Source organism: Ornithorhynchus anatinus, chromosome 11 (assembly GCF_004115215.2).
Source record: "Ornithorhynchus anatinus isolate Pmale09 chromosome 11, mOrnAna1.pri.v4, whole genome shotgun sequence".
NCBI lineage: Eukaryota > Metazoa > Chordata > Mammalia > Monotremata > Ornithorhynchidae > Ornithorhynchus > Ornithorhynchus anatinus.
In genome coordinates this window covers 40,914,456-41,018,702 of record NC_041738.1, presented here as the reverse complement: position 1 = coordinate 41,018,702, position 104,247 = coordinate 40,914,456, and the positions used below count along the sequence as shown (strand labels likewise).

General features: G+C 46.6%; 2 protein-coding genes across 4 annotated transcripts; one reads left to right on the top strand and one right to left on the bottom strand.

Moving 5' to 3' along the window:
* Positions 1 to 2,472: 2,472 nt before the first annotated feature.
* On the top strand, positions 2,473 to 20,132 carry ZNF276 (zinc finger protein 276). The gene is made up of 11 exons (XM_029075049.1): positions 2,473 to 2,632; positions 7,055 to 7,364; positions 8,641 to 8,693; positions 8,825 to 9,277; positions 10,957 to 11,035; positions 12,966 to 13,049; positions 15,185 to 15,295; positions 15,387 to 15,462; positions 16,490 to 16,607; positions 18,882 to 18,981; positions 19,316 to 20,132. The coding sequence occupies exons 1-11, from the start codon at positions 2,473 to 2,475 to the stop codon at positions 19,602 to 19,604; spliced, it is 1,833 nt and encodes a 610-aa protein (XP_028930882.1). The 3' UTR covers positions 19,605 to 20,132.
* On the bottom strand, positions 20,049 to 84,367 carry FANCA (FA complementation group A). Of its 3 annotated transcripts, none has more exons than XM_029075048.1 (43): positions 84,313 to 84,367; positions 79,328 to 79,437; positions 78,371 to 78,467; positions 76,290 to 76,432; positions 76,044 to 76,139; positions 75,379 to 75,452; positions 74,141 to 74,253; positions 72,474 to 72,556; positions 71,625 to 71,658; positions 69,678 to 69,744; positions 68,850 to 68,962; positions 64,074 to 64,150; positions 63,248 to 63,389; positions 62,038 to 62,171; positions 59,483 to 59,593; positions 57,622 to 57,717; positions 57,031 to 57,090; positions 56,005 to 56,093; positions 55,134 to 55,194; positions 54,979 to 55,028; positions 52,462 to 52,538; positions 50,800 to 50,907; positions 49,735 to 49,871; positions 49,372 to 49,442; positions 48,477 to 48,576; positions 47,542 to 47,720; positions 46,819 to 46,915; positions 45,692 to 45,868; positions 43,193 to 43,266; positions 41,379 to 41,507; positions 36,042 to 36,114; positions 33,209 to 33,381; positions 31,287 to 31,389; positions 30,227 to 30,286; positions 29,658 to 29,762; positions 27,447 to 27,559; positions 26,319 to 26,460; positions 24,564 to 24,626; positions 23,336 to 23,441; positions 22,534 to 22,609; positions 22,076 to 22,217; positions 21,253 to 21,345; positions 20,049 to 20,347 (listed from the first exon to the last, which is right to left on the bottom strand). In XM_029075048.1, the coding sequence occupies exons 1-43, from the start codon at positions 84,335 to 84,337 to the stop codon at positions 20,240 to 20,242; spliced, it is 4,281 nt and encodes a 1,426-aa protein (XP_028930881.1). In that variant the 5' UTR covers positions 84,338 to 84,367; the 3' UTR covers positions 20,049 to 20,239. The 3 variants fall into 3 exon arrangements, with proteins under 3 accessions (XP_028930881.1, XP_028930879.1, XP_028930880.1); XM_029075046.2 differs by lacking the exon at positions 84,313 to 84,367 and adding an exon at positions 80,051 to 80,135; XM_029075047.2 differs by lacking the exon at positions 84,313 to 84,367 and adding an exon at positions 80,051 to 80,135 and having other exon boundaries at positions 76,044 to 76,136.
* Positions 84,368 to 104,247: the final 19,880 nt, after the last annotated feature.

Here is a 104,247-nt window from a genome sequence, read left to right as displayed (position 1 = left end):
GGTGTGGGCAGAGATTGTCGCTCTTTGTTGCTGAATTGTACTTTCCAAGCGCTTAGTACAGTGCTCTGTGCACAATAACCGCTCAATAAATATGATCGAATGAATAAATGAATGCTCTGCTCACAATAAGTGCTCAATAAATACGATCGAATGAATGAATTATGTCCGTCCATCCCCCCACCCTGTAGACTGTAAGGCCTGGGTGGGCTGGGATCGCCTCTATTTGTTGCTGAATCCTGCTTTCCAAGCGCTTAGTGCAGTGCTCTGCATACACTAAAGAGAGGAAGGAAGGAAGGAAGGAAGGAAGGAAGGAAGGAAGGAAGGAAGGAAGGAAGGAAGGAAGGAAGGAAGGAAGGAAGGAAGGAAGGAAGGAAGGAAGGAAGGAAGGAAGGAAGGAAGGAAGGAAGGAAGGAAGGAAGGAGGGAAGGAGGGAAGGAGGGAGGGAAGGAGGGAAGGAAGAGGAAGGAAGGAAGGGAAGGAAGGAAGGAAGGAAGGAGGGAAGGAAGGAGGGAAGGAAGGAAGGAAGGAGGGAAGGAAGGAGGAAGGAAGGAGGAAGGAAGGAGGGAGGAAGGAGGGAAGGAAGGAAGGAGGGAAAGAGAGGAAGGAAGGAAGAGGGAAGGAAGGGAAGGAGGGAAGGAGGAAGGAAGGAAGGAGGAAGGAGGGAAGGAAGGAAGGAAGGAAGGAAGGAAGGAAGGAAGGAAGGAAGGAAGGAAGGAAGGAAGGAAGGAAGGAAGGAAGGAAGGAAGGAAGGGAAGGAAGGAAGGAAGGAAGGAAGGAAGGAAGGAAGGCTTTCTCCTTGCCCCCCCCCCCATCTAGGCTGTAAACCCGGTGTGATCAGAGGTTGTCTCTGTTGCTGAATTGTGCTTTCCAAGCACTTAGTGCAGAGAAAGGAAGGGAGGAAGGGAGGAAGGGAGGAAGGGAGGAAGGAAGGATGTCTGTCTCCCTCCTCTTCAGGACTGTAAGCCCGGTGAGAGCAGGGATTGTCTCTGTTGCTGAACTGTGCTTACCAAGCGCTTAGTACAGTGCTCTGCACACAATAAAGCGCTCAATAAATATGAATGAATGCATGAATGAATGAATGATGTCGGCCCCCCCGCCTACCACCACCTTCTGGACTGTAAGCCCGGTGTGGGCAGGGATCGTCTCTACTTGTTGCTGAATTGTGCTTTCCAAGCGCTTAGTCCAGTGCTTTGCACACAATAAAGCGCTCATTAAATATGATTGAAGGAACGAATGAATGAATGATGTCTGTGTCCCCTCCTCCGGCCCTTCTGGACTGTAAGCCCGGTGTGGGCAGGGATTGCCTCTCTTTGTTGCTGAATTGTCCACTCCGAGCTCTGAGTCCAGTGCTATTGAATGAGTGAATGCTCTGAAGACAGTAAGCGCTCCAGAAATACGGAGAGGTGACTGATGGAGAGAGTGTCTGACAGAGTGACTGACAGGGTGACCGACTGACAGGGTGACCGACGGAGAGAGTGGCTGACAGGACGACAGACTGATAGGGTGACTGACAGGATGACTGACGGAGAGAGTGGCTGACAGGATGACTGACTGACAGGATGACTGACGGAGAGAGTGGCTGACAGGATGACGGACTGACAGGATGACTGACTGACAGGATGACTGACGGAGAGAGTGGCTGACAGGATGACTGACAGGATGACTGACTGACAGGATGACTGACGGAGAGAGTGACTGACGGAGAGAGTGGCTGACGAGAGAGTGGCTGACGAGAGTGGCTGACGGGGTGACTGACGGACAGGATGACTGACGGAGAGAGTGGCCGACAGAGAGAGTGGCTGACAGGGTGACTGACGGAGAGAGTGGCTGACAGGATGACTGACAGGATGACTGACGGACAGGATGACTGACGGAGAGAGTGACTGACGGAGAGAGTGGCTGACGAGAGAGTGGCTGACGAGAGAGTGGCTGACGGGGTGACTGACGGACAGGATGACTGACGGAGAGAGTGGCCGACAGAGAGAGTGGCTGACAGGGTGACTGACGGAGAGAGTGGCTGACGGAGAGAGTGACCGACAGGATGACCGACTGAAAGGATGACTGGCGCAGAGAGTGACTGACAGGGTGACCGACTGACAGGGTGACTGACGGAGAGAGTGACCGACAGGGTGACCGACTGACGGGATGACTGACGGAGGGAGGGCGGGCGGTCCTGCGTGGGGGCGGCCCGCGGCGAGTCCTCCGGGTCGCTAGGGGCCGCTGCGGGCGGGGAGGGGGGCGGTGTGTGTCCGCGTCCGTCCCGGGCTCGGCGGCGGCGGCGGCGCCGAGTCCTCCGGGCCGGCAGGGGGCGCTGCGGGAGGGGAGGGGGGGCGCCGGGGTGTCCGTCCCGGGCGTTGCGGCGGCGCCGAGTCCTCCGGGCCGGCAGGGGGCGGTGCGTGCGGGGCGGGGCGGGGTGCGGGACGCGGGTTGCGGGTTGCGGGTGCGGGAGCGGCGGCGGGGTCGGGCGGCGCCATGAAGCGGGACCGGCGGGGTCGGTTCCTGTCGCCGGGGGCGAAGCGGGGGCCCGCGGGCGGCGGCGTCGGGCCCGCAGAGGCCGGCGGCGGCGGCGGCGGCGGCGGCCCCGCAGAGGGCGGCGGCGGCGGCGGGACGGAGGACGGCTCGGAGGAGGCAGGTGGGTCGACACTGCGGGACCGCCCCAACCGCCACCTCCTCCGGGAGGCCTTCCGGGACCGGCCCTCCCTTCCCCCCTCTCCCCCTCCCCGCGCATTTCCACCGATGTATTACTCTCTGAATGATAATCACCACGTTCGCATTTGCTAAGCACTTCCTATGTGCAGAGCACCGCTCTGAGCGCCGCGGCGAGGTCCTCACGATCTGTTAAGCATCGATGATCCAGAGAATAAATAATGTTGGCATTTGCTAAGCGCTGACTCGGTGCAGAGCACTCTTCTAAGCGCTGGGGGAGATCCGGGCTCATCACGGGAGGCTCCCAGTTAATCCCCATTTTCCAGACGAGGTCACTGAGGCCCAGAGAAGTGGAGCGACTCGCCCACGGTCACCCAGCTGACGAGGGGCGGAGCCGGGATTCGAACCCATGACCTCTGACTTCCAAGCCCGGGCTCTTGCCACTGAGCCCCGCTGCTTCTCTTCAAAGAGGCGGCGGGGCTCCTCCCCCTCTCCCTTCCCCGCACAACTGTCCTCGTTCGGCCACATTTTTATTCCCCTGTTTGATGGTGGTGGTTGTTCGGCGCTGACTCTGTGCCGAGCACTGTTCTAAGCGCTGGGGGAGACGAGGTGATGAGGTGGCCCCGCGTGGGGCTCCCGGTCTTCATCCCCATTTGACAGATGAGGGGACTGAGGCCCAGAGAAGTGAAGTGACCGGCCCACAGTCACACAGCTGACAGGTGGCAGAGCCGGGATTAAGCCCGTCACTGGGCAGGGACGGTCTCTATCTGTCGCCGAATTGTCCATTCCAAGTGCTTATCACAGTGCTCTGCACATAGGAAGCTCTCGATAAATACTATTGAATGAATGAAAGAGCCCGGGCTTGGGTGTAAGGGGTCAGGGGTTCGAATCCCAGCCCTGCCACCTGTCAGCTGGGTGACGATGGGCGAGTCACTTCACTTCTCTGGGCCTCAGTTCCCTCATCTGGAAAACGGGGATTAACTGTGGGTCTCACATGGGACAACCTGATTCCCCTGTAAATACCCCGGCGCTTAGAAGAGTGCTGGGCACATAGTAAGCGCTTAACGAATACCAACGTTATTATTATTATTGTTTATTTTGATGATGTTGCTGTTTTTGTTCTGTCTTGCCGTCTCCCCCCCCCCCCCCCGTTTAGACCATGAGCCCGTCGTTGGGCAGGGATGGTCTCTATCTGTTGCCCGATTGTCCGTTCCAAGCGCTTAGTCCAGTGCTCTGCACATAGGAAGCGCTCAATAAATACAGTCGAATGAATGGGCAGGGCTGCTCTCTATCTGTCGCCCAGTTGTCCATTCCAAGCGCTTAGTCCAGTGCTCGGCACATAGGAAGCGCTCAATAAATACGATCGAACGTATGGGCAGGGATGGACTCTATCTGTTGCCTAATTGTCATTCATTCAATCAGTACTTTTATCGAGCGCTTACTATGTGCAGAGCACATAGTAATTTGGCGTCGTCCAGTATTATGTGCAGAGCACATAGTAATTGGCATTGGCCACTCCAGGCACTTAGTCCAGTGCTCTGCACATTGTAAGCGTTCAATAAGCACGATCGAATGAATGAAAATGAATGAATGAAACTCACTTCCCTTCTCCATGTCCCCCCTCCGTGTCCCCTCCCCCCAGTAACATGGGGAGGGAGAGTGTGAGCGCCTTGCGCAGGGTCTGGTATCTGCTCAGCCCTGACCCCCCCGCTAGGCTGCGACCCCCCTTCTCGGGCAGGGATCGTCCCTGTCTCTTGGCCAATTCTACTTTCAAAGCGTTTATTACAGTGCTCCGCACACAGTAAGCGCTCCATAAATGCGATTGAATGATGCCTGATCTCCCCCCTCTGGACCGTCACCCTGTTGTGGGCAGAGACTGTCTGTATTCATTGCCGAATTGTACTTTCCAAGTGCTCAGTATGGGATTCTGCACACAGTGATCAATAAATGCGATCGAGTGAATGGATGACGTCTGTCTCCCCGCCTCTAGACCGCGAGCCCGTTGTTGGGCACGGACGGTCTCTCTTTGCTGCCAAATTGTACTTTCCAAGTGCTTAGGACAGTGCTCTGCACACAGTAAGCGCTCAATAAATGCAACTGTACAGTGCTCCGCACACAGTAAGCGCTCAGTAAATGCAGTTGAATAAATGAAGTACTCCTAAAAAAAAATCAGGGGGCTTTGAGCTCCCTCCTGGAAGCTCTTGGGTCAGAGCGCACTTGGTCTTCTTGATCTCTCCAAGCCCCAAGGGATCCCTCACGGCCGCAGGGTCAGGGTAGTTGACCTCATGTTTTTCCTTCCCCGACTGGCGTCCCTCCTCTTGCCTCCCCGGTTTCTTTTCCCGTCACGGGGATCTGGTGGATGCGTCGACTAATCCCTCTGCCCTAGTTCCCCATGTTACCAGTTCACCTCCCGGATCAAGGCCGCCGGTAAACCCGTGGGGCACCTTTAAAACCCTTTTTCCGTGCGCTCTTCGCCTTTTCGCTCAACAGGTAGGAACGGACCCTTGAGTAGATTGTCCAAGGGGCTCAGTGTCACAGGGCGTCTGGACCCCTGATGTTTCTGCTGCCTCCACCCGTAGTTAAATAGGTCCCAGAGCTCCCGCTGAGGAACTTGGAGGATGCCTCAGACGGTCCTCGAGACCCCGATCTCCTCATTTCGATCGGCTCCCGTTTCCCGCCGAATCTAAATCGGTTTGCTGAAAAGTGACGCTACGGTGACTTGAAAACTTGGCCCTCGAGCCCATAATTAATGGAATTGAAGCACGCTGTTCGACGCTTCAGGTAAACAGGCCCGTCAAGACCCTCCGCTGCATTTGCAGGTGCTGGGTGTAACTAAGGAAAGTATTTGTTTGGAAGCAGCCTCTTGGAACTGTGGTCGAACTTGGTTTGCTTCTGAAGGGCCGAAGCGGGGACAGTTAATCGGAGCGGAGGGACAGGCATCTCAGTGGGGTCCGTTTGGTTGGGTTTCGTCTTTTTCCTGGTTGTAAGGAAAAGACTTGCTTACAACCAGGAGAAAGACGAAACCCAACCAAGTCTTTTCCTTCACACTGTTCTCTTCTCCCTGTGGGGCCCAGTTCTGGTCCCCGCTTCCAGCTTCGTCCCCGCTTCCAGCTTTTTCTACCCCAGGCTTCAACCTGGACTTCTTGGCTTTGCCTTGCTCATAAATGAAGCAGAAGTCCTGACTCTCTTTGCACGGTGCCCGGTTCGCACCCTTTTTCCAAAGGGCCCAGGGCCTCGTACGTCAGCCTGGCGGATTAAAAACAGAATTTTGCCGGTATGCAAAATGTCATTCCCCGCCGGCTGGTTCTCGGGCACGGGTAGAGAAATAGAGTAAAATCAATCATCTTGACTCAGGTGGGATTAGTTTAGAAATAAGGTAAGGGGCCGCCTAAGGCAAGGATCTCATCCGTCCTGATTTCATCCCTGCCAGGAAGAGCTGGAAAACAGCAGCGATCCTTGTTTTTTCCATTTGAGGAAACCCGTCCTGCGAAGTTGCGAGGTGTATCGCGGATTTATCTTCGTCCTTTAGGGTGTTTTGATGTTTCACTGCTCCCGACGAGTCCGTCTCCGGTCTCCCCCTTACCCCCGACTCGTATCCGTAGATTCTGCAGTCTTCTGTGGGGCAGGGTCCGGTTCCAATTTGCAGCCGTAAACTTTCTCAGGGCTTGCTACAGTGCTCCGCACAGGGAAAGCTCATAATATACGGTCTTACCACCGCGACGACGTCGTGAAGAGACCGGGCCCACCCGTGGTTCCTGCCAGTTGAGGGTGACCCCACTCCCTCTCCGGAAGCCCGGGCGAAGCCGGGGTGAAGGGGGGGAGGTGACGAGAAGCCGGTCCTTCCGGGGACCCGTCTTGTTCGCCGGCGACCGGGGGAAGTGTTGAAGGCTTGCCGGTTTGGACGCGAGATGGGGAGTCGGGAGACCACGTAGGGATCCTCTGTTTCTGGTCCGCTGTGGGACTCCGGGCGCGGCGGGGGTCCGCTCCAGGCCCCCAAATACTGACCCGGCCCTCCCGCCGCCCCCAACGTCCTGGGCGACGGTGAGGGCACGCGGGGTCCTAAATGCCAACACAAGAAGGGCGCCGTAGAGGTCCAAGGTACCGCGGCGGTCTGTGGGGAAGGGTAGCAGGACATCCGTGCAGCCCCTGCCGTATTACTCGGGTGTGAGAAGTCGGTGCGGTTCGTGTGGCGGAACTGCCTCGGGTCTGGCGGGGCTGGGTGTGGCCGCCCGAGATAATCCTCTGACGCCCGGCGGCCCGCTCGGCTCCACCGGGCCGGGCCGGAACCGACACGTTCTGCGCCCGGGTCGCTCGTGGCCTAAAGAGATCATCCCGAGGCATCTTGTTCACCTCCTTCCCCTCCGTCTCCTCCCCCCCGCCCTCCCATCCCTGTCGTCGTCCCGCGCAGGAACCGGCCGCCCTTTCAGCACGGGATACTGCCGCCTCTGCCACGGCAAGTTTTCCTCCCGGAATCTGCGTCACGCCTTCGGGAAGGTGCCCGCGCCCGGGGAGAGCTCGGAGAGCCAGCGCCGGGTGGAGCGGGTCTTCTTCCTGGACTTCCAGCGCCTGCTGGGGGTGCCGCTGCGCCAGGACCCCGCCCTGCCCCAGTTCGTCTGCAAGACCTGCCACGCCCAGTTCTACAAGTGCCGCAGCGTCCTCAAGACCTTCATCCAGAGGGTCAACGCTTCGCCCGGGGGCCTCCGGAAGCCCCGGGGAAAGTAGGTGGTCCCTCGGGCAGCCGGGGCCCGCTCAGCGTCGGCTCGGGCGGCCGGTCCCGTGGGGCGAGGCGGGCGAGCACCCTCGGCCCCGCTCGCCGCCGGGGCTCCGTAGCGAGGTGGTTCAGCAGCCGCCCGCCGACCCCCGGGCCCCGCCGCCCGGCCCCGTGCCGGCTCCACCCCTCGTCCGCTGGGCGACTTCCCTCTGCCTCACTCTCCTCGCTTGGGAAAATGGGGATTCCATACCGCTTCTCCTCCCGACTTAGACCGTGAGCCCCGTGGGGACGGGGATTGGGTCCGACCCGATTATCCCGTGTTTACCGTGGCGCTTGGCACTTTGTGACTGCTTAACCCACGCCGGGACGATCATCGTTCAGCCGGGTCAGGTCGAGCTCTTCCGGACCCCCCTCAAAACACACGTACCACCGGTTGCGATGACCTGGAACGCCCTCCCTCCTCACACCCGCCAAACAATCACTCTATCCCCCTTTTAAAACCCTACCGAAGGCGCACCTCCTCCAAGAGGCCTTCCCAGACTTAGCCCCCTTTTCCTCTGCTCCCCCTCCCTTCCGTGTCACCTCGATCCACTCATTTTCTCTTCCCCCCCTCTCCCCGACCCACAGCACTTAGGTATATATATGCGCATACAGGTATACGTCCATATATACACAGAAGCGGCGTGGCTCGGTGGAAAGGGCCCGGGCTTGGGAGTCAGAGGTCGTCGGTTCTGATCCCGACTCTGCCACTTGTCAGCTGGGTGACTTTGGGCAAGTTACTTCACTTCTCTGTGCATCAGTGACCTCATCTGTAAAATGGAGGATTAAGACTGTGAGCCCCACGAGGGACAACCTCCTTACCTTGGATCTCCCCCAGCGCTTAGAACAGTGCTTGGCACGTAGTACACGCTTAACAAATACCATTGTTATTATTAGACCGTGAGCCCATCATTGGGCAGGGACGGTCTCCGTCTGTGGCCGAATCGTACATTCCAAGCGCTTAGTACAGTGCTCTGCACATAGTAAGCGCACAGTAAATGCTATGGCGTGATGAATGAATTATATCGATAATTCCGTTCACACCGATGCCTGTTTACTTGTTTCGATTCCTGTCTCCCCGCCACCTCCAGACCGTGGGCCCTCTGTGGTCAGGGATGGTCTCTCCCTATTGCCGAATGGTACTTTGCCAGCGCTTAGTACAGTGCTCTGCACGCATTAAGCGCTCAGTAAATACGATCGAATGGACGAACGAAATGACCTCCGGATGCCGTTTCCGTCTGCAGGGGCAGCAGCGATGATCAGCTAGACTCCGGGCCCAGAGAGGGAGGCCGCCTAGGTAAGTGCGTCTCGCCCGGGCACGCGGGGCGGGTGGGGGCTTCTTCGGGACGGGCCCTCTGGCCCAGGGCCGGGCGTCGGCTTTCCTAACCCCGCCGGGGAACTGCCCCGTCTTCTGTTGGCTTTGCGCAGCGGACCTGATCTCCTCCAGCCCCAAGTGCCTGCACGGCTTGGTGGGGTGGGCGCACGGGCACGCGGCGAACTGCGGGGCGGTGCCCAGCCTCCAGAGCGTGCTGTCCTCGGAGTACCGCGGCATCATCCGGGCCGTGTGGGGCTGCGGCCAAGGCCACGACTACGTCATGAACGCAGACTCCGACTGCAGCTCCTTGCTGCTCGACAGCGCCCTGGCCGTCAAGTGGGAGCGGGAGCGGGGGGCGGCCCGGCGACTCGCCGATAACGGGGAGGCCGGGCCCCCGGGCCCCGCCCCGCCGGACCCCGCGGACACAGGGAGCGGGGCGCCCGCCGGCCCGGAGGACCGGACGCCGCCCGCCAGGGACGCCGCGCAGCTCCCCTCCGACGGCAGCCGCGCGGGACCCGAGCCGAACCCGCCCCCCCGGGCCGGCCCGCCCCCAAGCGGGACTCCAGGTAAGACTCCGGTCTGCTCCGAGGCGCCCCGGGACGTCGCCTGGAAGGTCCTGCTCCGGCGAGCCCGGGCCTTCTCCGTCCCCCCGTTTCTCCCCCCCCGGCCGCTTCCGGAAGCGTCCCGGGGCCGGGGCTGCCGACCGCTCCGCCCCGGTGGATGAACCCGGTCTCGCGAGCGCGTCGGTGGGCGGGTGGGTGGCCGGAAGGGGCCCGGGGTCCCCTCGGACTGGCCGGCCTCTGCAGATTTCGGCCAAGCGGGCGCGGTTCCTTTGGGTCGCCCCCTGGCCCGTTGTCAAGAGCGTGGGCCTGGCCCGGCCTGGGCTCCGATCCCGGCTCTGTTACTTGCCCGCTGGTGTGACTTTGGGCAATTCAGTGCACTTCCCTGGGCCTCAGGTGCCTCATCTGTAAAATGGGGATCAGAGCGCCTCCGTCTCAGACTGTGAGCCCCACGTGGGACAGGGACAGTGCGAACTGCTTATATTGGCTCAGCTCCAGTGCTTAGTAGAGCTTGGCACGTGGAAAGCGCTCGGCGGATGCCGCGGGTATTGTTTTCGATGTCGTCGTCGTCGTTAGTACCCTTCTTCTAGAATCTCCCTTGTAACCAGAACTTTAGATGACAGATTTCCTCTCGAGAGCTTTCTTTCCCAAGCAGTCTTCCATTCCCCCCCACGCTTTGTCCAGGGAGCACAGCCCCATTTCATGGGCTGAATAAATCGAGAGGGGAAAGAATTAGCTCCTTGTGCCTGGAACGTGGGGGAGGAGGAGGGGATTCTTGCTAACGGCTAGCCGCCGCCGGGGTCACCGCACAGGCCCCGGCTAACAGCTTATCCCCTGGTCCTCGGCCAGCCGGCCGGCCCGCCAGTCCGCCCGCCCGGGTGACGCCCAGATGGGACCCGCTTGCTGTCAGGGAGAGAGGGAAATTCAGGCCGATCACATGAATCCCCGACAAGCTCTGAGCCTGGAAAAAGGGAACTGGATCCATCTGCCGGGTTACGCTGAGGTGGAGAGGGAGGCCAGGGAACAAGATTTCGGGGCAGCTGCAGTGGGATCTGGGCCCCGTAGTCATCAATTAAATCAGTCAGGGATATTTGAACGCTTACTGGGTGCAGAGCACTGCGCCGAGCTCCGCGGAGAGCACGTCACAACTGAATTGGTAGACTGGTTCCCTGCCCACGGCGAGCTTACGGTCTGGAGGGGGAAGAACACCGCCAGAAGCCTCTGGCGTGGGGGGAAAGGGTTTTCCAGTTAGGCCGACCCCGGGGTAACCGGGAATGCCGAGCGCTGGGAAGAATGAAGATCGGCTGAGTGGAAGAGTGGTGGACGCGGATCGGTCCAGCGACTCACTGGGAACCAGTCAGAGGGCCCGTTCAGTTGCTAACCCAGTCATTTCATTTCCGTGCAGGGATGCGTGGATACATCTCCAGTGAGGGAAATCTAGACTGTATGGGTCCTGGGGAGTGGGGGTTAGGGGTTGGGGGGCGGGGGAAGAAATCCTTCATCGATGGGTGGGAGGGTCCGGTGAATTATCGGTCCCCAGTTACAGAGTTGATCAGGAGAGGCTGGCAGCACGTCCTGGCGTTGCCCCTAGGGCGGGAGGGATTGTGCCCCCTTGACAGCCTCTGCCGCCGCATGCTCGCTCGGTGGTGCTCACGCGCTTTTTCTTTTCTTCTTTTGTTTCCCAGGGCATTTGAGTGGGAAGCAGGTTCCATCGTCGATCTTGGATGATCGGGTAAAAGACGAGTTCAGTGACCTTTCTGAGGGGTGAGAGAAGAGTGGGTTTAAGTAGCTTAACGTTTCTTCTTCGCACCCAAGCCCAGCCAGCCCTCTAAGACTGGAAGCCCAGAGCCGCGCTCCGTAGCCCTCCCCGCCGTCCCCCCCCCCCGAACCGACCCCGGGCTCCCCGATGCCCGGAAGGTGGAGATGGGATTGGAACTCTGAACTCACCGAGGGGCGGTTTGGGCTGGGAATCGCGTCGTGGGGAAATCCTGGGGTAGAAGCGGGGTGGCCTATTGGAAAGAGTGTTGGCCTGGGGGTCAGAAGTCCTGGGTTCTGATCCCAGCTCCATCATTTGGTCATCATCATCATTTGTAGGATTTATGGAGCACTTACCATGTGCAAAGCACTGTTCTAAGTGCTTGGGAGAGTAACACAAGAGTTGGTATCCACGTTCCCTCCCCCCAGTGAGTTTCCAGTCTAGAGGGGGAGAGAGACACTAATAGAAACGTGACCTAGGGCAAGTCACTTATCTTCTCTTAGCCTCAGTTGCCTCATTTAGAAAGTGGGGACTCGACACTTGTTTTTCTCTCTACTTAGACGGCGAGCCCCATGTGGGGCAGGGACTGGGTCCGACCTGATTGACTTGTATCTACCCCGGCGCTTAGAACGGTGCTTGACACGTACCGAGTGCTTAACGAATGCCATTACCGTTATCATTATTACTTCCCTTGGTCGACACGAAGCTGGGAGCCTGACTGGCTTGGGTTTTTACCTCGGGAGGACCTCCGGGGGCCGTTGGGCCCAAGCCTCGACTTGGGAGCCCAGCTCGTTGAACAGTTTTTTCTTGTGGCTGGGTCCCCTCCGTTAAATTGGCCCACGTGAGCCAGCCCCACGGAACGGCGGAAGCCACTGCCGTGCCTCCTCCTGCCTCGGGGATTGACCCGAGGTCCCGGCGTCGCTCTGAATCCGGGCGCCGACACTGTCAGGCGAAAGAGGAGGAAGCCGACTTCGGACCCCTGCTTAGAGAGAGAGGAAACCCCCCTTTTGATCGATCGCTCGGCCGACCCAGTTGTAGAAGTGATGGGAGGTGATAAGAGGCCCCCTGTAATGGTGGGAGGAGTGTGGGGCGTCTCCTTGGGGTTAGAGGAATCGAGAGATGGAGCTGCAGGTTCCGTGGAGAGACCCGAGGAACCCAGGGCATTTCTGGGCCTCCGACTGGAGGTGGCGGGGTGGGGCGGGTAGTCCCACGCGTTGCTTTTCGGTTCTCTTGCGGCAACAGCACTCCTGACCTCAGTAACCAAGCCTGGGCCTTTCTCTAGCCCTCCAGTCCTTAAACTTCCCGTCTTACCTGGATACGCTTCAACACTTCGAGGTTCAGTGCGTTTCAGGCGAGGGTCACGGATCAACGGCCTCATTCTGGCCTTGTAATTCGAAGCCTCGGACTGTAACCCAGTTAAAACAAAATCTGCCCTAGCTGGGCTCCGAGAACCCATTCGATTGATGCAGAAGGCCCGGTACCCTGAAATTCCTGGCACCGTCGGCTCCCCGTGACCGATCGTAGAAACTTTTAAGAACAGGGTCCGCCCGCTTCGTCGGGTTCCAGACCCCGGCTCCCTGAAAGAGCCGCCCATCGAGCCCTCGGGCGCCGTGGCTTCCGGGCGGTCTCCGGCCGGCCGTGTAACGGCGGGTCGGGGGCGGGGGGGATGTTTTCATTCCCGCCCTCGGGCACCGATTCTTGGACCCGAACCTCTCAGCGGTTTCCACCTTACGATCGCCAGTACGGGCCTATTCCCTCTGGGTAACTACTTGCTGGTCTCTCTGTGTGAATGGGCTGGAAGTCTTCATGCCCCTGGCCTATTTCAGTTTTCCTCCCAGTGGTGAAGAAGGGCAGGGTCTGGGCTGAGGCCTGCATCTGGCTGGAAGCCGGGATTTTCCACGGCGAATGCTTTGCTAAAGGAGCTCTCCTCTTTCCTAGAGACTTCTTGACTGAGGACGAAAACGACGAGAAGAGGAACGCCCAGTCCTCGGATGAGTCCTTTGAGCCTTATCCAGAAAAGAAGTAAGGGGTTTGTGTTCGGGTATCAAGTCGGGGCAGCATCCTGGCTGTGGCCGTAATTACCCCCATTCCCCCCTTTTCCCCAGAACACACACACACTCACTCTGTCACCTTGAGAACCCTCCTCTGGCGTGGTTTCCAAAGGTCCAGTAAGTCGTGTGTATGCTACTGGGAGAAGTTGGGGACGGCGTGCCTCCGGGTGTACGACTCTGGTTTCTGCCTTTCCCGGTACCCGTGTCGCCGTGGGACTGCTTTGGGCTAAAGACACCCTCCCGTTGCCCTTAGCCTCTCCTCCCTGGAGGGTGCCAAAAGCCACTCCTAATACAGAGAAAGCCCTGATCCCTACTGTGGTAGTAAGGAGACTGGGGCAAAACCCGCCAGGTGAAAAAAAACCCTAAAGAGTGTCAGAGTGGGAATTGCTTGCCGATCATAGCGTTGATGGAGATTTTGCGCATTCTCCGAGGAGAGTAGAAAGGTGACGACAGGAGGGTTGGAGAGGAGGAGAAGAAATTGGTGAGTGGATAAGGGGCAGACCGGGATTAGGGCGGGGCAGAGCAGAGAAGGGGAAAGGCAGGACTAGGTTACGGAAGACGGTGACAGGGTAGCGAGGTCTTTTCTGCTAGGTTGCCATTGGCGGACCGTTCCTCGTGGCTTTCCCACAAGACCCGAGGCCAGCTCGTGGAGGGACCTTAAGTGGACAGAGACTCCTGCGGGCTCCCCCGACTGCTCGGGGGAATTGTCGTTTTCAGAACGACTGCGGCCTCCTAGGGCGTCCTCCGGTGAAGGCTCGACTCAGCCCGATTGCCAAACGGCAACACCGAGCAAGGTGGCTCCTCTCCTGTCGCCCAGTGGCCCGCACCTGGCACTCTGCTCCTCTGTAGCAGGGAGCGGGCCTCCACAGTCCGAGGGAACACTTTGATCTCGGTGGACTCCGTGACCTCTGCTGTCAGACGGAAAGGGCACGGGTTCCGGGTCCCGGCTCTTGCCTCTGGCCTGCTGTGTGACCTCGGGCAGGTGACTCAACCTCACCGAGTCGCCATTTCCTCATCGGTCAAATGGGGAAGAACAACCCCTGCCTTTCGGGGTTGTGATGAAACTAGAACGAGAATACCGGTGGGAGAACGCTGTGGGAGAGTGCAGGCATTTTACGAATTCCAGATGGTGGTAGTCTGCCCGGACCTCCAGGGGCCGTCGCCGCCCACTCGCGTTAATGTCCAAGCGAGGTGGTTGTCCAGATCAGTCCGATGGGTGAGCGTGTGCTGACCGGGTGACCGCAGCTGCCCGATGCTCTGGTTTCAGAGCCAGCGTCGTTGAGAACGGCACAGATGTCCAGGGGCCCCTCCTCGCTCAGCAAAGAAAAATCGCCCTGGGGACCCTCCTGCATTAAACCAGGGAAGCTAAAGAAACTTCCCTTCGAATATCGGGGAGCAAAATATAAAGCTTATGTAATCACTGCCCCCACAACCAAAAAATGGAGTCCTGCAGACCAATACTTAAACCCGCCCACTAGCCCGTAGACTTTCCTCACTCTGTCACGTTTTTTTCCCACGTCACGGAGGCTCGGGCTGCTTCATTGAAAGTGGGAAACGAGAAATCTAAATTGTTTAGAGGGGAGGGAAAGAGCTATGCCCAGATATGGTTCTTCAGATCTCTAGTGGAAAAATTAGAAGTTACCGCCACTCTGATCATTCATTTAGTCGTATTTATCGAGCACTTATTATGTGCAGAGCTCTGTTCTGAACGCTTGGAAGGTACAACTCGGCAACAGATAGAGACAATCCCAGCCCAACAGCGGGCTCATCAGACTCAGCACATGAAAAAGGAACAAAGATGGGGACCCTTGTCTTTCTACTTTTTTGTAATTTCTCACACTACTTGCCGCAGTTCTCTGTGGGCAGCGAGTGCCCAGGAAATAAAACCGAATGGGAAGGTTCTAGGAGAGAGTCCAGACATTGTGATAGGAAATCTCGGGGGGAGGGGAGAGTGGCGGGGCTGAATGAGGTTAGAAAGTACCCAGCCTAATTTAAGAATCAAGGCGAAAAGTTTGCGGATAAGATGTTAACAGAAAATGGGCAAAACTTGAAATGCCAAATCAAACTCCGTAGCAAGGTTAATATCTCAATTTTTCTCTGCTTCAGAGTGTCTGCTAAGAAGAGCGAAAGCAAAGAAGCCAAGAAGTCAGATGGACCCAAAATTCGCAAGAAGCCAGGACCCAAACCGGGCTGGAAAAAGAAGATCAAATGTGAAAGGTTGGCAGGCAGAGGGGATGTGAACAGCGGTGTGATGGCTGCACACAACTGTGGGAAAGGGGCTGACACCTGTAATTTCTCCAAATTGCAGGGAAGAGCTACCCACCATTTACAAGTGTCCTTACCAGGGTTGCACGGCTGTATATCGAGGGGCAGATGGCATGAAGGTAAGGAGAGCGTTGTCTTTGGTTTTTTCACGGGGGGTTTATTAAAGAGCCCCCCGCCGGGGGTAGGCAGTGTTGGGGGAGCCCCGCGAGGGTCAGGTTTTCCCGGCCTCGCCCTCCTGCCCCGGTTCCTCTTGCGGCCCGGACTTAACCTGAGCTCCAAGGACTCTGGCTCCCACATCGGGAATGTGTGTCGGTAACCGGATTCATTCATTTAATCATATTTACTGTGTGCGGAGCACTTGAGAAAGTACAACAGTAAACCGACGCATTCCCTGCCCACAACAATCTCAGGGTCTAGAGGATAGGCGTAGCGATCCCGGTGGATGGTTGGGAAGTATAATTTTGGCAACCAGAGCCCAATATCTGTGAAGTAGTCGTGGCTGCACTTGAGCTTCTGTGATGTGGTGAGCCCCCCGTTCTACCCGTGCCCCTCGCTACATCTCAGAAGGGGGAGCCTGTGCAATTCCTCTGGGGGCCCAGTGTTCCCAGAACCTTCCAGGCCAATCCAGGGATTGGTTTGGACCTTTTCAGTGGGAGCAGTACCAGAGGTGCGGTAGGGGGAGGGAATGCTAAGCGCTGGGATGACCAGAGCCAGTATGCAGACAAAGGCAAAAACGGGAATCCACACTCAGAGAACAGGGAGAAACCACGAAGCCCCATCCATCGCTGGATCATTTAGAAGACATTTAGATCCTGGAAGATCTCTGAGAAGTCGTGGAGATTATTGAGAGATGATTCGGTTACGGTCCAAAGAGCAAGCCCCAGATAGAGGATCGTCTCACGCCACTAGCAACCACGACTTTTACGCCGAATGGTCAGCTTCTCCTTACAGATTAGACAGCTGAAATCAATCAGTGGTATTTATTGGACGCTTACCGCGTGCCGAGCACCGTACTGAGCGCTCGGGAGAGTCCAGGACAACAGAGTTAGCAGACACGTTCCCTGCCCGCAACGGGAGGGGGAAGCGTTAGGGCCAGCCGTGGGGATCCACCCACCGTTGAGGCTTCCGTCGCCTTTCTCCTTGTAGAAACACATAAAGGAGCATCACGAGGAGGTACGAGAGAGGCCCTGCCCACACCCTGGCTGTAACAAGGTGTTCATGATAGACCGCTACCTACAGCGCCATGTGAAACTCATTCACACAGGTAAGCTAGGCCTTGCCCCGAACCTTTTATTCGACCCATCCGTGACGGAATCCGTCTCGGCATAACTCCTAAGACACGGATTCAGCTTTCAGTATGGGTCTTGTTCAGATAAAGGAGTGAGAGCCGTCAAATATTAAGCTCTTGCTCCTCGCAAAGCACTGTGCTTAGCACTCTGAGGTATAGTCACAGCCTAAGAATGAAGAGGGAGGGACGTGGCAACAGACACAAAGGACGACGGAGACGCTAAAATACGAGAGGCAAGGATGACGACAGACACAAAAGGAGCAGCTGGATTTCAGGCTCCCCGTGGCTCAGCCCAACGGCGTCTACGGCGATGACCTTTCCAACCTTTCTAAAAGTTGAGACGGTCGCACGGGCCGGTGGGAGGCCCGGGGATAACGATGGTGTTCATTAAGCGCTTACTCTGTGCCAAGCACCGTTCTGAACACTGGGGTAGATACGAGGTAATCGGGTTGTCCCACCTGGGGCTCAAAGGCTTCATCCCCATTTTACAGATGAGGTCACCGAGGCCCAGAGAAGTGAAGTGACTCGCCCAAAGTCACACAGCTGACTAGAGGCAGAGGCGGGATGAGAACTCACGACCTCTGACTCTCAAGCCCGTGCTCTTTCCACTGAGCCACGCCGCTTCTCCCCACTGATTGTACATCAGCCTTTCTCGGGCGGTTGGGCTCTGGAGGTTGACTGTGAGGGGAGCGGAGGAAGATGGTTTCTACTTCTGCCGCCGCTGTTTGACGCCTTCCAGGGCCGGAGGGGGAGTTGAAGCCTGGCAGCCGTTAAATAACGTGCTTGGGTTGTTTCCTTTTATTGTCGTGAACTCAGATTGAGGTGGAGGGCGTGATGGGGGCTTCTCCCTGCCCCTCTCAGGAAGGAGGGTGACTGGCTGCAGGAACCTCTTGGACCGAGCTCTAGAGCATGGGCTTGGGAGTCCGAGGTCATGGGTTCTAATCCCGGCTCCGCCACTTGTCAGCTGTGACCCTGGGCAAGTCACTGCACTTCCCTGGGCCTCAGTGACCTCATCTGTAAAATGGGGATGAAGACCGTAAGTAAGCCCTACGTGGGACAACCTGATTACCTCGTATCTACCTCAGCGCTTAGAAGAGTGCTCGGCACATAGTAAGTGCTGAACAGATACCAGCGTTATTATTATTATTCCATGCCGAGTGGGGATGAGGTGCTCCAACTGTTTTGCACGAGCCCACCTTCTCAGGCGCGTACGTGGGTGTCTGCCTCTCGTCCGTCTCCGTGTCCGCCTCGGGTTATTTAAAGGGTGTTTATTAAGCACTGTGTGCCAGCCACTCTACTAAGGCTGGGACAGACACGAGACGATCGGGTTGGACACAGTCCGTGTCCCACATGGGACTCACAGTCTTAAGCCCCATTTTACAGATGAGGTGACCGAGGCACAGAGAAGTACCTCGTGGATAGAGCACGGGCCTGGGAGTCAGACGGACCTGGCTGCCAATCCCGGCTCTGCCACTCGTCTGCTGTGTGACCGGGAGCAAGACACTTCACTCCCGTGCCTCGGTAACCTTAAACTTTAAAATGGGGATCAAGATTGCGAGCCCCGTTTGTATCCATCCCGGTGCTTAGAACAGTGCCCGGCACAGAGTAAGCGTTCCCGGCTCGGCCACTTGTCAGCTGTGTGACTGTGGGCGAGTCACCTCACTTCTCTGTGCCTCAGTTACCTCATCTGTAAAATGGGGATTAAGACTGTGAGCCCCACGGGGGACAACCTGATTACCCTGTATCCACCCCAGCGCTTAGAACAGTGCTCTGCACATAGTAAGCGCGTAACAAATGCCAACATTATTTAACAAGTGCCTCTATTATTATTATTATTATTACTTGCCCAAGGTCACGCAGCAGACGAATGGGTGGAACCAGGATTTCACCCCAGGTTCTCCGGTTCCCAAGCCTGTGCTCTTACCACTCGGCCATGCTGCTTTTTGCCTTTTGAAATGCAGGCGGCCTGCTTTGGCGGAACTTTTCTTTCCACGGGAAACGAGGGCTCGTAGATGAGGGCTACGTTGATTAAACGCCCGCGGCTGTGCTGCCGATCGGGCTTTGTCCATCAGACCCCCTGCCGTGGCGGCTGGCCTACCCAAAGCAGCGTTGTCTGAAACGCTCTCTCCCAGTGGCGTTTAAGGGGGCCGGACACTGGGATGGAAACCGTAACGGTCGTCCGTCTGGGTCGGTCGAACTCTCAGAAGGAAAATGAATTTCCACCTCGCACCCTTTTCTCCCTTCTCGCAGAGGTACGAAATTATATCTGTGATGAGTGCGGACAGACGTTCAAACAGCGGAAACATCTTTCGGTTCACCAGATGCGCCACTCAGGAGCAAAACCCCTCCAGTGAGTTCTACCTGGCCCACTCTAAGGGGAGACTTACGCTGACGTAAAATTAGCTTTGGTTCTTCCAAAAAAAAAAAAAACAAAAAAAAAAACCGGCTGGGGAGGTTGGGAGGGGACCGCACCTCATTTACCCCTCTGCAGGGGAGGTGTCAGCGCCCGTCTCGTGCTCTCGTGACGCTCATCTGGCACCAAACCTGACGCGCGGGTGGTTTGATCCTAGCGCGACCTTCGTGCCTGTGGCCGAAACGGCAGCCGGGGGCACGTGACTTCCTGAAGATCCGTGCTGGGACTCTGCCCTCGTTGAATGTCCTTCTCTCCCTTTGCCCCCTCTCAGATGTGAAATCTGTGGGTTCCAGTGCAGGCAGCGAGCGTCGCTGAAGTACCACATGACCAAGCACAAAGCGGAGACGGAACTGGAATTTGCCTGTGACCAGTGCGGGCGGCGCTTCGAGAAGGCCCATAACCTGAACGTCCACATGTCCATGGTGCACCCCCTGACCCAGAACCAGGACAGAGCCAGACCGCCGGAGAGCGAGCAGGCCCCCGACCTACCGCCCCCCTCAGGGACCACGGAGAGCCTGGCAGTCAAACCGGAACTGATCGCGCAGCGGGAACCCACCTGAAAGCCCGGAAGGCGGGGGAGAGGTGCGGTCGATTGGCCTCGTACAGACCAGGTGTTCAGATGGGGTTTTTAAATGACTTTCTCGTAGTTCTTCGAACGGACCGCGGCGACCGCTTCGGCTTGCTCAGACAAAAAGCTTACCGGGCTGTAATTCTCTCGCCTCCCCCCTCCTTCCGGTCCCCGTGCGTGTGTTTGACGCAGCGGCGTCTTACGAGATGGCATCGTTCTCAGCGGTGGGATGGGCGGAGGCGTCCGTCCGCGTGCTGCCCTCCTCCCCTGCCCCTGTTCCTGCCCCTGCCCCGGGTCGGTAGGAAGTAGGTTCTCCCCGCACATCTAACTTCCGCCGCTCCTCGGGCTCGTTCTCTAGCTCCCCCGTATGGCAGTGGTTTGTTTTCCTGGGGAGAGCCGAACGGCTCATTTTAAATAATTGATCTCCTTCCACCCCTCCGAGCAAAAGATATTTGTAATCCACTTTTTAGTGTAACGAGAGCTCCAGAGTTATGCTTTAAAATAAATTATTTACAAAGTAGCCTGGGCCGCCGAGCCGCGGCGTTCCGCTTTTCTCCGGCCTGCCCCCCGGAGAGGCCGCGGGCTGGGCTGGGGTCGCAGAACCGGTCCCGGGAGCCTGGGGGTCGATCAGAAGAGCAACGGTTCACCGTATAAGTCCGCGTCTTCAGGAGGCTGCTGGCCGCTCGCAAGGGCAGCTTTCATCTCCGGGTCACAGTCCTCACAGGTGGCCAGTAACTGCAAGAGAAAAGGGAGGTTCCGCCGCCCACCGACGGTGACCGGCGAGACGCGGCTCTCGGCCGCCTCGGGGTGCACGTTTCTAAACCCTCCGCCTGGTCACGGAACCGTCTTCCCACAGCCCCGTGCCCATGGGAGAGGCCAACAGCTTATTGCCGCTTGCCTTGAATATCCAATAGCTCATCTGGGGGCAGGGAACGTGTCTACCGACTCTGTGGGAGAAGCAGCGTGGCTCAGCGGAAAGAGCCCGGGCTTGGGAGTCGGAGGTCGTGGGTGTGTGACTGTGGGCACGTCACTTAACTTCTCTGTGCCTCAGTGACCTCATCTGTAAAATGGGGATGAAGCCTGTGAACCCCATGTGGGACGACCTGATTCCCCGGTATCTCCCCCAGCGCTTAGAGCAGTCCTCTGCACATAGTAAGCACTTAACAGATAACATTATCATTATTACTCTCCCAACCGCTCAGTACAGGGCGCCGTACGCAGTAAGCGCTCAGTAAATGCCACTGATGAATAAAGCTACTTGAAGCGCCAAGCTGTCAACTCTATAGGATCAGGTGAGGGGCAGGGGATGCCGACGGTACATCCGGGGGACGGATGTGTAGGTGGAGAAGAGGTATTTGCAACATTTTGCCGGAGACGGTGGGGCGGTGCGGGGGGGTGGGGGGGTGGGCACCCGCGCTCAGTCACTGAGACCGCACCGAGGTGGTGTGGAAGCCACCGCTGAAGCCCTTCACGCCACTATCGGGCCCCTGGGCTCGGGGGGGGGGCTGCTGCAGTTCTTTGCCGTGGAGCGCTAGGAGGCCTCCGTCCAACTTCCCGGTGAACCGTTTCGCTGTTGACGTTAAAGAGCTCTCATGGGTTAAACTGATTAGGACCGTCCTTAAAGAGAATCCTTACATTACCTCCGTTACGTTTGAGAAACTCCTCTTTGGGCACCGGGGTATGGCACGAAACAGAAACAGACGAGCTTTTCTTATCAATCCTAGAGAATCTACCTAGGAAGACAGTAGGCGGAGGGCAAGGGAGGGTGGACGTAAAACAGTCAGTTCTTCGATGAAACCTCAAGCAACTTCAGAGCCCGGACGTATGGGTTTCTTGAAGCGAATTAAGTAGGGGAAGAGTGAAGGTTCCTTTCTGCTCCGGGTACGGAGGTTCCCCTTGACACGACAGTCGTGTCGGTTTGCGACGCTAGGCAGCCTGCGACTCGGGTCGAGACAATCGGCGTGGACTAGTGGATGGGACTCGGGGCTAAGAGAAGGACCTGGGTTCTAATCCCCGCCCTGCCGCCTGTCTGCTGTGTGACCTGGGGCAAGTCACTCCACTTCTCTGTGCTTCAGTTCCTTCATCTGTAAAATGGGGATTAAGAACGTAAACCTCATGTGGGACATGGATTGTGGCCAGCCCAATTGCCTTGTATCTACCCCAGTGCTTAGGACAGTGCCTAGAACAAGGTAAGCACTTAATAAATACCATCATTAGTATTAGTAGTGGTAAGTGCTGAAAGAATGCCATTAAAAAAAAGGCTCAGCCACCTGCCCTTGTTGTAAAAGCACACTTTAGGGCACAAAAGAGATCACCTTACCGGGCACGCAAACACTTCTAGCAGACTGTAAACCTGATCCGGGGCCGGATGTGTCGAGAATGCGCTCAGACACATCCCAGACGGGTGGAGGAGATGCCCTGTTCCTGAGCTGAGAGAATTCCATGGGATTCACTGTCTCTTACCTGCTTCCAGGGTTCCCGAGTTGAGGCCGCAGAAGTCTCTCCTCCCGCAAACAGCTGCACCAACTTGAGATACATGTCAGTAGCCACATATAAAAATGCCTCCTCTCTAGTAAAGAGCTCTTGATCAAAAAAGGCACTGAGGCTGAGACATAAGAGATTGAAATAAAAGTGGGAATGAAATTTAGCTCTGTACCCTGCCCTCTTAAACTGGGAGGGAAGAACAATATGTTAGCACGATGAACTGTGCCAAGTCGCTTTCTTTCCTCTTCTCCCCCCTCACACATCTGATTACCCCATGCCCAGATGAGACGAAGAAAGCGTCCCGGATATTCAGACGTCTGACCCAGACAAGTTCGGACACGGATTCCCAGACAGAATATGGAACGTTCAACTGGCCATTGTGCACTCCCGTCCGTCGGCGGTGGCCCGTTAAAATGAAATGAGTTAACTTTCCTTACCTGTAGAAGGCAAGAGGCAGTAACCTGATGTACTGGTCTGAAGCTGCGCTGAGTAGGATTTGATAGAGGCCGGTCCCTGGAATGACAAGAGATGGGGTAAAAGGTCTAAGGAAGTAACACGGTACCAGGGGGCACGGATGTTGGAGTCGCAGAATTCCGGTGGGAGAGGAGGGGAACGTGTTGTAACTACCCCGGCGCTTAGAACGGTGCTTGGAACATAGTAAGCGCTTAACAAATACCATCATTATGATGATGATGATGATTCTCCCGTGTGTCCTGCAAAGGAAAAGTTCCCCTCAACACCCCCAATATTTATTCAGCTGATTTCTAGTGGGTGTTAGATTCTTGCAGGCAAGGGGTTGAGAATTATTCTTAGTGCGGAGGTTCCTGCTTCTAAATAAAGCAACTGCTAAAAGCTGATGGGTGGCTTATATTAGACTTGGGACTTGAGAGCCAAAGGTGTTACTCTGGGGGGGGAACCAGAATGGGCCCCCTGAAATCTGTGGTCGGACAGACACCCATCCAGATGCCAAAGAGCTCATCACTGGCTGAGCCCTAGTTCGTTCATTCATTCATTCATTCATTCAATAGTATTTACTGAGCGCTTACTATGTGCAGAGCACTGTACTAAACGCTTGGAATATACAATTTGGCAACAGATAGAGACAATCCCTGCCCATTGACGGGCTTACAGTCTAATTGGGGGAGACAGACAAAAACAATAGCGATAAATAGAATCAAGGGGATGTACATCGCATTAACTAAATAAAGAACGTTTACAAGACAAGACTTAATTTCTTACCTTTCTTCGGTGACTGGAAGAAAATTAACCAGGACATTCTCCTCCTCTCCAAACACCCAAGGATCTCTGAACACATATCTAAGGTTTTCGGGAAATCTCCTCCTTCCTGCACATGCCATAGAAGAGCGACATTGAAAACATTCCACATCTCCGTAGTGACTCGCAGTGGACTGAGTTAAGGGGTGGTTAGGAAACTTGATCTGTGGTTTAGTTCCAATACCAGTCATTCAATCGATCAGTGGTAATTACTGTTTGTAGAGCACTGTACTAAGCACTTGGGAGAGTTCCCAGCCCACAGAGAGCTTTCAGTCTACCTCTAGTTTTGCAAATCACTTGCTGCTGATTGCCTTAGTTTTCTTCTCAGAGAAATGAGGGGAAGAGCAGCTGTTACCAGCCTAAGCTGCAGAATCTCATGGGAAGCACGAGATCTCTATAGGGCTAAAAATACCTAAGATATTAAATTGAGTAAATGCAAAAATATTGAGCCTTCTAAATGGCATAATGATACACATTTATATCAATTCAGAGTTTTGACAAAAGGAGATGCAGAGACATCCCTATCCCAAAGTTTAAATTGAGTAGCATTAAACAGCCTCAGACCTGATACCACTTTTTGATGGGAGAAGAGGTCCGGTGACGGGAAAAGCAACTGGGTGAGGGGAAGCAGCCCACAATAATTGTGATAATTGTGGTATCTGTTATGCGCCTATTATGTGCCAGGCTCTGTACTAAGCACTGGGGTAGGTACAAGATAATCAGGCCCCATCTGGGGCTCACAGTCTGCGTAGGAGGGAGACCAGGTTTTGAATCCCCATTTTACGGATGAGGGAACTGAGGTACAGAGAAGTGATCTGCCCAAGGTCACACAGAAGACAAGTGGCGGAGCGGGGATTAGAACCCAGGTCTTCTGACTCTAGGCCGCAGTTTTCTTCTCCCTATTTCTCTAAAGCCCTGCCAGGCTTTGAAACATAAAACATCGGTAGCCTCAAATGCGGAAGCTGAAGAACCAACAGCCAGAATTCTGGCACTTCCAGAATGTCTCTGGGGATCTTGATGTTCTCAAATGGTCGGGACTTTAGTTTCAGTCTCTTGTGAGAGGGGAAATACGAGCTCGGTAGAAATGAACACTGGAAGGGCACCATCTACTGGGGTATTTCCCAAGTGAAGTAGTTTGAAAAAAATTCTTTCAGGTAAGAATAAACCAAAACCAACAAAGCTTAAAACTTACCTGTGGTGCCAGATGTGATGAGATGAGTCCCATCAAGGAAAAGAAGAAAAGGGAAACCAAGAGCTACAAACATAAACATTTGCATATGATATTTACATTTGCAGCACAAAAAACTCCCACATGCTTCTCTTGCCCCATTGATTTCCCCAAGATTAGGGCCCAGATCCCCATTTGAGAAAACATTTGGTGTCAACAAGGCTCACAGAGTACCCAGGAAGGAGAAAACACTGTTACTACCAGAGTTCCGGCATGCGGCGACTGGAATTCTGGCTTCCCCCAGGCGTGGGTCTAGGGGTTACCTAGTTAAAGCTGAAAAGGTTTTGCGTCTACCACTGGCTGAAGCGGTTACCATCCCAGAGGCACATTTTCAAGACCAAAGTCAGGCTGAAAATGGAGGAGAATGAAACATTCGCACCAGGCCCTGTTTTTCCTCACTTATCTAAGAGGAGTGCCAATCAGAGTTTCCCTGAGAGCCCCTTTATTGTATAGGATTTCAAATCTTTTGAATTCTTTGTTCTTGTTTGGTGCTTCAGGAACACTTTTAACCCTCCTTTGTACCAAAAAAAAAAAAAAGCTTTTGGAGAAGAATGCTTTCCACCTTTGGAAAACGCATCAGCTTATTTTATCTTCCAACTTTAAATCCGTCATAAATAAATGAGTGAAAAAACCACCCATTCAAAAGCCGACTTCAGAATTTAGGGCTAAAAACACTTTTGGATATATAAGGTGGGGAAAACTAGGCAGGTGATCCCTGGGGTGGAGTCGCTCCCCAGGTCCCCCATCTCCAGGAGTCCTCCACTCTTCCCCCTTCCCTTGAGTTCTACCTCCCCACCCAGTTTGAACTGCTTTTGTGCTGAAAACACAAAACTGTGCTCTCAACAGGGTCTATCTTGAGACTGTATTTTGCTTGCCTCTCAAAGGAGCAGGCTCAAGGCAGTTCCGGAGATGGAACTGCTGGTGGGCATGGGAGTGAGGGTAGGAGGGGCAGTCTAAGTTAAAAATCAGTGGTGGCACTGGGAATATGGGAATAGAACTGTTTTTAGGGGGAACTGAAGACAAACTGGGAGGCCTCCCCTCTTTCTGTCTCTTTCCCAGTCCGATGACAGATTCCATCAAGAGGAAGAATAAGGCAGCATTCCTCTATCTCAGGCATGGGGCTTTAGCAGTAACTGTGGAGTTCCAAAAGGGAAAGAGGGGAGAGAGGGGAGATAGGAGAGGGGAAAGAGGAGAGATATTTGGGAGTGGGGGGACGGTGTATGTGTTCATTTGTTTGTTTGGGGGGCTGGGGGATGACTCCTAGGACCCTACCAGCCTGTCCCACGGTCTGGGTTTTCAGGAACATGAATATTTTGCAAACTGCCCTCTGCTTTGTCTCCTCTCCAGGCACGACCTATCATCCAGCTGAGCATAACTAATGGTAACTTTCTGCAAATTCAACCAGTGCCCTCTGAAACTTCTTCCCTGCTTCGGGGACTTACTGTCCATTTTCCTAAATGCACTTCATTAAATCATCCAGCTTTCGAAACTAGAAACAGACAAAAGCAATTTTGCTCCTGAAGGTAAAGCCTGGCTATGGGCAATTGAAGCTGCTGCGTAAAAGCCAATATAATCATAATCAGTATGACACACTAGGAAAAAGATAGAGCTCTACGTACTTCTCTTTGTCTTTAGAGAATCAGGTCCATTAAGAAAACAATAGAAACCTGGATTACAAAAAACTTTTTTCTCCCAGGGAAGAAAAACTGTCGTGTCTACCTGCTCTCTATCCTTTCCCAGCTTCTTCAGGGCACTGGCCATTCTTTCCGGAGCTACTTGTTGGTGAATTGCAAAATAGAGAAAAGCAGCAGGAATCCAGACTGGGTCAGAAATGGGGGACACCACGTTGGAAGAGAGGAAGCTGGAAAGAGAAAATCAAAGGGAAACTTATTAAGGCAGTTTTGACAAAATGGTGCCAAAGAATCCACTAGCAGAATCCGCTTCTGTTTTCTTCAGATAACTTCCACGGCTGGCTTATGGTTCCATCTTTTGTCAATCAAGGATATATCCATTTGCTGGCTCATTACAGACTTAAACTCAATTCTGGGAACTACAAGTATCTACAAAGGTGGGGTGTTTTTGGATCTGCTCACTGAAAAACATAAGCTTTCTGACACCACGTGAAACTGCCTGAGTTTAGTTTCTCTGTCAGGTTTAGAAAGCAAAAAAATTCTACAGAAGATGGAGGGGAAAAGGGACGGGAGTGTGGGGGGCGGTGAAGAGAGAAATAATCCCCCCAAATCAATGGGTAGATATAGCATCCCCCCTGCCAAATCAGCATGGGTGAGAAGCAGCGTGGCTTAGCGGAGAGAGCACGAGCTTGGGAGTCAGAGGTCATGGGTTCTAATCCCGGTTCTGCCACTTGTCTGCTGGGTGACCTTGGGCAAGCCACTTCACTTCTCTGGGCCTCAGTTATCTCATTTGCAAAATGGGGACTGAGACCGTGAGCTCCACTTAGGACAACCTGATTACCTTGTATCTACTCCAGGGCTTAGCACATTGCTTGGCACATAGTAAGCATATAAATTCAGCCAGTACCTATAATTATTGGTACTCTGGCATGAACTTGTTTCTTCACAGAGACCTTGCTCTGCCTGACTACTTGTTTTGTTTTGCTGTCTGTCTCCCCTTTTAGACTGTGAGCCCGATGTTGGGCAGGGATGGTCTCTATCTGTTGCCAAATCGTACATTCCAAGCACTTAGTACAGTGCTCTGCACACAGTAAGCACTCAATAAATACGACTGAATGAATTAATTAATGAATGAAGTAATCGTTTGGAAATAACTCTTTCTATTCCCCAAACCGTGTCCTCTTCCGAACCCCCAATCTCAGGGCTCCATACTCACATCCAAGCAGACTGCTGGCCCACCACCAGATTTTGCAGTTTTTGAGGTAGTGGATTCTCAGAATTCCTCTTCCATTGGCAGGTAAGCACCGGCTCTAGTCTCGGCCACCATAGCTACAAAGAATGTGAGACACCCCCCGCCCCCACCCCCATCAGATTTAGCCACTATTGTTAGTGGCTTGTGCCAGTTTGGGATGAAGAGCAATTGATGTCAAATTGGCTCAGATCTTCCATTTGGGCGACTGGATAGTTGGCATCTAGTCTCCAAGTCCCATCATCTGGGCTTCTTGTGGCTAGTATGGGAAGAATACTGGTGAAAAAAGGGTTAGCAGTGTACCCCTCCCTCTCTCAGAAGTTGTCTCTAAAATGCAATTCACTAGGATGGGAAGAATTCCGCCGTACCCAGTTGCATTACTGTCCTGGTCTGTTACGTGGGCCAAGTTTCTTGGTCTTTTACTGACCATCAGTCACTGCTATTCCTGATATTCACGTGGTAGGGTATCCTGGGATTTTATTTCATGCGCGATTGTGTGTCCCGGAACCCTCTCCATCTCCACCTTCCAGAAAATCTGATCAATTTCAAACCTGAGGTGAGTTTAGAGGAAATCAGGCACTTGGACGGCTTCCGGGACTCTTGGCTCAGTTTGGAGTCATTTTGCCTGTTTTACAAGACAGACAGCCCTGGCAGTTCTACCTGGGGAAGGGATGGTCTGAGTTGACTGACCAGGCGGTAGCAGATGGCCTGTCTGACTTGAGATCAAGTCATAAACTCACCCTCCAAGGAGGGTGACTCCCTGGGACTGAATTCACTACTTCAGCCTTGTTCCTCAGACCTCAGACCTCAAGGGTATGAAAATGATCGGTCTTCTTACTGATTGAAACTGCTAAAGCTGTTCACATCAGCAGTCATTTTCTTACTAGGAAGATAAGGCAAGGAAAAAGTCTGGGGTCACTAGGCCCCTAAAGCACTGGCAATGAACAAGTCAAATCAGATCCACCGGGGGCTAGGACACCACCCTACCCCACAGACTTGACCTAGAGAGATGAAATACAAGAGAGGGTGTCTGCTGGAGAATAAGAGAAGCAGCGTTACCTAGCAGACAAGAGCACGGACAAGGGAGTCAGAAGGACCTGCGTTCTAATCCTGCTCTGCCACTCATCCCACTGGGTGACTTTGGGCAAGTCATTTAACTTCTGTGCCTCAGTTACCTCAGCTGCAAAGTGGGGATTAAGACTGTGAGTGCCACTGGGACATGGACTCTGTCCACCTGATCAGTTTGAATATATCCCAGCACTTAGTACAGTGCCTGGCATGTGATAAGCACTTACTAAATACCATAAAAAAATAAGCAGAAGTTCTGCTGAATTGCCTATGGAGAGCATGGAGTAAAAACATCTTATTAACAAGATGGAAATCAAACAATTTAGCAGAGCCCATGCTTATAGTTTAAGAGAATTCTGGCCAAGGGCCTAAATACAGTTGGATAAACTGTTTTAAGGGAACAGATTATATTGTTGCAGGCAGACACCTGTGTTCTTTTATTCTTGAGGTTCGTGGAAGCCCAAGTATGGCCGAAAAAAGAAGGTAACTTTGGGGGGACCTTTGAAACTTTTACAGGTCAACGGATTATTTTTTTTTAAACTCTAGGGAAGTTCTAATATTCAGTGTCAAACCCAGTTCCCTGCTTTGTTCTAGGGCAAAATGTCCCTTGAAATGTGCTCTTTGAGTACAAGCTTCAAACAGAGAGGCAAGGAGGCAAAAGGAAAAACAGCACCCAGGGCTGCCAACAGTAGGCACAATTACACAACAAGGGACAAACTTTTTGTGTGCCCAAGGTGGCTGAGGCTGTGGATCCTCCATTTGGCCCTTTCAGCCACATACGCTTTCATGGGTTGTCTCCACCATTAGTGGTGTCTCTGAATACAAAGGGTATTATAAAAAGTATCTCTCAACAAAGGGTAGACCGACTGCTGCAAAAACCAAAAACAGACGATGGAAACCGGAAACGCGAACCGCCGGCTGCGGCCCAGCAGGCGGTCTTGCCGATGCAGTGGCCCTTCCTGAACGAGTCGGGTGTGGGTTTCCGAACCGGAGCCAGAGCAAATGTGCCACCAGCTATACGGGTTCAGATTAAGGCATGAAATAAAGATGTTTTCCCTTATTTTCGTTTGGTTGTAAAAAGAGAAAATATGAGAAAGATTACTCTCTTACCACTGCAGAGATCAGGATAATGGGACATTCGGTTTGACAGGTAGTCAGAACTGAGTTAACCTCTAGGGCTGGATCTTTGCAACTTAAACAGGCACTCAGGAGACCCTGGAATGGAAAATAAAAAAGACCACATATTCAAGGCCAGAGGCATAGAGAAATGATATCCGCAACGGGGAATATAGAAGTAGCCATGACAACAGAACGGATTTGCCGGAAATGGCTTTTATTTCCTCCCTTCAAATGGTAGCTTGTTGCCCCTGTGAAACTGCTGAAGATTAGGCTAGCTATTAGCTAATTAGCTCTTAGGATAGCTGCTGATTGGGGTATGATTTCTGTGAATCACTCCTGTCCTTTTCACCTTGGATACGGACAGAACAGATGTCTGTGGGCCTTGGCTGTCCACAGACTAAAACCTCTGGAAATCAATCATGGATTCATCGTGGACTCTTAGAAATACGCACCAGTCTATTTCTCACAGCTCATGCGATTTAGCTCTATAAATTGGCAGCAAAACTACTTTCAGAGTGAGCAGTGGAAGAGAGAGACCCTCAGGGAAAAGAGATAGTTACCCTGAAGAAGTGGGCAGTGATGTCATGGGTGAGGGTACATCCTCTGGCACAAATGTTCCTCTGCAACAACAAAATAGAGAAGACGATTCAGTAACGAATCATTTTCTAACATCGTGTATTCTCTTCAAGTCAAATGTATTCATTTCCATGAATAAAAAAGGATAAAAAACCCCTCTTCCTTCCTATTACCACAGATTTCCATACTGGAGAAAGAAGGGTGAAGAAAGGAAGATCAAGAGAGAGAGTCAGAGAAGAAAAAGACAAACACTGAATTATCCAGCAGCTTTTTGTTTCTAGCAGCCTGGAGGAGCTCATTAACATTTAGAACATCATCACACAAGAAATCCCAGGACAATTTGAAAGTTGAAATAAACCACTACTCCACTGAAAAATGAAGTTTACTCCAGTCTTGTAAATCAATTCTTACAGCAGCACTGTTCTAAGCGCTGGGGTAGACCCAGGGGAATCAGGTTGTCCCACGTGGGGCTCACAGTCTTAATCCCCATTTTACAGATGAGGTAACTGAGGCACAGAAAAGTTAAGTGACTTGCCCACAGTCACACAGCTGACAAGTGGCCGAGCCAGGATTCAAACCCATGACCTCTGACTCCAAAGCCCGTGCTCTTTCCACTGAGCCACGCTGCTTCTCTTTTGCACCAAATCCCCAGAGATGCTCTTCCAACGAGGGTTAGGTCATTGTCCCCTGGCTCACAAATAGACCAGATGCCACCCTGCCCGACGCTGGCGACTAGTTGGATCAACCTTTTTCCCGAGGTACAACCGGAACCAGGCAAATGTCTACACAGAACCAGAGCACCTACAATACTCAGGGCACTCCAGCGGTACACACTCAGATACAGCTGAAGAATACAACACAGCGTTTCTACGCTCGAAGAGCTTACGGTTTCCTAAAATCGTGGTGATTTCTAGATTTCAAAAGTTCGTGCTGATTTCTACAGGTTTCTTCACAGTAGCCTAAAGTGCTTAGCTAAGCCAAACCCATTTAAACTCATCATGACCGGGGGGCGGGACAGAAAAGAGCTCAGAATATCATACGCACCAGTTCTGTGTTGACAAAGTGAAAGAAGTCTTCACAGTCCAAGGCAACCTGTTGTCGTCCTTGGCATTTGATTAGAACCGAAGGAGGAAGGCTCAGGACAATTCTAGAGGGAATAGTAATATTACTTCTAATGATGATAATAACAATAATAATTAGCAGTAATCATTATGATTGTGGCATTTGTTAGGCACTACCATGTGCTAGGCACTGTACTAAACGTTGGAGTGGATGAGAAGCAGCGTGGCTCAGCGGAAAGAGCCCGGGCTTGGGAGTCAGAGGTCGTGGGTTCTAGTCCCGACTCTGCCACTTGTCTGCTGTGTGACCTTGAGCAAGTCACTTCACTTCTCTGGGCCTCAGTTCCCTCATTTAGAAAATGGGGATTAAGTCTGTGAGCCCTCTGTGGGACAACCTGACTACCTTGTATCTACCCCAGCGCTTAGAACAGTGCTTGGCACATAGTAAGCGCTTAATAAATACCAACATAATTATACAAGCAAATTGGGTTGGATACAGTCCCTGTCCCGCACAGGGCTCTCAGTCTCAATCCCCCATTTTACAGATGAGGTAACTGAGGCAGAGAGAAGTGAAGTGACTTGCCCAAGGTCACACAACAGACAAGTGGTAGAGCCGGGATTAGAATCCCTGACCTTCTGACTTCCAGGCACTACGCCGCGCTGCTTCTCCTCATATTAGGAGCAATTAATTAGTAATAATACCACTTTAAATAAATCACTTGAGAGTTTACACACTATAATGTCAGAATCACAGTTGGAGTAAAATAGTGCATAGCTCACTAATAGGTTGGAGTTTTGTCAATGGGACATTAAGGCCACTATCTAAAGCTCTGGAACATTTTTATTTGCATAGGTTGAAAAATTACAATGGAGTGAAAATATGAACTATTTCATGTAAACTTGAAATTTTAGCAGATAGAGAATTAGTACTATTTCCTGAGCACCTATGTGCAGAGCTCTGTACTAAATGATTGGGAGAGTACAGAGCTGCCCTCTAGGAGTTTACAATCTAATGGGGGAGAGAGACTCAAAATTATTTACAGTTAGGAGGAAAAACAGAATGGGAGGATCGATAAATGAATAAATAAATGCTTAAATAGTAGAGTAGGTATATCGATCTATGGAGCTACCGAGAGAAAGTTGGGAGGATCTGACCTGGGAAGATGAAAATTAAAGCAGGATAAAGAAATGTTCCCTATTCTTCTTCCACAGTAACTGTCAGATGAGAATGGCAAGAGAAAGTGAGAGGTGGAAAATAGGCAAAATATGGGGGTCCCCGAAGGAAAAGGCTGTAGGAGAACTGCCGCTAAAATCAGCCTCAGGGAAGCGGCATGGCTTAGTGGATAGAGCACGGGCCTGGGGGTCAGAAGGACCCGGGTTCTAATCCCGACTCCACTACATGTCTGATGTATGACCTTGGGCAACTCACTTAACTTCTCTGTGTCTCAGGTATCTCATGTGTAAAATGGGGATAGGACTGTGAGCTTCATGTGGGACAAGGACCGTGTCCAACCTGATTAACTTGTATCTACCCCAGTACTTAGAACAGTGCTTGAAGGCACAGAGTGAACACTTAACAAACATCATAACAACAACTACTAGGGAAGCAGTAGTTGTTAACTACAAGCGCTTAACAAATACCAACATTATTATTATTATTATTGTTAACTACTATTGTTATTAATATTTACTGAGCATTTACTCTGGGCAGAGCACTGTACTAAGCACTTGGGAGAGTATAACAGAGTTAGTAGACCTGATCCCTTTCTCTCAAGGAATTTACAATCTAGCGGGAAAGAGTCAAAACTGAAGTAAATTAGTCATTTTTTTACATTCCGTTTGTAAATATTCTTGGAGCAAGTAAAATTAACTATGCACTAATAGGTAGCTATTTGTCGATCTGCTTACCTTTTGTGCACAAGAATCTCCCGCTGTCTGATAAGTTGCTCACTCACAGTCAAGCCATCTCCCCCAGTCTGTAATTTTTCTTTGAAAACACTGAACAGGAAATGCCCTTGGCCACGTGGCCTGACAACACCTGAGGTCCTCTTGTGCTCCAGTTCCAGCTCCAGTACCATTTCCTTGGGGAGAGAGAAAATACCATTGACTCCTCTTACAGTCTTTAGCATGGAGGGGAGAGCCAATTTTAAGGAGACAAAATAATTTTTTTTTTGTAATAATGGGGACAGGAACAGAAAGAATCCAGTCCTCTTTGGGATTCTTTGATGTGATCCTTGGTAACTATCTAATGACTAAAGATTTATGGGGTCGTTGGGGTAAAACAACAGTGCTTAACACATAGTAAGTGCTAAACAAATACCATTATCATTATTATTACTATTAAAAGCAGGAATCCTGGAGAGGTAAAGTTGGATTTAATACCCCTACCTTGAGTCCCCCTTAGAAATGGGAAAGAAAATTTCTATCATACTTAGCACCTTTCATTCCTACTAAATTTCTATTATTACTACGAACTATTTGTTAATTTGAGAAGCAGCATGGCTGAGAAGCAGCGTGGCTCAGTGGAAAGAGCATGGGCTTTGGAGTCAGAGGTCATAGGTTCGAATCCCAGCTCTGCCACTTCTCAGCTGTGTGACTGTGGGCAAGTCACTTAACTTCTCTGTGCCTCAGTTCCCTCATCTGTAAAATGAGGATGAAGACTGTGAGCCTCAAGTGGGGACAACCTGATGACCCTGTGTCTACCCCAGCGCTTAGAACAGTGCTCTGCACATAGTAAGCGCTTAACAAATACCAACATTATTATTATTATTATTAATTACTGTATAATAGTAATTTACAATTATAATCACTCTTTTGTTATACTACCAATGATAACTGCAGTATTTGTCAAACGCAAAATGCCAAGCATTGTACTAACCACTGTGACAGATTCAAGATAATCACATCAGACCCAGTCTCTGTTCTCCATGAGAGTTACAATCTAAAAGAGCGGGAGAAAAAGTTTTTAAATCCCATTTTATAGATGAGGAAATGAAGGCACAGAGAAGTGACATGCCCAAGGTCACAGAGGAGGCAAGGTAAGGAGCCGGGATTAAAATTCAGATCCCTTGACTCTCAGGCACATGCTCTTTCTACTATTCTACGCTGCTTCCTTTTGCCAGGTTTGGCTCACTCAATCTTTTTCCTCATTCTCTCCATTTAAAAATGGTATTTATGAATGTGCTTGTTCCTTACATTCACAGTCTTAGGTTTCCAGATGTCCTTTTCTTCTTGTTTTTTTTTTTTGGAGGGGGGTGGTAGAAGAGAGGGAGAAGAAAAGAGTGATTATCCTAATTCTAAAATACTTCTGCTCAGCATTCCAGAAAGTACACCTACCTATGTGTTAATAATAATAATACTGTTGCTATTTGTTAAGCGCTTACTATGTGCCGAGCACTGTTCTAAGCGCTGGGGTAGACACAGGGGAATCAGGTTGTCCCACGTGGGGCTCACAGTCTTAATCCCCATTTTACAGATGAGGAAACTGAGGCACCAAGAAGTTAAGTGACTTGCCCAAAGTCACACAGCTGACAAATGGCCGAGCCGGGATTTGAACCCATGATCTCTGACTCCAAAGCCCGTGCTCTTCCCACTGAGCCACGCTGCTTCTCTGTGTTCTCTTTCCAGTGTTTAAATCCAGACACTCTAAAGGAGGTTATTCTATTTATTGCAACAGCACAGACACTAGAAATACAAGATTTATCCCACATAAATGAAATAAGAATATTTGCCCCTACCCTCATGATTCCTTAAGTGAGGGAGCTAATTACACAGTTATTAAATTTGCCTTCCTGGGAGAAATTTCAGGGAAGTTTTGCTGTGACTCCCTTTGAGGGTGAGGAGGAAGTAGTATGGATAGTCCTCTCAGCCGGCTGGCTATATTTAACTTTCAACCGATCTCTGGATGGACAGGCAGGAGGTTTTCAATTTGAGAAGCCAATGGAAAAAATGTACTTGATGTTCTCAGACAGAAAATAATGTCACACCTTCACGAGCGTTTCTTGAAGCAAAGTAACTTACAGTTTCTTACAAACCAATTAGCACCGACTATAAATAAATGCCCTTCTGTAGTACTCGGATCCCTTAGGGCTCCTAGACTAGCTAGATGAAAGATTTTCCTTCTCAGAGACAGACATGTAAGTAATTGCTTAAGAATCGAGGGCTACATAAAGAGAAAGGTCTAGGCATCATTTCTTATTACCAAGGTTTCTTATCTTCCCTGAATAAGCCGGTACGACTTCCAGAAGTCCCAAGCCTCTAGGCTCTGTGCTCACTCTTCTTCTAATAGCTCTATTTTTATGCCTTTTATGAACCAAGTCTTGGGCAGTTTCAGGGGTAGGGAATTGCCACAGTGAACACCTGCTTAGAGGCCTAAAGGGCAGGAAGTGGAGGGACAGAATTTTCCTCTTGGTCTGAACCAAACAGGAAAGCTAAAATGCAGAGAAGCAGCGTGGCTCAGTGGAAAGAGCCCGGGCTTGGGAGTCAGAGGTCCTGGGTTCTAATCCTGGCTCCTCCACTTAGCTGTATGACTTTGGGCAAGTCACTTCACTTCTCTGTGCCTCAGTTCTCTCATCTGTACAATGGGGATTAAGTCTGTGAGCCCCACATGGGACAACATGATCACCTTGTACCTACCCCCGTGCTTACAACAGCGTTTGGCATATAGTAAGAGTTTAACAAATACCATGATTACTGTTACTATTAGAGAACATACCAGATTTAAGATGCCATCAGAACCCACCTGTAATCTGGAAAGGATGTCCCGATTCCCCCCTGTGTCATAGAGAGACAACTCGGACTTTTCCAAGGGTGATCTGGATATTAAAGAGAGCAAATCCAATCAATCAATCCATCAATTTACTTACACATTTTACTGTGTGCAGAGCACTGCAATAAGCATTTGGGGAAGTACAGTATAACAGAGTAGGTAGCAAATAGTTTATAACCATTGTGGCCAAATCTGGGCTCTCCATTTTCTCACCCTGCAGTCAGATTTGGCACGAGAGGATGATGAAGGGTCCAAGATAATCCCACAGCTTGCCACCGTAGCATTTCCCTAGGATTGCTGGCAACTCATTTCTCCCTCCTTAAGCCTCCTGATGGAAAACTTGGGTGTCACACAGGTTAGGGGGAGGCATCAGCAAAGATGACAATAGTATTGCTGGTCACAGCCTTACCCTCAGATGATCCCTCCCTCCCAGATGAGGAAGACGGCTACCAGAGTGACACACAGCTAAAGAGTAGAGTAGGGGAAAATGGCAGAAATTGCAACAATCTCTCTTCCTCTTTCTCCATACTGCCCTGGGCAGTGGGGTCAAAATGACTCTGAACAGACCAGTTGTTTAATAAGCCTTCTAGGGAGAGGGGAGAGGATATGAGGTAATGGCGATCGTATTTCAGTATACACATGAATGTGAGAATCAGTGTTGGTTTGCAGGCACTGAGAAGATAAAGAGGAGAGGGAGAAAAAAGAAACAGTGCTCAACCCAACACCACATAGGTTGCTTGATGCTTGTACAGCACTTATGAACATATCTGTCATTTATGTATTCATATTAATGTCTGCCCGCCCCTCTGAACTGTGAGCTCGTTATGGGCAGGGAATGTGCTGTTCTATAATACTCTCCCAAGTGCTCAGCCCAATGCTTTGCACACAGTAAGCGCTCAATAAATACGATTGAAGGAATGAATGAATTTGGAGGCTGAGAAATAGAAAGGGAGGAGAGAAGGGAGTAAATTCTCACTACTTCCATTTAGCAGGCCAGGTAAATTCCCGTTCTGCCAGACCAATGGGAGATCTTCCAAGGGTGAGGACTCTGGGGAATGGTGATGTTCTGGGAGATATAGCCCATCGGGGGTGGTCCTCACCTGCTTTGGAAAAGTATAAATTACAAGAAAATGCTTTCTGAGGTTGCCTAGAAGCAGCGTGGCTCAGTGGAAAGAGCACGGGCTTTGGAGTCAGAGGTCATGAGTTCGAATTCCAGCTCTGCCACTTGTCAACTGTGTGACTGTGGGCAAGTCACTTAACTTCTCTGTGCCTCAGTTACCTCATCTGTAAAATGGGGACTAAGACTGTGAGCCCCATGTGGGACAACCTGATTCCCCTGTGTCTACCCCAGCGCTTAGAACAGTGCTCTGCACATAGTAAGCGCTTAACAAATACCAAGATTATTATTATTATTAGAATTATTATTATTATTATTCCACACTATTCAACTCTCCACCCTGTTCATTTCTGGTTCCAAGCTTTGGAGTGCCCCCGGGGCTGGCACTTGAACTTATTAATTCTACCGCTTTTAGACATATGTTTCATGGGAATGTGTCTGTTTATCGTTGTATTGTACTCTTCCAAGCGCCTAGTAGAGTGCTCTGCACATGGTAAGCCCTCAATAAATATGACAATGAATGAATGAATGCAGAAAAACAAGTCACTTAGTATAAGGGAATGATGTGAGCTTATGCAGACTGCAGAAATCTCTGGCCATATCACTCCCGAGAGATGAGTTCAACAACTGTATGTAACATCTACAAAAGTAGGACATAGCAGTAATTGTAGGAGTGCCAATGACATTCATTCAACACCTACAGAGTGCAATACACTGCACTACATACTTGGGAAAGTACAACAGAAGCTCAGGACATGTTCCCTGCCCACAAGAAGCTTACACTTTCACCAGAGAACTGCCAAATGGCAGAATGATTCTGATCCATTGTGGGCAGGGAGTGTCTCTACCAACTCTGTTATACTGCACTCTCCCAAGCAGTTAGTACAGTGCTTTGCACACAGTAAGCACACAATATAATTGATCGATTGCAACAGGAAATTCAGGTGGCCTCTTGTCTAGCATTCAGGAGAAGTGGCTTAGCGGCTAGAGCAGGGGCTTGGGAGTCAGAAGGGCCTGGGGTCTAATCCTGGCTCTGCCGGTGTCTGCTGGGTGACCTTGGGCAAGTCACTTAACTCCTCTGTGCCTTAATTACCTCATCTGTAAAATGGGGATTAAAACTGTGAGTCCCATGTGTTGGACTGTGTCCAACCTGATTAGCTTGTATCTACCCCAAGGCTTAGTACAGTTCCTGGCGCACAGTAAGTGCTTAGCAAATACTAGATATATAATATATAGTATATAAATATGTAAAAGTATGTTATATATAGCATATAAACATGTAAAAGTATGTTATATATAGTATATATATAATAAAGATTCCTTGAGGTTGTTCCAAACAAGATAACCCCTACCCAGGTCATCTTGTTACTAGACTGACTGAACATCCGATAGTGTTTAATATAAACCAAATTGGTGCAAAAATCATTCACTCATCTAAATTAGATTTGAGGTTTTACTTTACGATCACGATAGCGAAAGATCCAACAGACACAACCGGTTCCATATAACGTCTATCCTCCATTTGCTCGAGGAAACACAAGCAGCCCAATGAATAAACTATGCATCTCTGAACTAAAGAAGAAGATAAGCTATCTGGGTGTCAGTAGGAAGCGTACGTTGAAAGCGCACACCATTAAAGAAGAGAAGCAGCTTGGCCTAGTGGAAAGAGCATGGGCCTGAGAGTCAGAGCATCTGGGTTCTAATCCCGACTCTGCTGTTTGCTGGGTGACCTTGGAGAAATCACTTAATTTCTCTGTGCCTGTTTCCTCAACTGTAAAATGAGGATTCAAAACCTGTTCTCCCTTCTAATTAGACTGTGATCCCCATGTGGAACAGAGATTGGGTCCAACCTGATTAACTGTATCTATTACAGTAGCTAGAACAGTTCTTGGACACAGAGTTAAGTACTTAATAAATACCATAAAAAAACCCCACCCCTTACAAGGTAATGGGCCTTAAATGATTTAAAACTTTGATCAGGAATTGGAAACTTTTGGTCCACGTACCAGAGAGTAACATTTCAGTCCCTGGTTGGGCCAGCAAATGCTGCTTGTGTCAGCTGATCCTGTCACTATCCCAAAGTACCTTAATTTCCTCCTTTATAAGCTCATCCCCAAGCAGCAAATTCCTAGGGAAGATCACTCCCATAGTCCAAAGGTACAGGGTAAATGTGGATTTTTAGGTTGTTACCTGACTTAGTTTCTCTAAACAGACTTTTACAATTTAGGGTTAAATCAGAGGGCAGATTTCAAAACACTTTTATAAAGTTCTTCGTAATAATTACCCTGCCAAAATATACTTTATCTTATTTCTGCCATATCGACTTAAGTTGGGATAGCACACTGGTGTGATGAATTGTCACTATCTCCATTGTTCATGAAATTGAAAGATTTTGGAGTCCTATCTGGAAGATGTGGCTATTTTTAAATGTCAAATGCTTTATTTCTAGGAAATTTCTCCCTTTTTCCTGGAAATTAACTTGGGTAATTGGTTTTGACTTTAGGTTTTGCTATTCCCTTGGACAAATATATCCCAAATTTAAGCAAAGTTGCAATACTCCTCCTCCTACTAATGGTATTTGTTAGGCACTTAATGTCAAGCACTGTTCTAAGCACTGTGGTACATACAGGTTAACCAAGTAGGACACAGTCCCTGTCCCACAGGAGGCTTAAAGCCTAAGAAAAGGGAGAACAGGGATTTAACCCCCATTTTACAGAGGACGAAACAGAAGCACGGAGAAGTTACATGACTTGCCCAAGGTCACACATCAGGTATGTGACAGAGTCAGGATTCTAACACTCATTCCACCAGGCCATATTGCTTCTCCATGTACATCAATGTGGTGTTGAGCATTTGTTTAGCCTCTTGCGAACGTTAGAACAATGAAGAAACACTGGCCAGGCAGATAATAATAATAATGATGGCATTTGTTGAGCGTTTACTTGGTGCAAAACACTGTTCTAAGCACTGGGGGGGATACACAAGGTCATTAGGCTGTCCCACGTGGGGCTCACAGTCTTAATCCCCATTTTACAGATGAGGTAACTGAGGCAAACAGAAGTGAAGTGACTTGCCCAAAGTCACACGGCTGACAAGCGGCAGAGCAGGGATTAGAACCCATGACCTCTGACTCCCAAGCCCGTGCTTTTTCCCCTGAGCCACGCTGCTTCCCAGATGTTACTGTACATGAATAAAATCACCTAAACACACATTTTTGGAATGTAAAGAGACTGGCTCCCTACCTAAATCAAATAACCTGATATTACCTTCTGAATTATGCATTTTTACACCTATACCCAAAACATTGAAAGTATTATGTCACCCCCACCCCAACCCACCCTTATCTTCCAAAGAGCTGGGACCACCATCATCTGCTTTGATGGAAGCAATGGCATAAGAGAGAAGGAGGAGAAATAGCAATGGGCCGATGACAGAGATTGAGAGTGGTGAGCAAGAGAAGGGGAGGGCCAGGATACCCCCAGGTTGATAAAGAGGGGTCAGGGAGTGGCCTTGGTTTAGGAGCAGGCCCAAGGCTAACGAAGATAGGACCAGGGGGTGCTGCAGAGCCCCTGAGAACTCTAGCAAGAGAGGATCAGCAACCTGCTCGCCTCCCACCAAAGCTCTAAAATCACATCCCCATAATTAAAAAGCGAAGTCGGTGCCCACATTCTCCCCTCTGCTTGGTCTTCAAGAACATCCGGGGAAAGCCCACAACTTCAAAATAGCGATGTAGGAACCTGGAGCAGTCGTGTAGGTGGAGGTAGGCGAGCAATTCTGTGGATCCAGTATGTGTCCTGCACACTCCCTCACACCCTCCCTCACCCTGGCACAACAAGGAAAGGTTGCTACTGCCTGACCTATATACTCCGGTGCTAGGCGTCGTAGCAATGCCGAGGAAATAGCGTGATCAATTAATCCACATTAAACACCCACTTGAGTTTGGAACTAAGCAACAGGATGGGAAATTAAAGGCCCAGTCTGTAACCTCCAGGAATTTGCATGCTAAAGAATTGAAGCTGACAGGTACCATACAGATCATGGTTCTATTTTAACATGATTCAGCTTTAGCTGTGCATTAGCTTTTGTGTTGTCAGTGTGGACCTGTTCATTTCCTTTGGACCAACAGTGATGTAGATTCACAGATACGACCAAAATGCTTCTCCAGGGCAAGTATTACAAACATATGGGAATACCGTTGGCAGAAATCCACGAGTGTACCGACAAAAAGCGTGCACGCTCTTTCCGTGTCTCCATCACAGCCCCCGGCGGCGGAGGATTCAGGGACATACCGCTGGTACAAAGCCCACTGATGAAAGTCCTTCCTGCAAAATGAAACCACAAAAGATTAGCCTCTTGTCACAATACTTCAGTTTAGCCTCTTTAAAACAAAAGGAGGCAAGGCAACTTTAGGTAAAGCAAAATGGAGTGGGTCGTACCTTGGATACTAAAGCTAAATGTATGAAAGGAGAGCTCTGTAAAAGAACTGCTGGGAAATACGAGAAGGGTGACCGATGATAGTGTATCCCGAGAAAGAGAGAAGAGATGGGTTGCATATATCTGAGATTAAACGTGTTAGCTTGGAAGCCGCCTCAAATCAGGCTCCCATTTTCACTCCTAAACTTTCTAAGAGTCTGTAGGATTCAGAGATGGATGTCAGGAATGACTACTTTCGGATTCCTCCTTCAGGATTTCCAAATGAGTGGTGGAAAGAAAGGACGAGGATATGAAGAAAAACCACACTTCCGTTTAGGCAAACCTTGAAGAATCGAGGGGAAAAACAGTTGGTGATTCTTTTCGGAGACTCAGCTCTTCTCTCTTTCCCGTTGGCATGTGCAAATTCTCCACCCGGATTCTAATATCGAAATCAATTTAGAGGGGACTAGGCAGTTCACGGGGGCACGGGAAATGGAGTCTTTGATTCAAGTTCTTCAGTTGAAGTCTAGCTAGAAGTTAGATGGGACCTCAAAGCCGTCTCCCTGGACTGAACTATGGTGTTCCCAGTATGAAACATGAGAGTCTATGGCCTATTTGCAGCTGGCAGTACTTGAAAAGTGCAGGAAAAGAGGGGTTGGGAACATCTTGGTTCTCTTCCGATTCCTGCCTCCTTTTGCTTAACTAATCCCTTCGTCTCCATCTCAGTCTCCCTTCCCCTGACTCCTTTACTCTTGCCTTATCAGCAAGAGTAAGCGCCTCTTGGCAATGATACATTCTGGATGGTCTGAATGCCCATGCCTGATTGCCCAAGATCCCCTTGGGGGAGGAGAGGGACTATCATCTCTACTCACTAGGAAATAGTGAAATGGCCTCTGAGCAAGAGTCTGCTAAGGCCAGCCAAGAGCACAACTCCTGTTTTACAGCCTAATTAGCATCTAGGCTACTCTTTAAACGCAAATCATCTTTCTCCACTTTGTAAAAATTCAAATTTCATCAATCCCATCTCTTAAGGCTTTTTGGCCAAAGCCAACTGTACTATGAGAAGACCTCTTTTCGCAGAAAGCACTTCCTCATTAGGTCAGGTTTTTTGATCTCTCTTTTGTGCCTTACAAAGCTACACCTTACTGGGGGCAGGGATGAAACTAAACATACACTGGGTCTCAGCAAATATCTTTGAAATAATGCCAAGTAAGGCTTTACCTATCAGTTGGATTTGTCATCATCAATGGCCATCCATCTGTAAGCGCAACATTTTGGGATTTCCTGGCTCTTTCACATCAGCGATCTTACCATAGAGAAAGGAGGGGTGATTTAGAGGACTCCATCCTCTGGCTAGCCAAACCTTATCTTTTCTAGAGATAACTAAAGAATTCCCTCCAGCAATTTTCCTTATTCCTCAAATCACTTCAAATGAAAACTGTCACCCTGAGCTCTAGAGTTTAAGTTGTGGGAGCAATCGAAGGACATTCATACACACCTATGTAAAGTTGATTTTTATTAAACCGCAAGCCGTGTTTGATGTTTTAATACTATACACTGGGTTTTCACTGCCCATCCCCATGGCTATATTTACCTTTCTGCATCTGAAAGAACATCAGTTTCAGGTTGGACTTCCAGCTCAAACAGCAACCAGTCCTTGAAAGTTAACTGGGGAAAAAAAGGCAATTTAATCAAATAATGACAAAAGCAGAATGCTAAGATGATACACAGCATTATCAGCCATCCCGCCAACGGGATTCACATCCGTTCTTGATCAAAAGACAGGCAAAAAGTGCAAGAAATCAACCATTCCCAAATTCCCGAAGAATAATTTCTCTTCTAAGAGTCTTTGCTTAGCAAAAGAAATCACACCATTTCTCAGAGTTATTAATAACTACATTTGATTCAAAACATTTTATGCCAAGCATTAAGGATTAAAGTCACACGACATTCATTTCAGACTCATCAGGTGTACCTTATCAATTCACGCAAACCTAAACCTATCGGCAAGAGTACTACTGCGGGCAGATACCCAAGTATTAGACTACTTATTGACTAAAAGATAAAGTCTGTTTATTAAAATAAACTTCCAGGTCATTGGCTGGTTCTGAACAAATATATATCAAAGTTTCTAACCTCCTAACAATTTACTGCATATTCAAATTCTTTAAAAATGGTTTCCCCATGTATCTAAATGTAAATTATACCTAAGTAACAAATAATACTGACAAAAGAAGTTAAGCAAACTGCAGGTATTTTTCAAAGGACTGGCTACTAAAAAAACTACTGAAAAAACAAACCCTTCTATGGAAGGAAATAATGGGGGAAACGGATGATCTAAAAACCTGATTTTATGAGCAAAAGTAAGAGATTTTAATTTATTACATTCAATCCATTCTCTCATTTACACTGTATCAGGTAAACCTTTAACTACCCCCAAAAATAAACCTTTAAATAAAAAACCTATATCGACTGCCACATTCACACCTAATTTTCCCATTTCTGTTGACATTCTCCTTTCTGTCCTTTTAGCCCATACCCTTGCCATTATCTTCGACTCTTCCCACTCTCTCCAATCCCATATCCCATGTTGCCAAATCCTCCTGTCGATTTTCTTTCCATAAGAATCCACCCCTTCCTCTTCTTCCAAACAGTCACCAAGCTGGTCTAGGCACTTGTCATATCCGTGCTGGAGTACTGCATCAGCTTCCTTGCTGATCTTCCAGCCCCAAGTCTCTCCCCCCCACCTCCAGTTCACACTTCACTCTGCTCCATGATCCATCGTTTATCTTAAAAATTGTCCCGGGAACACCTCCCCACCTCTCAAAAGCCTTCAATTTCTTAGTAGGCAGAAATTCCTGACCACTGGCTTTAAAGCCCTCAAACAGCTCCCTCCCTCCAACTCAAGCACCTTCTTTCCTCCATGCACTCCAACTCACATTCTTTATTCTTCTCAAGCTAAACTACTCATTTTGCTTCATTCTAGTTTCTTCTGCCATCAACTCCCTGCTCATACCCTCCCTCCTGCCTAGAGCTCCTTCCTCCTTCACTTTAGACAGACTACTGCTCTCCCCATTTTCAAAGCCCTTGTGAAATGATATCTCCTCTGGGGGGGGTCTTTCCCTGAATGATTTCTAATATTCCCGACCTTATGCCCCCAGTTGCCACCTCAGCACTCGAGTACCACATAAGCACTTGAGTACTTTCAATCCCCATTGAACTTTTCTAGCGTATTTAAGTGCTTACTATGCGTCAGGCTCTGTTCTAAGTGCTGGGGTAGATACAAGTTAATCAGGTCGGGCAGAGTCCCTGTCCCACATGGGGCTCACAGTCTTATGAGTGTAATCTTTATACTCTACTATTTCCTTTTATTTGTAATTTATTTCGGTGTCTGTTAGATTTTATATTGTCTGTCTCCCCCTCTAGACTGTGAGCTCACTGTGGGCAGGACTGTGTCTGTTGTTATACTGTACTCTCCCAAGCGCTTAGCACAGTGTTTTGCACACAGTAAGTTCTCAATAAATTGGACTGAGTGAATGAATTGTAAACTTTTTAAAGACAGGCATCATGGCTACTAATTCTATTGTACTCTCCCAAGCACTCAGTATATTAGCTTTCTCACAGTAAGCAGATACTCAGTAAATACTACTGATTGCTATCACTAAGCCAAGAAAATACAGGCACCCAAAACTTATTTCCTTAAATATGTATGCTTTCTCATAAATAAAAATGAAAGAAAGGTAGAATTGCTTATAATGTTGGTATTTGTTAAGTGCTTATTATGTGCAGAGCACTGTTCTAAGCGCTGGGGTAGACACAGGGGAATCAGGTTGTACCACGGGAGGCTCACAGTCTTAAGCCCCATTTTACAGATGAGGGAATTGAGGCACAGAGAAGTTAAGTTTATCTTTCATGGGTCTGCTCCCTGATTTCCCTTAGGCCTCAAGTACACACTAATTTCCAAAGCGGCGGTAAGTTATTAACACTAAACTATTTGGCCTTCTAGAAAACTTGACAATCATAACATGAAACACCTGCAGATCAGTGATTACATTTGTGAGAGACTGTAGAGAGGTGTGGCTGAGAGGTTTACCAGAAATCCTTTCTCCTTTGAAAGTTCTTGGAAACGTCTGTGCTTCCACAGGCAGAGGGCAGCTCTCTTCCAGTTTACTGAGGGACAGAACAGAGGCCTCCAAGGAGGATTGGTTTCATCTTTCTGCCAGTTCACTCCGCGAGCTTCTAACAACAGCCGTGGCACAACAAACTGTAACTACCATAAAGAAATACTGGCAGTTGGAAAAGAATCGTACTAGAGTTACGTTGCTTTTAAATACCAGCAAGAAGAGTGACAGGCAAGTTGAGAAGATAGAGGTAAGAGAACAATCCTTTAGAAGGGAGTAGAATGGCCCAGAGGACTGAAAGGAAAATGAGAGGGTCAAATATAATTCTAACTGCCACCTGTGTAGTGACCACGTAGTTCAGGGAAAAAGACTGATCTTTATCTCAAACATTTGACATTGGGAGAGTTTGGGGAAGCCTTAGCACTATGAGGCCTGGTTTATACTAATTTTTAAAATTACACAGCATTCTAAATGCTGAGAAATGGTCTTTGTTTGATGATGGCGAGAAGAAGAAGAAGGAGGAACACTTTTTTACAGGTTTCAAATCACCAGAGGACACTGACAGGTAAGAAACCACACTTCTTACAAATGCCATGATGGGTTGATGTTCTTTTTCATAGGAAGGGAATAATTTGATCTGAGGCAAGGACGGTAATGGAAGTTAAGGTTTTAAGGAAATGGTGAAAGACACCAAAGAATTACAATGCTCGAAGGAGACGCAAAGGAACATATTTCTAAGAGGCCTCAGGCTCTGCACAACCCTCTGTACCACCCCCACATGCACCATATTATCTCCCTCAAAATTAGGTGCACGAACCTCATCTTCAGAAATATTAGAACATAATGTAATATTACACCTCTCCAATTAGAGAACACGATGCAAAATACAGCACTCAGCTTGCAATGCAGCCTCCTTCATGGCTGCTTGGGGAGACAGCTGAGGCAATTCTGATGAGACTGCCCTGATAAATAATGTATTGAAGGGCTGTACATTAAGATAAAAAAAGCTCAAAGCAGCAAGACAATGCTGCCTTCTGGATCGCTGGCTTCAGGGAAGTGAAGTAAAGGATAACGGAAACCTAGGCATAAACGCCTCTACCTTTCTTATAAATCCTGGAGGAACACAGCTATGCAGTGTATCACACGGGTGGGAAGAAAACTTGCATAACGAATAAGAAACTGCTGCAGTACAAAACCTAAAAGTGAGAAAAAAAACCCAAATTAAATTGCAAGGATTTTAAACAAATATCTGAATTAAACAATTGGCTCACAGCCTCACTAATGGCACCTGAGGGGGAATCCCTTCCTCATTCTCTTGGGGAAAGAAGCTGCTGGAACCTGTGGCTTGAGGATAAGGAGTTGGACAGCTTTCGGACAGATGGGGAGAGAGGAGTGAGGGAGCTTTCTAATATCCTGTCCTCTGTCCCTGAGGTTCCAGCTGTCCTAGGAGTCATAAAAAATAAATAGGGAGCGAGAAAGAGCAGGGGAAGGTCCTAGCCCTCCAATCCTCCCACTCCCCTACTAAGCAACCTCGGGGACATAGCAGGGTAGCAGGATGAAGGAAAGGGGAAGAAATCTGAGCTGCTGGGGAGACCTGCAAGGCTCAGAGACCTAATTTGAAGCCTGCTTACATACACAAGAACACTTGTCAAATGAAAAGATAGAAAATTAGCTTTAAAATAGAAATGCTAGCAACTGGATGGACTTCTAGGGGCCCTCCATATTCATAAGCCTCATAAAAAATTCACTTTTGTTGCTTCCTCCTCAATCCGTCCCTGGCCAACGAATCGGGGCAACCGAGCCTTGGCTGATAGGTCCTCACCGCAAGCAGAAGGATAAAGACAGCCCTGTTCTGCAGGTCAGGAGATGCTCCCAGTACTCTGCTACAGAAAGACGCTTTGCAAAGGTGGTATCCAATTCCGGAAAGAAAGACTTGGATTCATTCAGATGAACTGCCAAGGCAGCCAGCCCTATAATATGGGTGTCACTCAGACACGGCCCCTGAAACCAAAACATAAATACAGTTGAAAGGACAGAAATGTAGCACGTGTCACCAAGCAGCTCTCCTCAATGGAGCCTGACCATAACAGGAGGCCGCAGGCTGCATTGCCAGAGGAAAGCTGGGCCTCCAAATGAACTCATTAAATCCCACTGGAAGCAGAATAAAGAAACCTCCTCATTTCAACAACTTTCTCTCTTTTCGGTGCCCTTGCTATTCGTTATTCTAGAGGAATGCCTGTCACTTAAATAAGCAAATTCGGTATCCTATAAGCAGTTGCCATTCTGCTGATTTGGATTTCCAGGAAAGTTTCCTGTCCTTTTACTACTCCCTGACCAAACTCCTCTGAGAGGTTCAGATTAGAGGGGCTTTCACAGTGTGCTTGGAAGAATTGCATCAACCCAAACCTCTCCCTGCAATCTGGACAGCGAGTCCTGACGCAATCTGGAGGTTTTCTCATCTCCCAAAGGGCGATATCCATGCCAGTTGCCAAAAGCAGCAACTGGAATGGATGGCAAATCTCTCAGTTGCTGAGAGTGTCATTAGAACAAGATAAGACTGATTTTCCCTTCACTCTCTCTCCCTGGAAATAGAAAGCCGAGCAAAGGTGCGTTTTAGGACTGCTTGTGAGAATCCGGATTGCACAGACATTCCTCAAGGAATGACAATTCCCCACCCTCACCGTAAAGAAAGAAACAGGCCATTGTTTAGCGAGTTCTTCCCCGTAGTGGCTGAGAGGTGGGGTCAGGAAGTCTAACCTGATGGTAAATAAGCTGGCAGAGTCTGGTGATCACAGCAGGAAGGAGACGCTTGTGTCCACACATCATTTTCACAAAGAGGGAGGGCCAGGGGCCCTGCCTGCAACAGAGCCAAGAAATCATGTGAGACAAGTGGTTGTCCAGATCCCTTTTAACCCCAGTGGAGTAAAGAGGATGTTTTAGAGATAAGTGGGAAGTGAACATGTCTACTAACTCCGTTGTATTGTACTCTCCCAACCATTTTGTGCAGTGCTCTGCATATAGAAAGTGCTCAAAAAATACCATTGATTAGTAAATAAATGTAACCCACCATCTACCTCACACTCCGAGCGATGAACATTCTACCATTTATTTTCAGTGTCTAGGAAGACTGAGGGAGAAAAGGGGCTTAAAGGAGACTGGGAGGGCTCGAAAACTGTATTCTCAAGCTACAACTACCCAAATTCTACCAAAGCAGGAAAATACTTCTTTAAACTGTTGTGTTGTGTTGAATGATGTGTTGTTCTGAAGACTATATCATTCATTCATTCAATAGTATTTATTGAGCGCTTACTATGTGCACAGCACTGTACTAAGCGCTTGGAATGTACAAATCGGCAACAGATAGAGACGGTCCCTGCCCTTTGACGGGCTTACAGTCTAATCGGGGGAGACAGGCAGACAAGAACAATGGCAATAAATAGAGTCAAGTTGGATTTCTAAGAAGTTGGATTTTATTGTAGATTCCCATAGTAGGTCCTGAACTATTATCCCTTACCTTCAGAAACACGGCTGAGGGCTAATGACTACCGGATTAGTTTTATTCTCATTTTTTCAAGATTAAAAAAAGGCAGATAACCTAATAATTTCATCACAAAACTGCCAGCTATGAGGTAATGCAAGTCTGATAACATACCTGTCAGGAGGATTGAAACTGGAAGAAACTATTAAATACTGGCAGAAAGAGGTCAGTAATAGATCAGTGACCTAGGACAAAAAGTATATATTTAGAATTACTTGGGGGATTGAGGCCCCAAACCTCAAAAAGGAAGCCAAGGCATGAAATTTCCAGTTCTTGATTGCTGAAACACATAGCACAAAATAATCCCCAGTCTCCACAAAGACTTTCAGAAGTCAAAACTCAACATTTACTCTTTGACCAGTTTACCAAAGCCCAATACACTTAATATTCTTCACAGACAAAGGATAATAGCTATTTTAGGTTGTCCGCACCCTTCCTCTCCTTCCTAATCCTCATTCCGGGCCTTTTCATACTCACCCTTTGTTCTAGCTGCTCAAGTTTTGGAGCGTGAAAGTTAAGATGAACCCTCAGAGTCTCACATTCAGTGTTGCTCTCACTGTGCCCCAGAACAATTCGCAGTTTCTCAGAGATCACTGCAATCTGAGCTGCCATTGCTGCAGGTGAAAAGAAGCACGAAGAAAATACAACACAGGGGAACAGGAGGTGGGAGCGTGAAATGTCAAAATACAGGAACTTCTAAGGAATGGGCAGAATGGTTACTGGTGATCACAGTGTTAAAAACACTTTCCATCGCACTCCCTTCTCCCCTTTAAAATGACAGCTTCAGCTGGAGCATTCTGGTCTTTATTCCCTTTTCTCTCTAATTTTTACTCTTCCTCTCCTCATCCTTCTCCCCTTTGCTTGCCTCTCTTGCTCCCTACTTTCCCCATGTTCAAGTGAAATATATGCCACGTAGATGTTCTCAAACCAGGGCAGAACCCTAGGACTCCTACTAGCCAGGAATGTTGGAACCCTGCGACCATCCAAACATAGAAAAAGTTAAGAAAGGTGTAGGAGTCATCACGGAAGTCACTCTCATCCTGACTGCTGATGCACAGTCTCTAGACCACAGGCTTCTTTTATCATTCCTACCCTCCATTATTCAGTCGGTCAGTCGTATCTATTGAGCGCTTACTGTGCGCAGAACGCGGCACTAAGCATTTGGGAGAGTACAATATAACATAAGAACAGATGCATTCCCTGCCCACGAGAGAAATCCTTTGTGTCATGGAGAGGGGAGATGCCCAAAAGCCTGTCTGGGGCAGAGGAGAGAGGGAGAGAAAAGACAAGAACATACAGAAAAAGAAACTGCTCTGGCTCCTTAGAGATGGGGTCTCTATTAGAAGCACAGAAACTTGGCAGCTCTGGAAGAACTAAATTTGGAAGCTGTCAGTGGCAGAAAGTTTCTCTTTCTCCCCTGTTCCTTTCCCTCGGTTCTTCCGGAACACAGACTCAAATTTATGAGGTAACGGCTTGGCTGCTTTTGAAGCACAATCCATCTTTACTAAGTAATATTTATAAAGGAATGTAATTCTATCTCACCATCATATTTGGTGGGGTCTACTATCAGTGTTCTCAGATCTTTTAGTCCTGCTTTTAACCGATCCAAAGGCCCATCAGCAGAGTCAGTCTCCATTTCCACAGCAGCATCTAGGTAAAATGAGAAGTTCCAATGATTTAGCCACTTAAAAAAGCTGAAATTCATATTTCTGTCAATAGGGATTTTTCCTTTGTGTAATCCATTTGAAAAGAGCAAATTCACATCTGATCTTAGTAAATATACTGTATACCCCTAATAACTAGAAATCTATTCCTGAGCACAGGAAGTTTTCTCTTCTGATATTCTGAAATGTGTTATTTTATTGGTCAAATGAAATGGCAAGTTCATTCAGTTGTATTTACTGAGCGCTTATTGTGGGCACAGCACTGTGCTAAGCGCTTGGGAGAGTACAATAGCACAATAAACAGACACATTCCCTGCCCACAATGAGTTTACAGACTAATGAAGATAAGCTACAGGAGGAATTTTACTTGGAGAATTGAAAAAGAAAAAGACTCTGGACTACCAACTTGTTCTTCACTTCTGGCCATTCTGGAAAGTTAATAATGAAAACCACAAATTTCCAAATGACCATTCTGGAAATTTTATTAAAGACACCAAGACAACATTCCCATAAGCAGGAGGGTGGGGGAGGGGAAATGGACATTCACTGGACAAGTTAAGGAACTAAAAGAGATGACAGAGAAAGCTCCAAGCAGAAGGCAACATTGGACATTAGACAGCAAATACAATAAATAATGGGAACACACCAGAGTCCATGGACATATTAAAAATGAATTTAAGCTATCAGGAAAAGCTTTAAAATTATGAAAACAAAACCGATGGATGGAGATGAGAATCCCTTTCTCTGGTGAGGAACAAAACCTTGAATCAGAGTTGCCCAAGGATTTGGAATCAGTTACATCCCAGGGTGAATTTCCACCCTAATTTCCTCACTGAGAAACACTGCCTCAAAATATTTTTTTTAACCAACAAATTAATTTCAGCAAGAAAACACTGTGTTAGCTCTGGGGGTGTTAACCCTTGCCCAATGAGAGATGACCTTTTACACATTTATGCATTTTCTTACTATAACCCTCCCTTATTTATAGTTGGGTACATTAGATGAGAATAATGATAATAATAATAATAATAATGGTATTTGTTAAGTGCTTACTACATGTCAAGCACTGTTCTAAGCACTGGGGTAGATACAAGGTAATCAGGTTGTCCCACATGGGGCTCACAGTCTTAATCCCCATTTTACAGGTGAGGGAACTGAGTCACAGAGAAGTTAAGTGACTTGCCCCAAGTCACACAGCTGATAAGTAACAGAGCCAGGATTAGAACCCTTGACCTTTGACTCCCAAGCCTGGGCTCTTTTCACTAAGCCATGCTGCTTAAGCAAATTACCAGTATACTCAACTACCCCCAGACCTTTCCAATGAATAAAACAGTACATGTAACACTGTTTGCTAGAAGTAGGAAAGAAACTACAGGCCAAAAAAAATTGGATAGTTAAAAAATTAATCAGAAACCTTAAATATGAACTGTTTTGCTCTAGGATAAACCATTATCACCTGGGGAGAATGGGAAGAAGCCATCCTTTTACCTGGACTAACAAAATCAAATGAAAAATGCAGAGTCATTCTTATGAATTTTACCTTCATCTTGCCTTTCTTCTGCAGTAGAACATGCTCGGTGGTAGCTGTCATATAGATTTGCTGGAATTTTATCAGACCTGGATTAGAAAAAAGCATTAAAATTAAATTAATGATTTCTTTCAAGATTCTAATAATTTCAAAGCATATAATTCCCAAGACCCGCGAACAGTTAAGTTCTTGTTTTGTTTTCTGGCTTTCAGTGACTAAACAGTCACATTTCAAGAGACGTGCTAACTTTGCCCTAAAAAAACATTAAAATTGGATATAAGACTGCTAAAGAAAGCCAGGGCATGAGAGGAAAGGGCATAACCAGTCTTTCCTTTGTAGGTTAAGTTAGAGATGGCCCCTAAAACCTTTCACCTTTCAAGTTTTGCCTATCTCCTTCCTTCCATTTTTTTTTAACTGGTATTTGTTAAGCGCTTACTATGTGCCAGGCACTTTATTAAGTGCTGGGGTAGACACAAGTTAATTAGGTTGGACACTGTGCCTGTATGGCTCGGGGCTCACAGTAATAGGTGGGAGAACAAGAGAACTGAGGCACAGAGAAGTGACTGGCCCAAGGTGACCAACAAGCGATTGGCAGAGCCAGGATTAGAAACCAGGTGCTCTGACTCCCAGGCCTATGCTCTTTCCACTAGGCCATGCACCTTCTGAAACTAAAGTCCAACAGCCTCTACTCCAACCTAATCCTCTTCAACCCCTCAGCTTTGTCTTCAACACTGTGGACAGCCCCCTTCTCCTGGAAACATTATCCAACTTTGGCTTCACTGACACTGTCCTCTCCCTGTCCTCTCTTCCTCTCTCTCTAGCCATTCATTTTTGGTCTCTTTCCCGGGAGCTCCTCCTCTACTTCACAATCCCTAACTGTGGGAGTCCCTCAGGGCTCAGTTCTGGATTCCCTTCGATTTTCTATCTACATCCTTGGAGAACTCATTCACTCCCATGGCTTCAACTGCCATTTTTATGGGGATGATTCCCAAATCTGCATCCCACCGACACTTCACACTTCATGTGTCCACAACTTCCCACTCAAACCCTATCCTCCCCATGACTTTCTCAACACTCTAGACAGCACCATCCTCCCTGTCTCACGAGCCTGTAACCTTGGTGTTATCCTTGACTCATCTCTCTCACTCAACCCACAAATTCAATCTGTCACCAAATCCTATCAGTTCTACTTCCACAATTTTGCTAAAGTCCACCCTTTCCTCTCCATCTAAACCACTACCTCCTTAATCCAAGCACATATCCAAACCACGCCTTGATTACCGAATCACCCTCCTTGTTGACTTCCCTGCCTCCGGTCTCTCCCCACTTCAGTCTATTCTTCACTCGGCTGCGTTGTTCATTTTTCTACAGAAATGTTCAGTCCACATTTCCCCACTCTTCAAGAACCTCTAGTGGTTACCCATCCACCTCCTCATCAAACAGAAACTCCTTACCATTGGCTTTAACGCACTCAATCACCTTGCCCCCTACCACCTTACCTCTCTGATTTCCTACTATGTCCCTGTCCATACACTTCACTCCTCTAATGCCAACCTCATTGTACCTCACTGTACCTCAATCTCCTCTCTCTCACTGCCAACCCCTTGCCCACAACCTGCCTCTGGCCTGGAATTCCCACCCTGGTCATATCCGACAAACAATCGCTCTCCCCACCTTCAAAGTCTGATTGAAATCATATCTCCTCCAAGAGGCCTTCCCCAACTAAGCCCTCATTTTGTCTTTCCCACTTCCTTCTCTGTCACTTGGATTTGCTCCCTTTATTTACCCCACCCTCAGCTCCACAGCACTTATATACATAATCATAGTTTATTCATTTATGTTAATACATGCCTCCCCCTCTAGTCTGTAAGCTCCTTGTGGGCGGGGAACACCTACCAACTCTGTTAGAGTGTGCTCTCTCAAGCGCTTATTACAGTGCTCTGCACACAGCAAGCATACAATAAATACTATAGACTGATTGGTTTGACCAAGACATATCCTTCGTGATTCTGCAAACTTCAATTATACCCCTTCTCAGCTTCTGCCTTTCCACCCAGATTCTGCACTTTTGGGGGGAATTTAGAGGCTAATATCAGCTTCCTTTTCATTTTTTTCCCTCGCTCATATTCTACTACTTTTTGTGGTCAAGCTAACTGACCTTTACAACCTACGGTGCTATTTTATCTTAGTGATCAATCATCTCCCAGGTTAACTGTAAAATAATGCAGAATGCTAAGGGTAGTTAGCTAGAATTTCTTAAAGAGAAATCAGAGAATCAGAGAACTGAATGGGACGTTGAGAGGCCATTTGGGATACCTTCTGGACTGTAGAAAACTGAATAATGTAAACCACTGAGGTCAGGGAGTTAATTCCCACACACAAAAAAAACCCTAACCAAAAGGCCGCGTTCTAACACACTCTGTGAACAGAATAAAGAGGTGGGAGATTCCCCTTCCCAAGAAGCCTCTCCAGTTTAAGTGTCATTATGAAACAATGTATCGCCCCAATCTTCTCGAGTGATTTTCATACCTCTTTAGGAAGTCTATAAAAGTCATCCGGGAATCAGGCACTTCAGGGAGCTGTACAATAAAGAAAGAAGTTGCTGTGACAGGCCAGACAAAAAAAGAGTCAGAAATGTCCTCCACAAACTCAATGCCAAATGGTAAAACAAAAACAATACCAACCACTCGTGGTGTGAGCAGAGCTGGGAGGAAGCGGGTTGTATAATAAGGTCGCCTAAAGATACTAGAATAGAGAGTACAGAATTGATGAGCAAAAGCAACATAGCAAGACGTTATTACAAACTGCAGGTCAGAACATGAAATTGCAACCAATTTATCAAGCAGAGATAAACTTACAGAACTGACAAGGAGTTTCTTTCTCAAACAATGGTATTTATAGAATGCTTACTGTGTGCAGAGCACTGTACTAAGCATTTGGGAGAGTACAATACAATAGGGTTGGTAGACACCTCAGCTGTATCCGAAGGAAGAAAATCAACAGATTAAAAAGATGACTCAGGTGCTTCTGGAGAGTAAGTTCTTGCTGGGTATATACCTTTTGGACAAAACTATCGAATATCACCTGAAGATACTAATTGATGAATTTTCATTGCCAGCTTTGGACCTGCTTTTTAAGGGTCTCAATTGTGCTTTTCCATTTTAGGCTACTGTGTACTCAACACTCCCTAAATACTACAGTTTGATTAAATAAAAAATAATATTGTCTTGACTTTCATGTGCTCTATGCACTTGGATCTATGACCTTTGGGAATCGTATATTCACTCCATCCTCAACCCCATAGCACTAAACGTACAATTCTTGACATTAGATACATTTAAATTTATTTAAATGATATATTATAAAGATTGATGTCTGTCTCCTTCACTAGACTGTAAGCTCATTGTGAGCAGGGAACTTGTCTACCACCTTTGTTGTATTGCACTCTACTGAGTTCTTAGTACAGTGCTCTGCACACAGTAAGTGCTCAATAAACGCCAATGATTGATTGATTGATGACGTGCCCATAAAAAGAGCTCTGAAAAGATGACCTACCTGGCTTCCAGTACAAGGGCAGGGATTTTTCCAGTCTGTTCAAAAACCTTAATGGCCTTTTCAACATCTTTTAAGGCCTGGCACTGGGGCTGATGATACAGGCACATGGAAGAAGATGAAAGAGTGAGAAATTAAGCAGCATTAAACGTGACAAGGTAAGATTTGTCTTCTCTGCAATGAATATCACCTCCATAAAACTATACGAGCTATAGAAATGGCAGATACGTGAAATGGCAATGCGACTAAAATGTATTTCAATTATTCAGTTATAAAAATTGGACCCATTACAAGAACTGTCTGAAGTACCAGTGAAATCCAAAAAAAGGAGATTTAAATCCTACATTTGCTTACAGTGTTTAATCACTTTAGGAATTACTCTTAGGTGGGATATGAAGGTCAAGAAGGCCATTCCAAAAGTGAAGAGATAGTCATAAAATGGACCACAGTCAGGCACAAATATGGGGCAGGATTTCCCTTTCAGTGGTAAAATGTGACCCTGACCTGTAACCCACAGTGCAACAATTCTAGATTTCTCAGATTGGCTAGGCCACTCTGTCAGTTGATCCCTGCCAGAGACCAGAACACCACCTAAAACTTTATCTGAGCCCATGTCTCCCAAAACTATGTCTCCTTCATCCCTGAGCCACATTTCATTTACCAAGTAAAAAACATTCTGCTTTCCTGCTATCTTCGCAGTAGTAGTCTTTCGGCTGTTTTAATTAGTCCAAAGGGTAAAAATGGAATCAAATTTAAAATGTTTCCTTCTAATTAATTTTATCATTTGAACCGTCTCGAACAAATCAACCCCAGGATTTCCTGGAACCAGAATTCAGCTCACACAATTAAAAGCGGCCCACACAACAAGAAAGCATTTTGATTAATTAGGAAGAGCAGGGTAGAGACAGTAAATTGTCAAAACCAGAGCTACTCATAACTTTCGCTGAGAAAAACATGCTTTCCATCACAACTGAAAATTGCCCAACTCAAATGCAGATTTTGTCCAGGTCAGTCTGGATCACCAATTACCTTCAGTGGTTCTCCCGGTGATGATAAATCCTCATATAAGCCCATGTCTTCTATAGCAACCTTTATAGGATTAGAGGAGAAGAAAACAGTAAAGTGTCTCAAAAACAACAATATAACAACAAACAGACACATTCCCTACTCACAAAACGCTTACAGTCTAGAGGGGGAGATTAGAATAATAATTTAATTGTGGTATCTATTAAACGCTTACTACGTGCCAGGCACTGTACTAAGTGCTGGGGTGGAAACAAGCAAATCAGGTTGAACACAGTCCCCGTCCCATATGGGGCTCACAGTCTCAAATCCCCACTTTACAGATGGATTAACTGAGGCACAGAGAAGTGAAGTGACTTGCCTATGGTCACATAGCAGACAAGTGGGGATCCGGGATTAGAACCCATGACCTTCTGAAGACTAAACTAGAACGTATCCTGTTTTTAACCCACTGCAACAGTACTGTGCAGATGCTCATTTTCCTCATAATGAGCATTTTTTAAATCCATGGTTCTGAATACATTAAAGATGCTTTATAGTAGTTAGTATTCTGAAAATTAAATACGGAGTGCTGCAAGTGTTAGATCCTTGACTTACATTGAGATCAGCCAACTGGGTTTTGGCCAAGGTGATGTAGTCTAAGAGCAGTGATCGGTATTTGGCAGGCACCAATGGAGGGTGAAGGATATGTACCTGAAAACAAAGGATCAGAAGAGGGTTATTAAATGAAATGAATTAATTTTCAGCTTTTGAATAGGGACTTAACTAGTTTTAACATCGGAGGTAGCGTGGCCTAGTTGAACGAACAAGATACCGGGAGCCAGGAGACCTGGGTTTTATTATTAAGTAGACTCCCTTTTTCATTCATTCATTCAATTGTATTTATTGAGCACTTACTATGAGTAAAGCAATGTACTAAGCACTCGAGAGAGTACAATAATAACAACAAACAGACACAGACTCGACAAGGAGGAGGATACTGACTCGGCAAGGAGGAGGACACTAGTGACCTGGGGAAGGAGCCTCAGTAGAAAACAATGGAAATCACCTATTTGTAATTTATTTTAATGTCTGTCTCCGCCTGTGAACTGTAAGCTCCTGGCAGACGGGGATCATGCCTACCAACTCTATTGCATTGTACTCTTCCAAAGGTTTAGCATAGTGCTCTGCACAGTAAGCACTCAATAAATACGATTGAGCAAAGGACGCAAAAGTCCTATTATGGAGGATAGATAGTTGTAGTGAGGAGGAAGTTATGGAGTACGACCGTGAGTTAAGGTGATTACAAAAATTAAACTTGCAACTTGAAATCCTCAATAAGATAAGACAGCTTTTTTGTGACAAAAGCTGGAAAGGAACCATGGTGGATTTGAGATAAAAGATAAATGAGTCCACCGGCACCCGGTATCTGTACTGGAATCAAGGCCACAAAGCTTGGTAGTAAGAGCTGCTAGAAGAGCAATCTCTGATCTTTTACCCTGACAGCACTGAGAAACTCAACAGTCAAGGGTTCACCTCCAAAGGAAGATGTGGATTCCAAAGGAGGATAAGAATCGTAATAATCATTCTGCCAGTGCTAGCTGGAGGCTGGCATCCGAAAACCAGGAATAACAGTGTGCCGGGTGCTTTCGATGTCTGTTGCCTACAGATGCCATATTATCACACTTCAAGTATAATTAGGTCTGGAGTTCAGAAAGCAGCACTGAAGGTAAGCCTGTGTCCAAGATAAGCAGTGGTGAATGCTGATTTTACTTATTATTATTACTACTACTAATAACTGGGGTATTTGTTAAGCACTTAACACGTGCTAGGCACTGTATTAAGAGCTGGGGTGGATATAAGCAAATCGGGTTGGACAGTCTCTGTCCCACGAGGGGCTCACAGTCACAATCCCCATTTTACAGATGAGTACTGAGGCATAGAGAAGTAAAGTGACTGCCTAAGATCATACAGCAGACAAGTGGCAGAGCCGGGATTGGAACCCATGACCTTCTGACTCCCAGGTCCGTGCTCTATCTGCTTCGCCATGCCGATTCTTGCTTAACAAATAGTATTATTATTATTATTTAAGCACTTACTATGTGCCAAGCTCTGTTCTAAGCACTTGGGTAGATATAAAATGATAATTTTGGACACAGTCCATGGCCCACATGGAACTTACAGTCTCAAACCCTATTTTGCAAATGAGGTAACTGAGGTACAGAGAAAGAAAGTGACTTGACCGAGGTCACACAGCAGACAAGTAGTGGAGGTGGGATTATTCATTCATTCATTCAATAGTATTTATTGAACGCTTACTATGTGCGGAGCACTGGACTAAGCGCTTGGAATGTACAATTCGGCAACAGATAGAGACAATCCCTGCCTAATGACGGGCTAAGAGCCCAGGTCCTTTGACTCCCAGGCCTGTGCTCTTTCCACCAGGCCATGCTGCTTCTCATTTCTGTGATAAAGTTACCTTCATGTACTGGGGAGCTTCAAAGGGCACTATATCCGATAGGAACTTGCACAGGAAGACCAAAGCCTTCTTACTGCTGTTATGGTAACCACTAACACTGCCAAAAGAAACCTGAAAAAGAAAATAATAATAATAATATTGGTATTTGTTAGGTGCTTACTATGTGCAAAGCACTGTTCTAAGTGCTGGGGTAGATACAGGGTCATCAGGTTGTCCCACGTGAGGTTCACAGTCTTCATCCCCATTTTCGAACCCATGACCTATGACTCCCAAGCCCGTGCTCTTTCCACTGAGCCACGCTGCTTCCCACAAAAAAGAATATATATGTGGCACTTTGGCTTTAAAGGGGCCTGATAATCCAGAGTGGACATCCTACCAACCATCACAATATAGCACCCTTAAGCACCTGGATACTCACCTCACTCCCATCGCACTTATATCCTCACTCCCATCCCATCCTCACTCCCTACTGCTTTCCCTGTCTGTAATTTACTTTAACGTCTGTCTTCCCCACTAGACTGTTAACTCCTTAAGAGCAACAATTATGTCTATCAACTTCACTGAACTGTATTCTCCCAAGCACTTAGTATAATAATAATAACAAGAATTATGATATTTGTTTAGTGCTTACTATGTGCTGAGTACTTTACTAAGCGCTGGGGTGGATACAAGCAAATTGGGTTGGACACAGCCCCTATCTCAGGCAGGGCTCACAATCTCAATCTCCATTTTACAGATGAGGTAACTGAGGCACAGACAAGTGAAGTGACATGTCCAAGGTCACATAGCTGACAAGTGGTGGAGCTGGGATTAGAACTCATCACCTTCTGACTCCCAGCTCTATCTACTGCACCATGATGCTTCTCTGCAGAGTAAACACTCAATAAGTACCATTTATTTATTGATTGTTTAATTGATGTTATCTAATAGGCCACTTCAGTAGGCGGGAGGGGAGGGGGCATCATTATTAAATCCTAACCTCTAACAAGATGTTTTATGCTTTTTAATTTAGAGTATCTAAATGAACACTAGACTTCTGTAGCACTTTTTCTTCTATCTATATTCCTACTTTTTCCTAATGAGTTTCGTCAAAGCACAGAAACATTCATTACCATCAATTTAAATTAATGCTCCCTATTAAACTATTCCTTTCTCTTGGTACAAACATTAATTCAATTAGAGTGCAGAGAAAATAGCAAGAAAAAAACTGCGTAAAACAGAATTTGAATTTGGTACAAGTATTTTCAGATCATTTATAACTCTGGAGGATCGTTGGATCTGTGCTGCCCTGTGTTATTCCAGAAAACGCCATTAATGTCCATATTAAAATGAAGAATGGTTCATCTGAAATCACTGTTGGAGAATATTTTGGCTCCATTTACATCAAAACTCCTTAAAAATGAGGGATAAACTGTCTTTTAAAAACCAAATGATGTCAATGCCTGCTTCAGAGAAGATAAAGTCCCAGAAATCTGCCAGTTAACCAACTCCATCCCCTCTCCCCCCGGCTTTAAATGCTAAAGCTACATTTTGTTTACACGACCATCTTAACCCAGGATAGCAGTTGCACTGGACTCATTAAAGACTAGTCTAAGGCGCTCATCAAGCAGCATAATACGAGGCAGGAGTAGTGGTGAGAGCTGATATAGGGGAGAGTCTAGAGTCAGAGAGCCTAGGGAGGAGAAACAAGAGGCCTAGGCAGAGATCTGCTGGCCTTCTTCCCCCACTTTGTCTCTGCCCCACTTACCACCTTCCCAGAAGCTCCCCTAGGCAAACTGTCTTCTCAGTCCTGCCACCCTTCAAGAGGATTGTCAGGACATATATTGAATGGTCAGAAACTTGGGATGCAGGTGCAGAAGTTTCTTGATAATCAAACACCTTTGCTGCATTAACGTAGTAGATTCCTCTGAGAAATGCATCGGCATCAACAGAAACCACGCTGAATCTCTCAATTAGACTCTCAGAGGAAGAGGGGAGAAGATAGGAACGAACTGCAGAGACAGGAATGGGAAATACATCTGTGGACCAGGTTACCTCATCCTAAGGCCAGTGTTCGCCCTGGGGCCTGACCACTTGTCTTGGGCACCAAAATGCCCTGCCCATCTTGCACAAAGGTCAGGGATTGGGGTGGGGGAGGAGGAAAGAGTGGTACCAGCTTGTTCTGGCATCTGGCCAATGTTCCCCAGGCCCGGGCCACATCCTGCCAGCAGAAGCCGCCATCTTGACTCCTTCCTCAGCCCCTTTCTAAAGTTTGGGAAGCTAATTCCTCCCCAGTAAGCTCTGCGGAAAAATGGACGGAACGACCCTCACGGTACAAAAATCTAGTTGTGGTTCAAGAGCCATATTTTTTTATTCGTCTGAAGCAGGCGCAGAGATAAGCATACGTCTAGGCGTCGGGAATTAGTGTGCCTTCTACGCTAAACTAATCCCAAAAGATAGGAGGGTGATTTAGTTTTGGGAACTTTAATTTAAAGAAGATTATTTTCTCATTCCTCTCTTCACGTTTAATCAAGTGCTCACCAGGTTTGAAGTTCTGTATTTGGTGCTCACCTTACCTTAAACCATTCCGTGTAAGATATGAACACCGAGGGACCCTCCTGAGCTGCTTGACGAACTATCAGAAAGGCAGTGATCATACTTTCCAAGTTATAAGTCTCAAATGCTTTGATCATCAAACGGGCCAACCAATCTAGGACAGAATCATTAAAAACACAAATCATTAGGGAATTGCAAGGTGAACCAGAAACAGATCTTAGAAACAGACAACAGGTCTAGGCTCCCTAGAGATGATGTTTCAGCACTTTGCTAAAGCAAAACAAACCAGGCTGATGGATGACACTTAGGAAGCTGAACTAGGGTCCAATACATGATGCCTCTAATTGAGATTTGACATATTAAAGAGTCAGAGAGAAACTATCGTTTGAACTCCCCACTAAAAAAAAATTTAAAATTATAGGATCAAAGGGGTCATTCTAAAAGCAGAGCTCTACACACTACACTGAGTCATGACCTGGCTAGTGAATTCAGTTAAAAGATAATAAATGTTGCTATTTTTACTTCTGTACTTAATATCCATAATGTGGCACGTGCACAGATTAATAATAAGGCAAAATAACCAAAATAATCACTGGGCTTATGTGAAAGGCCAAGTGGCTTTGCAAGTGCTTTCTGGATACGTACGCACCAAACTGAGTGTGTCGAAAGGTATTTAGCTACTCATTTGATTTTCATAATGTATAGTGGTGTTACAAGTGGAATTTTCTACTGAGGGACTGATACTGAGATTTGCTACACCCCAGTGTTAGATCTATGGCACAAAGAGGGGATGGCATAAATAAGGTAAAAATCAATCCTACCGTTTGAAAGGCTATGTTTTCTATTCCTAAAAACCAGTGGCCACTTTCCTAAGGACTGGTCTCTTCCACCCAGTTGTAAAATTATAATATTAAAAAAAGGATTTATACACATTAGATCTACGTATTAAGTTCAAAAAGAGGTTTTCTTAGCATCTACTTGTTAAATCTTACAATGTATTTTTATAAAGAGATGAAATGTAATTTGCAATTTCAGCCACGAACCAGTGAAATATTTGCCCACTAATGACTGTTGGGAGTCAGGAACAGGGCCCAAGTACACTAGTCTTCCCTTTAAAACTTCACTCCCAGGTGTTCACACTACAGCTAAAAATGCGTCATTTTATGTGTTCCGATAGACAGGCGTGATTTTTTACCCCCACAAAGCAATAATGCTCCTGAAGTTATGCACCTTTAACCAGTTGTTGTGCTTCAGCCAGGCAGACGACCAACGTAGATACACAAGACAGAATATGCTGCCAGTTAACCTCATATGTCTCTAGAACTTCCTGCAAATGACTGACCAGCTCCTTCGGGGTAAACACAACAAACAGCTGGAAGAGAAGCAAATCCCCTGCTTTAGTGCCTGAAGTAAATTCATCCATTAGAGTAGAAAACAAAATCCACCCTGAACTTCTCAAACACTAATTCTTGAATTCATCACTGTAATTTCCCCACAAAGCCTAAAGCTAATTTTATCCATCACTGAAATGAGAATATTTCTTGCTTAATCTTTGGTACTAGTTACAATCAGAGACTTTGAAGGATTTTCACTTCTTTCTCCCTTTCAGCCACAGTTAGTTGTTGGGGTCCTTACGAAAGGAATTCATCAAAGGAGTAATGGGGCAAAACATGACCTTAATCTCCCTATGTCCTAGGGCTGTATAAATATTTGGGAAGTTCCTTTCATACAGAAGCTTCTCAAATACTAATTGGCGGTACTGCAAATTCTGATTAACAGAAAGTTCAGGAATTTAAATGACCACCCAATTGCCAGAACGTGGAATCAAACCCAAGCCTCCTAACACCGTGCCCTGTTAGTGCACCCTTAACATGGTGACCACTAAGCCACAAGACCTCTTCTGAAGTCAGCATACGATAAATTCCAATAAATCCGTAATAGTGGTCTTAAACCTGACAAATCTATTTAATAATTTCTGAACCCCACCCCCTTCAGGGTGTGAGAGTTTTTTAGAAGTTCAAAATCATCAGAAAAGTCCTGGTCTCAACAGCCTTACTCCACGATAGATCATGGTGAGCAGCGGACAGGTTCTTGCAAAGCTCCATTCCCTCTGCATTCGAATGGCATCAGATGCTGCAGCCAGAGAAAAGACAAACGGCTTGTATTAGAAAATGTCACAGTTTAAACTGGCTTGAAAAGAAACATGTTCAACCGACTCCCCTTGAGTTGTTTCAACTACTAAATATTACACCCAAGAATATCTAGTCTCTCCAGAAACCTTATACCCTGAGGACTCAAGGGCAATGAGAAAATGACAAATCAATTCAATGGATAAACTAAAAAGATGTCTGAAAATTCATTTAGTGTCTTAATACTGAAATCATAACCCATTTTACTTGAGCAGGTGTATGGAGGGGGGTTAAATGTAAGTAGGATTATTATCTGTAACTGTGCTTCTCGTTATAGACCAGGCTGTCAAACTAATCCCTATAGATAGGCCACTTCTACAGTCAAATGTTCATATTCAAGCCGTGCTTGATTAATAATTTGCAACACTGTTAAATTATTTGTAATAGAATTAGCAACTTAATATAGTATTATTAAGTAGAAAAGGAAATGAAACTGGCAAATAGAACTATTTTTTATTAATTTATGACAGTGTTAGGAGGTAGGATTTCTATGGAACCGCACCCTTTTTTTGGTATTTGTTGAGCGCTTACCACTATTCTAAGCGCTGGGGTAGCTACAGTTTAAACAGGTGGGCCTCACAGTCGGTGCCGGTTGGTGCTCACCATCCCGCCGCACTGCGGGACCCCCGGGGGACCAGCCCGCCCCGCACTGCCCCGCACCACCGCCTGCCAAACCTCCTCTTTGCCCCCTCCCGAGCCCCACTGAGCGCCCACCTCCTCCAGGAGGCCTTCCAGGACCGACCCTCCCTTTCCCTCTGCTCCCCTTCCCCACAGCACTGTGCGCATTTCCACATATTTATTATTCTATTTTATTAATGATGTGTAAGTATCGATGATTCTATTAGAGAAGCAGCGGGGCTTCTCCCCCCCTCCCTTCCCCTCAGCACTGTCCTCATTTGTATATATTTTAATTACCCTATTTATTTTCTTAATGAGGTGTACATCCCCTTGATTCTATTTATTGCTATTAAGTTGTCTTGTTTTTGCCCGTCTGTCTCCCCCGATTAGACTGTGAGCCCGTCAATGGGCAGGGATGGTCTCTATCTGTTGCCGAATTGTCCATTCCAAGTGCTTAGTACAGTGCTCTGCACATAGTAAGCGCTCAATAAATACTATTGAATGAATAAGTAGGCGGGAGAACAGGTATTGAATCCCTTTTTTAGGGCTAAGGAAACTGAAGAACAGAGAAGTAAAGTGACTTGCCCAAGGTCACACAGCAGGAAGTAGTAGAACCGGGATTATAACCCAGGTCCTCCGACTCCCAGACCCATGCTCTTCCCAATTACGCTGTACTGATTCTCCAAGTGAGCATCCTTCCAATCCTGTCCAAGAAAAGGATGGAAAAGTAGGTAGGAAAAGGTAAAATAGAGAAATTCTCTCCCTCTGTCCCCACCCCCTTCCATGACATATTCACCTCAAGAAATTTAACTTCCCTTTGGTTCATAATAGGAGAGATGTAACAGAATTCACGCCCCCAGACCGCTGCCAACAGCCTGGCTCCTTGCTCAGGGTTAAAAGTGTCACTGTCACTAATAATAATAATAATTGTTAAGCACTATGTGCCTAAGACTGTATTAATCACTGGGACAGATACAAGATAATCAGTTGAGACACAGTCCCTGACCTACATGGGTCCCACAGCCTAGGGGAAGGGAGAACAGGTATTGAATTCCTCTTTGGCAGATGAGGAAACTGAAGCTAAGCGGCAAAGTGACTTGCCCAAGATCACACAGCAGGCAAGTGGCAGAGCCAGGATTAGGACCTCGCTCCCCTAACTCCCAGGCCCAGGCTCTTTCCACAAGACCAAGCTGCCTCCTACGTGCTGCTGGCATTGAAAGCTTTCCAGTGGCACAGGGGAAGGAGGGAGGGAGGGAGAAGAGTGTGCAAAGCAGCGCCCAGAATGCTAGAAACCCCCAGGAGTGGAATCTGACCCAAAAGAAGCCAAGCCGCTGGGGGAGGCGGGCACGGGATGGCCCCAGCTGAATATCTCCTCCTCCTCCTGCTTCCTTGCTGCCAACCGCCCTAAGCAGGCTGCGTGTCTGACATGCTGTTGTGAAATCTTGCCAGATGGTAGCAATGCAAAATGCTGATGGAATAAGATAGGATGATATGCTGGGCTACAAATTGGCTCGTTAGCATCTTAAGTCATAAACACTCGTAGGGAGTGCCCAGTATCTTTAGTCCTACCCCGGTAATAGTAAAATATCTTTTCAGCATCTTGAGTATGGAGGGGTGCCTTCTTCTGGAAAGACATAATGGATGATAATACCCTTAACCAGTGAAAATATGAAATTTGAGCAATACTATCAGAAGGAATGTAAAATGGGTCTTGAGCTGATGGTTCTTTATCTTTGTAGATCATAAAAGCTGTCCCTGGAATCAAAATTTGGAAACTGCTCATCCTATAGACTGAAATGAATGCTTCTATTCACTGTTAAAAAATGAAGTTTTTCAAATAACTTGAACTCCACCTTTTTTTGTTGTTGTTGATGGCATTTGTTAAATGCTATGTACTAGGCACTTTACTAAGGGCAAAAGGAGCTGGTTCAAAAGATGGCTTGTGAACCAAGTAGGGTTCCTACTACAGATCCCTAAAGTGGCTGTGGCCTCAATAATAATAATAATGACAATGGTGGTATTTGTTAAGCGCTTACTATGAGCCAAGCACTGTTCTAAGCACTGGGGTAGATTCAAGGTCATCAGGTTGTCCCACGTGAGGTTCACAGGCTTAACCTCCCATTTTACAGATGAGGTAACTGAGGCACAGAGAAGTGAAGTGACTTGTCCAAAGTCACAAAGCTAAGTGGTGGAGCCGGGATTAGAACCCATGACCACTGACTGCCAAGCCCGGGATGTTGCCACTAAGCCACGCTGCTTCTTCATAAACTCTCTTATGACCTCTACTGCTAAATAGGGTATAGATTCGGAATCAACATGCTCATGGGTGGTGGGAATTGCAGCCAGCGGTAATCTGACGGAGGATTTCTCGATTCGGTTTACAAGTGATTCTGAGTTTCCAAGTAGGGCTAAAGAAAGTATCCATACTTGCCTGAACTAGGCCCTAAGAAGTAAATTATCAGGGTCTTTTATTGAAGCAAAGCAAAATCTGATGTAGAGTCTGTAGTACCCAGCCTCTCCCTTCCCTTGGTTCAGTGACCATCTTGAAGACTTGTTTCCCAGGAGAGGCTTAAAACTTTTTAGTTGGGGCAGGGAAAGACTGGGCTATAATTATCCAAACTGCAAATTTGGCAGAACTCATTTGCATAGCATTTAGGTAGGGCTGCTTTTGAATGCGTGCAATGTCCCTTCCAAAATAAATTGCCAGGCACTTTAATAACACAAGACATCAACTGATGTGCTTGTGTCATTTTAGGACCAAGGAATCATCACTTAGGACCATTAAATCACATCTCCAAGAGGTTGTCATTTTCCCCCTTTTGCATCACTTCTGCGCTTGGATCTGTTCCTTTTAAGCACTTTATATTCATCCCACCCTCGGCCTCACAGCGCTTATGTACTTATCCAAAATTTAATTTAATGTCTGTTTCTCCCTCCACATTATAAGCTCCTTGTGGGCAGGGTACCTGTCTACAACCCTGTTGTACTGTACTTTCCCAAGCACTTGGCATAATGTTCTGCACACAGTAAGTGCTAAACAAATACTACTGACCGATTGTCTCCAGCAAATGCAAAAGGGCATTTGGGTCCTTACGACGTAACCCAAAGATGATTAAAGTGATTACTAGTGGTTTTTCTTGGGCTCAGTATGATGAGACTAAAAGAGCTTGTCATTTATGAAAATTTGTTAGAGGAATCTGTTTGCTGTGGAAGAAAATTTCAAAATGAGAAAGGACGGCTTCCCTGGAGAAAGAAACTTGGGCACCCGACATGTAAATTTATCCCTGCAACTGCCCCTCTGTTGCTTAAAAGTCAGGTCACCCGCATCAGGTAATAGAGGAGATTTGGGGAGATGGTCCAGATGAAGACTCGAGAAGATCCTTTACCTTGATTAGAGCATGCCCACGTTGGGTCTGGGCTTTTCACATGCAGTGATACACTGTGGAACACTGTTCAGTGATACGGTCATCTCTAGGGACTGCTCTACAAATCTGGGCAGGTGTCATTTGTTTTGCTGACTTTCAGACTCTTCATCACACGCCCCAAAGAATCTAGGTGTTCATCTTTGTCGAGAGCTGTTGGAGCAGTGCCCAAAATAGCAGTTTGCCTCTTCTGAAGAGAGCATGATGCAAGATGTTGGGGATGTAGCCATCTGTCTCGGAGCTCACCTTGGGCGAAACTGGGAACGAGCTGAGATCTGAAGCAGGCAATCTGTGGTCTGCATTTTCAAATTCAAACGATCACGGAGACAGCCCTCAGTTTAGAGCAAAGTTCGTAGCATGCCTAACCCAGCTAAACAATACCTACTCATTAAATGTGGAGAAAATGCTACCGATCCCTTGCCTCATATTTAAATCTAGCCTGTTTGCACTATTCCCCAAAGAAATTGATAATGCAATCAATACTAACCACTTGGCATGAGTAATCTCATTTTAATAAACCAACTGACTTTTCCTCATCAGAATAAAAGGATGCATATGTTAATTGTTCCAGAAATCAACCCCAATCCTTTGTTTGATACTAACCTTTCAGAACAGGATTGTAGATAAAAATCTGAGTCAGGGTATGAGTAAAAAATCGTTTTAAAGAATCTGGAGAAATCAAATTGCCATACATGGAAACACAGTATACCTTTAACCTGCCAAAAGCATCAAGAAGAAAATATTCTCAGATGGGTGAAGTTGCTATTTATTCTTTGTCACAAATGCATTGCCTCAAAAGCAAAACTTACCCGATAAAGACGTAGCTTTAATCAGATTCTAGCCAACTTCAGTTAGAGAAACATGGAAAAAAGACCCAAAAGGATGACTGGCAAAGGCTGTGGAGTGGAATAGGCTAGTACAAGAGGATGAAACTGACTTCAGGAAGGAAGAGGGGAGAATTAATGGTTGACGACAGGCCAGAGTAAATGAGGAGCCATGGGGAATCGGAGGGGAAGGGAAACAGATGCTGATTGGGAAGCAGGAAAAGGGAAAGATTAACATGGGCCAAAAGAGGACAAATTGTAATAACAGTATTTTATTAAGGGCTTACTGCGTGCAGAATACTATTCTAACCTCTGGGAAGGTATACAGAGGTGAAAATTAGCCACAGTTTTGGTCTCTCAAGGGGCTCACGACCTAAGATTTATATATGAGCAGTATTCTCGTTGATCAGCAGATAAGGGGAGATGGGAAGGAGTCAAATATTGCTAAAATCTAATCAAAATCTATACTTAATAATGTCTATTTTCCAATCTATGCAAATGAAAGGGAATGAATGCCAAAACTCAGAATACCCTTTGGAAATGTGACTACTCTGCATCTCAAACTTGGATAAAAAATACATTATTACAATCACAGACGGACACGTACCAACATTTCACCGCCTTGGATGAAGAAGATCTGTCTTGCTCTTCGACAGCAACAGCATCAAGAACATCTGATCATCAAAAGTATAAAAGGTAAACAAGAAAGTCATAGCAAATAAGAACGGTAACATTGTGCTCAAATGGTGATGGAAAGGGTCATGTCATTACCACCAGAGAGAAATCAACTGTAACAGCCTCTGATTACCTCCTTTAAGGTAACTCCATTAGGGAAATGGGTAGAAAATGGCCTATTCCTCAAAGTTCACTTTTTGAAGCAAACTCCTAGTGACACCAAGTGTTAAAACCTAAAAGCCCTGACCTTGATTCAATTTAAAAAGCTATAATCTATACATGAAATAAATGAAAACCTAACTGCCAAAGAATTCCCAATGAGTTTACTTTATTTCTCATCACTAGAGTGACTCAAAGATAGCTTATGGCTTTGCCAAAGCCAGGGTAAACACCACCTTTAACTGTATTCAGATAAACTCACCCTCTCCGTGAGCTCATCCACTCATACGGTTTCTCTGTGGTGATGCGGTTTCTCAAATCTACCTCCCTAGACCTAATCCCCCACCCGCACTTGGGTTTCCTCTTGACTTCATGATATCTTTTTTATATGAACCATAACTTCAATACGGTTCAAACCGAGCTCATCTTTCTTTCTAATCCTCCTCAATTTCCTTCATAGTAGAAAATATCACCATCCTTCCGGTCCCAGAAACTTGAAGATTTGGAGTCTTTTCTGATACTTGTCTTAACTCATCTTAACAAATTGTTAACAACCTGTCACAAAAGTCTCTCGGTTCAACCTTCCCAACTTCGTTAAAAATCCACCCTTTCCTCTCCCCCCAAACTGCTATTGGGTTAATCCAGGCACTTATCCTAACCTGCCTTGATTACTACATCGGCCTCCTTGCTGACCTCCCTGCCTCTTGCCTCTCCCTACCCCAGTCTGCTGCCAGGACCATTCATGCTGTCTCAAGAGCCTGGAACTCCCTTATCATTCTAATCCATAGCTTTCCCCACCATCAAAGCCCTTATTAAATCCCTCTTCCTCTAACAAGGCTTCTCCGAGTAATATCAACACATCACAGCCCTTTTCACAGGGCCCATAAATCAAACTCCTTCCAGAAGGCACTCCTGACCACTTTCTTTGTCTTGTCTTATGCCGTCGTGACACACAGTGACACCACGGACACATCTCTCCCAGAACGCCCCACCTCCATCTGCAACAGTTCTGGAAGTGGGTCCATAGACTTTTCTTGGTAAAAATCCAGAATTGGTTTACCGTTGCCTTGTTCCGCGCAGTAAATTGATTCTCCGCCCTCGACTCTCTCCCGTGCTGCTGCTGCCCAACATGGGTGAGTTTTAACTTGTAACAGATGGGCTTCCACTCGCTAACCACTGCCCAAGCTAGGAATGGCTATGCCTCTGCTTGACTCTCCCTCCCACAGTCAAGACCGGTAGAGTACTGGAAATTCTCCGGGTGCGACCGAGAGGGAGACAAATTTTCACCCCCTCACATAGTGTTATTCCAACAAGTATCTTACCACCTAAATACATACTGTACTATATAATCTCTTTATTTGTTCATCTATTTTTTCAGAAAAAAGTCATTCACATGGAGAAGGTGTTAGTTTAAATGCTACAGGTTGTTTATGGATCACTTGTATACAAACTAAGTAGTTCATCCACCTCAAGTTAATATCTTGGAAAATGAGTCATGATCAACCAGGATGTAAAATTTTCTGGCAGGAAAACAGTGAAAGAGAGAGTACACTCATGGTAAGTTACAATTAAGAGTATCCTTCTAGCTCTATGATTAGAAGATGGAAGATAAATGGAACAGAGGCAATGCATTAAATGGAAGGAGGGTAACTGCCGGTGGAAAAATTGCTAACACGTCCAGTAATTTTTTTATGAAGTAGGACTTGGCGCTATTACTTACTTGTCAGCATTCGCTGTAATACAGCAACAAAGACCTATCGGGAGTTGAAAAACAAATGATCAAAATTCAGTCATGTTTAAGACACTCCAGTGTTTTTAAAATAAGCGAACTGATTGAAGAGCAGCATTCTGAAACCATCTGAGGAACTCCCATACTACAAAAGATCAAATCAAAATCATGGCAGGTTTGTACAGAGCAGTCCTTTTGTTGTAGAACCCCAGATGGAAACAAATGGAGAGCCCCAAACTCCCCGGTGAGGACAATTAGTGAGGGATTTAGGAGGATTAGAGGTCCAGCACATAGTCTGACCCCTCAATAATTACAGAGGCTCACCTTGCACAAGTACCAGAAAAAAGATAAAGAACGATTTGTAGCAAGGCAACACAAAAAAAGGAGCAGGGGCTATCGGCAGTATCTTCACCTCATCTCAGACCCGTGTTGTAGCACTGGATTGAATTTCTCTTTATTTTGAAAATCACAGGCTCTGAATTGGTCTGGGAATTTTAAGGACTGACAACAGGAGGAGAGATGAGATGATCTGATATTACAGGAAATTTCTAGGCTTCTATTTCAATTTTCTCTGCTTTATTAGGCCTGAGAGACACTAAGTACTTGGTGGGCATCTCAGAACAAGCAAAAATAAAATTTCAACACAAATGGTAACCAGTTATTTGGTGATGATTCCAGAAAGAAATTACGGTTTCTAGGAATTATTTTCTTCAGAAAAAAACCCAGGGGGACTCATAATACCAGTTCACCACCTTTTAGTTCACACTATTAAACTGAAGGATTTTGAAAACCCCAATTCCCCACACTCAAAGGAGGTCTTCATTTTGCTTTTCCTCTTACCCGGGATGTTTTCTCTTGTTCCTTGTTTCTTTTCAGATTGGAAGCTTGCTGAAATCCTCTCTGAACCAACAGTCCCATAAAATCTGGGGGAAAAAAAAACAACCCACCAAAAAATTGATCATCTTTTCCCAGCCAAAGAAAGAAGAAACTCTGCTCCTTCCTTAAGCAAACACTAAATATGGAGTAAAACTATTATGGCATGCTTTATGAGTTAACCCCATAAAGTAAAATCATTTTAGCCAAAATGGATGACCTTTGATGGTTAAAAGCTAGAAAGGGGGAAAGAAAAGGGAAGAGAAAACTGCATGAAAATCAAGACAAAATGAAGTTTGACTTTATATTGTCTCTATCTTCCTACTCTAGTGTACATGGCTCTCTCCTCTTCTTTCCCTCTAGAATGCAAGGTCCTTTTTTTTTGTTTTTATTATATGCTTACTCTGTGCCAGGCACTCCCCTGAGCTCTGGGGCAGATACAAACTAATCAGGTTGGACACAGTCCATGTCCCACATGCAGCACAGTGCCAATCCCCATTTTACAAATAAGACAACTGCGGCACAGAGAAGTGAAATGACTTGCCCAAGGTCACATAGAGACAAGTAGCAGAGCCAGGATTAGTGGCTCAGTGGAAAGAGCATGGGCTTTGGAGTCAGGGCTCATGAGTTCGAATCCCAGCTCTGCCACTTGTCGGCTGTGTGACTGTGGGCAAGTCACTTAACTTCTCTGTGCCTCAGTTCCCTCATCTATAAAATGGGGATTAAGACTGTGAGCCCCACGTGGGACAACCTGATTCCCCTATGTCTACCCCAGCGCTTAGAACAGTGCTCGGCACATAGTAAGCGCTTAACAAATACCAACATTATTATTAACCCAGGTCCTTCTGACTTCCAGGCCCATGCTCTATCCACTAGACCACACTGCTTCTCCTAATGGGCAGAGAACATGTTTTCTAACCCTGTTATACTGTACTGTCCTGCACATTGTAAGAGCTCAATCAATATCACTGATTGATTAATCCCATTGTCCCAAATATTCATCACTCTTGCTCCCTTACCCCAACTCAAACCACTTCTCTGCTCTGTCCATAAGTCACTTCAGAAGAAATCAGTGTGGTAAAGGGGTGGCTTCTTATGATCTAATTTATGGATGGGCTTCTGCTGATCCCATCCACACACCTTTCTCCTTTTGGGGCCCAAAGATAAAAGGACCAAAACGGAGCTGAGAGCTCTGCTCTTAAAAGCGGGCTGGATAAAGGGCCAAATTAGTTATATGCCCAAAAGCAATCGGGGAATTAATCACATGAAACCCCTTGGAATGCTACCTTCCTCTTAAGAGCTATAGACAAGCAGATTCAGGCTACTTCAGAGGAATTTGATTTCAGACAGAGCTGGAGGGGAAAAGAGCTCCACAGCTCAGTGGCTACTGCTAGGATCCCTATCTTATCCTCTGATTGATGAAAGTAGATGGACTTAGTCATCTATAAAATACAAAATAAGCAGATCCATCATTTTCAATAAAGGCAAAAATATTCTTCTATGCCTGTATCTTGGGGTCTTTCGGCTGGGTGACGGGATAGGTTAATCCTCTGACAGATCGAAACGGCAAAGACCTTTCCGACTCTTATGATAAAGTCTTAACTTTGGGACCTTTCACGTTAACTTTGGCTTACCTGAGAGCATGTTCCTGGTGACTTCCGTAACTTCAGTAGAATCCTCTGTCTGCTCACACAGAAGGTGCAGGTTGCTAGAGAGCCACATCTCTAGGGTTTTGAGATCTGGATGACTAGGGACACAGAAGAGGCTCACCACTATGTAAAGGACTCCAGCCGTGATGGCTCGTCTAACTTACAATCCCACATTTCCTCTTGTCTCCAGGACATCCCCACCCGGATGTCCAAACGTAACATATCCAAGATGGAACACCTCACCTACCCTCCGAGATCACTTTTCCTCCCAACTTTCCCATCTATCACTGCTGCCATTACCATCCTCTCCGTCTCAGAAGCCCACAGCATTTCCTAATCGCCCATTCCTCTCCATCCCAACAGCTATCACCTTGGACTACTGGATCAGTTTCTTCTCAGGTCTTCCTGCCTCCATACTCTCCCGGCTACAAACTAAACTCCTCAGAGCTGACTGGATCACCTTCCTGAAGTGATGCTCAACTGATATCTTCCCTCTCTCAGCATCTCCAACCTAGGCTCCTTTCCTTTTTTTCCACTATTCTTTCATGTACTGCATCTTCATGCCTGTCAGCCGGCATCCTACGTACGCTTTTGAAAATAAAGGAAAACAAGACTGTCGACGGCATGGCGCAAATCACCTCGCCTGGTTCATTTCATACATATCTCACTAATGGTGCTCAGAGTTGCATTGTCTTCTATGAGGGAATAGCGACAAATGGATCCGGAGTCATTAACCACAGGGGCCACTACCAATTTAACCACATTTAAAAATTCAAATTTGTAAAAGAATATGGTTTCTCTTCCCTTAAAACCCTTTAATAGCTGCCCTGTTCCTTTGAGAAATGAATCCCAGGGCAGAGATCCTAGCTCTGAATGAGATGTTCAGTTAATGATTTCCCCCAAGCCCATTATTCCACACAATCTTGTTCCTTTCCATTCTAGTACATTTGGGCTCCTAAGGGTGGTCCCTCACTCTAATCACCACGTTTATCACAAGCAACTTCTTGAAGGGGTAACTGTGATTTGTTTTTTTTCTTGCAAAAATAAGGGCTACCAGGCCCTCTAAGCACTTGTGAGGTTCCATTTAGCCCTAATTTTTCCTTTTACAGCAAAATAAATGCTTCTCCAGAAGGGCTAAATCCAAAATACTGACTTTTGCAGACTTATAAATGCTTTCACTACTCCTGGATGTTTTAGTCTCTTACAAACTAAACATACATTACCTATCCAGCAGTTCTTCCAGGCCAACAATATTATTGGTGTGAAGGTGCCACAGAGCTTCCAGCACCAGCGAACTCTGTGGAGAATAACACTAACATCAGGCATATAAGGCTTTACTTGTCCTTCCGCATAGTCAACTACAGCAGCTTAAAAAATAATCCAAAACAAGGTACTAATTAGATAACAATGGGGCACTTTACCTAGATTGTCATTATTTTCCTTGGGCTGAACAAAAGTGAAACTGAATAAAAATTTCAAAAATGAATTCATTGCCCTCTCCCTAAGCTTCTGATTATATGTGGATACGAGTAATGCATTTGATGCATGAGATGCTTGGGTTAAGAATGTGGGTTTCCATCATGTGAAAATGAAACCAAAATTCAAATATTTGTCTGAAAGGCTTATGAAATTAACCTTTTAGCTTTTTAGATGTTAGGATTTCCTGAGGTCCTCAAAAAATATTTAGCCTATAGCCGCTTGCAATTTATTTTTAGAATTAAAAAAATCTTCAGAGCTTGAAAATTCTTCAGAGATGAGATTTTTCCCAGTCCATCCGATCGACCCCCTCAGCGTTAATCAGAACCTTAACATTGTACTCCAAAAATGATTACCAAAATATTCTCCCACCCACCTTCAGAGGACCACAGCAACCGCCTAGAAAGATTACCTGCACTTTCCACAGTTCTTGACAAAAGAGGGGCCTAGAGAATACATTTTGTACCAATAAACTCTGTATTGTCTCCAACAAAGCAGATAATTTCTTCTGAAAAAAAATAAAAGAATGAGTAGTGAAAATACCTAATCAGCATAAATTGAATATTAAAGAGCATGACTGATTTTCCCAAAAGTTTACACAGCCTCTTGAGGATTAATTTCTTTTTTCCAATTCTTTTCATCTCTACTGTCAGCTCACCCTTTGCTCCCAGCTCAGCAGTGCAATTTGGCTGGAACTCGCTGAAGCCTGGCAGATCTGCTCAATACTGGAAGCAGCGGTTCTGGCTGATAGGATTCCCACAGGTACCCCTAGTCTTGAGGCTTGTTCCTGCAAAGCAGAGACTGAAATGCAAAACAAAGACAAAGGCATATATCTTTTAAGGCTTGTATTTGGGTTTTTATTCTTCTGAAAACTGCAGCAAAAACCATACCAAAAAAATACGCAGAATTCAGCCGGTTGCACCTACTTGGTAATAAGAATATTCTGTGGCATTTGATTTAAAAAACTAGATTTTGATAGCGAGAAATAGCTTCAAGGCCAAAAGAAGGGAATTGAATAATATTGCTTCATTAAAATAAGATTCTCTCTCATAACTTTAGCACTAACTTCTGAACAGAGGCAAAATTATGACTAGTTCAACTAATTAGGGCTTTGGATTTCCAGATCATTCCTCTGGCACTTTTTTATAAATTCCACTAATTTAGCTACAGCATCACAATTAGATACAGTAGTAACTGTGTAAAAGCACGGTCACAAGAGTGTTTCTACTTGCATGCAGAGAAGCTATTACTGACCCTGAACACTCTCAAAGCATCTGTCCTTTCCCCAGCCCCTGGGGTGTACTTACTTCCAGTATCGGTGAAGAGGGCAGCCTTCTATATTTCCAGGCTCCTAATTCATTTATTCATTCCATCTTATTTACTGAGCACTTACTGTGTGCAAAGCACTAGGCTAATACAGTTTACAGGGTACAATACAACAGCACACATTCCCTGCCCACACTGAGCTGGCCAGGAACAGTTTCTTCTTTACTTTCCTGGAATCTTTCCCCATCATTTAGAGAAATGTTTTGCCCAAATAAAAATAACCACTTTGGGTTTCAGAAAAATGTGGGGCAAGTATCTTGAGTGTGGTGGCCCAGGAGAATTCTAAAAGGGCCAGGTAAATCCTTACGTGACTGGAGGAAGATGCCCATAAAGGTGGCAAAGGGAAAAATTACTTAATAATGATGGCATTTGTTAAGCGCTTACTATGCACTGTTCACTTGAACTCTGAGGCCAGGGAAACCAGCAGCCAGAGAAAAACCAGCCATTACCATCCACAACCATGGCAAGGGGATTTTTTTGCCCCTGCCTGGGCAATCTAGACTGTAAATCTGAGTAATTTAGACTGTAAGCTCATTGTGGGCAGTGAATGTGGCTTTTAGTTCTGGTGCATTCTCCCAAGCATTTAGTACAGTGTTCTGCACACAGTAAGTGCTCAACAAATACGACTGAATGAATGAATTTATCCAAGGAACTACAATTTAGGCCTGTATTCCACTACTGCCTCTGAATCACTTCCATAAATTTTGACTCAAGTAGTCTATTGTTCAGAAGCAAGCATATTTTTCTCTACTTTTCATCTTATATTAAATTAACCCTCTTAGCACAGAGCCTGGGTAGTGGGGTTCAGTCACTCAACACTTATTTGTATATAGTATCAATTTATGTACCTCACTTATTAATTCATTCTTCCTTACTCTTGCTATTACCACTTGAATCTACATTTTTTCTCCTGCTCCCACTGTTTATAACAATTTATGTCTGTTTGCTTCACTGGATTGTAAGCTTAGAGGGCACAGACTGTCTTTCATTTTGATTGCGGTTTCCTAAGAGCAATGCTCTTCCCAGAATTAGGTGGTCAATAAAAATTACAAAATGACACATATTTATAGTATTAAATAAATGGTAAGATTCCTCAGTGCTGAAAGGAAAGGAGAGCTTTAGGTATTCATTTATGAATGGCATTTACATTCTGTCCCTCCACTTTCCAAGGGAATACTTATTAAGCAGTAGCAAGAGTATTTATTAAGCACCTTGGGATTTGCTCCTTAACTACAAATTCTGGCAAATTATTGGAGAGAAATATATCAACAAACCAAAGGACAGTCACCATAAACACCAGGAAACCTAGGAAAACAGTAGGTACTGAAGCAGGTCCAGAAAAATTGAGTTCACCTTCCTCCTATCAACACGACTTTAGGACCTGAAACACTGAAAAAAACAGGACAGACTCACCTACAAGTGACTTGGAAGGTGTTGCTAATGAGTCTGGACTGCTGGCATCAGTAAGTTTGCTAAGGCATAATGATTTTTTACATGGTGGATTTTCTCCCTGGAAACAAAACATTAAAAAGTAGTCTTCTAAAGGCAAGCTATGAAAACATGATGTCCGACTGTTCTAAGTACAATTACAATATCCAGATATTTGGGGGAACAAATACTTGAAAAATGTAGACATGAAGCCTTATGGCCATTTTTGAGGCCTAGAGGAAAAATATCACGGAGCCCCTAAGAAGTACACCCTCTACATACTAACCCTCTGCTCCCACCAACCTGAGTATGGCAAAATACTTGATAAAAGAGGAAAATGAAAAACAGTGATCCTACTGCAATTAACAGACAATAATTCAAGGTAAAGGAAAAATCCTCACTGGCTTTTGACCCTCATTCCCAGAGCCTACTCTTATTTTGATGTTCAGGTAAACTGAATTTTCTGAAACTTAATAAAATTCTAATGACCATCGAAACACAAGATTTTTAAAAATTTCAGAATCCATGGCTGGTAAGTACATTTTAAATTAGTTGAAATTTAGGTCTATTTTGTTCTGAAATATCTCTAGGACTTTTATCTAATTATCAGGCATTTAAGTTACTTTGCTTCTCTGTGCCTGTTAGCTCATCTGTAAAATGAGGGTTAAGACAGTGAACCCCGTGTGGGACAGGGATGTGTCTAACCTGATTAGCTTGTATCTACCGCAGCACTTAGAACAGGGCTTCCCACACAGTAAGTGCTTAACAAATAGAAGCATTATTTATTCCCTTACTATGTATTCATCCTCTTTATCAGTTAATCTTGTCTTTTTTTTCCCTCTTTTTCTGTCTTTCCATAGATCTTTAACAGATGCTGCTTCATCTGGACTCAGAGAAGCCCATATTGTCCCAACGTGCTTGCCTAGCAATGAACTCTCTTACCTCGAGCAACAGATCATTCAAGTTCTGATGGCGGGTTAGCAGGTACACAGCTGCCTCTTGTAGCTTCTGTCTCCTATCAGATTTGCATTTGTTTTTGCTGGCTCTTCCCGCTAAGATAAAACAATGCAAATTTAAAAATCAAAACCCTCAAATGTGTTTCTACATAAATATTCTCAAATCCGCTTTTTCCCTCATCTTCAGTGAGCATAAATCTCCTGCCTCAGCTTCCCTTACGCAGCTCATTAAAACCTGATTAAATGCTGATCTGTGATCTTTCCTGAGTTTAGATGGACATCAGAGATCAACTGTGGGTAGCCAGTAAAATGTCTCTTAGGACATGTCCTATAGAATAGATCTTCGGTATATTGCATTAACCCTAGTCACTGGAATGATTTTCATGTAAATAAAAAAAGCCTGTGAATCCACCAATAAACATTTTTATCTAAAAGAATGACTGCAAGACCCCTGTTTGACAATGACATCCCCACTTCCCTGGTAAAGAAAATAAGGCACGGGTATGTGATAATATGAAAAGTTAGGGATAGCAGAGGAAACATCCCTAACTATTAGGATGTATATTCTTTAGAGAATCATTCCCCTCGTAACCTCATCACTTAGCTGTAAGGCACACTCACTAAAAAGAACATTCAGCCCTGCCACCTACAATATAATTTCTTACACACTTGGAAAGGAATCTCACAGTAGGCAGCATCAGATATCTACCTTCAAGTGGAAGATAAGCACTTTGTGAAGATGACACAATTATTCTTGAGGTGCATTTCCACACCATTCTGCAGTTTAGCATTCCCCTCTACCAACACTAGACAAAATGACATACTAAATATCAGGTGGCATAACGGTGAGGTAGACTTTTTGTACAATGAATACATTAAGAATTCATCTGTAAGACTGAAAAATTGAAAAAATAAATTAAGGTCAAACAGAAAAAAACTGTACAAAGAGGAGAGATTGCAGGATTTTTTGTCTGGCAAGGGCCATGATTCAAAAATACCCATTGTCCTAAATATTTTATCAGGCGCTTCATAAGACAGTCACCAAAGATGCAGGAAAAACTAAATGCCAGCTCAGATTATGAGCCCCTTGAGGAACAGGGTTTGGGCCTATATTGTTTACCTTGTATTCATCCCCATGTTTAGCCAGAGAAAGCACTTCATATGACTAACTAGACAATATATAAAGAATAAGAATTAACACTAATTAATCAACACTAATTGATAGGAGCTACAGAAAATGGGTAGGTAGAGACTGTAAGCTCCTTGTGGGCAGGAAATGTATCTGTTTATTGTTGTATTGTACAGTCCCAAGCACTTAGTAAAGTGTTCTGCAATAGGTGCTCAATAAATATGACAATGAATGACTGAATGAGGAGAGAAGCCCTTTCTATGGTATTTGTTAAGCACTTACTAGGTGCCAGGCAGTGTACTAAGTGCTGGGGTAGACACAAGTTAATCAGGTTGGACAAGGTGTCTGGCACATAGTAAGAACGGCTTTCTCAAAGACGATGGGAAATCACTGTTTTTTTTTTATGGTGTTATTAAGCGCATGCTATGTGCCAAGCATTCTACTAGGCGCTGGGGTTTACTGCCATTGTTCTTGTCTGTCTGTCTCCCCCGATTAGACTGTAAGCCCGTCGGAGGGCAGGGACCGTCTCTATATGTTACCGATTTGTACATTCCAAGCGCTTAGCACAGTGCTCTGCACATAGTAAGTGCTCAATAAATACTATTGAGTGAATGAATACAAGCTAATCAGGTTGGATACAGTCCATGTCCCATTTGGGGCTCACAGTCTTCATCTCCATTTTACAGATGAGGGAGCTGAGGCGCAGAGAAGTTAACTGGCTTGCCCAAAGTCACATAGCAGACAAGAAGACACAGAAGGAATTTGCGCGTGAGAGTCTGGAAGACACAGAAAAACCAACTATGGTGGCCAAGGAAAAAGATTACTCTGAGTGAGGAGGAAAAGGGAAAGGGGCTGTGGGGGTGAAGAGAATAAACGACACGGTGGTGGGTCAGCTCTTTAGTGACCAGAGTCTAGTATGACACAAAGCAGGAGAGTGTGAGGCACCGAGCCAGAGTCCAAAACCCAGGCACGTCACGAGGGCAGCACCACGGGGAAAGGACAATAATAATAATGGTACTTATTAAGCCCCTAATATGTGCCAGGCACTATACTAAGCGCTGGCATGATAATGGCATTTGTTAAGCAGCGAGGCTTAGTGGAAAGGGCACAGGCTTGGGAGGCAGAGGATGCGGGTTCTAATCCCAGCTCCACCACTTTTGTCTGCTGCGTGATCTTGGACAAGTTAATTAACTCCTCCGTGCCTGTTACCTCATCTGTAAAATGGGGATTAAGACTATAAACTCCACATGGGACAACCTGATTACCTTGTATCTACCCCGGGGCCTAGAACAGTGGTTGGCACACAGTAAGTGCTTAACAAATACCAGAAGCAGCATGGCCTAGTGGCAAGAGCACGGGCTTGGGAGTCAGAGGTCGTGGGTTCTAATTCCAACTCCGCCGCTTTTCTGCTGGGTGACCTTGGGCAAATCACTTCACTTCTCTGTGCCTGTGACCTCATCTGTAAAATGGGGATTGAGACTGTGAGCCCCACATGGGATAACTTGACTACCTTATATTTACCCCAGCGTTTAGAACAGTGCTTAGCCCATAGCAAACATTTAACAAATATCATTATTATTATTATTATTATTATTAAGCACTTTCTATATGCCAGGTGCTGTACTAAACACTGCGGTGGATACAAGCAAATAGAGTTGGACACAGGTCCCTGTCTCATGTGGGGCTCCCAGCCTCAATCCCCGAGTCCCAGTGAAGTGACTTGCCCAAGGTCACACAGCAGACAAGTGGAAGAGGTGGGATTAGAACCCAAGACCTTCTGACTTCCAGGTCTGTGCTTCATCCACTCCACCGTGCTGCTTCTCAACATGAAGGGAAAGGGAGAGAAGCTCCGAGTGGGGCAGGGAAGAGGGTCATGGGGTCAGGGAGAGGCAAAAGGGAGCGGGGTGAGAGGCTGAAGTGGGAGGGGGCAGCTCTTGTGGCAAGAGAGGGAATAATGACAATAATAATATTACTGTTATGGTAATATTTAATTAATATTTAATAATAATTAAGCGCTTATTATGTGCCAGGGACCATACTAAATGCTGGAGTAAATAAAAGGCAATGAGGTTGGATGCAGTCCCTGGGCTAGGTGGGGCTCACCATCGTCACCATTTTACAGATGAGGAAACTGAGGCCCACAGAAATAATAATAATTATGGTATTTCTTAAGCACTTACTATGTGCCAGGCACTGTACTAAGCGTTGGAGTAGAGACAAGGCAACGAAGTTGGATGCAGTCCCTGGCCTGGGTAGGGCTCACAGCCTCAATCCCCATTTTACAGATGAGGGAACTGAGGCCCAGAGAAGCAGAACAGTGCTATGCACATAGTAAGCACTTAACAAACATGATCATTATTAATAATAATAAAAAAAAATAGTAATTATGGTGCTCAAGTGCTTAGTATGTGCCAGGCACCGTACTAAGCGTTGGAGTAGACACAAGGCAACGAGGTTGGATGCAGTCCCTGGCCTGGGTGCGGCTCACAGCCTCAATTCCCATTTTACAGAAGAGGGAACTGAGGCCCAGAGAAGCAGAACAGTGCTTTGCACATAATAAGCACTTAACAAACATGATCATTATTATTATTAATAATTATTATTATTATGGTGCTTAAGTGCTTAGTATGTGCCAGGCACTGTACTAAGCATTAGAATAGAGACAAGTCCTGGCCTAGGTGGGGCTCACAGCCTCAATGCCCATTTTACAGAGGAAGAAACCGAGGCCCAGAGAAGTAATAATAATTATGGTGCTTGTTAAGCGCTTACTATGTGCCAGGCACCATACTAAGCGTTGGAGTAGAGACAAGGCAAGGAGGTTGGATGCAGTCCCTGGCCTGGGTGGGGCTCACAGTCTCAACGCCCATTTTACAGGTGAAGAAACCGAGGCCCAGAGAAGTAATAATAATTATGGTGCTTGTTAAGCACTTACTATGTGCCAGGCACTGTACTAAGCGTTGGAGTAGAGACAAGGCAATGAGGTTGGATGCAGTTCCTGGCCTAGGTGGGGCTCACAGCCTCAATCCCCATTTTACAGATGAGGGAACTGAGGCCCAGAGAAGCAGAACAGTGCTTTGCACATAGTAAGCACTTAACAAACATGATCATTATTAATAATAATAATAGTAATTATGGTGCTCAAGTGCTTAGTATGCACCAGGCACCATACTAAGCGTTGGAGTAGAGACAAGGCAATGAGTTTGGATGCAGTCCCTGGCCTGGGTGCGGCTCACAGCCTCAATGCCCATTTTACAGAGGAAGAAACCGAGGCCCAGAGAAGTAATAATAATTATGGTGCTTGTTAAGCACTTACTATGTGCCAGGCACCGTACTAAGCGTTGGAGTAGAGACAAGGCAATGAGGTTGGATGCAGTCCCTGGCCTGGGTGCGGCTCACAGCCTCAATGCCCATTTTACAGAGGAAGAAACTGAGGCCCAGAGAAGTAATAATAATTATGGTGCTTGTTAAGCGCTTACTATGTGCCAGGCACTGTACTAAGCGTTGGAGTAGACAAGGCAACGAGGTTGGATTCAGTTCCTGGCCCGGGTGGGGCTCACAGCCTCAATGCCCATTTTACAGATGTAAAAACCGAGGCCCAGAGAAGTAATAATAATTATGGTGCTTGTTAAGCACTTAGTATGTGCCAGGCACCGTATTAAGCGTTGGAGTAGAGACAAGGCAACGAGGTTGGACGCAGTCCCTGGCCTGGGTGGGGCTCAATGCCCATTTTACAGAAGAGGAAACTGAGGCGCAGAGAAGTGAGGGGGCTGGGCTGAGCACCCGAAGAAGGAGGAGGCGGGAAGAGAAGGAGGTCGGAGGTCGCGGGCCCGGCTACCACCTACCCAGCAACTCCGTCCAGGCCGCCATGCCGAGCGCCGCCGCCACCGCCAAACCCCCCGAGCCATTGGCTGAGGATCCTCAGGCCCCGCCCACTGCCGAAATGGAGCCTCGCCATTGGTTGAGCTCCGGGGGCCATCTTGGTAGTGGCGCGCGCGGGTGCGTGTGACAGGGTCTGTCGGCCATCTTGGGAGTGGCGCGCGCGCTGGTGAGAGGGATAGGGTCTGTCGGCCATCTTGGTAGTGGCGCGCGCGGGTGCGTGTGACAGGGTCTGTCGGCCATCTTGGGAGTGGCGCGCGCTGGTGAGAGGGATAGCGTCTGTCGGCCATCTTGGTATTGGCGCGCGCGGGTCGGATTGACAGGTTCTGTCGGCCATCTTGGTAGTGGCACGATGACCCTTTCTTGACCTCGCTCGTTCTAAGTGCTAAGAATAATAACGTTGGCATTTGTTAAGCGCTTACTATGTGCAGAGCACTGTTCTAAGCGCTGGGGGAGATCCAGGGTCATCAGGTTGCCCCACGTGAGGCTCCCAGTCTTCATCCCCATTTGACAGATGAGGGAACTGAGGCCCAGAGAAGTTAATACTAACAATAATAATAACAGTGTTGGTATTTGTTAAGCGTTTACTATATGCAGAGCACTGTCCTAAACGATGGGGGAGATACAGGGGAATCAGGTTGTCCCTCGTGAGTCTCCCAGTCTTCATCTCCATTTGACAGATGAGATCACTGAGGCCCAGAGAAGTGAAGTGACTTGCCCACAGTCACCCAGCTGACAAGTGGCAGAACCGGGATTCAACCCCATGACCTTTGACTCCCAAGCCTAGGTTCTTTCCACTGAGCCACACTGCTAAGTGCGTGGCTCAGTGGAAAGAGCACGGGCTTTGGAGTCAGAGATCATGGGTTCGAATCCCCACTCGATCACTTGTCAGCTGTGTGACTTTGGCACTTCTCAGTGCCTCAGTTACCTCATCTGTCAAATGGGGATGCAGACTGTGAGCCCCACGTGGGACAACCTGATTCCCCTGTGTCTATCCCAGCGCTTAGAACAGTGCTCGGCACATAGTAAGCACTTGACAAATACCAACATTATTATTATTATTATTTATTGAACACTTACTATGTGCAGAGCACTGGACTAAACGCTTGGAAGAGACAATTGGGCAACAGATAGAGAGCATCCCTGCCCAATGACAGGCTCACAGTCCAAACAGGGCGGAACAGACGGCAAAGCAAAACAGAACAAAACAAAACCAGACAACATCATCAAGATAAATAGAATCAAGGAGATAGACACCTCATTAACAAAATAAATAGGATCATAAATAATATAAACAAATACTACTGGGCTAAACGCTTGGAACGGACAATTGGGCCACAGATAGAGACCGTCCCTGCCCAACGACGGGCTCACGGTCTAAACGGGGGGAGACAGATAGCAAACAAAAGAAGTAGGCAGGCATCAATACCATCAAAATAAATAGAATCATAGATGCCTACACACATTAATAAAATAGAGTAATAATTAATATACATAAATAGACACAAATGCTGTGGGGAGGGGAAGGAGGAAGAGCAGAGGGAGGGCGTAGGGGGAGTGGGGAGGTGGAGCAGAGGGAAAGGGAGGCCTCAGTCTGGGAAGGCCTGTTTCATTCATTCATTCAGTAGTATTTATTGAGCGCTTACTATGTGCAGAGCACTGTACTAAGCACTTGGAATGGACAATTCGGCAACAGAGACAATCCCCGCCCAGTAATGGGCTCACAGTCTAAACGGGGGATACAGAGAGCAAAGCAAAACAGAACAAAACAAGACATCTTCAAGATAAACAGAATCAAGGAGATATGCACCTCATTAACAAAATAAATAGGGTAATAAATAATATATACAAATACTATTTGTATATATAGATATTATTATTATTATTATATTATTATATTCTATCCTGGAGGAGGTGAGCTCTCAGTAGGGCTTTGAAGAGGGGAAGAGAGTTAGTTTGGCAGATGTGAGAAGGGAGGGCATTCCCGGACAGTGGTAGGATGTGGGCCCGGGGTCGACGGGCAGTTTGGGAAATGTGGAGTTTTTGGTTTTGGTGGAAAGAAAATGGAGTTCAGTGTCAGTAATTTGGTCCTGACATCTCTAGTGGCTATTTCTTTTTTTTTTTACATTATCTATATACACTATATAAAAGAAACTAGCTCTCTTCCCCCCTTCAAAGACCTACTGACTGCTCACCTCCTCCAAGAGGCCTCCCCAAACTGAGCCCCCTTTACCTCTGCTCCTCCTACCCCCCCCATCGCCCCAACTCCCTCCCTCTGCTCTACTCCCTTCCCCGCCCCATAGCATAGTTGTACACATTTATTATTCTACTTATTTTATTAATGATTTGTATATAGCTATAATTCTATTTATCTATTTTGATGCTATTGATGCCAGTCTGCTTGTTTTGTTTTGTCGTCTGTCTTCCCCTTATAGACTGTGAGCCTGTTGTTGAGAAGGGGTTGACTCCATCTGTACTTTCCAAGCGCTTAGTACAGTGCTCTGCACACAGTAAGCGCTCAATAAATGTGATCGAATGAATAAAATAAGAACCTTTGGACATATTTGCATATATATGCATATATGTGTATATTTACATGCAGATATACCAATTAAATTTATTATAATATTATTATCAAGATATGTATATACCCACCTCCATTGGCTCCAATATATGTGGACTGTGAGCTCATTATAGGCAGGGACTGTGTCTGCTAATTCTGTACTGTACTCTCCCAAGTGCTGAGTGCAGTGCTCTGCACGTTAGTACTCAAAAAATACCACCGATTGATGCATATCGCTGGATCTGCAGCCTTTCTCTTGAGCGAAAAGACATCCTGCTTTGCTCTAAGACAGCAAGAATGTTTTTCCACTTGTTTGTCCATCTGGAAATGAAGATATTTGCCACTAAACTAGCCCGGGTATTACAACTGTAAAATACTTTGGGAGTCTAATTTAAAATATATATATATATAATAAACACAAAATATCATTATGATTCATTGAGATATTCTACCACGGTGTAATCTCCCGTTGGGAACAGCAGACAAGCCTTGGACCGTAGACTTCAGGGACCAAGAATCTGCACATGGTTTTGACTGTAGTGCTAGTGGCTTGTGTAATGTCTGTCACATCCTCATCCCTAACAGTTGTACTCCCACTGGGACACGGAGTACAAGCAAGCAAGTAGGTGGGCAGAGGGTCACACATTTTGAGGCAAATAGTGTTTTTTTGTTTGTACGATCCATTTGAAGCCAAAATAACTACAGCACACCGCCAATCACTATGGTAGATACAAAAGACACAATTCCTGGACCCAAACTGAGCTCAGAGTCTCAGAAGAGTGCTGTTTTATCCCCATTTTATTGAGAGGAAAATGAAGTCTCAGAGAAGTTAAGCACTTGCCCACAGTCACACATCAGACAAGCGATCAGGCCATCACTGGAACTCAGATCTCCCGACTCCTAATCCTGTACTCTTTCCACTAGGCCACACCTAGTGCGGTGACCAGACAGGTGGTTTCCTTGGTAATAATAATGAAGACATTTGTTAAGCGCTTACTTTGTGCCAAGCACTGTTCTAAGAGCTGGTAGCATTTACGACCTTTGCTATTTACATTAGCTAGCTATTTTTCAGAATTCCTGCTGAGCCTATGTACCTCATAAAATACTGTAGACAGAGCTTTGGTCAGAGTTCTTCACCACTGATAGCCTACCCACAACATGTAGAATGGGGTTGGAACACAGGTCTCCTGATTCCTAGAATAGTAGTCTTCCCATTGGACCAACAGCAGAGCTTTCACAAAATTATAAAAACTAAGCTGAACGGCTCGGGAGTAATTACAAGGTGGGGACCCAAGCCTTTTATTCTTTGTTTTTCAGTGGTATCTTTATAAGCACTTACTATGTGCCAGGCACCGTTCTAAGCGCTGGAGTAGATACACGCTAATCCGACTGGACACCATCCACGCCCCACACGGGTCTCACAGTCTTAATCCCCATTTTACGGACGAGGTAACTGAGGCACAGAGAAGTGAAGTGACTTGCCCAGGGCCACACAGCAGCCAAGTGGCAGAGCTGGGATTAGAACTCAGGTCCTTCTGACTCCCAGGCCACACTGCCTTTTGGTAAGCTCCTTCCCTGACTTATCTAACCTTATTTGTTTTGTGATCTGTGTTTCTCCTTTTAACTTTGATCGCTTTATTGGTAGACCTGTATCAGAAAATCTGAGTTGGGTTTGATAAGAGAGGATTTATTTTTGCAGATAACCTCCAATCATCCTTCCATCTAGGGGACTTTCCCATGAGCGCGGAAACAGCCCTTGAGTTGAACTACCAAACCGAACCAGATCCTAATAATAATAATAATAATGACGGTATTTCATTCATTCATTCAATAGTATCTATTGAGCGCTTACTATGTGCAGAGCACTGTACTAAGCGCTTGGGATGAACAAGTCGGCAACAGATAGAGACAGTCCCTGCCGTTTGACGGGCTTACGGTCTAATCGGGGGAGATGGACAGACAAGAACAATGGCAATAAATATGGTATTTATTGCAATGGCAACAACAAATGGTATCTGTTAAGCGCTTACTAAGTGCAGAGCACTGTTCTAAGTGCTGGAGTAGAGAAGCAGCGAGGCTAGAGAAGCAGCGTGGCTCAGTGGAAAGAGCACGGGCTTTGGAGTCAGAGGTCATGGGTTCGAATCCCAGCTCGGCCGCTTGACAGCTGTGTGACTTTGGGCAAGTCACTTAACTTCTCGGTGCCTCAGTGACCTCATCTGTAAAATGGGGATTAAGACTGTGAGCCCCACGTGGGACAACCTGATTCCCCTGTGTCTACCCCAGCGCTTAGAACAGTGCTCGGCACATAGTAAGCGCTTAACAAATACCAACATTATTATTATTATTAAATACAGGTTAATCAGGTTGTCCCACTTGGGACTCCCAGTCTTAATCTCCATTTTACAGATGAGGTCACTGAGGCACAGAGAAATTAAGTGACTTGCCCACAGTCACACAGCTGACAAGGGGCAGAGCTGGGATTCGAACCCATGACCTCTGACTCCCAAGCCCGGGCTCTTTCCACTGAGCCATGCTGTTTCTCTATATAGAACGTTCTTCTCCCAATAAGGAGGTTCCGTAGAGTGGGGAGGGGAGAAGAGGGATTGTGTCTGTTCAGCAACGTAATGCTTGACTGGTGACCCATCCAGTAAAACAATCGCCGTTCGGTATGGAGAAGGATCTAAGAGGAGGGGAAATAAATACTGTTAAGGGGAGTTCTGCTTTGACGGTGATCCAGTTCAAACAAGGATCAGTGACAGGAATAAGTCTCCTGAATAAATAATTAGACTACACCCATGCCTGATGTGGTAGAGGGGGATGGAAAGGAATTCATATTAAAAAATCAGTAGGAATGAATACCTCTGGAAAATAATAATAATGTTGGTATTTGTTAAGCGCTTACTATGTGCAGAGCACTGTTCTAAGCGCTGGGGTAGATACAGGGTAATCGGGTTGTCCCATGTGCGGCTCACAGTCTTCATCCCCATTTTACAGATGAGGTAACTGAGGCACCAAGAAGTTGTGACTTGCCCACAGTTGACAAGTGGCAGAGTGGGGATTCGAACCCGTGACCCGTGAACCCGTGAACTCCCAAGCCCTTGGCTCTTTCCACTGAGCCACGTTGGACGGTCCTTAAAGGTCATCACCACTTCCCAGTATTTCCAGTCCCAAGTCCCCGACACAGCCACCTCTGAAAATTCCTAAAAGTATTCACCAAGCTTACGCAACTATCTTTTTCTTATTCATTCTATCGTATTTACTGAGCCCTTACTGTGTGCAGAGCACTGTACTAAGCGCTTGGAAAGTACAATTTGGCAGCAGATAGAGACAATCCCTACCCAACAACAGGCTCACAGTCTAGAAGGGGGAGACAGACAACTAAACGAACAAGTAGACAGGCATCAATACCATCAAAATAGATAAATAGAATTACAGATATATGCACATTATATGTATTGAAAGGGAAAAAATAGTAAATTAGTCTAAAGCTACTTTATGACATCTCTAGCTGCTGGCTTGTCAATGTTGGTTTTCCTTACTGGTGTACACAGTTATTCTGACTCATTAGACTACGGTTAGCACAGAGGCAGTTCTTTATTAACATTCGTTGTGATTCTATTTACAGGGTTAAAATATTTGCAAGGTTTAACTATGAAAGCGGTTATAGTCCTCTAGACTGAAAGCTCGTTATGGGAAGGGAACATGTCGGCTAATTCTGTTGTACTTTGCCAAGTACTTAATCCAGTGCTCTGCACATAGTAAGCGCTCAAAAAATACAATTGATCGATTGACTGACGGTTGTTCTACTTGACCTCTATTACCCTCTTCCTCCAAGCCTCCTTCTTGCCACTGTTGGAGGCCAAGAACCAAATTGAAGGGACCCAGTATCATAATTTGTTATGGTATAGGTCATTTATTATTTGGCAAGAGTATATCATAAACATAGAGAGCAATAAACAAGAACCACAAGCCGGTCCCATATTATCTACTAAATGTATTAATTGTCATGTGAATGTCCAAGCCGTGCGTATAGGCAGAGTAGATTTTGACAACATCTTGATTCAGGATTATAGCATAGAACTGACAATAAAAAAGCAGTCAAGGAAATGGAACTTTCAAAAACTTTGATTAAAAGCAATACCTAAGCCCTTTGCATACAATTGGCAAATTCACTGGTTTGCTCCTGACCAATATTATAATTTAACACATGAGGACCAGAAGAATGAGGGAAATCTCGATCCTTCCTTAGGATAACAGTCCTAGGTGGTCCGCTCCAGCCCTAGGTCACTTCACCTCCTGTAGCCTTCCCTGTTTGCTAAGCGCTTACTTTGTGCCAAGCACTGTGCTGGGGTAGATACAATATAATCAGGTTAGACATAGTCCCTGTCCCAGATGGGCTCAGAATCTAAGAGGGATGGAGTAGGATTTAATCCCCATTTTAAAGATGAGGAAAATGAGGCACAGAGAAGATAAGTGACCTGTCCAACGTCACACGGCAGACAAAGGACAGAGCCGGGATTAGAACCCAGGTGCTCTGAATCCCACTAGGCCATACTGCTTTCTCTTTCCCCAGTTTTCCACACTGGGCAGAAAATTGCAAATAGGCTTTATGTGAACTATCAATGCTCTACTCTGGCCAAGAGAAGACACGTGAGAAGCAGCATGGCCTAGTAGATAGTGCCCAGGCCTGGATGCCAGAAGGACCTGGGTTAAAATCCTGGCTCCGCCACTTGTCTGTCATGTGACCTTGGGCAAGTCGCTTCACTTCTCTGTGTCTCAGTTACCTCACCTGTAAAATGAGGATTAATACTCTGAGCGCCGTGTCGGACATGGACTGTGTCCACCCTGATTACCTCATATCTACTCCAGCGCTTACTAGAGTGCCTGGCACGTAGTATGCACTTAACAAATGCCATTAAAAAAAACAACTATTTCCCACCCTCTTTGAGAAAGCCATTTAATTCTGTTTGTAGTGGCCAAGATGGCAGATTTTTCATTACTGGATGTGGAAACCAGAATCCCAGACACCTTCCACCAATGAAGGAAAACCCATCAGGAGGGTTCTGTAGGCCTGTTTTGACAACTTTATTTCCAATTTTTTCAAAGTGATTCAGCAGAGACTCTTCTTCTCTTAATTAGATGAACCACTGTCGGAGATTGGGCAATGGAGCCCTGCTTGTTTTAATTGGTTATAAAGATCATAGGCGCTCATGCTCTTTTAAAAGGATTACCTGGCTCAGCTTGCCAAATCCTGGAGAGTAGGCTCAACAACTTAAAATTCCTGGAAGATCCTGAATCATTTCACAAGTCTAGGATAAAGGGATGTTATAAAACAAACAGCATGGATACACAGAACTTCTTATACCAGCTGTCTAGGCCAGGGATAGAAGACTGAGATTGCTTAAGATCCCATCCGATTCTGATTTTCGTGACCCGTTTCTCATGAAAAATTCATTCTAAGGCTTTAAAGTCCGTTAGTGGCCATCACAGAAACAGTCACCGTTTTATCTTGTTTCTTTTGTGAGTGAAATCTTTCACGCCTGACCACATTACAGAGAAGCAGTGTGGCTTAGTGGAAAGAGCCTGGGCTTGGGAATCAGAAGTTGTGGGTTCTAATTTCAACACCGCGACTTGTCAGCTGTGTGACTTTGGGCAAGTCACTTAACTTCTCTGTGCCTCAGTGACCTCATCTGTAAAATGGGGATCAAGACTGAGCCCCATGTGGGACAACCTGATTACCTTGTACCTCCCCCAGAGCTTAGAACAGTGCTTGGCACATAGTAAGCACTTAACAAATGCCATCACTATTATTATTATTATTTAGTTAAAGCTCTCTGTGATATAGGCTTTGAGAGAGAGGGGTGAATTCCAGTGGACTGAGACATGTAAAGTGCAAAATGTTGTAGTTGTTTATGGTATTTGTTATGCCCTTATTATGTGCCAGGCACTGTGCTAAGCACTGAGGTAGATACAAGCTAATCATGTTGGACATAATCCCTGTCCCACAGGGGGTTCACAGTCTTAATCCCCATTTTACAGATGATGTGACGAAAAAAGTTAAGTGACTTGCCCAGGGTCACACAGCAGACAAGTGGCAGAGCTGGGATTAGAACCCAGGTCCTTCTTCCTCCCAGGCCCGTGCCCTAGTGGTGCTTTCACCGCCGTGGCCGGGGTTCAGTTCCCGATCAGTGAAATGTATCCTCTGTTTTTCCTTCTAGACTGTAAGCTCGTCGAGGGCAGGGAATGTTTCTGTTTATCATTACATTGTACTCTCCCAAGTGCTTAGTACGATGCGCAATAAATATGATTGACCGAATTAATCCCCATTTTGCAGATAAGGTAACTGAGACATGGAGAAGTTAGGCAACTTGCCCAAAGTCATATACCAGACAAGTGGTGGAGCCAGAATTAGAACCCAGGTCCTTCTGATTCCCAGGCCCATGCCTCTCGTATACAATGTCGTGGTATATATTTGAGATTAATTCGTATTTCACTAGTTCTTTTTCGAACACACTTAGTACAAATCTTTCAACTGTTTTCTCTTCAGCTTAGTAGGAGGCTAGGATCCAAAACACACGCCGATCCATTTTGAGTTCTATTGTTGAATTGCTCTGTGATGAACAAGGCAATGGATGTCTCCGTGGCTCAATTTTTCTTTCGGTAAAATGGAAATTAAAATGCAGTTTTTTTCTAGTATTTATAAAGCACTTACTATATTCTAGGCACTGTACTAAACGCTGGGATAAATATAAGCTAATCAGGTTGGGCGCAGTCCGTGTCCCTCATGGGGCTCACTTTCTTAATCCCCATTTTGCAGATGAGGTGACTGAGACACAGAGAAGTTAAGTGACTTGCCCAAGGTCACGCAACAGACAAGTGGCGGAGCCAGGATTAGGACCCAGTTCTGTGGGAAGTGGCATAGCCTAGTGGAAACAGCATGGACTAGGGATTCAGAGGACCTGGGTTCTAATCCCGCCTCTGCCACCTACCTGCTGTATAACTTTGGGCAAGTGACTTAACTTCTCCACGCCTCAGTTTCCCCACCTGTAAAATTGGTATTGAATCCGCGTTCTCTCTCTTACTTAGATTGTGAGCCCCATGTAGGACAGGGACTGTGTCCAACTCAATTATCTTGTATCTACCCCAGCCCTTTTCACATGGTAATCGCTTAACCAATATCATCATTATTATTGTTATTTTGCGGAAAGTGAAATTTGTGTATGTTTTGATGGGGGTTTTTTTGACGCTTTGACATTTTCAGAAAGAAGTACAGGGCACCGTCTTCGGGGCCAAATCTGACACCTATTTTAGAGGCTAATCCAGATCCCAGAGCCGGTCTGAAGTGAACAAAGGGGACACGTCTAAAAGTAAATGCTCCTTCACTCCTCAAATGGTTAGTAGATGAGAGGAACTGGCTTGACTAACGACTATTCCAACTACTAATCATCTTCTGTAATACCACACCACTGGAGAGTGTGTCTGCCAGGTCTTCCCACTGAAGTGCCGGAGCATTTTGAAATGCCTTTTGTAAAGTCCTAACCTAATCAACACCTGGGCTCCTCTGAACAACATTTCCTAAGTGATGTAGCACTCTCTGGAAGAATCTGATTCTGGAATTAAGTGGGTGGACTCTCTGCCACTTGACAAACACCTACTGTATTTTAAAAGGTGCTCCGGCCCACAGTCCTGGAGGGCGAGGAAGTTGCGGCTAAATGCAACAGCCTGTGAAAGGACAAATGGATCCCAGTGGAAGAGGAAAGGAAGACGGGATGAGAAGGAGAGCCTGCCGGTTACTGTAATCTTTTAGCTATGTTCGCTCCCAAGTCTCCCACTCACCCCAGCTAGAGCTCAACGAGCCGAAAAGCTGAGTCGCGTCTATTCCCAAGATGATTGCGCTAAATGCAGTAAGCAGGGGGAAATGTGGAGTTTGGAATTTGATTATATCAAAATGCCTTCTCCCCTGGACATTGCTAAGGCACGAAGGCGCAATCATCCTACTTTGGAACACGGGGCGCAGGTAGGAAGAACTATAGTTTTTCAGTTCCACATTATCCGTGCATTACCCCAGAGGAGGAATGTAGCAGAGTCAGCAAGAGCGTCCAGACGATGGTTCCGGGGCAGGCTTGCCAACTTTCATATGTGCTACCGGGGGCAGGCCAGCTTGAAGTGAATGGGAGCCGCTACGGTCCCTTTCCCAAAAGCTGAGCAGCTGGACAGCTGGGGGCAAGTGGAGAGCTACTGTCCATTTCAACCCGCCCTGAAACTGATTGGAAGAGAAAATATGCAAGTGGGACAGAAGATAGAAGCGAGGCTTGAGACTCACATTCCCCTGAGTTAAATCAGCTAGAATTGAGCCCAGAGCCCTTTTCCTTTGCTCAGACCTCGCTATTCACCACTATAGCTCCTCTGGACTCTAAGCTCGTTATGGGCAAGGAATGTATCTGCTAATTCTGTTGTATTTTACTCTCCCAAGAGCCCAGAACAGTGCTCTGCACATTGTAAGCACTCAATAAATACCACTGATTGATCGATTGATTGATAGGTCCATTTCTCCTTTCTCACCCATCTTTCTGGCATGGGTTTCTCTCCTTCACTTTTTGCCTCTATAAACCTGGCTGGATCGCTTAAGTACCTCCTGATGGGAACGTCTATCCTTTCACTGCACATTCACCAGACCCGCTTTTTTTATGGTATTCGTTAAGCCCTCACTTTGTGTCAAACACTGTTCTAAGCACTGCGGTAGATACAAGTGAATGAAGTGGGACACAAACCCCGTCCCATATGGGGCTCACAGTTTAAATAGGAGGGAGAATTGAGGCAGAGAAGAGCTAAATACTCACCCAAAGTCACACGGTAAGCAGTTGGCAGATGCGGAATTAGGGCCCAGGTCCTCTGACTCCCAGGCCCGTGCGCTCTCCACTAGATCACACTGTTTCTCATGACCCTTTTTCTAAAACTGTTCCCCCAGCCCCCTTTTCAAACTCTTACTGTGCTTGGCATGGGCACGACTTTTATGATTAACTGCCCTTCTATTTCTTATGCTCTTACCCTCAAATTTATCTTTGTGAGCAGGGAATGTGTCTGTTGTTATACTGTACTCTCCCAAGTGCTTATTACGGTGTTTTGCATAAAGTAAGCGCTCAATAAATACAACTGAATGAATGAATGAATGAAAACTTCAAAAACAAAATAACGTGCCCTGGTATTTTTGAGGATCAGATCTGGTTTTCCTCTCAGATCCTTAATCCCCCAGCCCTCCCTAACTCCTGGGAGCAGTAAACCACGGCTTCCATAAAGTTAGCATTCAGAGGATTTTCTGATAGGGTAACTCAAGGCCCAGGCTCTCTGAATGCAGAGTCCCTGGAGAGAACCTGAATTGTTTTCTGTAGATGAAAAGGACTTCAATAAGATATGAATTACTCCTCTATTTTGGCAAGTACCTGTAACTATTATGTTCCATTTACTACATGCTACGTGTAGAAGAAATAAACGAGGCTCCCCACAAACTGCTCTTTCCTAGCAATAGTCATCCAAATGATGCCAAAAGCAACCTGAACCCATTTTGCTTTCCCTCAGTTCTTAACTTTCCACCTGAACCCCCTTTCCACCCAGAGCTGTTGCCTTTGATCTTATCAAAGATCTCTGGCAGGCAGCTTATTCTGGGCCCATGCCTTGTACCCTGACTTGGAACCCAAGAGTCCCGCACTCTGAATTAGCTCATTTAACCATGATCTCACTCAAGCCTTGAACTCAACACCTGGTCGGTGAGCAACTCCCCAGTTGCCTTCAGTGATAGCCAGTAATCTAAAGCCAATAAGAAAAGCAGTATGGCATAATGGTTAGAGCACGGGCCTGGGATTCAGTAGGTCACGGATCCTAATCCCCACTCTGCCGTGTGTTTCCTGGGTGACCTTGGACAAGTCACTTCACTTCTCTGGGCCTCAATTATATCATCTGTAAAATGAGGATTGAGACTGTGAGCCCCATGGGGTGGAGACGGGGACTGTGTCCAACTTGATTGGCTTATATCCATCCCAGTGCTTAGTATGGTGCCTGGCACATAGCGAGCATTTAAGAAATACTATTATTATTTTTATTTTTGATCTGGTCTGCAGATTCACCTGTGCCTTCCAAGAGTGGTCAACCTGGGGCATCAGTTCAACCTACATCTTTCCATCACATACATACCATATTTATTTATTTACTATAAATAATTATTTAGTTGTATTAATGTCTGTCTCCCGCTCTGGACTATAAGCTTGTGATGGGCAGGGAACATGTCTACCAACTCTGCCTGCAGGAAGCATTCGACGAAAACCATTAAATGATTGAGAAATGCTTCCTCTTTTAATGGCATCTCCCTCTCTGCTCATGTTGTTGATTCCTAAAAGTAGTGCTTTTTTTAAAATAAAAAGATGCTGCGGGAACTGAGTGGATTTCTGCCTATGATGCAAGAGTTATGAATTATTTTCTCTCTTCTACGGCCTTCGACAAAGACGAGCAACCCTCTGCATTGGATATTTCAAAGATTTCTCTCTCTAAAACTGTGCCACTATCTCAATTTACAGATCCACTTTGGAGGAAAGCTGATCTAGAAGGAAAGATCATTTTAGGAGCAGATAACGATGTTAAATTGTTTTCTGTAACAATAATGACTTTAACCCAAAGCATCTTTTGATGAGTTCCTACTCGTGATATTCTTCACTCCAGAAAGGGTCCGATCTTTATTGCTTAAAACTAATCAACCCATGAGGTGAAGTTGGGAAATCTGTCAACTCTGAATCCTTAGTTTTAGCAGTAGATTCTCAAATGTCTAAAATCTTTTTACTGTCCTAATTCTTCCCTTGTTCCCAGGGTCATTATAAATTATACTAACCCCAGAGCATTTTTTCAGGAGACCGTTTAACTCGGTAAACAGTAAGAGGCATCTGATCTGCATCCCGGGCAATGTAATGCGGGTTGGTATCAACTTACCTCAGTAAGTAACTTTCAGGAAACTTCAGCCTACCCCATCTTAAAACAATGACCCATTTTTAACGAACGGTCTATGGCTTGTATAAAGCAGTCTGCCTGTGGATGGGAGGTGAAAATTAACACTGCCTTGAGTTAAGGTCCAAGAATTAGTCTAAACTACCTGCTGAAGTATTCAAAGCCATCTGATCACTTCTTCTAAACTACTGAAACTATCCCCCTTCCTACCTCACCTCGCACTCTCCTACTACAACCCAGCCCGTACACTTCACTCCTCTAACGCTAACCTTCCGACTGCGCCTCGCTCGCGTCTATCTCGCCACCGATCCCTCGCCCACATCCTGCCTCTCACCTGGAACGCCCTCCCTCCTCAAATCCGAGAGACAAATACTCTCCCCCATTTCAGAGGCTTATCGAAGGCACGTCTCCTCCAAGAAGCCTTCCCTGACTAAGCCTTCCTCTTCTCTTCTCCCACTCCCTTCTGCGTCGCCCTGACTAGCTCCCTTTATTCATTCCCCCTCCCGGCCCCAAACACTTCTGTACACATCTGTCATTTATTTCCTTTTGTTAATGTCTGTCTCCCCCTCTAGACTCTAAGCTCGTTGCGTGCAGGGAAAGTTGTCTGCATATTGTTGCATTGAATTGGGAAGCAGCGTGGCTCAGTGGAAAGAGCATGGGCTTGGGAGTCAGAGGTCATGGGTTCGAATCCTAGCTCCGACACTTGTCAGCTGTGTGACTGTGGGAGAGTCACTTCACTTCTCTGGGCCTCAGTTCCCTCATCTGTAAAATGGGGATTAAGACTGTGAACCTCACGTGGGACAACCTGATATCCTGTATCTACCCCAGCGCTTAGAACAGTGCTCTGCACATAGTAAGCGCTTAACAAATACCAACATTATCATTATTATTATTATTATTGAACTCTCCCAAGCGCCCAGGGCAGTAAGCGCTCAGTATGATTGATCGAATGAATGGATGTCTAACCCTGGCAGTCTCACCTGCTAAACTGGGTGAGTTCAGACAAAAGAGCTGAGGCTTGTCTAAGTCATAAAATCATGGATGGGGACAGGATTGGACTGGCTCGGAATCATTCCTGGGAAATCCCAGCATGAACACTGGAGGGGCGGGGAGGGATGTGAGAAGTGAGAGCTCCTCTACTTCCATCCACCGCTTTCCTAACTGACTCCAAGCATGTTCTTGCTTGCTCCGAGCAAGTAGGGTGGTGCTCAGAATCAGATCCAGCCCAGAGAGACCCAAGCTGACCTACCTGGGCATTTTCCAAGAATCTAGTGGGCCAGGGTGGCCCAGGTTGGAGAATCTGGAGTCCTCATTTCTGAAATCATCCTCATACTTCACTGGGTGACTTTCATTCATTCATTCATTCATTCATTCATTCAGTGGTATTTATTGACCGCTTACTGTGTGAACAAACTTACAAGTCACTCTCTTGTTTCCTACTTTGTAAAGTGGAAATAATAATTCTAGCCACCGGGCTTCTTCCCAGGAGGTGCCGCGCCAGGCCGAAATGAAATGATTCTCTGCTCTGGTCTTAGAGAAGCAGCGTGGCTTAGCGGTAAGAGCACGGGCTAGGTAGTCAGAGGACTTGGGTTCTAATTCTGACTCCGCCACTTGTCTGCTGTGTGACCTGGGGCAAGCCACTTAACTTCTCTGTGCCTCAGTTACCTCATCTGTTAAATGGGGATTAAGATTGTGAGCCCCACGTGGGGCAACCTGATTACCTTGTATCTACCCCAGCGCCTAGAACAGTGTTTGGCACATAGTAAGAGCTCAACAGACACCGTCATTATTGCTATTATTATGCTCCGATCCAGCTCCTGTTTCGAAAAGGTGCAAGGGAAATAGCAGAACAGACGAGTTAGCCTAAGGAAAAAGAAGATTCATTTCATAGAACAACAGCAAGGGAAACTAAAAAGATTGATTTTTCTAAAGCTCCTCCTTGACCTCGTCACTAGGGAAACATGTCATCAGTTCTTAGGGTGGGACTCAGGGCCATTTTAATTATTAACATCCTCGGGTCCCGGGGCTCGGTGAACGTTCCCTGTAAAGCGCAGTGAGGCATTAGGTGAAAGAAGCTGCACAGAGACATGAAAAATGATTCTATTCCCCAGATGACCTCTAAAGAACATTCGGAGATGGCAGACAACGTGAATCAACAACCAGTTGTCTTTGGGTCGATCTTAAGCTACTGCTTTGTGCCCTATCAGATGAGATCTCAAAATCCTTCACCACTAAGGTTCCGGAGAGATTTTTCAAAAGAAGAAAAGTGCCCCTGCCTAATTAGGACAAATGCATTCTTCCGCTCAGATCCCCCCCCTGCGGTGTCCAAACCTTTTTTCCATTCCTGTTCTTCAAGCAGCTGCACGGTGTTCCCACCCAGCTGTTCTAAAAGCTTCTTTGCTCCACCCCAGATGCGGCTGCATGAGCGAGGCCTCCTGCGGCAGGAGAAATGAGTCACATGTGGTTCTGCGAATCTGACTTGAGGTGGTTCCGAGCCAACAAATGTTACTCCCGCTGAATCTGAAAAGAGTATGGATTCAGTCTAGCCAGGGGTCCAACCTCCTGTAAACACAGCTACGGCGAGGGTGTGCCTGAAGGCTCTTACACACGAATACAATTCCTAGTTTCTTTGGATGCTTTCCGTGCTTTTGCTGCTTATAAGGATCCTTCAATTCTCCTGAACAATAAATCCCCTTCTTCCTTTGCAAAACCCTTTTCTGGGCTGTGTGTCTTAGCTACCAGGCATCTTATTAATGATATGTATATAGCTATAATTCTATTTATCTATTTTGATAATAATAATAATAATAATGTTGGTATTTGTTAAGCGCTTACTATAGGCCGAGCACTGTTCTAAGCGTAATCAGGTTGTCCCACGTGGGGCTCACAGTATTCATCCCCATTTTACAGATGAGGTAACTTAGGCACAGAGATGCCACCATGCCTGCCTACTTGTTTCATTTTGTTGTCCGTCTCCCCCTTCTAGACTGTGAGCCCGTTGTTGGGTAGAGATCGTCTCTGTTGCCAAACTGTACTTTTCAAGCGCTTAGTAGAGTGCTCTGCACACAGTAAGCGCTCACTAAATACGACTGAATAACATCTCTGGTATTTTTGTAGGGCATGAATAGGACTCACTTCCAGGGAGCAGGATGGGAGTAAGAACTCGAGGGAAATCATAATTGGGAATCGGTTCTCCCATTTACTTAGGAGGTAAGTTTCAACATGTCACTTCCTCTCTCTTTCTCGTAGTTTCCTCCACTGTCAAAAGGAAATGGATATCCTAAAGAAATCGAGAAGGTCTGTACATCCCAACCTGATTAGCTTGTATCTACCCCAGCGCTTAGTACAGTGCCTGGCACATGGTCAGCGCTTCACAAATACCATTAAAAAAATCGAAGAACGTTTAAATGATTTAATTACAGGTAAATAATCCAAGAATCCGTCTCCTCCTATGTGTACCCAGCCCTCTTTTCAAACTCCGTCCTGTTTAGAGATGGATTTTTATTCGAAGACGCGATCGAGAAAGGACTATTCATGCCAGAAGAGCAACTTTGCCAACTCTTTCCCCAAAATCAGTCCCTCTCGTCGTCCTCTAGTTGAGGTGGAGCTGGAGGGCCCGGCCCTTTTATTGACATTTCTTTCCAAGGTGCATTTTCCTCCTTTCTGCATGCAAAGCAGCAGCGTGGCCTAGTGGAAAGAGCAAGAGCCTCTGAGTCAGAGGGCCTGGGTTCTAATCCTGCCTCTGCCAACTGCTTGCTGTGTGAGCTCGGGTGAGTCACTTAACTTCTCTATTTCTCAGTTCCTCAACTGTAAAATGGGGTTCAAATACCTCTTCTCCCTCCTACTTAGACCGTGAGCCCCGCGCAGGACAGGGGCTGTATCTGACCTAATGAACGTGTACCTGCCCTAGCGCTTAGAACAGTGTTCAAAACAGAGAAGAGCACTTAACAGAAACCGTAATGAAAGGTTCCAACGACTCAGCACAGGAGCTCCCAGCAGGATTTTAATAAGGGTTGAATGGGTCTGTCTGTCCGTGGGCAAGTCTCCACATAGTTCAGAAGGCTAGCGATATCTGAAGGTGGAGCTCCTCTCGGGTAGTATACATCTGTTCATCGAGACCTGGGCCTGGTTTATTTTCCATGCAGATGGATGGTTGCTCCGAGGATATTTTGCTTCCATTTCACAGAGGACCGCAGCAGAGAAGCGGCGTGGCGTAGTGGAAAGAGCACGGGCCTGGGAGGCAGAAGGCGCTGCTGCGTGACCTCGGGCCAGTCGCTTCACTTCTCTGGGCCTCGGTCACCTTGTCTGTAAAATGGGGATCGAGACCGTGAGCCCCACGGGGGACAGGGACTGGGTCCAACCCAATCTGCTCGTACCTACCCCAGCGCTTAGTAGAGCGCCTGACACATAGTAAGCGCTTAACAGATACCACAGTTATTATTATTACTGTTATTGAAGCCAGAACTAGAACCGATAACAGTAATAATAACAACTGTGGTATCTGCTGATGAGCGAACATCCCCTCGATTCTATTTATCGGGATCACGTTGTCTCGTTTTTGTCTGTCTCCCCCGATTAGACTGTGAGCCCGTCACTGGGCAGGGATGGTCTCTACCCATGGCCGAATTGTACATTCCAAGCGCCCAGTACAGTGCTCCGCACACAGTAAGCATTCGATAAATACTATCGAATGAACGAACGAATGAATGGACCCGGTTCACTCAGACTCACTTCCCGCCCCGGCAGCGTCGCTCTCTTTCGGTCTTTCAGTGCGGAAATGGGGTCTGACCCGTAGTTCTCCTCCCTATTCTCTTCTTGGGTCACCTTCTGAGGAATCCCTCTCTGCAATCTCTCTTCTACTGCACTGCACTCTCCTATGGGCTGAGTACAACGAATGGCACACAGAAAGCCGGTGTAAGTAAACCCCTGTAGACTTTAAGCTCCAGAACCGACTCATAATACATTCTCCCAAGGGCCTAGTACGGTACCCCGCACCCGGTAAGTGCTCAATGAACGGCCTGCTAAGCCCGCAACAGATACAGTCGACTGCGCGAGCTCGACAGAAGCGGCGTGGCTCAGTGGAAAGAGCACCGTCTCGGGAGTCAGAGGTGACGGGTTCGACTCCCCGCTCTGCCACTTGTCAGCTGGGCGACCGTGGGCGAGTCACTTCACGTCTCTGGGCCTCGGTTCCCTCATCTGGAAAACGGGCCCCACGCGGGACGACCCGAAGACCTCGTATCTCCCCCAGCGCTTAGAACGGTTTGGGGCACGCAGTAAGGGCTTGACAGATACAGAGTGGCCCAGCGGAAGAGAGTCCGGGCTTGGGAGTCGGCGCTCATGGGTTCGAATCCCGGCTCTGCCCCCTGTCAGCTGTGTGACCGAGGGCGAGTCACTTAACAACTTCTCTGTGCCTCGGTCGCCTCATCTCTAAAATGGGGATGAAGACCGCGCGCCTCCCGAGGGGCAACCTGATGACCCCGTATCTCCCCCAGCGCTTAGAACGGTGCTCTGCACGTAGTGAGCGCTTAACAAACGCCAACCTGATCATCACCAACTACCGTCCTTATTGTGATGGATCCGATTAACCGACACCGCATCTGTACTCCCGAGGAAGGGGAGTAGAGAGGGACGCTCCTCTCTTCCTAAACATCCGGCATTCGGGCCAGTCGCTCCACTTCTCTGGGCCTCGGTCACCTTGTCTGTCAAATGGGGATCGAGACCGCGAGAGCCCCACGGGGGCCGGGGACTGGGTCCGACCCCATCCGCCCGCCCCTGCCCCAGCGCTCAGTAGAGCGTCTGACACCTGGTAAGCGCTTAACGGATACCGCGGTTTATCACTTAACTTCTCGGAGCCTCAGTTACCTCATCTGTAAAATGGGGATGAAGACTGCGAGCCCCACGTGGGACAACCCGACTCCCCTGGGTCTACCCCAGCGCTTAGGACAGTGCCCGGCACATAGTAAGCGCTTAACAAATAGCAACGTTATCATCGGTTATCGAAGCCGGAACTAGAACCCATAACGGCAATAATAATAATGATCACGGTGGTATCCGCTACGGGGCGTTCAGCTGCCGGGCGCCTGAGCGGGCGTGCTTGGGGTCATAATGATGTTGGTATCTGTTAAGCGCTTGCTACGTGCCGAGCACCGTTCTAAGCGCTGGGGTAGACAGAGGGGAACCGGGTTGTCCCACGTGAGGCTCACAGTTAATCCCCATTTGACTGAGGCCCAGAGAAGGGAAGTGACTGGCCCACGGTCACACAGCCGGCAAGTGGCCGAGCCGGCTGGCAAACCCGTGACCTCTGCCTCCCAAGCCTAGGCTCTTTCCACCGAGCTTGAAGACTCGGGCC

What these genes read in the sequence shown, in the direction of transcription:
- ZNF276 (XM_029075049.1), top strand. Translation starts at nt 2,473, where the DNA reads ATGAAGCGGGACCGGCGGGGTCGGTTCCTGTCGCCGGGGGCGAAGCGG. An exon ending in TTCAGTGACCTTTCTGAGGG is followed by an intron (nt 11,036 to 12,965) that starts GTGAGAGAAGAG and finishes CCTCTTTCCTAG; the next exon opens with AGACTTCTTGACTGAGGACG. An exon ending in TGTGAAACTCATTCACACAG is followed by an intron (nt 16,608 to 18,881) that starts GTAAGCTAGGCC and finishes CCCTTCTCGCAG; the next exon opens with AGGTACGAAATTATATCTGT.
- FANCA (XM_029075046.2), bottom strand. Translation starts at nt 80,132, where the DNA reads ATGCTAAACTGCAGAATGGTGTGGAAATGCACCTCAAGAATAATTGTG. An exon ending in AGTTTCAATCCTCCTGACAG is followed by an intron (nt 48,577 to 49,371) that starts GTATGTTATCAG and finishes GCTCTGTTGCAG; the next exon opens with GCAGGGCCCCTGGCCCTCCC. An exon ending in CTTCCAGTCACCGAAGAAAG is followed by an intron (nt 22,610 to 23,335) that starts GTAAGAAATTAA and finishes TTGTCATTCCAG; the next exon opens with GGACCGGCCTCTATCAAATC.